Below are 119,358 nucleotides of genomic sequence, written 5' to 3' on the forward strand. Positions count from 1 at the left end.
AGGTCAGCAAACCTCTATTGGGGAGATCGGCCAAGCATTGAGCCACGAAGGAAGACAATAGAAATTTTACCTCTCGAAGGAAGTTTTATATAGGCGATATAAACTCGACTGGGAGGGAATGCGAACAAGTAGTTGTTTCCTCGGCCTTGTTTCAACTAATCTTAAAGACTGTACATGAAAGTGGTCTAGCTGGACACCAAGGCACAAAAAAAAACTACTGATAGTATTATAGATGCATTCTATTGGCCTGAAGTCCATGCAGATGTGAACAGATTTGTCAGTTCTTCCGAGGTGTGCCAGAGAACCGTACGAAAGAGCAAGGTAGAAAAAGTCCGGTAGGGCAAAATGCCCATTTTTGATACACCCTTTGAAAGGGTTGCTGTCGCATCAATCGGCCCCTTATCACCTCCCTCCCTTACATGTAAGTGATATCCTGATAGTGGTAAACTTTGCTATGCGGTATCCAAACGTGTTAACTAGGTGAAATTGATTTAGCGTCCATAGTGGAGAAGCTAATACAGATTTTCTGACGGGTCAACTTTCCACGTGAAATACTCTGCAGCAGAGGTTCGTAATTCATGTCCCATTTAACCAAATGGCTTAAAGTAAATAAGACAAACGCGGGCAACCCACCCAGTGACTAATGGGCCTATCGAACTTTTCATAGGTGCCCTCAAGCAGATGTTAAGATGTGCCAGGAAAAGCCTGAAACCCAAGAGAAATAATTCACTCCGCTGATTTCTGCTCAATGTGAGTGGCCACACAACTGCCTCGACTCCTTCGCCTTCGATTTACTTTACCGACGTCACGTACGTGACTCTTTCACCAGGATGAAAAAACTATGGATCAATGATAACCACACAAGCCACTTACGATTATATTCAACAGTTAAGCGAAAAGGTGAAGGCGACAGTAACGTTCGCTCGTGGAAAACTTCGGGAGGAAGAAAAGTACCAAAAGAAGCCTGATGACTTCTGCGTTTAACGCCGACAGGTAAAGGTGGGAGACAATTAAGGCACTCCCTGTGCAACCAACATGCCGCGAAAGATTGCTGTTGCAGTAAAAAGACCCTAGTATATATATGTATATATATATATATATATATATATATATATATATATATATATATATATATATATATATATATATATATATATGTGTGTGTGTGTGTGTGTGTGTAAGTTATGCACATACTTAAATAATCATACCATCTATTACAAAAATTACAGTACACTTTGAAGGTGATCAGTGGCGCGTTGGAAAATTAAGGGTAGGCAGGTTACGTGAACACTGGCAGTAGATATGCTATTCCAGTCTGCCACCATGCTAAGAAGTTAAATCACTTAATTTGGGCACGTGGTCGGGAAACCTTCTGCAGGTTGGTGCTCTAATTTAGTACACAAAACAAATAAAAAATAAATTATAAACTAACGCCTTATATAAAATTATATGAGGGTGCTTTATGAACGTTATAAGTGTACAATAATTTCTGCATAAACAGAGGGAAGCGATGCGCTAACGTATATAAACGTTTCGAAAACGAAACAGCAATTTCAGCGACCGCAGGCTAATGTTAAATCGCTATGAAGTTTCGATAAACCGAAGGGCGTGATGTTGAACTGCTTCAGGAGGGTCGATGAGATATGTTTGATGCGCTCTTGATAATTTCGAGGCATAGTGAAATGTTAGTGGTACAAGTGTATTGTAAGCAAGTTATTTTCCGTTAGTTTGAGCGTTCCGCAGATCTATTAGGGAGGCCTACATTTTTGTTAGAATCAGTGATGATATGAAAATCAATGCGCCAGGTCAGGTAGTTGGCCCATTGACGCAAATGTATTCTTAGTTTTCAGTTGATTCCCGATGCCATCCAATATTATTGCAAGGAAACATTAATGATTATGGCTTGACGTGAACGATAAGTATAACAATTGTTAACGTTTAATGTAAGTACAGAAGAGGTACGCTTTTCCCAATTATTAGCAAAGTTGTACTGTAGGTTTCCCAGATCAGAAATGCTTAGCATGGCTCCATAGAGAACTGTCATCGGTGAAAATATGTGTATATAGGATACATGTAAATGTAAGTCGTTGATATAAATTATCTATAAGAGCGGACCAGGAACACATTCATGGAGGTCGACTGAGATTACAGGAACCAGAGTAGACATGCGGCTGTTTATAGCAACGTATTGTGATCGATTAGTAAATAACTCCGAAATATTTACTAAGAGAGCTGGATGTAAATTTTCCGGGGAGATGTTTTCCCATAATTTTGGTGCAGGACTTCATCCAACGCGCTAGGCGTGATGACGAAGGATCGCGTCAGTCCGTACGGTACCATCGAGTTTAGTATGGATGTCGTGAAGGGTAACTGTAAGCTATGTTTCGCGATAGAACAGCTTGCGAATGCCATCTTTCGAACGCTAAAAAATACTGTTTCCTATCAGCTGCAAACTATCAACTGCAAAAAGGATGTTAGCGCAAAAAGAGAAGTAAAGACGCAGACGGAATGAACCCAGACATAGCAATTTTTAGGGAGCAGTAAGAGTGACATTATCCTTCGACAAGAGAGGCACAGTCACGGACCAAGGAAGCTTTTTTTTCATTTTTGTTTTTTTCAGGGGGCTGGTGGTGGGTGCAGAAAAATAACGAGGTAGTATTCTTTGAACGGCGATGAAAGAATGACGACGGGAGATTGTTTGCAAACTGACGCATTCAAGTAAGCAGCAGCCTTTACACACTCAAAGTGAACAATTTAAAGCACTGCGGCAATTACTCTGTCGCGCTTCCTGCATTATTCGCACGGAATTTAGGATCCTTTGGCGAAGCTCCGAGCCTGAATGTTGATGTTACAATACAGTGCGAATTTTCCTTACTTTTGATGAGCCGCTGGTCTACTAGGCAACCTTGATCGTTCAAGATATGTTTGAAAGGAGCTTTAGATCAACGCTTTGCGGTCGATCAGTGCTCTCTGCAGATGTAATAACGCGATTCCCAGCATTACTTGGTCATACTCGAGAATCGATGACGCCGGGAAACCCAAGCATGGCTACCCAACCAGTCGATACCTTTATGCTGTTAGGTGACTGCCGCAGCTGCTAAGTGCCAGTTGATTTGGCTGCGCCTTCACAGCAGCCTTTTATTGGCGGTGCGTCGCGCCTTTTTCCTCGGGCAGTAAGCATTAGGTTCCTTTTGTCTTCCCCCTTTCAGGCGAATCCATGAACCACATGAAAAATATTCTGCGCACGGGCGAGAAAACTATTTTCCAACCAATATAGCCCCAACCACTGACAAGGAGAAAACAATCAGTCTCATCAGTACAATTTCGTTTTACTACCGCCAACCTTGCTCGGCTGTAAGGGTTCGACAGTAGACTTAAAAATACCGAATGGCAACAATAAAATCCCTATCGCAGGTCGGATGAGGACTCGATGCCCTTGTCGCGAGGAGGACACTCGTGGGCAGAATGTGTTCTTTAGAGGAATGTCAACAAATTATGGTCGGCGTGGCGGATAATCGCGCCCAGAGTCGAAAACGATAAACTGCTGGTGCCACAGGTAGCCAGAGCGGCAGTATCGTGGTCAACGCGGTGCGGATCGACTTGAATGCGGGAGAGGCGCGTCTTGTGTGGCACCGCACCTATCTCTTCCTTCAGGCGGGGTACCCTGCTTTTTTGAACACCAGGCACTTCGCATAGTGTTACTAGCGTCGCTGCTAAAGTGGATACTACCGCTACCGTCAAACATCAAAAGCGGGGTGAGGAAGGGCCATTTGAGAGGCGTTACGCTAGAATCAACTAGGAGGTTAGCGTCATGACTGGCGTCATAGGGCGTCATAAATTGCTTGGAGCCCCGAACTGTTGTCGACCACTATACGCAGACATTTCTTTAGTTTTTTTGCGCATGGCCAAATTCCCCGAAAACAAGGCTCTCCATCCGCCCTTTTGTTCGTAGAGCAACGGCATCATGACGCAAGACGAAAAAAGGGGACCGATTGTCCCCGCTACAACACCGTTTAGAACAACCCCTGGATGGGAGTAGATGACATCCTTCATAATTTTGATGCGAACGCTTGTTAGGGAGACGGCGTGGTAATTAAGTGGGGATATTGCTCTCACTTGATTTCTAGTCATCTCAAATTGCTCCGGACCATAGCGACTGTGAAAAATAAAATGTGAGATAAAGTGAAGCGTTATATTTGGCTTTTTTTCTTAGGACTTTAAAACTTATTTACTAACGCCTGCTAAGGACGACTATTTATTATTTGTATTACGGATGAAACTCCATTTCTACAGAAATTTATCACTGGCATGGCAAAATGAAAATCAACCAATGATAAACATCAATATGCGTTCTATTCCCGAATAACCTTTTTTGTAGCAAACGTAGCGTTCAATAAAAAAACGCGAAAGACGTCAGTAATTACTTCATTCAGATCATTTGTTAGCCCTTAAAGTGTTTATTATCGTGTACGAAAGCGACCATATATAGCATTTTTTCTGTTATGGCTAATTTTTAAACTGTTACGCCATTGAGAAGCCTTGGAATGCTTATTCAACGAATTCGCTTCATGTAATAAGCACGACAATATTATTTTACGTCGTTACTGTTTAATATTGTCATGATACAGAACAGGACGTGCAATGAAGAGATGATGACGAAAAAGTGTTGTTGTTGCTGGGGTGCTTCGGTCGCCATGTTCTAGTGTCAGCTGGTCGCTCCAGCATTTGCCTTACATAGACAGCATTCGTGCTTGTCTCCGCCTCGCAACATTTTGGGGAAGGTGCGTGGTACAAACACGGAGCTCCACCGCAGCGGTTGCCGTGTGAGCCTTGACAAGATCAGCGACAGAGAAAGCACCACGATGACGGACCACCCAGCTCTGGTGCCATATTCTCTGACCTCCGTCATGCTGTCACAGCCCCGATAGTCAGGGACCTTCAATGGCATCGATGGTACAGACGTTGAAGATTCGATTTGCTAGAATGACCGTGTAAGTAAAATTAATCTGCGGGACATAACGCTAATGTTAGAGAATGTGGCGTTCTTCCTCATAGACACTGAGCTAGCATGGTACAACAACCACGAACACGACATTACAATTTGCGACGTGTGCAAGGAGAAGTTTCTAGACCACTTCTGAAAGCCATTTGAGCGTCAGCTGGCAGTGAAGGAGGAGCTATCAACCCGTGCCCAAACGTCCACAGAATCTTACTTGGCATACATTCGAGACGTCCTTCGCGCTCTGTCGTAAGGCTGACAAACACATGAACAAGACCGACAGGATTTGCCTCCTCTTGAAGGGTATAGCAGATGACGCGTTCAACTTGCTTATCTGCAAGAACTGCAACGCAGTAGATGCGATCATCAAAGAGTGTCGCGATTTCGAACTGATGAAAGGTCGCCGCATTACGCAGCAGTTCAATAGGCTTCCAAATACAGCTTCGACATCTTCGTGCGAAGAACGGGCACCTGGACCTCCTTTGTCTGGACAAGAATATTTGACACAGCTGATTCGTCGCGAGCTCGAAAAGCCATGTGTCCCGCGTTCCTCGTCAACCCATAGAAGAGCAGATATTTGGGCTGGTTGGTTGAAATGCATACTAGAAAAGTTGGCACGGAGACATGAGAACAATGTCTAGAAAAAACAGGGACGAGCGCTCGTGCCTGCCTTTTCTCGGCATTGTCCTCGTGTCTCCACGCAAAAATTTTCAGTCGTCAGCATTGCCCAGAAAAGGAATGTACTGCATCGCCAATACAGGCCGTTGTCAGACGAGAGACATTTAGGCCTCCCGTCTTTCTGCCCCATCTGTGGTGCCTCTATCAGCTAGTACCGCCCACACCAAAACACTGCTTCCCCGTTTTCAGCGGTTCCAACTCGCCGTCGCAAGCCGGCCGACTGGAGAATTCTGGACGACTGGCCGATTTGTTTCAATTGCTCACGTGTTCGACATATCGTTCGTCATTGCCGTAGTGGTTGGTGTTCGCCCCCTAGGGGGAGCTTCCCGTTAGAGCATGCAGATGTAGGTGCTGCCCGTTTCTCTGTGGGTCATTTATCTAGAAATGCCGACAACATACCTAGGTCGTTTTGAGGCAGGCGGTGAGCATCAGCCCTAAGTGGTCGGTCTCGTTCACCGTAGGCCCACCGCTCTTCTTCTCGTCATTTCGTGCCGCAGGAAAACTAGTCAGTGCAGCTCCCCGAGATGATGCTGCACGAACGACGTGGCGTGGAAATCCTCTGATCATATTGTCTGTCTTTGGAAGTATATTAAACATTGACGTGCATGGCCTCCCATTTGTGTCCCTTGCCGATATCGGTGCTGAGATGTCTGTAATGAGTGCCGCCCTTCGTAATATACTCGCACAGGTCTTAGGCCTGCCGTACCGTGCAAAGCTCGCGTTGCCGACGGCAGTATGCCACCGGTTGTCGTAAAGTGACCAGCGCAAGTAATGATTGCCGGCCATCAAACCCCCGTCTCATTTATTGTGTTAGACTGCGGTCCGCATAACGAGATTTTGGGGCTGGACTTTCTTTCGACCCTGTGTTTTGCTGAATTCGCCCGGTTGCGACCTCAAGCTGCTACTACCATACCTTTTACCGCTCGATCACATGTTCCTGATGGCGAGTACATCGTCTCTCCGCTTGTCGACGTTATTCTACAGCATCGCATCATGCTCCAAGTACCGTTGCCATCATCTCGATAATTCTATTCCGCTTTCCATTCGCAACTTTGGGTCTGTTGGACATGTTAGTCCTGGTAACCTGACAGTGGCCCGTTTGACACCTGCGCACCAATACGAGATCTCTCCGCTCGCGCCAGCTATTTCTACCTCTGTCAGACGTATCTTCGCGTGTTTCCGTTTGGCTTCGTCACCATACCACAACATTGATAAAATGGTCATTACCAACCTGTCCCCAGCTAAAGCTGAAAATCAAAGGCGCGTTCTGTGCAGTTACCGCCATTTTTTTATTTCGATGACCACCCGCCAAGCCACACAGCCGTAGTCACTCATCGAATTTACACCGGTGTCGCAAATCCCGTCCATCGCCGCGCCTCTCACGGGTTTACAGAAGAGCGCAGCATCATTCAAAGCGAAGTCGCGACGATGCTGAAGAAAAACATCATCTAGCCTTCCGCTAGCCCGTGGGACAGGCCAGAAGTTCTCGTCAAGAAAAAAGACAACGCCTGGAGATTTTGCATTGATTATCGTCATCTGAATAAGAGCACCATGAAGGACGGGTATCCATTGCCTCGTGTCGATGATGCACTTCACATTCAACATCGCGCGAAATATTTTTCATCGTTTGACCTCCGCTCGGGCTACTGGCAGATTGTTGTTGATGAGTAGGATTGCAAGAGAGCCTTTATTACGCCTGATGGACTTTTTCAATGCAGAGTCATGCCTTTCTGGCTTTGCAGGGCCCCACTGACGTTCGAGAGAATGATGGACACCCTTGTCAGAGGCTGGAAGTGGCCCATCTGTTTGTGTTATCTTGACGATGTAATCTTTTTTACTCCCGCCTTTTCATCCCACATTGAGCATCTCGCGACTGTCCTTGCTGTGTTTCGCGCTCTAAAACTTCAGCTGAACTCGTCTAAGTATCACTTCGGTCGTCGTGGAGTAACCGTTCTCGGGTCCAAAGTTTTGTTGACATTGCGCAGCCTTCCGCTGAGCTTTAAAGAAGGACGTCGCTCTCGCGCGGGGACAGCGACAGGCCGAAACTTTCACAACCCTCATCAGACTCTTGATGGGCTCCTACATTTTAGCCCATTTTGGCCCTTGAGCACTACTTGAAATTAGTACAGATGCTGGCGGTCAAGGCTTTGGCGCTGTTCTTGCCCAGATTCTGCGTGGTCAAATGTGCGTTACCGCTTACGCAAACCGTCTTCTGTCTACGGCTGAACGCAACTATTTTATCATGGAGTGAGAGTAACTCGACAGCGAGAGTAACCTTGGGTGATAGCGAAGTTTCGCCCATAACTATTTGGCCGCCATTTCCGCATAATTAGCGACGCGCACACGCTCTGCTGGCTCTCCTCGCGGAAGGACACTGCACGGCGTCTTGGGCGCTGGTAATTGCGCTTGTATGAGTATACTTTCTCTGTAGTGTACAAATGCGGTCGTTTACACCAGGACGCCGACTGCATGTCCAGCAACCATGATGACCCAACGGAAGCCACAGACTTCGAATCCGACACCACTTTTATGTCCATCACAGGATTCCTCAACGGTGGCGATGAAGAGCGCAGTGATCTCTTTCTGTGAATTATCATAGATCAGTTAAGCTCTCTTACACCCGATGCTTACCTGTGCCTCTTTTGTATTTCGACGGAGTCCTGTACAAACTCAACTTGGGCCCTGGTGGTACTGACCTACTCCTAGCCGTACCGCGGCACCTTCAACGTACCGTGCTTCAACAACTTCACGACGCACCAACCACTGAGGGGCGTGGTGTTACTCCCACTTTTCACCGAGGCTGGTGCCATTTCTTCAGGCGTCACCTCTACCACTCCGTGCGCCGATATGTGAGCGCTTCCGACCTGTGGCAACACAGGAAGCCTATATACATGGCTCCAGCTAGACTTCTACAACCCATCGATATTCCCACAGACCCTTTCTTTCGCGTGGAAATCGACCGACTTGGCCCTTTCCATTTATCAACTAAAGGCAACAAATGGACTGCCGTTGCAACAGCTTTAGGCACGCGCTTCACCATTACGGGAGCTCTGCCTACAAGATGTGCTACACACGTCGCGGATTTCCTCCTATGCAATGTCATCTTGCAGCATGGTGCTCCACGTCAAGTCCTCATGAATCGCGGACGTTACTTCTTGTCAAATTTCATTGATAATATCCTGCACCTATGCCCTATTGAGCATAAAATAGCCACTGCTTGCCATCCACAGACAAACGGTTTCGCAGAGCGACTAAACATTATGCTTACTGACACGCTAGCTATGTACGTTTCTCCAGATCACCAGCACAGGGACGTCGTTCTGCCATACGTCACCTTCAAGAACAATTCGCCCCATCATGACACTGCTGGTTACTAACCGCATTATCGACTGTTTGGCCGTTATCCCGTTTCGCCCCTGGATACTGTAACTCCACAAGTCGCAGAGTCGCACACCGCGACTCTGTGTCTTGAGCTGACTCGAGCTGTCTGATGGGCCTGCACAGGCCCATCAGACAGCTCGAGCTGACTTCACTAATCCCCAGGCTTCACAGAAGTCCCATTACAATACGCACAATAGGGACCTGCAGTATTTACCTGGCTCCCTCATGCTCGAGTAGTCATAATTTCGTCGTGTGGGCCTATCGGCAAAAGTTTGTCGCGATATTCAGGTCCCTATCAAATCCTACGACAGCTTTCGGATGTGACGTACGAGAATGCTCCCGAAGAACCAGGCCCGTCATTCGTACAGCCAAGTATCGATGTTGTTCATGTCTCCTGTTCCAAACCTACGGGCCTGCCTTTGCTGGGCCATAATCGGCAATGGCGCCGGGTCGGTGCTCCAACCCCGGCGGTGTGCTGTCGCTATGCAGAAAAGTACTGTAAGCAAGAGACGGTGACGAAGAAGTGTTGTTGTTGCCTGGGCGCTTCGGGCGCCATCTTCTAGTGTCAGCTGGGGGCTTCAGCTTTCGCGTTGCATAGACAACAGTCGTGTTTGTCTCTGCCTCACAAGAATATTTATACATATGGCACCGTCCCAAACGGAATCGTTAGAAAGAAGGGAAACTACTTGGTTTTACTCTGTTGTAGGATCAATAATTGTTCTAAGCAAAGGTCTTTACTCATGAAAGGTCTGGGTCAATTTATACACTTCCAAGGCATGTTCCGGATTGTGTAGAACTTCTTGGAATACGAAACGGTGCAGATAACGTTGCTACTGCGGTCGCAACAAATTATTTCGATTCTGGATAAAAATGAGCAAAATGCACGTGATTGCAAAAGCAAGATCACTGAGCGCTGATAGAGTAGTGTCATCTATCTGTCAGACAACAAAGATTGCCACACTACTCCTTTTCAGCACTGACCAAAGGGCTGCCACCTGTGTTGTGAAAATAAAAGTTTAGGGTCTTAGGTGCCAAACCACTGTTTGATTACGAGAAACTCCGTAGTGAGGCACTCCGTTTTATTTGTGACCACTTGACGTGCTTTAGCGTATACATCCAGAGGGCGGTACACGGGCGTTCTTGCGTTTCACCAACGTGGAAATGCAGCCGCCGTTGCCAGGATTTGATCCCGGACCTTCGGAATCATTAACACAATGACAAAACCAGTATTCTTCTATGGCAAGTACCTGCGTTGTAGAAAACCGAGACTGAATCAAAGCAGTTTACAATTCGCTGGAAAGGTACTGGCATCTATGTAGCTAAACGAAAAAAAAATGCGAATTAGTCGTGCGTTTCAAGCGCAGGTAGTACTGTCATCTATATGGTGGACCGAACACTAAGTGCACTTTCTGAGTTTGCCCAAGCTACTCTGAAATGGCATTATTTCCCTTCCCGAGATATCTCGACCAATGCTAAATTGTGTGCCATGATGTTGACGAGCTGTGCTCGTCCAAAATATTTACGTGGCTAGTATGGTTTTTCATTATTCGTCGGCTTTCAGTTCCTTCGACAACTGTCTGGTAATGGTGTTCGACAGTGTGGTAAACTCTGAGCGATATGGTTGTTACCTAGGCGTAGTGCAAAAGTATAGTTTTGCGTGAGGTAGACCTCTATGTTTGTAGTCCGAAATAGGCGTTTTTTTATTTGTATTTTATTAATTTAATTTATATATTTTGATTTGAACCTTAAGAATAGCGAAACGGGACATTACATGAGGGATGGGCGCACGCATTCTTTAAGGCGTTTAATGTTTTCATATATCATTATTTGTCATGACTTGCTCGGAAACCATTAACGTTATGTACGAATTTAGATGTTATATCGTTCAACTTTTCCTTACTGTGTGTCCAGTTCACATGGACATGTGATGGTGAAAAAGCGGAAACGTGAGATAAATAAGTCCACCGCTTATCGCTTCATAATCACCATTGTAGTGCAGGTGCTTTTCTCACACCTGCACTACCCCCTTTCTCACACATTTCGCGCATTGGTGATGGAAAAGACTAACCGGCAAGAAGTACTTTATGTTCGTTAATTTTGTGAAGATAATAAATGTGTGATAAACTCTTTGGTTTCCTCTAGAGTATTAGAGGCAAGGCATTGGGTACATTCTGCCAAGCCCTTGTCTCTTCAGCGACAAGCTGGGTATCCTTAAGCTTAGCAGATGCGGATAAATTTCCAGCCGTCGGTTAGGTCTGGCGATGAAAACAAATTGCCATTGCGTCATTATATTTGTGGAATTGTGTAATTGAGCTGCAAAAATCGCAGGTATTGTGGCTTGTTCCGAAACAAACACCATTCGATGCTATCGTTGTGTGGGCGTGCTTGGATAATCATCCGTAATATTTGCAGCTGCGGGTTAATATTGATTATTGAGCAAGATAATCGCTCGGCGCTTGAAATCAATGCACAGCCCACTACATGGGCATTGTACTCATGAACGCATTGAGCACAATGAACGCAATGTACCGCAATGACCGTGTATCTAGCGCGGCCTTCGCAGCACGCACGGAAATTCAGTCAGTTCAATATAAATTCACTATCGCTGATGTCTCCGGTGAGCCACGCCTCGGAAAGTGTAAGCAGACGACTTTCAGAGGATAATAAAATGCTAGATTTGAGTTCACGCTCGGAAAGAAAACTGCGGATTTTAGTGTGAACTATAGAAAATAAAGAAGTATTCCGACATGCAGCTGATGACCGGTTCTATTTTTCGCTGGCGCTTGAATCGCCACGATAATTTTCGTTGCAATTGGTTTTGTAAGTGCCGGGTGCGACTTCAGAAGTAGTTATCGCGCTTCCGCCTTGGGGAGGAGACGGCCAAGTGCAATCAAATGTTTGTGTGCAAAGTGAGGGACCTTCCCCAAGCAGTATATGCACGAGTGTCCTACCCCCTCTCCCTCTTCAGATGTTAAGGAAGGAAGACACGCCCCATTGCCTAACCACGGGGCCTCTCCTTTTTTGTCGTGGACGAAGCGCCAGCCGGAAAAGTGGTGGCGCAGGCGGACCTCAATTGTCTGCGCTCAAAGCTATTGACCGTGTGGTTAGAAAGTGGTGCGCAGGCGGCTTCAAAAAGCGGAATCTGTTAAACTAACTTTCGTTGTATACTTTGGTAGCCTTCTCATGGTCCCTTTCTACTTGCTGCGTGAGGTTCGTATATGAATGTGTCTCGCAGCAGTCTTTTGAAACTTTTGCTTTGGACGAGCTCCAGCTAGTCAACGGCACTAATGTCATCTTCTAGTCGATTTCAACGAACACAGCACGTCCAGTTTGTTTTTCTTCGAGTACATAGGCAACTGCAGTGCCGGAGATGACATATGCACTTATTTCCTTTTTCTGCACTTTGCTGCGTAATTGTGGGCATCCGTTTAGTATCACAAAGGTCGCGTTCAGTCTGTATTCGCGTTCTAAACTTAGATACCAGCCATTTTTTCAGTGCTGGGAAAGTTCGTCTATTGCTGCCTTTATTTTCTGTTGTATAAATGACGGCACGTTGCCAGCGCTCAAACACCACGTTTTTGGCGTCGTGCGCTTCTGTGCGTTTGGACAAACACGTAACGACGGTGTCAGCCGCTGACTGCTCGCAGGTAAGTCGCGCGTGCGACTTCATCATCGAGAGTTAGGATCAAACATTTTCATATTTCTTTTGTCACGAAAGTGTGCTGTGTAGAACCGCACCAAAGAACTCTCCACTATTGTACGTACGTCACGCAATCATAAAATGGAAATAAGCAGGATGGCGATAATTGGTTGGTTGAATGATGAGGATAATAAGAACACAAAAATAAGAAAAATCTTTGGTTTATAAAGGAACTGTGCTGTTCTATATGTGAATTCGTTGCAATGGCAATATATTTATTTTAACTGAGCATTTTGTCGATGATATATGCCCGGTAACCTTAACACCAAGGCGGCTGCTAAAAGAGATAGTCTTCAAAAAGGTATTTGCAGTTATTTTTTGCCCTTTCCTGCCTACGTAATGGCTAAGAAAGGAGGCAAAACACACTTAAAAATGTTTTCTTTATTTAGGTAATTGTCTTCATGATGTACGTTAGTTCCAATGAGGATGCTTAGCTATTATTTATATTATCGTTGAGCAATATTGTGCGCAATACTGCCAGCTCCGTTGACATTGAGAAGGTTAAGGATGTTGCCAGGGTGTGGAGCGGTCTTGCTTTTAAGAAATCGAAGTTCCTGGAAAGTGGTACCGCTACCCGTTTTTTGGCACCTCGGTGTCTCAATTCTTGACATGTGTATGGGCAAGTGCGAGGTGTTGTCTCAGTAATAACGAAGCACTCCTCACCAAATACGAACTGACTATCTCGTCAGATAAATCTACGACGCCTGATAGCCTCTGAGGCACTGTTTACACTGGGCAGCTCAACAGGCCTAACGTGCTTGCTATCGCTGTCATTGCTTCGCTCTTGGAGTGAGGCCGTAATAATTAAACAACTGCCTATGTATGGACTTGTATTTCAGAAATGTGTGACGCAGCGGAGATTGGTTCTTAAAATACACGTTTCACTTTTGTAGTAGGACCAAGTTCTTCGAAGCAGGACTCAATTATTTGGTGCGCAGTGGATCGCGAAAATCAAAACTTCAGAACAATAATAATGCGTGCTTATAAAGGCACAAAAAGTAACTCAGTACAGAGGTATAAAAGAACATTATTGCAGAGGCACTGCTTAATTTCACGCGAATTCATATTTCCTGGTTTTCATATTGTTTATATTTTAAGACTAAAACGCTGTATTCGTGTTCACGTAGGGGTCTTTGAAATAACAGGATCTCACATTTCGCACTTGCTTTTCTCAGAAAAGAGCTGTATACGATGAGGCGGTTTAGTAATAAAGCATCCTATTGTAGTCATGATGCTTGTCCGTGTTCCTCCTAAACTTGTTGGGGAAAAGAGTGCATTTGTTGATGTAGGCGAAAGTGCAAACTTGTGTGAAAGCTAGAACAACCGTAGAAGATATGCTTTCACACGCAGTCATGTGTGCGATCTTGATGACATGTAAGTTACAGAATTTACCTCTTGTTAAATCCCGAACATCTTATCTTTTATTTAAATTTATATCGGGCAAATGTATGAATCTTAAGACGCAAATGCAGGAGCTTAGATTTATTGTGTAGCCCAGAATAGTTAAAATATTCCCCCTGCCACGCTGGTGATCCTCTAACAAAGGTTATGATTTTACGTACGCTTTTAACGTGTACAGAAAGAGTAATTAGAGCCGCAAGCTATCACGTTATGGCGGTTGGTACAATAAACTTCAATTATTGCCCGCCTCAATATTTCACAGGGGAAACTCGCTCATTTGCGTTTTAAGCGTCAAAAACGCGCTCTTTCCCACAAGACCCCCAGCAGGGAGGAAGCAACACATTTAAAAAACACAAGCGGACACGTATCCGCGTTAACTAAAATTACGCACCATTCACCTCGCACACCTTCAATCTAGGTGCATGTGGTTTGGAGAAAGGCCCTAGCTGTTGTGATGGAAGCTAGCGCCACCACTGGTGGACCAGATGTACTCCCAGGGGGCGCACCGAACGCAGCGGCCACTCGGACATCAGAGGCACAAGAGATGCCGCCATGTTGGCTGTCTGTACATTTAGACAATAAACGCTGTTATTCTCATCATGACAACTGGCGACGAGGATTAATCAAGTTTGGAGCCGGGCGGTGAGAGGCGACCAGTCGCGATGGCAAAGTTGGAGCCATTTACAGGGGAAGGACACGAATGGGAGGAGTACGTGGAAGTGCTGGAGCAGCACTTCATCGCCAACAGCATCGCGGTTGACAAGCAGCGTGCGGTGTTTTTGAGTTCGTGTGGAAGATCGACGTACTCGTTGCTGCGACTTTTACTGGCACCTCGACGACCAAGTGATGTCCCGCTCACGGAAAGTCTGCAGTTGCTGACCAATCATTACGCACCGAAGCCGTCGGCGATAGTACAGCGGTATCATTTTCATTGCCGGACACAAAGGGATGGCGAAGCAGTCAAGGACTTCGTTGCGGAGCTGCGTAAGTTGGCGGACCCTTGTGCGTTCGGCGGGGAATTAGAAAACCACCTGAGGGACCGAATCGTGCATGGTATTCGGGACGAGGCAATGAGACGGCGCCTGCTTGAAGAGTCTGAGCTAACACTGGACCGCGCTGTCAAGATCATTACCAGCATGGAAGCCGCCGTTTCTGGCGCCAAAATAATGACCGGCCAGGCGGATGGGGTGGCCATAAACCGAGTGTCGAGGACTGGCGAGGTTGTTGGTGATTGTTATCGCTGCGGCGGGCGGCACCACGAGCGGTCGTGCAGGTTCAGGAATCTGCGGTGTTTTTCTTGTCAGAAGAGGGGCCATGCAGCAAAGAAATGCACAAGTAGACAAGAACCGGGAACAAGTCTGCAAGGCACGGAACATAAAGATGGACGGCAGGGAGTCGGACTGGCCAGATCTCAACCTAGGCGTGCGGTGATGGTCGTGGACCCGGTAGACGCAGCATCCGACGACGGAACCGGAGAGACAGACGTTGGCAATTTGTGGTCTCTAGAGGGTGGTTCGACGAATGCCGCTGCTCCACAGTCTGACGTTGTGAATGTTCTGGAACCAAAGGTGCCCCCTATTTGCGCCACGGTACTTGTGGAATGTCAGTCGCTACGCACGGAAGTTGATACGGGGGCCGTCTACTCGGTGATTGGTGAGGCGGAGTTCACGAGACTGTTTCCGGGGATGGCGCTGGAAAATTCCGACCTCAAGCTGAGAGGCTACTTCGGACATCAATCAGCGGTCGTGGGGAAGGCGACAGTGATTGCCAAATTCGGAGGAAAGCACGCTCGACTGCCGTTGTTCGTCGTCAAAGGCGGCTCGCGGGCCTTGCTGGGGAGGAACTGGGCAAAAGCTTTTGGTATGCCGCTCGACAGTCTGCTGAATGTGCACGCAGTCAATGACGTGAAGGACCTGGTAAGCCGATTCCCTGAAGTGTTTTCAGAAGGCCTCGCTAACTTTGCCGGAGTGAAGGCCAAGATAAGAGTGCCAGAGGACGCAACACCACGTTTTTTCAGGCCGAGACCAGTACCATTTGCTCTGCAGGACATGGTGGCGCAGGAACTACAACGGTTGCAGCGAGAAGGTATCATCAGGCCAGTGCGCACTGCGGAATGGGCAGCGCCGTTGGTTCCAGTTCTGAAGAAGGACGGGAAAATCAGATTGTGCGGAGACTTCAAAGTCACGGTAAACCGGGCAGCAGATATCGAGACGTACCCAGTACCACGGGTCGAAGAAATCTGGGCACAGCTTGCGGGAGGCGTGACGTTCTCGAAGTTGGACCTTCGGGATGCATACCAGCAAGTGGAGTTGGATGAGGAGTCTAAGAAATTGGTGACTATCAACACACAGCAGGGACTATTTCAGTACAACCGATTGCCATTCGGAGTGGCATCGGCACCTGCAATTTTCCAGCGCGAAATGGAGAGCCTGCTTCGCGGTTGCCGCCAGACTGTCGTGTATTTCGACGATATACTTGTGTCTTGGGTCTCCGAAGAGGACCATCGTAACAATCTGGAGGAAGTGCTGCGACGACTGAGTGGCGCAGGGTTAAGGTTGAAGCTCCAGAAATGCGTGTTCGAGGCAACAAGCGCGGAGTACCTGGGATATGTCATCGACAAGCATGGTCTGCACCCAGCACCTGAGAAGGTTGAGGCCATTGTACGAGCACCAGCCCCATCTGACACACGGGAGTTGCAGAGTTACCTCGGGCTCCTCAATTTTTACCGACGATTTCTGCCGAACTTGTCAGCGGTGCTCCACCCATTGCACGTCTTGCTCAAGAAAGGCACGTCATGGCACTGGGGGGCCAAACAGTAAGCAGCGTTTGCTCAAAGTAAGCAGTTACTGACATCTGCAGAGGTGTTAGTTTATTATGACCCTAAGTTACCCCTATTACTGTGTTGTGATGCATCGCCTTATGGCATTGGAGTTGTGCTGGCACATCGGCTGCAGACCGGAGAGGCGAAGCCTGTAGCGTTCGCATCAAGACGACTAACGTCAGCTGAAAAGAACTACAGTCAGTTAGATAAGGAGGCGCTGGCAGTGGTGTTCGGTGTGCTAAAGTTTCACCAGTTTGTGTGGGGAAGGACATTTGAAATTTTCACGGACCACAAACCGTTACTGGGACTTTTCAGCCATGAGAGCCGCATACCCCTTCAGAGTTCACCAAGGGTGCTGAGGTGGGCTCTGACACTGAGCGGCTACAACTGCCGATTATGCTACAGACCAGGAGCAAGCTTGGGAAATGCAGACGCTTTGAGTAGGCTACCGCTTGCTAGGGCACCGCCGGAGGATTCTAGGATTCAGGATGTGTTCATGTTGGAAGGTGTATACCCAGGTGTCCTCTCAGCAGCTGTGGTGGAGTCGGCAACCGATCAGGACCCAGTGTTAGCTCCCTTGCGTGCGGCGTTGTGGTCTGGAGAACACTTGCCACCAGGGCAAGAGTGGCGGCCTTTTGCAAACCGAATGGAGGAATTTTCGGTAATGGAGGACTGTGTGCTACAAGGGAGCCGAGTGGTTGTTCCAGTATCACTAAGGGCGGCAGTGTTGGACCTTTTGCATGAGAGTCATCCTGGAGTGGAAAAAATGAAGTTGGTGGCCCGTAGTCATGTGTGGTGGCCAGGCATTGATGAGGACATCGCTATGAAGGTGGGCAGGTGCACCGTCTGCCAGGTACATCGGAAAGCTCCCAGGGCAATGCAGCAGGCGCCATGGCCATTCCCAGAGCGAGCGTGGTCTCGTCTACATGTTGATTTTGGTGGGCCGTTTCAAGGTGTGTACTTCTTAGTACTCGTGGATGCATACTCTAAATGGGTGGAAGTGGTCAGAGTGGCATCACCGTCGGCAGAGGCAACCATTGCATGCCTCCGCACCATCTTTGCTAGCCATGGATTACCGGATGTCGTCGTGAGCGACAATGGACCGGCCTTCACAAGTGCAACCTACAAGTCGTTCTTGGCTCGCAATGGGGTGCGTCGTATTTTGATCCCACCATACCATCCCTCATCCAATGGGGCCGCTGAAAGGGTCGTACAAACTGTAAAGGACAAGCTCAAGAAGACGCGGCCTGGGGATTTTGAATGTCGAATTGCTAGAATTCTGTTAGCATACAGAAGCACACCCCATGCCCTCACCGGTCGTTCCCCGGCTGAACTATTGATGGGTCGACGCCTGAAGACAGCGTTAGATTTGCTGAAACCAGACTTGCGCAGCAAGGTGCAATTCCGACAATTGCAGCAGAAGGTGCACAGTGATTTTGCTGCTAGGAGGGAACCAGCTTCCCATGTTGGTGACACTGTCTGGGCGAGGAACTTCAGGTCCGGCGCCAGGTGGGTGCCTGCAGTCGTCGGAGCAGCCACCAGTTCTTCATCAACTGAAGTGCAGCTGGCAGATGGCACAGTGTGGAACCGACATGCAGACCACCTGCGGCGCCGCATCGGTGGCACAGACGACAGGCCTATACCTGGAAGAGGCAGCGGCGACGAGCATCAGACCCAAGCGCTCATGCAGCCATTATTGGACGACAAAGAAGCAACGACGCCAGTGCGTTCCGCCACTCTGGGGATATGACGCGCAAACAAGTGTGCTACCTTGGCCGGCAGAACCAAGTGACCAAGCAAGTACCAGTCCTTCTGGCGCCCCAACTATTCCCCAGACACCGGTGATTCGGCGGTCGATCAGAGTGCGCCAACCCTTGCAACGGTATTCACCGTAGCTCGAACTTGGAGCGGAAGGGGTGTTGTGATGGAAGCTAGCGCCACCACTGGTGGACCAGATGTACTCCCAGGGGGCGCACCGAACGCAGCGGCCACTCGGACATCAGAGGCACAAGAGATGCCGCCATGTTGGCTGTCTGTACATTTAGACAATAAACGCTGTTATTCTCATCATGACACTAGCTTTACCACGTATCATAGCGGTGCGCGCAGAGACCCGTAAATTCTAATGCGTATTTAGTTACTTTTATCATAAGATGAGCACAGTTTAAGTCGTGCGCGACATAGCTGGACAGCTCGAAGACGTGAATGAAGATGGTATTCCTGGGTTCAGTTCGGCGCGGAATCACAGCCAGTGAAGACCTGGGTAGAGGGCCCCAAACTTAGTCTTTAAGACCGCTTCATCCTTTCTCTTCAAATAATTTAATATACTGTATGAAACCGTTTTATTCGAGCAGAACTCCTGCTGCTACAACGAGGATCCAGCTGTGAAGCTGATGATGATATATACAGATAAAGAAGACATACAATGGATGGTGATATGCGCAGATGATAACGTTGAAAGTCAGGCGTCTGCTGCGCTTCCAATATATTGTCGCAGTGCAACGCGGACTGTAGACAGGGAGAAGTTTAAGAGCCGTAGGACAACTTGTTCAAGTACAAAAAGGCCAGAGACACGTCTTCTTCGTCCTCGCCGAATCCCGCTGACCCACTAGACGAAATCCGTTAATGTCCCTATCTTCGTTGTCGTCTGCATAGAAGAATAGACGCACGCGTCATTTGTCCCTCCCTAAGAGAGCATCGTCCCGATGCTAGACCAGAAGTGTCACTTGCGCAATCAAGGGTCTCTCGCATAGTTATTCGCTCACATACGGCTTCACGCGGACAACGTGCACAAGTTCAGGATGGTGCGTGCGGCGCCACGTACAATTGGGATTATCGGGTTCGATATCGTAAGTGACGTCATTGAGTCGGCGCAATACTCGATATGGTCCGAAGTATCGCCTTAACAGCCTCTCGGAGAGGCCTCGTTTTGGTATGGGTGTCCAAACCCACACTCTGTCACCGACGTCATAGGTTACTATTCGACGGTGAAGGTCATAGCGCCCTGCGTCGTAGTCTTCCTGCTGACAGATCCGCAAGTACGCGAGTTGTCGCGCCTCTTCTGTGCGTTGCGTAAATACAGCGGCGTCCGTATCAGTGTCGTCATAGTCACGTGGAAGCATAGCATCCAACATCGTCTGTACATCCCGGCCATGAAAAAGGGTGAACGTAGTCATGCGCGTCATCTCTTGTTTCACCGTGTTATATGCAAATGTGATATACGGTTGGATGTCGTCCCAATTTTTATGTTCAACACCCACGTACATGGAGAGCATGTCTTCATTTGTTTTGTTTAGGCGTTCTGCTAATCCGTTCGTTTGTGGGTGGTAGGCGGTAGATTTTCGATGCGCCGTTCCACTTAGCAGCGACACGTGATCTAAAAGCGCAGCAGTCAATGCGGTTCCTCGGTCTGTTATTACGACGGTTGGTGCGCCGTGTCGCAACGCAATGTGCTCAATAAAAAGCGCACCACCTCTTCCGCTGTGTTTCTCTGGATTGCCTTTGCTTCAGCGTAACGTGTGAGAAAGTCGGTTGCTACGATAACAAAGCGATTCCCGGCAGTAGAAGTAGGACGTGGACCCAATATATCCATTCTTATTTGGTCAAATGGTCTTCGAGGAACCTGGACGGGTTGCAGGAGGCCGGCTGGTTTCGACGGAGGCGACTTGCACCTTGGCAGTCGAGGCAAGTGCGGACGTGATGACGTGAAGTCTCGGCCAGTAGTACCTCTACTTCACTCTGGCCAACGTTCTCGTGTAGCCTAAGTGACCAGAAGTCACATCGCTGTTACAGGCTTGAAATACTTCCGTACGAAGAGCTGCAGTAATGACAAGCAGATAGGGGGACCCGGTCGAAGAAAAGTTTCTGTTGTAGAGGACTTCGGGCCGCAAACCAAACGACAGCAGGCCTCTTGCGAAAACTCTAGGCGGTTTCGCAGATCTTCCCTCTGAGTAATTGATGAGCTCAAGCAACCAAGGGTCGTCCCGTTGTTCTTGGGCGATGGTGGATGTGTACAGGACACAAAGAAATACCGAGTCTTCTTCGGGTGGAGCAGACAACTCTATCGCCGATCGAGACAGGCAGTCAGCATCCGTGTGTCGTTTCCCCGACTTGTACTTGATAGTCACGTCAAACTATTGCAGCCGTAGGCTCCAACGCGCCAGTCGTCCCGAAGGGTCTTTAAGGTTTGTAAACCAACACAGTGAATGGTGGTCGCTGATAACTGTGAAGTGGCGGCCATACTAATATGGGCGAAATTTCATAACAGCCCATACTAAGGCGAGGCATTCCTTCTCAGTAGTGGAGTAATTGGCCTCTGTGCGTGAGAGTGTTCTGCTTGCATAGGCAAGTACTCTTTCTGTGCCCTCCTGCCACTGCACAAGAAGAGCTCCCAAGCCAACATTGCTGGCATCAGTGTGGAGCAATGTACGAGCGGTCTCATCAAAGGGAGCAAGCACTGGAGGTGTCTGGAGACGTTCCCGCAAGTCAGTGAATGCACCTTGCTCTTCGTCGCCCCACACAAAAGCAACGTCGTCTCTCGTCAGGCGAGTTAACGGCGACGCAATGTGAGCATTGTCTGCAATAAACCGGCGGTAATAGGCACAGAGGCCCAGAAAGCGCCTGACAGCCTTTTTATCGGTTGGTACTGGAAACTGTGCTACGGCTGCAATTTTCTCAGGATCTCGGCGAACACCTGCATGGCTGATGACGTGACCGAGAAACTGTAGTTCCCCGAAGCCAAAGTGGCACTTCTCCGGCTTCAAGGTGAGGCCGGCGGACAGGATGGACTGCAGAACCGGTTCAAGCCGTTGGAGGTGTTCTTCAAAAGTTGCGGAGAGCACGATGACGTCGTCCAGCTACAACAAGCAGGTTTTCCACTTCAGACCCGAAAACACAGTGTCCATGAGGCGTTGGAATCTAGCAGGGGCAGAGCACAAGCTGAAAGGCAAGACATTAAATTCGTATAGGCCGTCTGGCGTCACAAAAGCAGTATTTTCAACGTCTCTCGGATCTACCTCGATTTGCCAATATCCGCTTTTTAAGTCCATTGAAGAGAAGTAACGCACGTGACGAAGCCTGTCGAGTGAACCAACTATACGGGCAAGCGGGTACACGTCTTTCTTTGTCACTTGATTTATTTTTTGGTAGTGCATGCAGAAACGCATCCTGCCGTCATTTTTCTTAAATAGAACTAGAAGAGATGCCAGGGACTCGTTGATGGCTGAATCACGTCGTCTTCCAGCATTTTTGTCACTTGTTGTATGGCTTCACGTTCTCTGGGAGCAACACGATAAAGATTTGGTAAATTGGTCTTGCCGTATCCTCTGTAATTATCGGATGCTTCGTTAGAGGCGTCCGTCCAACGCTGGACATCGACGCAAAGCAGTCATTGAACTTCGACAATAGCGTGAGAAGCCGCTCTCGTTCGTGCTGCGATAAAGCAGTACTGACGTAGAGTGCAGAAGCTGGGTTTTGCGTAGGTGCTTCTTCGAGTAGCGAACAGCAGCCTCGAACATCCGCAACACCATAAAAATAAGCCACAGCCATGCCCTTTGGAAGGTACCGTCGCTCTGTGCTAAAATTGGTTAGTAACAAGTTAGTGTGCCCGTCGGTGACATTTACGATTCCTCCTGCGACCGAGATACCGTGACCAAGCAACAGCGTGGTTATTTGATCGGCAAATCCCTCGCAATGAAACGGTGTGTCACTTGCTACCGTAACAAGGGTGCATGATCGAGGTGCGATGACGACGCCGTCTTCTGCTAGACGAAAGGAGTTGCGTTGCGGTGATAAGCAATGGGCTAAACCAGGGCTCTTATAAAACGTCACCATGTGGTCCGGAATGTTAATTCCGGCGCCGTATTCTTTAAGGAAATCCACTCCAATAATCAAATCCTTACAGCTCACGGAAAGAACGATGAAAGTGGCCACGAAAGAAGAATCCCGGATGCTAATTCTAGCAGTACATCTTCCAATAGGCACCAATAATTACCCGCCTGCCGTTTTTATGTGGGGTCCCGTCCATGGCGTCTTTACTTTCTTCAGACGGAGGACGAGTTCCCGAGTCAGTATAGAGAAGTCGGCACCAGTGACGTCTAACGCTGTCACCGGCTGTCAATCCACCAAAACATCAATGTTGGCGCTCACAATTTCTTTGGTGTCGAGGATTGTCGGCTTCACGTCGCTCTGCGGTGAGAGTGTCGGGGGCTTTTTATTGTCTTGCGGTGGGCCTGCAACCTTACCCCCAGAGGCCGCCTCCTTCAGTTCCCCCGGCTTGGGTTGGGCGACCTTCGTCCTCGGAGGTCAGCAAAAGTACGTCCAATAGGGGAAGGCATCTGACGTGGAGGGGTTGGAGAGCGCGACCGATGGCAGAAATCGTACTGAACATGCGGCACAGATTCGTCATTCGGGTGCGCTATTGGAGGTCCCTGAAAAGCGGTTTCGTCACGACGTAGCATGGAGTGGTCAGTTGCACGTCGACCATAGGAGCACGGACGAACAGGTCGAAATGATGTGTCGCGATGCCAGCAATGACTCGAAATGTGGCCGACGGCTCCGCAGGGAAAACAGAATGGGCGCCTATCGACAGTGCGCCATGCGTCGGCTCTCCGAAATTGCGGCTGTCCCGTAGTCTCGTTTTGCGGCGTTGGACAAGGCGCTGTGATCGGCTGCTGGTGGTATGACTGTAGCTGCGTGACGAGTGCGCGCCTCGAAGCCTCCTCTAAGACCAATGAGTGACCAAGGAGTGACTGTCGGAGGCTGGTGGTACGGCAGTGTGGTTGTAACGGGTGGTGGACATCAGACAGCAGCTGCGTAGGTCATGGGACGCTGGTGATCTTGCAAATTGGCTTTCGTTAACACCTGCCTGATTTCGTCACGCACTACTCCGGCGATTGACGCTACGGGTCTATCGACTGTCAGTGTCAAAATCTTTTGAATTTCTTCTGTGACGAGTTCTCTGGTCAATTCTCGCAAGGGGTTCTGATGCTCGCCAATCCGTACGGCGGCATTGATTGTGGTGCTGGTAGACAGTCGATCGTACTTTCTGCATCTATGATGAAGGGCCCGCTCAATAGCCGCAGCCTCTTTGATAAAGTCAGTAACGGTAACTGGTGGATTCCGCACAAGTCCTGCAAACAACTGTTCTTTTACACCTCACATGAGGTAGCGCAACTTTCTTTCGTCAGTCATGTTCGGGTCAGCTCTACGAAGGAGGCAGGCCATGTCCTTGGCGAACATTGTTGCCGACTCATTAGGTTGTCGTACACGTAGCTCCATCATCTGCTGGGCATGGTCGCGTCGGCCGGCACTCGCAAAAGTATCTGTGATTGCCTGACGAAAGTCATTTCATGTCGTTAGACTAGCTTCGCGGTTTTCGTACCACGTACGGCCACTGTCGTCAAGGGCGAAATAGACGTGGGAGAGATTTTGCTGCTCAGTCCGCTGATTATTCTGTGCTACGCGTTCATATTTGTCAAGCCACTCTTCAATCTCTTCGAAGACTGCTCCGCGATAGCGATCGGGAACCAGGGGATGCAGAACGGTTACTTGCTGTGGACTGGAAAACCGGCTGCTTTGGGGTGCTTGCTTTGGGCTGGTTTCGGCCATTGCGAGATATGTGGTGCTCCTAGAGAGAGGTGGTTGAAGAGGGGAGAACTCCGGGGCAAGGCCTAGCAGTGGACGACTAAAGCGATGCACGGGTGTTGAAACTGGTGATAACGCGTCCTGGCTAGAGGCACGACTCCCAGAAGGACTCCCGAGCATGAGGCGCGGTCAGTACCCAACACCTCCACCAGTGTCGCAGTACAACGCGGACTTTAGACAGGGAGACGTTCAAGAGCCGTAGGACAACTTGATCAAATACAAAACAGGCCAGAGACACGTCTTCTTCAGGGTTTAGGTTCTCCTTTCTAGTAAATTCACAGATTTACATAGCTTTGAAGAATATGTTTTAAAATATAATAAACGTAAGGGACATGCGATCAGAAAGCGACTTGCTCGATAGCTATCAATAGTGGTGTTACGGAGGAGACACTTAACAGACCACCGGTCAAAGCGTAGACGAATCGTTGTGTCAAGGCTTTTGGAGCGAATTGGGGTGCATCTGGATCTCTGGTGACTCTGTACATCTACATACGCCATGAATAGACTCTTTTGAAAGTTTCGTAACAGGCTGCAATTTGGCGGAGGTGCATGGTCCCTGCTATTACAACAGCGCACCGCAGCCGTCGAGGTATCAAACTTACCGCAATGCCTCCAGGAGAGGAAACACCATCGGCAACGGCTACGACTGGTTAGACCACACGTGACACACTCATGTGCGTATAACTATAAGTTAACCAAAACGCTTGACCGATAGTCACATCTAATTGCTTTTGATGTTGATGAGATGCGCATTGAAAGGGAGTACCTCGCGTTTATTTTAAGTGATAAGTAATCTACCTACATACACACGAGAAGAAAGGGCGTTATCCGAGTGGCCTGATTTTTGTTACTCATATCATAAAAAGCCAACAAACACTGACACCAAGGACAACACGGGGTAAATTACTTGTGCTGAGTGCATGATAATAAAGAAAGGATAAATTATTGCAAATTTAAGTGGATGAAGAAAAGAACAACATGCCGCAAGCGGGAACCGAACCCACAACCTCCGCATTTCGCGTGCGATGCTCTACCAATTGAGCTACGGCGGGGCCCTTTCCCCATCCACTTTCTTGGGTATTTACATGTCCTAGGAGAACCCTGTGAGGGCTGGCGAGCGTATGCTGGCTGACACTTCACCCAACTCAATAAACCCACGCATGCTACCTGAAGGCATCAATGTTGCCGGATTCGAGAGCTCCAGTTGACCAGTTGCCTTCACCCAAAATGATCACGTTCTCGTGACGCCTGCTGCAGAAAAGGACGTTCCACGTCTGCCGCCAAGGTATGTTAGTGGTGGCGCTCGCTAACACTCCCAGGGTTCGACTAGGACACATAAATACCCAAGAAAGTGAATAAGGAAACGGCGCCGTTGTAGCTCAATTGGTAGAGCATCGCACGCGAAATGCCGAGGTTGTAAGTTCGGTTCTCACCTGCGGCAAGTTGTTTTTTCATGCACTTTAACTTCCAATAATTTATCGTTTCTTTATTCTAATTCATGCAGCAGAAGTAATTTCGCCTATGTTGTTGTTGGTGTCATGGCTTGGTGTTTTTTTATGATACTACCGACATACAAGTAACACACACCCACACAAACGCATATATATATATATATATATATATATATATATATATATATATATATATATATATATATATGTTCATATATAAAGTAGCCATCCTGGCGACTTAGTTTTCTGGAAGGACGGTAGAATTGTGGTACGGCTTGAGACGCTGAACGTGAACGACTTCGCGGTTACGACGTCGCACGTCGGACGGCGGCGTTAGCGGCTCAACCAGGTAATTAACGGTTGATGTTCTCTCGAGAACGCGGTATGGACCGTCGTACCTCGGAAGGAGCTTTGAAGCGAGCCCAGGCGTGCGGTGTGGCACTAACAACCAGACGAGAGCGCCTGGGAGGAAAGTGGGAGTCGAGTTCTGGGCATCGTGAACGGCTTTTTGGCGGTGCTGGTCGGCCGAGGTGAATCGGCGGGCAAGCTGGCGACATTCATCTGCTTGTCTGGCGGCTTCCGAGATCGGCAGGCATTCGGATGGGTCCGGCCGATAGGGCAGAATGGTGTCGATGGTGTGCGAAGGATGACGGCCGTAAAGAAGGTAAAAGGGTGAGAATCCGGTAGTGGCCTGAGTCGCGGTGTTGTAGGCGTAGGTGATAAACGGAAGAACTAGGTCCCAATTAGAGTGATCAGGTGAGACATACATGGCGAGCATGTCACCAAGAGTTCGATTAAAGCGTTCCATTGTACCGTTAGTCTGTGGGTGATAAGCAGTGCATTTACGATGAACGATAGCGCATTCAGCAAGCAGTTGTTCGATGACTTAAGATAAGAAGGCACGGCCTCTATCGCTTAAAAGTTCACGTGGACCTCCATGACGAAGGAGAAATCGGCGAAGTAGGAAATTGGCGACCTCCTGCGCTGTAGCATTTGGTAGAGCAGCAGTCTCCGAATAACGGGTTAAGTGGTCTACCGCAACGATTATCCACCTGTTGCCGGCAGTAGTCAACGGAAGTGGCCCGTAGAGATCTATGCCCACGCGATCAAAGGGTCGGGATGGGCATTGTAAAGGCTGTAGTTCACCGGCGGAGTTGTGCGGTGGCGCTTTCCGGCGTTGGCACTCATGACAAGAGCGGACGAACTTCCGAACGAAATTATACATTCCGCGCCAGTAATAGCGGTGTCGAAGTCTTTCGTAGGTCTTGAAGACTCCCACATGGCCACACTGAGGGTCGACGTGGAACGAGGAGCAGAGCTCTGATCGCAAGATTCGCGGAATGACGAGTAACCAGGTGCGTCCATCTGGGGCATAGTTGCGGCGATATAGTAGCTGTTCGCGAATCGCAAAATGAGGCACTTGGCGCCGAAGCGTGCGTGACGCTGCAACTTTCGACGTATCCGACAGAAGGTCGAGCAGAGATGCAGTCCAGGGATCATTACGCTGTGCAGCAGCGATAGTGTCAACATCCAGAGAGGATAATGTGCACTCGTAGGGGGAGTCTTGACTGGCCTTCGGGAGAAGCGGTGATCGGGATAGCGCGTCAGCGTCGGAGTGCTTTCGCCCGGAACGGTACACCACGCGTATGTCGTATTCTTGGATTCGCAATGCCCAGTTGCCAAGGCGGCCTGATGGATCTTTGAGCGTCGACAGCCAACCTAGTGCGTGGTGGTCGGTCACTACGTCAAAAGATCGGCCGTATAAATATGGGCGAAACTTGCCAAGCGCCCACACAATGGCCAAACACTCCTTTTCGGTAACGCTATAATTGTTCTCCGCCTTGGTTAACGTGCGACTCGCGTATGCGACGACGTATTCTGGGTGTCCAGGTTGACGCTGTGCCAACACAGCGCCAAGGCCTACACCGCTTGCATCGGTATCGATTTCGGTTGGCGCTTGTGGGTCAAAATGGCGAAGAATGTGTGGCATCGTGAGAAGACAGCGCAAGGTTGTCAAGGCGTCGTCACACTCTGGAGACCATGATGAGATATCTCGGGCGCCACCAAGGAGCTGCGTGAGAGGCGATATAATTGACGCAAAGTTGCGAACGAATCGCCGGAAGTAAGAGCAGAGGCCGATAAAACTGCGTAGCTCTTTCATAGTAGCAGGTTTTGGGAACGCAGTAACAGCACGTAGCTTCTCAGGATCCGGGCGAATGCCCTCCTTTGACACGACATGGCCTAAAGTTAAGTTGCAAACCGGCGTTGGTCAAGCAAGTGAGTACGTGCTGGAGGCGGAGCAGGTGGGTTGGGAAATCAGGGGCGAACACTACAACGTCGTCAAGATAGCAAAGACATATTTTCCATTTGAGGCCACGCAGAACATTATTCATCATTCTTTCGAACGTAGCAGGCGCGTTGCAAAGTCCGAAAGGCATGACGGTGAATTCATACAAGCCGTCTAGTGTAACAAAGGCAGTTTTCGGGCGATCGGCCTCTGCCATCGGAACCTGCCAGTAGCCTGACCGCAAATCCAGCGAAGAAAAGAACTCGGCTCCCTGCAGACAGTCCAGAGCATCATCGATGCGTGGTAATGGGTAGACGTCCTTCAGCGTGATCTTGTTCAACCGTCGAAAGTCAACACAGAAGCGGATGGAACCGTCTTTCTTTGTGACGAGGACCACGGGAGAGGCCCATGGGCTTTGGGAAGGTTGAACGACGCCTCGACGGAGCATGTCATCGACCTGGTCTGCAATGACGCGACGTTCCGTAGCGGACACGCGATATGGTCTTTGTCGTAGGGGTGAGTGAGTGCCAGTGTCGATGTAATGCTTGACTGTCGATGCACGGCCAAGGGAGGTTTGCGCAACGTCGAAAGAAAGGCGGAAGTGCTGAAGGATTGCCACAAGTTGAGATCGCTGCGAAGGCGGCAGATCTTCGGCGATGAATGGGCTGAACACACCAGTCGATGTTGAGTCTGGTACGGAGAGGGCACTCAGTTCACGGGCGGCAGTAGAAGACACTTCGTCGAGGACGGAGGCAATTCGTGTGGAATCGACCGACTCGACGTAACCAAGGCATTCGCGGCGGAGCAGTGATAGCGGCGATGAAAGATGATTGTAAATGGGCATCGTGCTCACACCGGCGGCAAGGTCAAGAGCTGCAAAGGGCAAAGGGAGCGCTTTTCGGGTAAAAAAGTGACGAGAGGGCATGAAGAAGACCGTCCCATCGGATATGGCACTACAGAAGACTGGTACGAATGCTGACGAGCACGGGGGGATACAGGTGTCTTCTTTCACGACAACTTTAGCGGCAGGATGAGCATCGACTGAGGCCAGGTCACCAAGGTGGGAAAGTTCAATCTCAGCCCGAGCGCAATTGATGATGGCATTGTGGCGTGAGAGAAAATTCCATCCTTGAATAACGGCGTGGGAGCACGATGAAAGAACTATGAATTCAATCGTGTACAAAACGTCCTGTATGATCACACGGGCAGTACAAGCAGCGGTAGGGCGAATGGGTTGAACACTCGCAGTTCGGAGCGACAATCCAGACAGAGACGTCGTCACGTTGCGAAGCGAACGGGAAAACCTGGCATCCATAACTGAAATAGCGGCACCGGTATCAACTAAGGCGACTGTAGCGACATCTTCGATAAACACATCAATGACATTGGCAGGTAAAGGAGGAGGACTTCGGCATGTCGACACTTGCGCAGTTCTTGCCTCAGGAACTGCGTCGTCTAGTGTCCCTCTTCGTTAGAGACGGGTCGTCGACGCATAGGGGAAAGCGATCGACGACGTGGGGAGGGGGACCGTAGGCGTTCGAAGCGAGGACGGCGATCAGTCGGGGAGCGAGCCGGTGATGGGCGGAAGGGTTCGTAAGGCGCATTTGCATCAGGCGGCACATAGGGCGCTCGGCGATCGTCGTCGAACGCCTGCGATCGGCGGCGGCAGAACCTTGCGACATGACCGGGATACCGACATGCGAAGCATATAGGGCGATTGTCCGGCGTACGCCACGGGTTAGCGACGGCAGCGGTGGTCCGGGGGATGGGAGGGGGAGGGCGGTGCACAGGCTGCGGGAAGCGACGCACGGGCACACTGCGAGGGGCCATTGCAGCAACCGTAGCATAAGTGACTGGTGTAGTCACGACATCCTGCTGGTGAACAGCCGGCAGCGCTTCCGCGACCTCTTCATGGATCACATTACGGATATGAGACGGCAAAGTGCTGGCAGACTCCGGAGTGACGGACACCAGAGATAGCTGTCGTGCGACTTCTTCGCGGACAAAATCCTTGATTTGCGTTATCAAGGAGGCTTGTTCTGGGCCGGTGGTAAGGCTGCAGAGTGATGCCGCATTTGGCGTGGAATGTCGCCTTGTCAGAGTGCGCTGCTTACGCAATTCATCATAGCTCTGGCACAAGCTGATGACGTCGCCAACAGTGCGCGGGTCCTTGGCCAGAAGCATTTGGAACGCGTCATCGTCGATTCCCTTCATGACGTGCTTGATCTTTTCCGCTTCCGTCATGGCAGCGTTCACGCGCCTGCACAAGTCGAGAACGTCCTCTATATAGCTGGTGACTGTCTCACCCGTGTCCTGCGCGCGTGTACGCAAACGCTGCTCGGCTCGTAGTTTCCTGACGGCGGGTCGGTCAAATACTTCTTTAATGGACGTCTTGAGCGCCGACCACGTTCGGATATCCCTTTCATGATTTCGGAACCAGAGACAGGCCACGCCCGCGAGGTAGAATGAGACGGAGGCCAGCTTGTCCCAGTCATTCCATTTGTTGTGAACGCTCACCCGTTCGTAGGACGACAGCCACTCTTCAACGTCGTTGTCGTCGGTTCCGCTGAAGATGGGAGGCTCCCGCTGGCGAACGGCGCCAGCGCAAGGGACGGGTGGCGATGGAAGAGTCTGCTGGTCAGCGTCCGGCATGGCAGAGGGTAGCGTCCGAGAACGGAGTTCGCAGCGACGGCCGGTTCTACGATGCACCGAGCACAGTCCCCGAGCACGAGCTTCTGCTGCGCGCTTGATGCTGCCGATGCTGCTGACTGCGCGCACGTTCGTCATCTTCCTTACAATATATATATATATATATATATATATATATATATATATATATATATATATATATATATATATATATATATATATATATATATATATATATATATATATATATTGGGAAGTAATTTCTATACCATTTAGAAAAGGCTAGTTAACGGAATAGGCATAGGCTCAACGTCATAATCTAAGTAACCCGGGAGTACTCCCCTCTCTTTATATCGCCTAATGATTTTCAGGACGCAAGGATCTTCTAGCGATGCGCTCAAAACTCAATGACAGGTTTTTTATCCAAGACATGATGATAATCGTGCTCATGACTGCATTTACTGCAAGAACCAACAAATCAACCTCGAGTTACGCATACGTAGGTCTGCGTAATCAACATTGCCTCGAAATTATTTCCTAATACAGAAAAGAGAACAGAAGAAGTTTAGAAATAATAAAGAATAATATAGCAAGAACTTGCACGAGGCTAGAATGATGCCCGCTCGTAAAAGTAGCAGACGTTGAGTCATATAAGTGAAAAGACTTTAATTAGTCTGAAACTATATGAACGAGCTTAGTCGCTTTTCGGCGAAGTGCTACATTCCATGTTCAAAACATCTGGACTTGGAGCTTTAATTACTCTTCAAGATGACCAACATATGCGCCAATTTTTATTCAGCGCTATAAAATATTAGGATGTGATCTGAGTGCTCCGTTAATAAGTAAGGTAGTACATAGGCTGGGAATTGTTGTTACTCATAAGAAAAATTTTGGCAAATGTTCGTAACTTGAAAGAGTTATACTTGTGGTTGCGTTGTTTGCTGAAAGAGGAAATAAATGGCGTCTATCGATCCTGAGTTGTCAAATTGCTGCCAGCGGTGCTCTTTCTGACCGCATGTGAAAGTAAATTTGTTTTGAGAATATGTTTTTTTTTATTTCAGGTAACGGAATATTATGCCTGGAGGTCGAAAATAATCGTTCTCAAAAATCTGCCGAGCAACGGAGCTACGTGCCTCCAATACGTGTCCCAAAGCCATCTGACAGTTCGTTAATAATTTCGACATATTACCTTCATTTTGACCAAAGAGACTTAAAATGGCAATGTGGTAAAGAATTTAATGACAGGGCTGGCTCTTCCGAATTGCACATGAACGAAATTTTGCGAGCAGAAAGAACAGACCCTAGCAAAAACATTCAACGTGTTTTCTGAATTGTCCTATATCAAGTACATTTGTGCAGGGAACAAGATATGTGTTGGTTATATATTGCTTTAGGAAGCTTTATACGAAGTCAATGTATGTATTAAGTATAATTGGGCTTGTTTTGGTCTAAAACATACATGGGCGGAAGCATGGCGGTTGTTGACTGTATGAAGCACTAACGGTGAAGTGAGCTTTAACTGCTGAGAAACCGACTCTACGTGGTTGGGAATGGTGTTGATAGTACTGTATATTGGCGCACACCGATTAGAGATAGTGTTGCTAGAATACCTATATTGCTGCACGGCATCATAAAAGCGCGGAACGAATCAGTACATCTGGTGATCGAATGATTCAATATTTCCTCAGAGGGGTAGGTTTCATGTCTGGATTGAGCCAAGTTCAATTGCTGAATAAGTTTACACTTGTTTTTTTTTAGCAAGACCTTTCGCATCGTACACCCAGCGGAATATAGACGCCCTCGATCGAGAGGCTCGTGGATGCGAAAAGGTGATGCGGACGGAAATGAGAGCCAAAAAATGTTCGACTAAAAAGTGGAAAATGAAATTACACACATAAAGCTTCCCTCGCCTATACGAGGGAAATGAGGGCCAAAATGAGCCAAGAATGTGTTTTAAGCATGAAATTCCTTTATCTACCGTTGTCGCCGACCTTCAAGTGAGCTTGAGCCTTAGTCAGAGCCATTATCTGGACGCTCAAACGAGAACATACGGGCGGGTTGCGAGAACAAAACGAGATCATCCGGGCAACCAGTCAAAACATAAGAAAATGCGGTCTCTGGCCCCGGACTATTTCTACAGCACCGTATCGCATACGCTATTTACTGCCCGAATAAGCAACAAAAAAATATTGCTTCGGAGTTTTTCCTATTGTGAAGAATATCACTCAAACTGGAACTTTCAGTATGCTGAAGTAATATTTGTCAAATCCAATAGCGACGTTACAGAGTTACAGAGTTAAACAGAGTAACATGTTCTCCTTTGAACGCTAGCGGCCCATCAGTTCTGCTGCGCGGGTTTCTTGTTGCCTTGAGAGATGAAAAAGGCGTCATGCTATGTGGCGCCTCCTTCAGGAGATTTTCTTCTAGCTGTGCAGCGTCTTTGGCTCTCTGTCGTTGCGCTTTGAGCTGGCGTTCCGCATCTTGCTTGGTAGCGTCCATGTGCACCAGTGCAAAGTATGACGTTGTGGGGTGTGGTGTGATGTAGTGGGGTGTGCCGTTGTGAATATGTACTCCAAACATTATAAGATTGTGGCTAGTATTCTCTTCAACCAATCTGCTTGACCTGCTACCCTTTCATACTTACATCTAACGTCGATTACGGAAGAGCTAGCATTTCTTCTTGTTAATAATTAGCTAAAATATTCTAGCATCCTTCGCACATATTTAAACAAGGGGTATCATATGCGCGGTGGAATTAATTTAGACATTCTGCCAAGAATATCCCCCTGAGCTTGCGCTAGTAGCCTTGCACACATTATTACTGCTCTCTGATATTTATGTGTTGTTGGTTCACGCATGCAAAGGCTCAAAACTGCCCTTTCTGCAGGGTATCAGCCATCTGTTTAATTGCGTTTACAAGTGCAGTGTAAACCGCTACATGAACGTATAGCATGCTGTAATATCATTCGTGGCATTTAGGGTATGTTCGTCTGCAGCAATTTACACTTAGGCTACCTTTATACTACTGCAATGCAACATATAATTACGAATCTCTTATTTGCATGGGCGGATGCGTCCATAATATTGTAAGAGGGCTTGTTGTTTTGCTTAACAAATACAATGAAGAAGTAAAACCAAGGACACCGACCAACATAGAAGTGCTAAAAAATGAAAAAATTTAAAAGACCTTTCAGGCTTCCGTAGCGAAGCCGAAACGTCTTTTAAATTTTTTCATTTTTTAGCACTTCTATGTTGGTCGGTGTCCTTGGTTTTACTTCTTCAATGCTTCATCCCGACCAGACGGGCTTCCGTCGAACCCTCGATTTCAACAAATACAATGATGTTGAAGTGTCCACAGACTGCCGTTCTTGCAAGTGCTCGTCATTGCTTTCCGGCATTTTATACCGATAAAGCAACGCTCTAGAGAAAAGTATACAATAGCTGTGTCTTACCAGTACTCACCTACGGGGCAGAAACCTGGAAGCTTACGAAAAGAGTTCTACTCAAATTGAGGACAACGCAACGAGCTATGGAAAGAAGAATGATAGGTGTAACGTTAAGGGATAAGAAAAGAGCAGATTGGGTGAGGGAACAAATGCGAGTTAATGACATCTTAGTTGAAATCAAGAAGAAGAAATGGGCATGGGCAGGACATGTAATGAGGAGGGAAGATAACCGATGGTAATTAACGGTTACGGACTGGATCCCAAGGGAAGGGAAGCGTCGCAGGGGGCGGCAGAAAGTTAGGTGGGCGGATGAGATAAAGAAGCTTGCAGGGACAGCATGGCCACAATTAGTAAATGACCGGGGTTGTTGGAGAAATATGGGAGAGGCCTTTGCCCTGCAGTGGGCGTAACCAGGCTGATGATGATGATGATGATGATGACGATGATGATGATGATGAAAGCAACGCATTCCAGCACACACCTATTAGTTGAAGCAGCGCAATGCACACACAGAGATCTTGACTGTATTACCATAACTTCAATTTCACTCTCGCAAAAATAACTAGAAACCTTCATCGCACACATTATGGAGGTTAGCAATGATGATACGTGCTATTGCTTCTGTTAATGTAGATTTACTATTGCTATTGTTTGCTATTCCTTCTGTTGCAATAGCAAACAATAGCAACAATAGCAAATAATTTGCTATTCCTTCTGTTATGTTTATATTTATTTGATATTTGTGTAAATATATTGTCGTGTTTGTAAATGATGGCTCTTAAAAATATTTTTCATGTATTATCAAATCCTAATTTATCACGTAGTGTCTTAGAATTATTCAATATTTACAGCGGAAGCTGCATATGACTAACCTGCCATAGTTCTTTCGGCGCCCGGCTACAGAAACGGACTTGATTTCTAACAAACCCACACACAATGGCTTTAATGTGTTTCACTGTTTCCTTTGTGTGCGATCACGTATGAATTCAATGGGCTGGCGGAGATGTCAAAATGCCGAACAGATCAGAACACTAACCGTGAAGAAGAGCAGGACGTCAAGGTTATCGTAGTAAATAAGGAGGACAGGTTTCGGTGATAACAGCTGCGTTATAGCTATACACCTATAACATATACCTTTTACACGTATAACTTGTACACAAGTACAGCTGTACACATGTATAAATTATACACGTATAACTTGTACAACTTGTACACGTATAACTTGTATACCCAAAGAACAACATGCGTACGAGCAGCGCCGGAGGGAACAGCAACGAGAAATTAAACGGCGCCGGCGCGAAACGACCACCGACGAACAATGTTCCTGCGATGCTCAACGAAAACGACAATCGCGGGCCCGGGCAACCATTCCACACTGTGAAGATGGAATGATAGTGAAAACACTTTCCTTTTGTTTTGAGAGCTTTCACTGTCGTTCGCTTTCGCTTCCATTCCACCATTACAGAGTGGAATGGCTGTCATTTTTTTGTACTTCGATGCCCTTTCAGTTATGACGCAATTCGTTACGACCATTTAGAGAGCAACAGGCGTCTTGCCCGCTTTATACTTCAAATTTCCGGGTTGGTAGACGTTCGTTTTCAAATTCAATTCACCAGAATGTAGGTTTCCGGAATTGCGCATGAAAGCAATTGTGTTTCAAATTACGCAAAGCTGTTCCGTCTTTTTTCGATAGTGTCCACTTTATGGAAGCTTCACTAGCTATTTTTGAAGCGTTACATCTATGATCAATCGATATGCTTATTTTCGATGTGAACACCTGTGTGCCGACTCCCTTGCTTTTTTCTGTTGCCTTTACCTCTCAATATATGGAAAATCATCTTTATATATCTGTCCATAAACTTCTGAGACTCCCATGAATCTTGCTGGCTTCTTACAACTTCTAGCGCTCCCTCCTGGTGATCTAGATTAACATCCAAAGGGCTCTGGATCGCCAGGCTCTCAAAGCTTGTAGCAGTTCCTCCCAACACATTCGCCCATAAATTGGCGCTCAGGGGAGTCCTTGCGCGGTGTCAGTGAAACAAGCAAAATTATTATTAGAGCAAACGTCACTTTGTACACACAACAGAAAAGAAATCAATAGACCCTTTAGAAAAGTACTGGACGCGAGAGTGGGGAGTTTTATGACACAGTGGGCTAATAATCTTGTCGCCAAACTAAACCGGACTGTGGATTAGAAGGTCCTTGTGGAATATGTGCCAACATACGGCGTAGGCCAGTTGGATTACCTCATTCACTACGCTATAAATTAAAATATTTTTTGCTCATTTATATACTTATTTATTTATAAGTACCTTACAGACCTTTCAGAAGGCATTGCGTAAGGGGTGGTATGCAGTAACATATTCGTATGGAATTGGAAAAAAAACTACATCAGTACAATGGAAGGAATATTCACGCAACATGAAAAATTCATACGACCTTACCGCATGTAATATGAAAAGCAATAACAATAAAAGTAAACAGAATAATTTAATACCATAATAAAGTTATAAAGGCCTTTGCATGTATACAGCAATAGTTATAGTTAAATATTAGGATCACCGCAATTCTTTTATTGGCTTATAGAAAAATGAATGAAAGAAATTAGAAGGCAAGATGTGTTAGGCAGTTGAAACGGCATATTGATTGATTAGAACTTTGCGAAATGCACTTTGTTTTGAATTCCAAGCAATGTTATCTGGTAGAACGTTCCATACACGGGCCCCACGGGGCAAAGCTGAAAAATAAAAAGCGTGTGTATTTGCAGAAATTCGGGTGTACCTGATCTAATTGTTCTGAGCTGAAATAAATGTTTTTTCAGGTTTGATAAAGATGGGCCAACTGTGTGAATCAATCTATGAAATAATAATAGAAGGGAAACATAACGGCTGGTAGTTATTGGTTGCAATTAAATATCGACTTTTATTTGGGTTACATTTGGCTGATTTCTGTAGTTGTTTTAAATGAAAGGGCTCGCTCTATTTAGGAAGCTCTCAAGGATTTGGATGAGGTATACTTGACGAGAAGACCACATACAAGGGGCGTACTCAATTTGTGGCCGTGCAGTCGCTGTGTAAGCTAGTTTTCTTAGTGGTGAAGGCCAGTCCTGAAGTTGCTCCGCAGAAATGCTAATGATCTGCATGCGTTAGCTGAAATGCAGGTGGTGCGATTAGTACATGAAAGATTCTGTGTAAGGAGCACTCCTAAGAACTTATATTCTGTGGTGTTGTCAACTATGTTAGAATCAAAGGATAAGAAAAATGACTGGTAAGTGTTTTGTCTAGAAAAAGAAACTATTTTCCACTTCAAAACGTCTAGGGATATAAGCTACGTAGCACACCAATCACTGATGTGTTCACCAATTGCGCCAATCACTGATACGGTACACCGGTACAAATGAGAACACCCAGTTTTCCCCAATAAATTCTTACACTGCATGAGCAAGACGACCAGTTTGTAAGGGACGTTTGCCTATCTTGTCAGAGTGAATGAGCAAAAAGATGTTTAGTTGCCGTTTCTACTGATGTGCCTTCTTCCTTTGAAGAAATATTTGGAATTTGCTTGAGACCAAACTTTATGCTCTAGCCAACACGCTAAGAATACAAAGCCATCTTATTGCAAGGTAGGTAAGTGGCTATGACACTGTGCTCTTGAACGCGAGGTCAGAAATTCAATCGCTGTTGAGGCGCCAGTATTCTAAACGTGGATAAGGGTAAAAACGTTCATGTACATAGAGTTATGCGAGCTCTAAACAAACCGAGACGGTTATGATTCAGACGAAGTCTCCTACCACCGCATGCTTCATAACAAGATGCATGGGCTCAGCACGTCAAAATCATCAGTTTATATTTTTGAGAAGAGTCAGTTAAACATTAGGCATGTAATGTTGTGATGGCTCTTTCTTCAGAGCTGTAAAAAAAATGCAAATGTTAGTCGAAATTTTTAAATACATAGCGGGAATATTTTCTTACAGCAGAACACAATATATATATATATATATATATATATATATATATATATATATATATATATATATATATATATATATATATATATATATATATATATATATATGTACATACATACATATACAGACTACGCGTTTCAGATGACAAGCGTCCAGATATCTGCTTTTTGCCACGTGATCCCGGACACTGCAGCACATGGAGATGGGACCCGCCGCAGCGATGGTTCTACGACAGGGAATTGGGAGCGTGCTCTCCATTTATTTACAGCGAGTGCGGTGGAAACGAAAACAGATTTAGATCTTGCGCTGAATGTAAAGACGCATGCAGAGGTGAGTAAACGGTTCTGTGAAACGCATGCAGAATACTGCGTACCGTTGCACTGTTGCTCACTCAAATAATACCCAGAAATTTCCTACGATGATGCATGACCATCTGTAATGCGCAAGCATCACCGCGTACATCTAATTTGGCGTGGTTCAGAGTGTTTTTAGGCTGAAGGTAATATGTTCAAATTCTCGTCCAGGCGGCTGCAACTACAAGCGTGCACTTGCGCCTCAAACTGGGAAGCAAAAGAAAACAACTGAGATTCAATGAGGCTAAGCTAGACCAAGTGGAGCCAAATTGGCTGGGTCGACGAACCATAAACCAAACCCTTACTCAATAAAACAGCAACCGACATTTCTGCTGCAGAATTCCGCTAACTCCATCATAATTCGTAAACATATCCCTGGTCCTTCAGACCAGCATTTCAAGAGGATCTGACCAAGGCGACCGTCAGACCTGCGACGCCGGCCGATGGTGTTTAAGATCTGTAGATCTGCGCTGGCACCACTGCAATTTGAACGTTCTAAACGCAAACCCTTCCAAGTTTCACTAGCTTAGCACGACTCACTGAAGAATTATCAGACATTCCCTACAATATCATTGACAAAAGTGAGGTTAGGCGAAGTGGTAAGACATATACAGAGGTGAGTGATGGCTATATCTCCTGTTGCTGAAGTCTTCAAGATAAGAGAGAATATGGTGCAAGAATTCTATTTCATTGGAAATTGCAGACGACATTGATGCACTTCACAGGTCTACATAAACGTAGAAGTCGGCTTAAGGAAGCTAATTGGGACAAAGATTAACGAAGTCTTTATTGATATGGTGGATCCATAAGAACAATTTCTTCCGCAAAGTGGCACCCCACAAAGCTTCATATTGCGTTCAGACTTCTGTGGTTAAAATACGTGAAGTGTCCATAAAACCCGCACACACAGCCGTCGTCATAAGTGTTAAGTGATGTTCTGCCTAAAGGTGAAGCCTAATTAATATGCAATTGCTCAATTCAATGGCAATCAGTACCATCACAGCTGAGTTCCCGTTTTCTAAACAAAGAGGATATAACAAAGGTTCTAGGCTTATGGACTTAGACCTTAAAGATAGAAGTTTGTAGCATAATCTAAGCGCTGTGTAGAAGAATTCTCCGAAACTCCGAAATTAACAAAAACTTTGCGGTAGAGCCCTTCGCACAATGACTGGCAACGTAATGCTTTAGGATTGAATAAATATAAGGACAGAACTGGTTGCCGCAGTCGAAACAAATTATGTTATAGGTGTGCAATGCTGGAAATTGCTCTTTAGTGCTTCCGCAAGAAAGCTCGGCGCCATCTAGCGTCGCCACCGCGAAGTCTGCTGGTGGCTTCGGAATTGCATGGCGTGCCGTTGCGTGAGAAAGACGAGCAATGCACAAGGCTCCTCTTTTGTGCCTATTTTGGAACATGCTGCGTTATCTGGTCGAACTGCCGCGATGTCTGCGCGTGGCTTCCAAGATGAGAGGCGTGGAGTGCCAGTGCCTTCGAACGCTGAGAGTTGTTCTCTCGCTCTGCCACAAAATCAGTGCAATACATTCAGCAACTCAAGCTGGCGGAAAGGGTATCCAGGAGCCGCATGTACGTACACACCGCCATCATCATAGGTGTTAAGTGAGATTCTCCCTAAACACGAAGCAGAATCAATGTAAAATGCCTCAGTTCAATAGCAAACAATGGCAGCATGGCTGAGTTCTCCTTTCCTAACCAAAAATCATACAGAAAAGGCTTATGAGCAAATACCTTAGGGATAAAAGTGCGCAGCATAATCTACGCGCTATGCAGAAGAAATCTCCGAAACTTCATTCAGAACGCGGCTCGCAAAAGCGGTGGCGTGAAAGTCGATCATTAAACAACTGCACATACAAACTACAATTATGGCGCAGCCGGCTAATGCGTCGAGTTGCCGTCCTTGATTATCCCTTGGGAGGCAGGCTACATTCAGCTGAGAATCATAAAGTTGAAGGCATCTTTTGGTCACTGATGAAAGGCGCATTCCTAATGTGACATACATCTTTGCCCAAGCTACCGCCAAAGCCGTTCACTCAATAGCAGCGCACAACTATAGTGGGACACACCCAGTAATCCAAGTTGGTACATTGATGTTCATTGGAGACTAGTACAGACATAGCGGCACACATGTGGTACTCCAAGCAACGTTGAAAGAGTTTCTTCAAGGAGCAGTAGCTACCCAGTCTCGTGTCTACATTCATCCATGTCGGTGTGAATGACGTTCGTTGAAGGGGGACACGCGTGTACAGGGTGGTCCTTCATAAATATGAACACTAGAGCACGTGGGCAATGCTCTGCAGAGGGTGCTTAGAGCGCCAGCAACGGCAATTAGTCAAGGAGAAGAAGGCCAACCTGGACGCAGTTGGGCGAAAAGAAATCAATTCGACCTAGTTTCGTGCAAACAAAAAAGCTGCTTAGCAGGAAGAAAACGTAGATATAACGAATAAGACCGTAACTAGACTGACATCAGAAGTCACGATTAGTTTGGGAAATAACGTCCCAAGTCAACAAGAAGGTAGGCTTTTCGAAGTAGGAATTGATCCAATAAAGCATCGACAAAGCATGAGTGTCAAACTCCAGAGGTCGGGTAGAATTGACTCAACAAGGATAAACAAGGAGCATGTAAGTGATATCCAATATCATAAACTGAGAATTTTATGAAAGCATGGAGAAAGGAACCGGAGGATGGCATGAAATACTAGAAATAAATTTGGCTTCCTAAATGGTAATTTTTATGCAGAAAGAGATAATCGCGGCAATTCCATAAGCAATGTTGATGTATTAGTAAAAGCAGCCGAGGAATTCTGTACTAATTAATACTCTAACCAGAGCAACCTCGCAACCTTTATGGGAAGCAGTGACGAACACGATTCAGGAGCTTCACATGTATCTATGTGTAGGGGTTTGCTACAGAAGTGGCAAGCAAAAGCGGCATGCGAAGGTGGAATAACAGATGATTTATTGAAGGATGGGTGCATATTGTGCTTGAAGGGGCGGGCGCCTTTGTATGCAATGCCTCAAGGTTGCGAGTGTACCAAAGAGTAGCAAATTTCCAAATGTATGCTAAGTGATAAGGAGAGACATTTTAAAGAAAAACTGCATTGGAACCAAAATAACTTGCTTTCATTAACAAGTCAACTATTAACAATGCTAAAGATGAATAAAATAAGGGCGACCCTTCGTTCAAACCGACCCACCGAACAGGTTTATTCAGTAACGGGCACTCGAATATAAATCACATGATAAGAATCAAACGGGTGCTTCAGAACTCTGTAGAGTACAACCAACCTTTTATATGGCTTTCATAGATTATGAAGAGTCATGCGAATGAGTGCTGATACAATCAGTTCTGGAGGTTCTGTAAATATCTGAAAAACAACTTTAATGATTTCACAGCGAACTTGATACTCCAAATGAAAAGCATTTCAATGCTGATCATCAAAGGCGACAGCCTCAGTGAAACATTCCATTAATGTTTTCAGCGCACGCTTAGCCAAAATATTCGAGCTGTTAGACTGCGAAGGTTTAGGAGCGAGTATCAATGGCGAATATCTGAGCCACCAGCGTATTCCAGATTACGTTCTCATGTTCAACAATGCGCCCATGGTTTGCAGCCAATGCTTGAGGGCCTTAGCCCGCAAGCGGCAATATTATCATGTAAGAATGCACTGCAGAAAAGAAACGTAATGTTTGGTTGTGCTGCAAGATAAAAGTATTCCTAATTTTCCGTCCAGCTTTACAATCGGGGTGAAAATAACTTTATGCATGCTAGTTTGTCCTTGGGAACCCTGATCATGAGAAGCAAATCTGAAGAAGATTCAAAATTAGTTAGAACACTTACGATAGGAATTACGGAATCGCTGTATTCTACCGTTACTAAGTTAAGGATCAGAAACTTTAAGATTAACAAATAAAATGCATAAGCCATTCTGCTCAGTGAAGGTGGTTCACGTGCGAAGCTGATTCGATCGGCAGCAATGTTTGGAAGCTGCGCCAGCACATGGGCCCGCGCATAACCGTTCGTCGTCGAAGAACGTGTAACCGCAACCTTAAGGGCTGTTTCACGTCGTCACGCTGTACGCCACGTCGGCGAAAACGACACCTCTATAGTCGGGCGCACCGGCGCAGCTAACGTAACCGGCGGCTTCCAACGCGCCCCGACGGGCCCGGCGCCGATTTGCCTCCGGAGCCATTCGCGCGTCGAAGTCGGCGGAACTCTCGCACCACAATGCATTGCGCGCGAAGAAAAAGGCGCCAACACAACTCCGCAAACGGCTTTTGCGGACGGCGCGCGACTTGGCGAACCTTCTGCGCATGCTCCGAAGATAGCAGCCTACGGCGCGCGCGTTGAAGTATAGAGGGGATGGCATCTCGGCTGGCGCAGCGCAACCGACGTAGCGTGACTGACCGCGAACGACGCTCGCCCGCGCGCCGATAACGTCGGACTATAAACGGGCCTTTAGGAGAGCCTCTCTACGCGCACCACACACACGAAAGACCGACACAAACTCTCAGGGGAAGCATCGCGTTAACACTTTCAACGCACGCTGCCGCTTCTCGTCGACCCTCCCGTGAGCGATCGTAGTAATGTCCCTATTGAACTATACTCTATAACAGACGTTGCAGGTAGAGCTGAAATGATAACCAAGAAATTCCCTTTAAAACCTCACGTCCGTTCCCTGTAACTCATCCACATTAAAGCCTTGAGGCGGAAGGTAATTCGCGCCATTCTCTGACTGACGCTATGCTTCTTTGGTTCTCGCTGGTCGCTTTCCTGCCATTTCCTGGGCACGCTCGTCGACCACCGCATTACCATGTGCACGCCATCGACGATCACACTCACGTCGCTGCTCCCTCCGTCACTCTTGATACACTCGCTGTCTTCTGCAGTCCTGAGAACACGCGGCCTACTCATTGCTGACGACAGTTTTTTGCACAACGGAGCCAGCTGTGAAAGAAAAGGACGCCGAACAATGCAGCAGTGGCACGAGCGCGCTCGAGTGGTTGTGCCGATGGTCGCCAAAGAAGAACGCAACGACGCTCGAGCCATTGGCGATGACGCGAATTTCTGCTCGTACACGCCACAAAACTACGGATTTCAGCCCTATACAGTGCGGCTGTAAAAATAGTTGAGACAAAACCATAGGCAGCGCAACAAGCGGCGGGGAAAAATTGTTAGGCCTAACCTTAACAGACATCGAGTCTGTGCTGTGAACTAGTGCGCAACAGGGGTTTTCAATATTGTAGTTCCCATTACCAGAAAAAAGTTTCAATTTTACTCTGTAGCTATATGATGTGGCGCATCTTGGGTGTCCTTCAACGGAGCACACATTCACGCCCCATCACGTGTGAATTTCATAAGCTTTTGCTTCATGCACTACTGGCGTCTAGAGCTTCGTGCAAGGCCATAGTAAATAAGGACGGTAGGTGATTCGCTTATATAACGTAATACCTGAACTTAGTATGCGATGCTGGGAGTTTTAGTGATTGCTAATTTGTTATTAACAAGTTTTATGTCTCCCTATAGCCTAAAATATAGCCTAAAACAAAGTGGGTTTGATTGGCTGCTCATTTCGTGTGAATATTTAGGACTAGCTTTGAACAGCAATTTGCAATGGCAAATAAAGCTGAATAATCTTCTACACATTTTCCCAGCTGAAGCGTGTGCTCAAAGAATACATGCAAAGTGACGAGCTGCCATCATATATTCGACATGTCAAGCCAGTAATACATTGCTGTAAGTACAAATTTCAGATCCAGTGCAAATTTCAAATTTCAGGTTTTGTTATCACTTCATTATAAACAGGAGGGGGGGGGGGTTCTGACTGCACTTCCCAGAGCTGTCGCTTCAAGTGAACGATAAACTGGTGTGTTGAAAACTATACGCTAAGGCTAAATGACTTCAACAGAAGCATGACATTTTACTTGGGAAATATTTATCAGGCCATCTCCGTTACAATAGCGGCTGCAAAAACAAATGTTTCTAAAGCTGTATTTCGAGTTGAGATTCACGGTTTTTCATGGCGACAAGGAACAATTTAAAAATATGACAGAGACAATATGAAGAATGGAGAAGGCCCCGGAAACACTGTGTCTTGTTTGCCTAACGTCGTCGTCCTCTTCTTTTTTTTAAAATAATTTATGCTATGGGGTTTCAGGCGCCTTGGGTGGTTGTACTGAGTCATTGCATTGCATTTACGGGGGATCCGTGTCCCTATTCTCCCTGCCTGGACGGCATGGCCGTGGGTCATAAAGCACTGTCACTCGGCTGTCATCCTCGCTATGGGAACGTCAACGCCATTCACCCTTTATACAGTTTAATTTCGATTATGCTCTAAAATAGCGGGTCGTCACTGCGCATGCACAGAACGCTTAACGACCAAAGTCGTATAGCGTACGCAAGTTATTTGTCTTAGGGTTAGCGTCTTTGCGTTGTTTCCAGGTTTGCGTAACACATGGCGGTGGTCCCAGCTGCCCACTTCTAATTGAATTTGGCATTGCTTTTGTAAAATGCCCTTTGTTCATAGCAAATGACAGTGTAAACGGCTTTCGCTTAGTTTCAGGCCGCTTCGACTACAAATTATTAAGAATACCCTTGTGGTGCTCTCAAGATCGCTTCTTGTTTCACACGAGTAGAAGTCTACCGAAAGAAAAAATCAAAATGGATGGATGGATGAATGGATGTTATGAGCGTCCGCTTTGGAACGGGGCGGTGGATCGCGCCAACAAGCTCTTGCAATTGAACTGCCTAACGTTCCACATAGTTTAAACAATAAAAACGAGAAAGTGAACACTATGAACTACCAAAACCAAGTTTTCTGATCCCCTATTGCGAACTGTGCTTTTGCACGTCTCCGCTTTTGTTGTTTCCCTCTTTTCTTCCACCAATCCTCCGATCACCTCTTACTAATGCCTACTGAGTACATGTTTACTTTACCACTGGTCCCGCTGAACCCAAGGGCTTCAGGGAGGCCAGTGGTGCCTAAATCGACCGCTGGGTAGACGTCTTCGCATTCCAATAAAATATGCTCCATCGCTTCCCTAGCTTTACCACAGCAAGCATACCCTTCTTCTTCCTTCTTATATCTCGCTTTATAGGTGCGTGTTCTAAGGCATCCCGATCTCGCATCGAAAAGTAATGAGCTTCCCTTTGAGTTATCATAAACGGTTTCTTTCCTGATTTCGTTTTTCCTCTTAAGTCGTTACTCATGGCAGGTTTCTTTTGAATTGCCGCCACCCATGAAATTATTTCAGCCTCGATGACTTTCCGCTTGACCTTCTTTGTTGCTGCGATTGCCCCCTACAAGCCACATACTTGCTGGTAAGCTTCCTAGTTTTTTTCCTCCACTGTGAATCAATGTTTTTCCTGTACGGATACCTGAACACTCTCCCAGCCCATTTACTTTCTTCCGTATTCCTCAGTCGTTCTACATACTCAATTTTACTGCGAGCTTCCCGCACTTCAAAACTAGCCCGGCTCATAACACCCTGCACAGCTTCATTTGTAGTCTTCCCCTGAGAACCCAACGCGAGGCGACCCCTGACCTTTGATTCTCGTCGAGTCCTCATTGTATCCCTGATATAAACAAGAAACCGCATTTCTATAAGAAAGTCCTGGAACCAGTACACCTTTCCGCATACCTCGGAGGACCTTGTACCTATTGTATCCCCATTGCGCTCTGTGCTTCATTATGACTGAATTTTTCTTCCCCTTCACTATTATTGTTTTTTCCCGTGTTTCCATATATGTATTGCCTTTGTTTATCCATACACCGAGATATTTATATTCTTTTACCCGACGTATTTCCTGGCCCTGTATCTCTACTTTCTGTTCACAGTTTTCATTGAGTACTATATCACCTGATTTTTAACACTAAATTTGAAACCTAAGTTCTTGCCTTCCTGTCCACATATATTAGCCAGACGTTGCAAATCACTTTGCTTGTTAGCTAGCAACACAATGCCGTCCGCATAAAGTAAACCTGGGAGCTGCTGCTCTACTACTGTACCCGCCTGTTTGTATGAGAGAAAAAACCCGGTATTACGTCCTTCAAGCGCCCTCTTCATCCTCACCTCGTACATCATAAACAGCAGCAAAGATAAAGGGCACCACTGCCTCATCGCCTTGTTGATATGAACTTTCTCCTCGCTCCTCATCCCTTCCTATTCAATGCAAACGGTATTTTATAAGGCACATCTCTCTCAAAAGCAGCAGACAATCGTCACCTAAGCCTTCCCCTTCCAGAATAATGCACAGATTGTTCCGGTATACGTTGTAATAGGCTCCTGTAATGTCTAAAAATGCCACATACAACAGTCGGTTTTCTACATTCGATATAGCAATACACTTAGTAAGAAAAAAAAATTATCAAACAAATGCCAACCTCTTCTTAAGCCATTCTGAAGCTCTCCCAAAATGTCATTATTCTCTGCCCATGCTTGAAGCTGTAATTTGATTGCCAGCATTGCTAGCCTGTACATTACCGATGTAATGGTCAACGGTCTATAGAAGTGAATTTTATGATTCTCCCCCTTACCTTTATAAAATAAATTCATTCTACTTTGTCACCAACTGTCTGGTATTCATCTATATTTTATTTTTTTCCACTGCTCTCACCAAAGCATCTTTACTTTTGGTCCTAGTTTCTTAATCAGCCTAACGGGAACCTCGTCTAGCCGTGTGGCTGTGTGCTTAGATATTTTCCCTTCCGCAATCTTCCAGTTGACATTTGTCAACACTAGCTCCATTTCCACTTGGGTCTCATTCATGCTCCTTTTTTCATCAAATACAACCTCTTCATTGCCTTGGAAAGATTGGGTTGTTACTTTGCGGATGTAATTTATTGCGGTCTCCTTCCAGGCTATTATCATCTTCGTTTAGGATACGTTGTTGTATTGTTGTTAGGGCCGTTGCCGAGGATCTCGAAAGATCTTCCTCGGGCGATGGACCACTGGCAGCCTAGCCCCGGGCACCAACATCAGCGACTGCTGGACAAAGAAAGTTTATTCCTATCCTATCCTTGTATTGTTGTTGACTTCCTGCCTAATAGTCTTATGTGGTCCCAAAATATTCAAGGTGCGGCCATTTTTACCAGGTATTTCTGTCAAACAACCATGAATTTCACCCTTTCATTTTGCTTGCACCAAGATTTGAACCATGGACTTTTTCTCCCGGTATATTTCCCATTTACTGGTTGCTTCATCCTGCGGCAACTTCGTTTTCTTTGCCTGCCTGTGCTCTCGAGATGCTTTCTGTCGTTCGGCGATCGCTTCTCGTATCTCTCTGTTCCACTAGCTTTTCGGTTTATTTTTTCTTTTCCAATGAATATCTTGTTTCTCTTTATTTCTATCATTATTACACTTAGAAGCTCACCATACTCCCTCTCATTACTTGACCATTTGCCAAGTTCTTCCTCGACTCTAGTGATTGTGTTCGCTATTTGCTCAGCGTCAAAATTTGGACTGACCGTCTTGCACTCCTTGCTCACTTTCCCAACTACATATCCCATTTTCAAAATGATGCGTTTATGGTCACTCCCTACGCTGCTAAACCCTGCCTCATCGATGACTCTTTCTCTCAACTTATCATTAATTCCTTCTTTCATCAGACAGTAATAAATGATCAGTTGCCCGTTTCCCAATTCCCACGTGATCTTCCCTTCACACTAAGGCCCTATATTTACGATAACCAGTTTATGTTGCCCACAAAGGTCTAGCATTGACTTCCTGTAGTTGTCGGTATAGCCATCTAAGTCCTGTATCGGGACATTCATGTCATTTAATAGGACAATTTCAGCACCATTGCCAAAACCCTTAATATCAACGCTTATGCAATGCACTAACACTGTATTCTTCTCTGTTCAATAATTTCCGGTCCTCAAATAAGTAACGCCCAGCCAAGTGTTTTCCAACCAATTCTACGTGATAACCAAAGATGCTCTTGACTTTGTGAATTTATTCTTTTCCATTTGGCTCCCCGAGGGATGAGCATTCCGACTCGCCCTCGCTTTCTTTCCGACTTAATTCTGTTGCACTCTTCCCAAACATAATTCTCAATAACTGCCGGCTCTTCTGAGTCTCTAAGGTGCGTTTCTGTAACCGGATACACCCCTATTGGTTCGCTATTTACCTACTCCTAAATCTCTGCCCACTTTTCCTTTCTTCTGCCACACTGCATGTTTATGTAGCCTATTGCATGGCGAGCTCTCTTTCTTGCTTTCCTCCTTTTTCTGTTATCGACGGTGATGTTCTTCTGAAGTTCCCCTAGGGAATCTTCTTCATTACTACCTACTCTGCCCTCCTGAGCACCTGCCGGCCCCATAAGAAAGCAACAACGTGACCACAAAGTCGCCACCGCAGTTCTCGTGCTAGTCTGTAATTGAAGTGGATCCCGTCTCCTGTATAACCACCACACCTTCTCACTTCCCTCTTTACTTCGACAACCTCAAAGCCTTTATTTCGGTTCATTTTCCATATCACCTCATTAGCAGCCACTACAGCTCTTTGTATGTGACTGTCACGCACAGGCCCCCACGGTACCGTGCCCACCATGATCTGCACCTGAGGGGATAGCTCGAACAAGTCATCCACTTGCTTTGCCAAGCGCTGGCCTATTCCTGTCCCTTTCCTGTTTACGACGTCATTTAGCCCACCTGCTACTATGACAAGGTTGCACACGCGGGCATTTTTCGCGAGCTCATCTTTTGCCCGCTCCATGACAGAACCCAGTGTTCGCCCTAGAAATGTTGCTACCGCCTCTCTTTTATCACCTTTCACCCTCTCCACAATTGCTTTTGAACACGCAGCAAGGTTTGCGTCGCCAGCGATAGTCACCCTTTCACCCTTTTTCCGCGTGGTTTCCTCAAGGTAAGTGGCGCTCTTTCCAGCTAACTCTTCATCACGCTGCACGCATTCCACGTACTTTGCTGAAAGTCCCTCTCCTGTCACGTCGGGGGTCTGCGTTGCATTGCCACGCCCATTCTACTTCACAATGGTGGCCCCGTTCTGCTTTTCCACGGCCGCTTTAAGTCTCTTTTCAACTCGCTTTTGTGCATCACGCTCCCTGTTCAGCTCATTTTTTAGCTCTTGCACTAGTTTGAAAGCTCTTCCTGGAAAGCCTCCATATTGTGCAGCCTAGTATCCCCATCACATTGTGTGTCGATTGTTTCGACGCCCTCTCCATTCTCATCCCTCTTCTCATCTGCCTTGAGGGACCCCCTGCGCACTGCCTGCTTTCCTCGCTTTCTCGTCGCGTATTCCACGGCTTTCTGCAAATACTAGAGTACTATATAATGCTACTACTGCTGCAAATACTATAACACTCTATCAGTGCAGAGCACATCCATTTTAGCAAAAACCGATACGCACAGGGCCCAAATCCTCAAAATGCTGCACAGCAACTTTCCCCACTGTTTCAAAAGCAATCAATGCCGCAGAGACCGAAGGTGCAACACGCTCTCGCACGCGCTCAACCACGCGGCCACGCTCCCACTTTTCTACCAAAACAGACACAGTAGAACCACTAATAGGTATTAGTTTTGCCATTTACAAGCTATTATTTAAAGACTACAAACACTGCGTCCCACCCTGGTGCACGTGGAAAAGCACGTGGCGCGAAAGGACGCTTTAACCATCGTGCAAAACCAAATGTGCACGAAACACACCCGGTCACCCGAAATACGAGAGACAAAGAAAAAAAAAGAAAGAAAGCCACCCAATTAATATTTAAAGGCCAGAAAAAATCAGCAACTCAAGAACAGAAGCAAGCTCAAAGCATGCACAAAAGATTATGATTTAGTCGCCACCATGCAACCCCGAAAAGCATGTCCATCCGCCACAAAGTATAAACCAAACTCCATGCTTTTCGATGTTTCAGCTCCACCTGTCGCTGCAGACGAGATATAGCCGCAACGATGGCATATAGCCTCTAAGATCCCAAGATCTTGCAAGCCAACTAAAGCTATAAAAAACATGTGCTGCTTAGTGTACGCATTGTATAGCGTATAGCGTACGCTATAGTTGCGTGCGCTACACTAAAGCTGTCTATTGGCCGACTTTGTCGCGAGATTCGCACCCTGCTTGCGTGCCCTCCGGGTCCGCGCGCTCAAGACGGGGTCCGAGTAGACACATCGGGGCGTCGGAAGATGCGAATGTGTTCCTCTCTGCCAGCGGCAGTCCCTTTGTCCGCTGCCGGCCGGTGGTTACTTCGGCTCCTGTGGGTCCCTGCCTCGGCGGGTGTGCGCCCTGCCCGGTCGTGTCGATCTCCTTAGGTAGCCCCGTCCGATCGTGTCCCCGTCTCTTCCACTGTTTCTTCATATTTCCACTTTCTCTGCTGTGGGGTTGCGCGATGGCAGGCCTTGGCTGAAAGATGGGCGGCCTCTATTTGCTGGGTCTTTCTTTGCTCTGTCGAGTTGCGCTGGTAGCCGCCAAAGGCGACCATTTGGCCATGTAATGTGTGGCGATTAGATTTGGATTCGGACGTGTTGCCGAAACTTGGGTCTATATTGACCACCAGCTTAATAAATGTGATTCGTTCTTTAAGGAGAGCTTCGCCTATGGTCTCCCTTCCTGGGACGGGCGGGGCGTGCGCCCGGAGAGACGCGTTGAAACGCGAAGCGGGGCGGAGCAGGCATGGAAGCGGTGCCCCGCGTGCAATGTGGCACGCAGGGCTCGAACCCACGGCGGTCCTCCGCTGTGCCCAGTACTAGAGCATGCGCACCCTTAGCGCAGCGTGAGACCGAAATGCGATCTCATTTTACTCAAACATGGTGTTCCATGCAGCAAGGATGGAACATCGGTGTCTGCAAATAGCACACTAAAGTTCACAGAATAGGAAATGTCCTCAAAAGAGTTCTCTGATACAAATCGGGACGCAATTGTACAGCGCAAGCAGCGAGAATGCAAAATCATGCACCAGAACAAGTTCGTGCAATGCTTAGAGCAGGTAGTAAAAAACTTCATGCGTCAATCCTTTAAAGGGAAGCTGAAGAGCTTTCCAAACAAAAATGAGTGAAGAGCTGTACTTAATGGTTTTCAGGCCTCGGAATCCGATTATTGTATCGAAATTGAGCGAAATAATGCGCAAACATGTTTTATTTCGACGAAAAGCGCAGGAGCAGACTCGGGCAGCTCGCGCGCCTCATTTGCGCCTGTGATTGGTCGGGCGCCTCATGACGTCCGCATTGGCGTTCGTCCGCCCCGGCCGCTGCCACCACACATGAAGCACGGTGCAAGGTGGGTTCGCGCTGTGGTGAGACTGTAATGTGGTGAGCTTGGTGAAACTGTAATGGTAAATTTTGAGAGCTTGCGTTTCTCTGAGGACTTCGGCGTTGCTCCCTACATGTATACGTAGCCGGCCTCTCCAAGAAGGAAGAGATGCTGGTAGCAAGCAGTACTTTTGACGCGAACCTAAGCGAAATGTAAGATCTCCTCGTGTTAGAAATGTTCTTTGGTGAGTATGATTTTGCAAAACAGTATTCAACGATTCAGTGAGTTCGTTTCCGGGCAAACAACTGTACTGTTATGTTCCTGCATGCCTCCTCGTGTAACATAAGGAGGGATGCGATCGTCGGCATATCTGCGCTGGCTCAAAGCTGTCGGCTATCTACACAGACGGTTTACATGCGGGAAAAGTTTTCCAGTTCTTGTACCACGTGTAGTGCCCTTCATCAGCGAGCCATCCGCACGGTAATCGTCACCGGAGCCGTAAAGGCGGTGAATTCCGTCGGCTACGTGAGACAGCCGCTTTCTATATGTGCGCGAAGGAGAGCGCAGCGTGCTGGCGTGCGCCGGCTTTCAAACACTTGAAATGTTACACTTTCGCTGCATTATGGTAGCTGCATGTTGGCTGTTTCACAACACACGTGTGAATAGAAAATTAACGGCGGTTTGCGACGAAACCTGCGTAAAGGGTGGGAGATGAACATGTACCTTCCGCTCAGCGCGCTAACACGAAGGAGCTAGCAATAAATCGAAATCCAGGTTTGGTCGTGTTCGTGTAATCATAATGTCGTCCAAGACCAGTTACTATCCGTCCGCCCGCACCCGTCCCGCCTTTGTGCGTTCGTTGCCCCGAACGTTTCGTGTTGCGTTTAGAAAGCCTGCTAGCAGAAAGTCGTACTCTCACTCATTCATGCCTTATTGATAAACTCTGGTAGTAATCGTCGTCACGGAATTGGTTAGAGCACAGCACTGTTACCCTTGACCGCTTGAAATTCTTTCCATTCGTAGCAACCTCCCACTTAGCTGCAAGCTTCTTTTCTTGCGGGGAGTAAAGGAACATCGTCGCGGCCACTGGTGTTCGTGCAACCGTAGGCTGCACAGAACGCCGGCATGATCGGCCCACCACTTCAACTGATGCTGCGCACGTCAACTACTGCGCACGTCAATGGAATCAGGGTGTACACGAGCCGTATGTAAAAATACTGAAAGATATCTATAGCGGCTCCACAGCCACCATAGTCCTCCATATAGAAAGCAACAAAATCCGAATAAAAAAAGGCGTCAGGCAGGGAGATACGATATCTCCAATGCTATTCACAGAGTGTTTACAGGAGGTATTCAGAGACCTGGATTGGGAAGAATTGGGGATAAAAGTTAATGGAGAATACCTTAGCAACTTGCGATTCGCTGATGATATTGCCTTGCTTAGTAACTCAGAGGACCAACTGCAATGCAAGCACACTGACCTGGAGAGGCAAAGCAGAAGAGTGGGTCTAAAATTAATCTGCAGAAAACTAAAGTAATGTTCATCGGCCTCGGAAGTGAACAACAGTTTACAATATCTAGCGAGGCACTGGAAGTGGTAAGGGAATACATCTATTTAAGGCAGGTAATGATGGCGGATCCGGATCATGAGACGGAAATAATCAGAAGAATAAGAATGGACTGGGGTGCGTTTGGCAGGCATTCTGAGAAAATGAGAAGCAGGTTGCCATTATCCCTCAAGAGAAAAGTGTATAATAGCTGTGTCTTACCAGTACTCACCTACGGGGTAGAAACCTGGAGACTTACGAAAGTGGTTCTACTCAAATTGAGGACGACGCAACGAGCTATGGAAAGAAGAATGATAGGTGTAACGTTAAGGGATAAGAAAAGAGCAGATTAGGTGAGGGAACACACGCGAGTTATTGACATCTTAGCTGAAATCAAGAAAAATAAATGGGCATAGGCAGGACATGTAATGAGGAGGGAAGATAACCGATGGTCATTAAGGCTTACGGACTGGATTCGAATGGAAGGGAAGCGTAGCATGGGGCGGCAGAAAGTTAGGTGGGCGGATGAGATTAAGAAGTTTGCAGCGACAGCATGGCCACATTTAGTACATACCCGGGGTTGTTGGAGAAGCATGGGAGAGTTCTTTGCCCCGCAGTTGGCGTAACCAGGCTGATGATGATGATGACGTCAACTACCACTCTTCATACATACTAACAAAATAATGCAGGGTCGAGCGAGGCAGATTATGACGGCACACACGCAGAAACAAGCGCTGTCAGGCACGGTCGCGGAGATTTCGAAGGAGCGGAACACCAGAGCTGACGTCACCACGGCGTGGTTTCCGGTCTGTGCTCGCATCGTCAGCGTGAGCAGCAGCGCGCGGCTCTCGACGGGGGGCGGAGCGACAGCGCAATTTTAACCGGCGATTACGTCGTTCTTAAGAGAAAAATCAGGCCGAAATTTTACGTTCATGGTTTATAAGTTCCCGCATCCGTATATGAGAGTCTTATTGATTTCGACTAACGCTTCAGCTTTCCTTTAATGAGTGTGAAGTGTTCTGCCCCTCTGGGCTGTCCCTCCGTTAGCAACCAGCTTGTTGCATGTGAAGGCGATCCCACTGGAAGTAACCTGTCTCTCGAAGCTCCACCGACATTCCTTATTGGGTGGCGTGGCGTTGTCGGCAAGCTGCAGGCTTCCGGTAGACCATGGCGACCAAGCATGGGCGAGACGACGTTTTGCTAGTGCGAAACTTGCACTGTTTTATTCCATGGTAGTTGAAAGAAAATAAGAAGAGAATGAAGTATCAAGATGAAGTACATGGTATGAAGTATCTGGTATACAATTCCAAGCCCTTTAAATAGGCTCTGCTACAATCGTGTGGGCGGGATCTTGCTTGCGTCGATGACACGTGACAGGCACAGAGAGAAGGCCCCTCCTCCGGCAATACCAGGCACGGGAAGGAGAAGTCGATTCTCTTTTCGACGAATCTGAGAGGAGCGGAAGAGTGAATGACCTCTCCGGCTCTCGTGGGCTCAGGCGCAGGGGGTAGAGTGAGGGGACGAGGTAAGCACACCCGATGCCACGACCTTGAGAAGGGAAGGGGATGACGTAGCCCCCACGGTGCCCGTCCACGTTGAGAGGGGAAGGGGATGACGTCTCACCCACGGTGCCCGTCCACGTTGAGGGGGGAAGGGGAGGACGTATGGCCCTTGGCGTCACGCCATACCTAACAGAATGTACGCGATTCTTCCATGAATATACAAACTATGGCGCACAAGCTATCGAATAAATGAAAATATATATATATATATATATATATATATATATATATATATATTAGAGGGCTTTCAGATGATATAGTGCGACACTGATTATCTCGGTAGCCCGCGAGTATGGCCCTCACTAGATGAATATGATAATATTTACATGGTATTTAGGTAGTGTCAGAGGAACCGAAATAGAAAATCGGTACGATGTAATATATTTGGTAATAAAGAAGCCTTATGTTACTGTAGATAGGCCCGTCTTGGAATAGTTATACATCGCAAAAGGTTCTAACCGATTTCTTTTTTGCACTACATCAGTAGTCCGAAGGCCGGTTTACTTACTTAAGGAATTATACTGGGAGGTTATAGCATTGAATTATAATTAGGCGAAAGTGTTGAACACAAGTGAGACATAATATAAACATGCACTTATGCGCATGCTGGCAAGAGTGCGTGCCTATATTAAGTCCAAATGTCACAAATACTGTGTCGCATGAATCAGTTTAGAGCATGTAATCACTTAACCAAGGTTGACCGAGAATCCTGCAGCCTATACGAATCCTAATAATGAATATAGCTTCCGGAAAATATTGCACATCGGAATTCCTATGGCATTTAGGGCTTCGCTCTGAGGTTATGAAATGCATGTTGTTGCATGTCGACGCAGAGTTTTCAAGCAATTGCAAAAATTATTTCTATCATCACAAATGAAACTTTTTTCTTACTGTCTATGTTCCTCCAAAACAATGATAAATATTGCGCCAAGCTACTAATGTAAGAGTGCTTTTGTTCCTGTACTTTAAGCAACATTGGCGCCCATGAAAAAACTGAGAAAATTATTTCTTTCACTTTCAGCTATTGACTTCGCTGGAACAATTTTCGACCAATTTCCATTTTGCGACCACAAAACTCACCATGCAATCTATTACGTAGCCCATATGTGAGTCTCAAGAATCTTCTAATAAAATTTGACAGTTGTGTATGACAAAATAAAGGCCAGGCCAAGACTTTTCGTGTTCTCGGAAATGAAAGCTTTCACATATGGTGTTCATGTATGATTTCGGTTATGACAACATCACTTTCAGGCACCTGTTTCTATTTGATAATTCACAGCTTTGTAAATTAAAGAAGAAAAAAACCTACAGAAGGCACACGTGATGAAATATCGGGGGCACGCCAGGACACATTGAAATGTTCTCACCAACGTCTAGTTGCACGAGAGTATTGAAGCAACCAATCGTTTCACATTCGCGAGCTGTGATGACTTTAAGGGCGACGTTTTTGGTGCTTCCGTCTTGCTCGGTCGAGGCGTCAGATTTCACGCACGGTATGTCTCATTTTGGCGGACAGACCGCCATTGGAATCTGGACCTGGCAACGTTTAACGTTAGCACGTTATCTAGTGAGGCGAGTCTAGCAGTGTTATTGGAGAAATTATAGGGTAGTAAATGGGATATTATAGGGCTCAGTGAGGTTAGGGGGACAAAAGAAGCATATACAGTGCTAAAAAGCGGGCACGTACTGTGCTTTTCCTGATTATTCCTGTGATACCTCTATCACTATCACAATTAGTACATGTCTGTAGTAGTTGGAGAAGTATGGGAGAGGCCTTTGCCCTGCAGTGGGCGTAACTAGGCTGATGATGATGATTATAATGATGATGGTGTCTCATTTTCGGGTGCGGGTTGAATTGTCTTCATTTCCTTCGATGCGCTGATCGAACCACTGAGACTCGAGCCAGCAGCACGTCCCATATGGCGCGTATGTGGTAGCGAGCGCGCACAACGTAGTAATATGATTTAAAGGCGAATCGTTTCTTGCCTAGTCGCGCGCACCTCCATGTGCCAGATCCCACGCCACTACTGCTTTGTTACCTTCTTGCTGCACTAACCAGTATGGGTCAGCGCTTACAAAATGGACGGAGCTCGGTTGCGATAGGGGTGCTATGCAGTGCCTAGGCGTATACTTGCAAGTACAATAAGGGACGCTCCCAAATATCAAGTGGTAGTAACGCGTAGCAGTGCGAATGCGGCGACGAGACGACAGAGCTATGCGATCCGTGCCGAAGCGACGAAGCAGGAGGAGACGCGAAAGGCGGATGAGACATTCGTGACCGGGAGCAACGCTTCGCCAGGCAACCCGAACCGGAGCCGAAGAACACGACCGAAGAACAATTTCACAAGACAGACAGACAGACAGACAGACAGACAGACAGACAGACAGACAGACAGACAGACAGACAGACAGACAGACAGACAGACAGACAGACAGACAGACAGACAGACAGACAGACAGACAGACAGACAGACAGACAGACAGACAGACAGACAGACAGACAGACAGGCAGACAGACAGACAGACAGACAGATGGACGGACGGACGGACGGACAGACAGACAGACAGAGAGACAGACAGACAGACAGACAGACAGACACACAGACAGACAGACAGACAGACAGACAGACAGACAGACAGACAGACAGACAGACAGGACAGATAGATAACCAGACAGACATACATACAGATAGACAGATCAGCTGTCAGCTGGTCGCTCCAGCATTTGCCTTGCATTGACAACATTCATGTTTCCGCCTTGCAACGTTTTGGGGAATGTGCCGGGTACCAACACGGAGCTCCACTGCAGCCGCTGCCACGTGAGCCCTGACACGATGAGCGACAGACAAAGCACCACGATGACCGACCACCCAGCTCTGGTGCCACAGACTGTTCTTGCTTGCCTACTGTTCTGTTCTTGCTGTTCTTGCCCAGATTATGCGTGGTCAAATTGCGTTATCGCTGACGCAAACCGTCTTCTGTCTACGGCCGAACGCAACTATTTTATCATGGAGCAAGAGTAATTCGACAGCGAGAGTAAGCTTGGGTGATAGCGAAGTTTTGCCCATACCTATTTGGTCGTCATTTTCGCGTAATTACCGACCAGCACGCGCTCTGCTGGGTCTCCTCGCGGAAGGACACTACAGGGCGTCTTGGGCGCTGGGAATTGCGCTTGTATGAGTACACTTTCTCTGTTTTGTACAAATGCGGTCGTTTACACCCGGACGCTGACTGCTTGTACAGCAACCCTGATAACCTACCGGAAGCCACGGACTTCGAATCCGACATCATTGTTATGTCCATCACAGGACTGCTCAACGTTGGCGATGAACAGCGCTGTGAACTCTTTCTGCGAATTATCATAGATTAGTTAAGCGCGCTAACTCCCAATGCTTACATGTGCCTCTTTTGTATTTCTGACGGCGTCCTGTACAAACTCAACTTGCGCCCTGGTGGTGCTGACCTACTGCTGGCCATGACGGCCGCCGCCATTTGTTCAGGCCTCACCTCTACCACTCTGTGCGCTGATATGTGAGAGCTTGCGACCTGTGGCAACACCGGAAGCCCACATACATGGCTCCAGCTGTCGATATTCCCACAGAGCCTTTCTTTCGCGTGGGACTCGACCTACTTGGCCCTTTCCCTGTCACAACTAAGGGTAGCAAATGTACTGCCGTTGCAACAGCTTTAGGCACGCGCTTCACCTTTACGGGAGCTCTGCCTACAAGATGTGCTACTGACGTCGCGCATTTCCTCGTCCGCAATGTCATCCTGCAGCACGGTTCTCCAGGTCAAGCCCTCACGGATCACGGACGTTACTTCTTGTCAAATTTCATGGATAATATCATCCGCCTATGGTCTACTGAGAGTAATATAGCCACTGCTTACCATCCACAGACAAATGGTTTCAAAGAGCGACTGAACACTACGCTTACCGACCCGCTAGCTATGTGCATTTCTCCAGATCACCAGGACAGGGACTTCGCTCTGCCATATGTCACCTTCACGAGCAATTCGCCCCACCATGACACTGCTGGTTACTCACCATATTATCGACTGTTAGGCCGCGATCCCGTTTCGCCCCTGGATTCTGTAATTCTACAAGTCGCAGAGTCGCATGCCGCTTACGGCCGCGATGTTATTTCTGTGGCAGCCCAGGCACGTCAGACAGCTCGAGCTCACTTCACTAATCCCCAGGCTTCCCAGAAGTCCCATTACCCTATGCACCTCAGTGACGTGCAGTACTTACCTGGCTCCTTCTTGATCGTGTAATCACCATCTCGTCGTGTGGGCCTATCGGCAAAACTTTGTCGCGATATTCTGGTCCTTACCGAATCCTACTACAGCTTTCGAATGTGACGTACGAGAATGCTCCCGCACAACTAGGCCCGTCGTCCGTACAGCCAAGAAAAGATGTTGTCCATGCCTCCTGTTTGAAACCCTACGTGCCTGCCTTTGGCCGGTCATAATCGCCAATTGCGCCGGGTCGGTGCTCCAACCCCGGCGGTGTATTGTCGGTATGCAGAAAAGGACTGTAAGCAAGAGAAGGTGACGAAGAAATGTGGTTGTTGCTGGGGCGCTTCGGGCGCCATCTTCTAGTGTCAGCTGGTGGCTTCAGCTTTCGCCTTGCATAGACAACAGTCATGTTTTTCTCCGTCTCACAAGAATATTTATACATATGACACTGCCACAAACGGAACTGTTAGAAAGAAGAGAAACTTCTTGCTTTTACTCTGTTTTATGATCAATAATTGTTCTTAGCAAAGGTGTTCACCCATGAAAGGTCTTGGTCAATTTTACACTTGTAAGGAAAGTTCCTGGATTGTGTAAAACTTCAGGAAACACGAAAAGGTGCAGGTAACGTTGCTACTGTGGTCGCAACAGATTATTTAAATTCTAAAAAAATGAGCAAAAGGCACGTGATTACAAAAGCAGGATAGAATAGTGCCATCTATCTGTTAGACAACAAACATTGCCACACTGCTGCTCTTCCTCACTGACCAAAGGGCGGCCACCCGTGTTGTGAAAATAAAGTTTTAGGGTGTTACGTGCCAAATCACTATTTGATTATGAGAAACTCCGTAGTGAGGCCCTCCGTTTATTTGTGACCACCTGATGTGCTTTACCGTACACCCAACAGGCGGTACACGGGCGTTCTTGCGTTTCACCAACGTGGAAATGCAGTCGCCGTTGCCAGGATTTCATCCTGGACCTTCGGAATGAGTAACACAGTGCCAAAAACATTATTCTTCTATGGCGAGTATCTGCGTATTAGAACACCGAGACTAAGTCAAAGCAGCCTTCAATTCACTGGAAAGGTACTGGCATCTATGTAGCTAAACTAAAAAAAAATTGTGGATTAGTCGTGCGTTTCAAGCGCAGGTAGTACTGTGGTTCTATACGGTGGACCACAAACTAAGTGCTCTTTCTGAGTTCACTCAAGCTACTCTGAAATGGCATTATTTCCCTTCACGAGCTAGCTCGACCAATGCTAATTAAATTAAGTGCGATGACGTTGACGAGGTGTGCTCGTCCAAATTATTTACGTGGTTAGTATAATTTCTCCTTATTTGTCGGCTTTCACTTCCTTCGAAAACTCGCTGGCAATGGTTTTCGACAGTGTCGTAAACTCTAAGCGATAAGGTTGTTAGCTAGGCGTAGCGCAAGAGTATAGTTTTGTTCAGCGTCGCCATAGTTCTGCCGCGCGTGACGTAGGCCTCTATGTTTCTACTCCGAAATAGACGAGTCCGCTAATTTGTATTTTATTAATTTAATTTATTTATTTTGATTTGAACCCTAAAGGTCCCCAAACGGGACATACACGAGGGATGGGCGCTTGCATTCTTTAAGGCGTTTATTGTTTTCATATATCATAATTTGTTATGAATGGCTGAGAAACCATTAACTTTATGTACGAATTTAGATGTTATATCGTTCAACTTTACCTTACAGTGTGTCCAGTTCACATGGACATGTGATGCTGAAAAAGCTGAAACATGAAATAAATGTACTAAGGCCACCACTTATCGCTTCGTATTCACCACTGTAGTGCAGGTATGTCCTTTTCTCACACATTTCGCGAATTGGTGATTGAAAACACTAGCCCGCAAGAATTACTTTATGTTCGCTAATTTCGTGGAGATAATAAATGCTTCATAAACTTTTTGATTTGTTGTAGAGTATTAGAGTCAAGGAATAGGGTGCATTCTGAAAAGCCCTTGTTTCTTCAGTGACAAGCAGGGTATTTTTAAGCTTAGGTAGATGCCGATAAATTTCCTGTCGTCGGTTAGGTCTGGCGATGATAACAAATTGCCATTGTGTCATTATATTTGTGGAATTGTGGAATTGGGCTGCAAAAATCCCAAGTATTGTGGCTTGTTCCGAAACAAACACCATTCGATGGTATGGTTGTGTGGGCGTGCTTAGATAATCACCCGTAATATTTGCAGCTGCGCGTTAATATAGAGCAAGATAATCGCTCGCGACTTCAAATCAAATAACAGCCCACTATGTGGGCATTGTACTCATGAACGCATTGAGCACAATGAACGCAATGTACCGCAATGACCGCGTATCTGGCGCGGCCTTCGCAGCACGCACGGAAATTCAGTCAGTTCAATAGAAATTCATCATCGCTGATGTCTCCAGTGAGCCACGCCTCGTTAAGTGTAAGCAGACGACTTGCAGAGGATAATAATATGGTAGATTTGAGTTCGCGCTTGGAAAGAAAACTGCGGATTTTTTTTTTTAGTGCGGAACACAGCACGTCCAGTTTGTTTTATTCTAGTACATAGGCAGCTAAAGTGCTGGCGATGAAATATGCGCTTATTTCATTTTTCTGCGCTTTACTGCGTAAATATCGGCATCCGTTTAGTATCACAAAGGTCGCGTTTAGTCTGTATTGGTGTTCTACCACTTAGATGCCAGCCATTTTCTCAGTGCTGGAAAAGCTCGTTTATTGCTGCCTTTGTTTTCTGTTGTATAAATGACGGCATGTTCCCAACGCTCAAACACCAACTTTTTGGCGTCGTGTGCTTCTGTGCGTTTGGGCAAATCCGTAACGATGGCGTCAGCCACTGACAGCTCGCAGGTGAGTCGCGCGTGCGTCTTCATCATCGAGAGTTAGGATAAAACACCTTCATATTTTTTTTCTTTGCCACGAAAGTGTTCTGTGTCGAACCGCACCAAAGAACTATCCGCTATTGTACGTGCGTCACGCAATCATAATAATGCATATAAGCGAGATGGCGATATTTAGTTTCCTGAATGATGAGGATAGTAAGAACAAACCGCCGTAAAATGTAAAATGCCGTAAATGGAAAAAGAAAGCTTTGCTTTATAAAGGAACTGCGCTCTTGCAATTCGTTTCAATAGAAATATATGGCTATATTTGTTTTAACTTAGCATTTGGTCGATGATATACGCCCGGCAGCCTTAACCCCAAGGCGACTGCTTAAAGAGATAGTCTTCAAAAAGGTATTTTCAGTTATTTTTTGCCGTTTCCTGGCTACGTAACGGCTACGAAAGGACGCAAAGAAATCAGAAAGGTTTTCTTTGTTTAGGTAATAGTTGTCTTCATGATGTACGCTATTTGCAATGAGGATGCTTAGGTATCGTCTATTTTATCATTGAGTAATATTGTGCGCAATACAACAGGCACCATGGACATTGAGAAGGGTAAGGAAGTTGCCAGGGCGGGGAGATTTCTTGCTGTTAAACGTTCTAAGTTCCCGGAAAGTGGTACCGCTACCCGTTTTGTGGCACCTCGGGGTCTCAATTCTTGACACGTGTATGGGCAAGTGCAAGATGTCTCAGTAATAACGAAGCACTCCTCACCAAATACGAGCTCACTGTCTCGTCAGATAAATCTACGACGCCTGATAGCCTCTGATGCGCAGTTTACACTGGGCAACGCCACAGCCCTAACGTGCTTGGTATCGCTGTCCTTGCTTCGTTCTTGGAGCGAGGCTGTAATCAATAAAGAACTGCCTATGCATGGACTTGTATTTCAGAAATGTGTGACGCAGCGGAGATTTGTTCTTAAAATACACGTTTCACTTTCGTAGTAGGACCAATTTCTTCGAAGGTGGACTCAGTTATCTGGTGCGCAGTGGATCGCGAAAATCAAAATTTCAGAACAATAATAATGCGCGCTTTTACAGGCACAAAAAATAATTGGGTACAGAGGTATAAAAAATCATTATTACAGACGCACTGCGTAATTTCGCCCGAATTCATATTTCCTTGTTGTCATATTGTTTATATGTTTAAGACTGAAACGCTGTCTTCGTGTTCACGTAGGGGTCTTTGAAATAACAGGATCTCAGATTTCGCACTTGCTTTTCTCAGAAAAGAGCTGTATACGATGAGGCGGTTTAGTAATAAAACATCCTATTGTAGTCATGATGCCTGTCCGTGTTGCTCCTAAACTTGTTGGGGAAAAGAGTGCATTTGTTGATGTAGGGGAAAGTGCAAACTTGTGCGAAAGCTAGAACAACCGTAGAAGATATGCTTTCACACGCAGTCTTGTGTGCGATCTTGTTGACATGTGAGTTACAGAATTCACCTGTTGTTAAATCCTGACCAACTTACTTTTATCTAAATTTATATGGGGCGAATGTATGAATCTGGAGACGCGAATGCTGGAATATAGAATTATTGTGCAGCCCAGAGTATTCAAATTACTCCCCCTGCGACGCTGGATATCCCCTAACAAATGTTACAATTTTACATACACTTTTAACGTGCACAGGAAGAGTAGTTAAAGCCGCTACATTTACACTTTATGGCGGTTGGTACAATCAACTTCAATTATTTCCCGCATCAATTCACAGGGGATTGATTGATTGATTGAAAACATCTTTATTTACAGGATATTCGTAGAACTCGTGGGTGGGCCGCCTATTCCGGTAGCCCACTCGTTACTGCTGCTGCGCTGGCCCTCCCCACCAGCCAGTGCTGACGGTCAGGATCATCGCTGAGCAGAATAGCCTCCCACTGCTCTTTTGAGGGATTCGGGATGGGGTCAACTATGGGATTAAACTGGCAAGCCCACACCATGTGGTAGAGGTTAGCTACCGTTCCACAGTGCGGGCATTGCGGGGAGTATAGTGTAGGGTACCATTGGTGTAACTTAGCTGGCGTTGGGTATGTATTAGTTTGTAGCCTCCTAAGAGTGTTCTCTTGCAATTTATTGAGGGATTTATGGGGTGTCGGGTACTCCTTCCTGGCTGTTCTGTATGGTGCGAGAATGTCAGCATACACTGCTAAAGCAGTTAAGTCCCAGCACTCTTCAAGGTCATCAGGGGGAGACGCCCGGTATAGAAGAGCTCGGGCATGCCTGTGAGTGGCTTCGTTTCCTCCTGGTAGTTCCAGGTGACCGGGAAACCAGATGACAGAGGTTTGGCTGGGTGGATGCTTAGTCAGCAATGACAACTCTGACCTGTGAATTAATCCGTTATTGAGGTTGCGACAGGCGTTCTGGGAGTCAGTGAGCACATCGGCGTTGGGGTTAGATGCTATAGCTAATGCAATAGCTGCTTCCTCTGCGTGAGTGGGGTTGGAAGTTTTCATCGAGGCGCAATTCACCATCGATCCTGAAGGCGTTGAGACCACAATAGTCATCACTCCATTCTTTGGCCCTGCGGCGTCCACATAAAGGGTGTTAGGTTGCTCGTCCCATTTCTTCTGCAGGGCTTCCCCTCTTGCTTTTCTGCTTTCGATGTTATATACGGGATGCATGTTCCGCGGAATGGGGTACACGTTGATGCGTCTCCTCACATCACGTGGTACCTATTCCCTTTGGTCTATCGTATAAGGCAGATTAATATGGATCTTTTCGAGCAGATCTCTACCTGGTTTTGTGAGTGCGAGCCTATTGAGTTGTGAGAGGCATTGTGCTTCCCACATCTCTTTCAGGGTATTATGTACTCCTAGAGCCATGAGCTTTGCCGTTGGCGTAGAGTTTGGTAGCCCCAGTGCCGTCTTGTAGGCCTTCAGGATCAGCGTCTCCAACTTTTCAATTTCCGACTTGGAGAGGTTAAGAAATGCCGTCCCGTACATTATCCGAGAAATCACGAAAGCCTGCACTAAGCGGATGGCGTCCCTTTCCTTCATGCCATGGTGCTTATTTCTAATACGATGCATCATCCGGAGAATTTGTTCGGTGGATGTTGTAAGCTTCTTCACTGTGGTGGTGTTCTGTCGCTCCTGCGGGATATACAGCCCTAGGATCTTCATCTCCGTGGGTTTCGGTACTGAGTGGCTGTCTATATACACCGTGATGTTCTGCACCAGGGGTGTCCTCGGGTTCTTCAGGATGAGCAACTCGGACTTTTCCGGCGCACACTGGAGGCCTCTTTCCCTTGCGTACTGGTCCACCGTGTCCGCTGCTGCTTGAAGACGCTCCTCGATCTCGGCGTCACTGCCCGAGTTGCACCAGACAGTGATATCATCCGCATACAATGTGTGTTTGACACCCGGGATTTCGGAGAGAAGGCGTGGGAGATCTTTCCTAGCCAAATTGAACAAAAGGGGAAAACTCGCTCACATCCGTTTTAAGCGTCAAAAATGCGATCTTTCCCATAAGGCCCTATGCAGAGAGGAAGGAACAAATGTAAGAAAAAACACAAGTGGACACGTATCCGCGTTTATTAAAATTACGCACCATTCACCTCGCACACTTTCACTCTAGGTGCACATGGTTTGGAGAAAGGCCCCAGCTTTACCACATATCATAGCGGTGCGCCCCGAAACCCGTAAATCCTAATGCGTATTTAGTTACTTTAATCATAAGATAAGCACAGTTTAGGTCGTGGGAGACACTGCTGGACAGCTTGAAGACGGGAGTGAAGACGTTACTCCTGGGTTCGTTTCGGCGAGAAATCGCAGCCAGTGAAGACCTGAGTGGAGGGCCCCAAACTTAGTCTTCAAGAACGCTTCACCCTTTCTCTTCAAATTAATATACCTATATTGTAAAAAACCGTTTCATTCCAGCCGAGCTGGTGCTGCTACAACGAGAATCAAGCTGTGCAGCTGATGATGATATATACAGATGAAGAAGACCTACACTTGATAGTGATATGCGGAGAAGATAAAGTTGAGTCCGGCGTGTGTATCGCTCACAATATATATATTCCCCCAGTCCTGTCCTCTATCGAGCTTCCCCTCGAGTAGCTTTTCGGATGAGACTTTCATCCGCACCAGCTATGATTTCTTGGCGTCAACGTGTAATTCATACGAGAGACACTGAATGCACAACTGAACTCAATGGACACACCATGCATTTTGTCACAGCTCCCGATTGTCTAATTCTACCCGGTCACAAGGATATTCTAATACTGACTTAGGATACCATCGTTAATAGTGAGGTATTCCTTCTGCTATTCGGTGAAAACATCTCTAGTGGGCTTACCGTCGCTCCTTGCCTGGTGAGGATTCACGACAGGTATGTGCTTGTCCCGATGTTTTTTCCAAATTTCTCGCCGATCGCGATAAGACACCGAACCTGATACGCTTGTTCTCCTTCACATGGAGGTATGACGTTTGCCTTCCCCTTTTGGAGACCATGGTACTGCTCCTCTAACAGCCACTATAAAGGACGATCTTACCATTGCGCATAAATAAGATGTCTTAGTGGCACTTAAAAAGCGCAGATCTTTGACGTCCACACAAAACTTCTCGGCTGCACTTCCCTCGCAGTGCGTCGCACTGAAAGCGAAAACAGAGTCCTTAAAAGCCACCGCACATAAGGCGTGTCGCGCATAGAGCGGAAAATCACAGAGGAAAACGTCACCGGCATGTTCCCACGCTACACTCTCTGGCTGTCCTCTAGATATTGGTCGTCGCCTGTTGTGCGAGACCAGAAGGATAATTCTCTGGAATTTTGCACCGATTATACAGCAATGAACAAGAACACGCGCACAGATGTGCTCTCCATGCCAATAATCGACGATACCCTTGACTGCCTTCAGTGAGCTTAATATTTCTCAAGTCATGATTTCAGAACGGGCTAATGTCAAATCTATGCATGAAGCAGACAAAGACAAACCACATTTGCAACACAAGACAGACCGTACGTATTAAACGTAATGCCCTTAGCGTTGCGTAACGATCCTGCAACCTTTGAACGTACGATAGGCACAGTTCTACGTGGCCTGAAGTACAAAAACCTGTCGTTGTTCTCCATTCCAGTTTTAGCCAGGACATTCAGCGTATGGAAAAGTTTTACCTGCGTTTCAAACACAGGTCAATGCTTTGGACACTTTTCCCTTGGCTGAAGTATTTGAGGCTGCTTTAAAATTTCTCAAGCGTGCAACATCCAGCCTCGTGTTCTGCCATTTCGATGAAAGCGCATACCTTTTTGGAAACCAAAGCTTGTTGTCACGGAACCAGTGCCGGCCTCCTGCAACGTGACAACGCTTCACGAGAGAGAGCTGTTGCGTATGCCATTCGCGCACTAACCGCAGTACAACAGAATTTCTCGATAATACAGCAAGAATTTCTTGCTTTAGTTAGGTTCTGTGCATAAATTGCGGCCACCTATTTATGGGTGCCGCTTTACCGTAGTTACTCACCCTCACCCGCTATGCTGGTTGTCCTGGGCGAAAAAATTGCCTCATCGCCTTGGGCGCTTGGTTCTCCGGTTGCAAGAATGGGATTTTGACGTGATTTTTAAATTCGGCAAGAAACATAAAGATGGCGGCGCTCTCTCTTACTGCCCTCTGCCGCTGTCATCTGGTAGCAAATCTCTGCGTTACACTTCATGTTGTCCTGAGACTACGTCTTCACTGACGTTGTCACCACAGCGCCTCTCAACAGGCTCCCCTCCAACCATTATACTGAGTTCGCCTCCTACGAACGTGTTGACCCATACTGCCACCGAATCATACAACATTTACGCAGAACTTCACGCCCGCCTAATGCAAGGGTTTGTCAGCAGCTGAAGTAGTTTAAGCTTGAGAACGATGTGATTCACCATTACATATATAAGCGTCGGAATAACTTAGAGAGTATCCCATGCATAAAAATTTTGCTATGGTGTCTGCAGTTCTGCCAATGCAAGTGCAAGAATTTTCCTAAATGCCCCATTATTATATCGTAGAGGTGGAATCGGAAACTACACGCGAGCGAATTATCACGTGAGCCAATAATTTGATCCTCTGGGGGTATTGATAATAACTGCCTAGAATAAGTTCTATGCAGCAAACAAACAAACAAACTACATTATGATTGTCTGACATGTGATAGCGGGGAGCTCGGAAATAATTTTGGTCACCTGCGTTCTTTTAACGTTCACCCAATCTACAGTACTTGGGCATTTGGCATTTTGACCTATATAAGTATGCTCACCATGCCCGAAATTTGATCCCGTATCCTTGGGCTCAACAGCACAATACCACAGTCACTACGCCACCAATGCAGCTCATTAAGAGCTGCGTGATAACACAGTTGTTCAGGTAATGCATTCAGTAAAGGAAGAAAAAATTTAACGAACCACTGAGTGCACAAACTAGCGATTGCGTTGCAGATGCATCAATGCTGAATTTATGCCACTCACTAATCTATGCAGTAGTCCTCTTCTATTATCAATTACTCACAAGAAATTACACATTTCCAGAAGTATAGGAGTGAGCACTATGCCACCTTTGAGCAATTGATGGGAAGTCTGACAGTGTGCCCTTTTATTGAAGATCTTTATGACCGCACCATTTGGAAGATACATATTCATATCAGTCTTAGGTGAATGACTAACTGCGACAGCTAGCAGCGCAAATGATCGAATAATCAGATATAAAGAAATATATTGCTTTCGTAAAATAATGAAGCTTTTTCATGCCTCAGCAGTCTTCGAAGATATACCTTGATTTTACTTGCAAGTGCTTCAATTGCCCAATTATAGTATGAAACTACCGACAAAACAATGACGAAGCAAGTGGAGCAGGGGTAATGTAATATGAAATGAATAGTTAGGATAGCAATATGAAATACTAAATTTTACCTATGGAAACATTTAGAAGCAATTCTCAACAAATTAAGAAGGACATGGAGCACGAGATATGTTCGCAGAATAACGTGCCGGATTTTTATAAGTTCGAGAATTCCTTCATATATGTGCTAAATCTTTTGTGCAGAATATATGTCCCGCAAGATCCGTTTCTTAGCTTCTCCTCGCAAAAGGCTGGTTACAATGCCTTGCTGTAGATGAACTTCAACAGACACCATCAGCTGAATATTTTAAGAGCTAAGCATTAGAGCTTCTTTGTGGATTTGCTTAGACATGCAACTGGGAAACATTTTTGGCAATGACACACCAACAGTGACCATAGCATCTCTGTAAGAGACTATTCATTTTCCTATACTCTGCTATACTTCTTTATATACTCGGCTATTTCAGCTCAGTAGTCATAGTGCCGAGGCGAATTGTGTCACAACTGTAACCGCTTTATGTAAGCGTTCCCGTAACATACCATGTTTCGACGCATCGATGACGTGTTCAACTTCACGATAGCGCTTCTTTTGCACTGTCGGTTTCGCTAGGATAGCGAAGTACAGCACAATATTTAGATGCCCATTGGATTGTGTACATTCTTTAGTGGAAATTACTGAAGAGACTTTGGAAGGCACAAGAGCTAGTGGCCTGGTTTGATCCTACCGTAAGGTCAGCCGCAGGTGTGAAGCGCGATGCAAGTTCTGGTGTCGGCTACAGGACGATGTTGCGATTAAAACTTATTGCTACACCTTTTGCACTTCGTCGAAGGTGTATGCCCCAGTCTATGGCAACTGTCCTTGCCGTGCAGTCGGCCATACCTGATTTTAAGTTAAAAAGAATCTACATATAAGGCGTGCACTGAGCTTTAAGGGAATTCTAGGATGTATTTAATTGTACGCAAGTTCCTTTTTCGTACAATTTAGGGTTTTTATTTTGTCAAACAGAGCCAAAGGAGGTTACAGAAATAAGAAGGCCAAGAAGCACGCATTTATCTCATTATAACAAGATCTGCACCAAATAGTTGCTAGAAATTCCTTTCATGATGTAAAATATTTAGGCACTCATTAAACTTATTTATACCTTGAAAGAGTTTCTAAAATTACAAAGTTATAGCGACATTGAAGAGCGGTATCTATTTATTTGGTAAAAACGAAAACCGCTAAATATTTCAGACAAGCTACAAAAAGAATATTGATGTGTTAGATTATAAAGCTGCCCCTAAACAGCTTCCCAACAGAGACACCATTTTGTTCTCTCGCACTTCTTCTTTATTCTCTTTTCTCCCCCTGCTCCTTGTCGTGTTCCAGCTTCTATTTGCAGGCCGTCATAAGATTGCTTCATTCCCCCCAGCATTGTTTGAAACCCTGCTGGGATGATACTTGAAAATGGTGTCTATTCTATGGTGGCATTGTGACCAAGGTACCATACGGCATTTAAGTGTCCTTGTTGAGCTGCCGTCTTGACCACACAAAATCGTCCGCGATAGGCCACGTTCAGGCTTGGCCCTCTATTAACCAATAAGAATTCATCGACTTCGAATATTGATAACGTTGTATTTCGCCTCTTGTCGAAAATTTTCTTTATTCTTTCACGATACATTGATCTACTATCTACAGATTTTGCTGCTTCTATAAGCTTTATGTTATAGTCAATACCTATGCTTATTACCGCAGGCAGATAAGGTGGTCTCTCAGTTGCAGCGAATAGAGGAGTGCGTCCCAGGTCAGTTGTATACGTCTGGTTGTAGTGAGCAATCGCCGCTTCAGGACAACATTTCTAACCACATAGAAACGCTGGATACATGGTAATCTATTGGTTGATGTCCCTGATAGCCATTTCACCTTGCCCAGCTGCTGAGGGACGATAGGGCGCAGTGACGCTAACTTGTAGTAACGCTTTTCAGCACATTCCTGTAGCCGATTACTTCAAAAAGCAGGTCGGAGCCAATGAATTTTAACATGGTCGAAGATTTTCCTTTTGAATAAGTAACTTATGCTATTAGCATCTTCTTTACCAGGTCTTGCTGCATTTATCCTGGTGTACTCAACAATGCACAACAGGAAGGATTGTGTCTTCTTAACTTATTCAGAATTTTTCATAGTTGCGCGAAGTTTAGATGAATAACCTCAAATGCCATGTTAGAATATTGCGGCATAACCATTTCTTGCGTAGGGAGGTTAAATATTACTTTGTAAGATCTAATTTATGACATGATAATACATAGGCTTACGTTTCTTGCTTTATACGAGGCCATGATGACCTTTTTGTCGATTTCCTGTAGGTTCTCGAAATGCCATCATGGCCTCCTCATTTGGAGCTACCATAATACAGTTCCAATGATTTTTGAACAAAGGAAGTAAGAACGGCAACTAGTTCATTTTTAGTACGTTGAAAAACCTTGGTTTCTTCCAATATCCTTGCAACATTCGCCTCTTCCTGATTGTTTGGAAGCTAAATCAGTAATCACGGCGTTGCAACCGCGACCTTCATAGAAGTTCCCGGGCGATGAGCTACTTCAAAATAAGATTGCTGAAGATATTCCACCCAACGACCTATGTTTCCTTTCAGTTCGATCATCTTCAATATGTGCGTTAGTGTTTCATGGTCTGTGTATAGCTTGAACTTTGCGCCTTTCAAATATGAGCGGAATTAGTGCGGGACTCTAAAACTGCGACAGCTTCTTTTTGTGTCGTGGTATAGTTCAACTCTGTTTTGTTGAATGTGTAGCTGTGGTATCCAACTACACGAAGGTTTGATGGCCATGATGAGTCTCTCTGATACAAGAGATACTCATCATGACCATAGTGAGATGGGTCGGTATTGAATTCAAAGGTCACCGCAAAGCGCGGTAAGCACACCACAGGATCACAAGATATCATTCGGGCCTATTCTCGGCAGGCGCCATCACATTCTGCTGTCCAACAAAAGGGAACATCCTTCTGAGTAAGTCTTGTCAGACAGTGACTTTTGAGATCATAGTCCTGACTGAATGCTCTGCAATGACCCACCAAGCCTAGAAACACCCCTAGAGCCCCTTGTCTTGTCTCAACTTTGATTTGCAGGCCATCACAGGAGTTCTTATTGTTATAATTTATTTCTACCTAGATGACACTTAACCACCCCGCAAACAGATGCTAAATGCATTATTTAGGCTTATGTTTAGGCGTCTATAGAGTAGGGTAGCACTTATTTCAATAATCCGGAAGAGAGTGGACATTATATAGATGGACGCAGTACATTTCTACAGAAATCCTTAAAAAGGTGGCTTTTGTCTTAAGCAGGACACTTTTCAAAGTTCAGATCGCCTGTTTTTTAATAAGTAAGGTTTCACTGCACAGCGTTATATCGTTAAACATACCAACTGACTGGCGCGCAACGTGCTGAAATGTCGCAGCTGAAGTCACTGTGTTTAAAGTAAGGACCAAAATAGCGGTCGTGAAGCAAATTCACTTGCTGGGGTTGAGGTTCTCCTTTCTGGTAAATTTACAGATTTACATAGCTTTTAAGGAAATCTTTTAAAATTTAATAAACGTAGGAACCATGCGATGAGAAAGCGACTTCCTCGATAACTATCAATAGTGGTGTTACGGAGGAGACACTTAACAGACCGCCTGTCAAAACTTAGACGAATCGAGGTGTCAAGGATGTTGGAGCGAATTGGGGTGCATCTTGATCTCTGGTGACTCTGTACATCTACATACGTCACGAAAAGACTCTTTTGAAAGTTTCGTAACAGGCAGTGAGTTGGCGGAGGTGCACAGTCCCTGCTGTCGCTACAGTGCTCCGAAGCCGTCGAGGTATCAAGCTTACCGCAATGCCTCCCGGAGAGGAAACACCATCGGCAACGGCTACGACTAGTTAGACCACACATGACACACTCACGTGGGTGTAACTATAAGTTAACCAAAACGATTGACCGATGGTCACATCTGATACCTTTTGATGTTGATGAGGTGCGCATTCAAACGAAGTACCTCGCGTTTATTTTAAATGATAAGTAATCGACCTACATTCATACTAGAAGAAAGGGCGTTAACCGAGTGGCCTGATCTTTATTATTGATATCATAAAAAGCCAACAAACACTGCCACCAAGGACAACATAGGGGAAATTGCTCGTGCTTAATGAATGAAAATAAAGAAACGATAAATAATGGAAATAAATGTGGATGAAAAAACAACCTTCCGCCAGTGGGAACCGAAGCCACAACTTCTGAATTTTGGGGGCGATGCTCTACGTATTGAGCCATGGCGGCACCTATTCCCCATCCACTTTCTTGGGTATTTATATGTCCTACGAGAACCCTTGGAGTGCTAGCCAGCGCATGCTGGTTGACACGCCACCCCACTCAGTAAACCCACGCGTGCTACCTGAAGGCATCAATGTTGCGAGATTCGAGACCTCCAGTTGACCAGTAGACCAGCTGCCTTCACCCAAAAAGATCACACTTTCATGAAGCCTGCAGCAGAAAAGGACCGTCCACGTCCGCCGCCAAGGTATGTGAGTGGTGGCGCTGGCTAACACTACCAGGGTTCTACTAGGACACATAAATGCCCAAGAAAGAATGGGGAAACGGCGCTGCCCTGGCTCAAATGGTAGAGCATCGCACGCGAGATGCTCAGGTTGTGAGTTCGGTTGCAGCCTGCGGCAAGTTGTTTTTTCATCCACGTTTTTCCATTATATTTATCGTTTGTTTATGTTAATTCGTTCGGCACAAGCAATTTCCGCTATCTTGACCTTGGTGTCCGTGTTTGTTGGCTGCTTATGATACTACCGACATACAAGTAACACACACACACACACACACACACACACATATATATATGTATATATATATATATATATATATATATATATATATATATATATATATATATATATATATATATTGGGGAATAATTTCATACCATTTAGAAAAGGCTAGTTGATGGAATAGGCTCAACGTCATAATCTAAGTACCCAGGGAGTACTCCGTTCTCTTTATATCGCCTAATGATTTCGAGGCAGCAAGGATCTTCTAGCCATTCGCGCAAAACTCAATGGCATGTCTTTTATCCAAGGCACGATGAGAATCGTGCTGATGGCTGCATTTACTGCACGAACCAATGAATCCACCTCGAGTTACGCATACGCAGGTCTGCGTTATCAACATTGCACCGAAATGATTTCGTATTGCATAAAAGAGAACAAAAGAAGTTTAGAAATAATGAAGAGTAATATAGCGAGAACGTGCACGATGCAAGAATGATGCCCGCTCGTAAAAGTAGCCGACCTGTAGTCATATAAGTGAAAAGTTCTTAATTAGTCTGAAACTTTATAAACGAGCGTGGTTGCTTTTTGATGAAGTGCTATATTACTTGTTCAGAACATCTGGACTTGGAACTTTGAATACTCTTCAAGATGACCAACATATGCACCAATTTTTTAGTCAGCGGTATAAAAAATTAGGATGCGATTCCGAGTGCTTCGTTGATAAGTAAGGCAGTATATATATTGGGAATTGGTTTTCCTCATAAGAAAAAAGTTTTGCAAATGTTTGTAACTTGACAGAGTTTTCCTTGTAGTGGGGTTGTTTGCTGAAACAGGAAATAAGTGGCGTTAATAGATCCTCAGTAGTCAAATTGTCGCCAGCGGTGCTCTTTGTAAACGCATGTAAAAGTAAACTTGTGTTGAGAATATGTATGTTCTTTATTTTTATTTCAGGTAATGGAATATTATGCCTGGAGAAGGAAAATAATCGTTCTCAAAAACACGTCAAGGAACCGCGCTACGCGCCTCCATATCGACCCTCTGAAAATCCAGCGCCTGAAGAATCTGACAGTTCGTTAAAAATTTCCGCATATTACCTTCATTTTATCCAAAGAGCCTTAAAATGGCAATGTGTTTAACAATTTAATGACAAGGCTGGCTCATCCGAATTGCACATAAACGAAAATGTCTGAGCAGAAGGAACAGACCATATCAAAAATGTTCAATGTGTTTTCTGAATCTCCTATATCAAGTACATTTGTGCAGGGAACAAGATATGTGATGTCTATATTATATATTGCTTTAAAAAGCTTTATACGAACTCAATATATGCAATAAGCATAACTGGGCTCGTTTTCGTCTAAAACATACATGGGGGGAAGCATGGCGGCTGTTGACTGTACGAAGCACTCACGGCGAAGTCAGATTTAACTACTGTGAAACCTAATCTACGTGGTTAGGAATGGTGTTACTAGTACTGCATATTGGCGCACACCGATTAGAGATAGTGTTGCTAGAATACCAAGATACATGTTGCTATATAGTGTTGCTAGAAGCGCGGAACGAATCAATACATCTGGTGATCGAATGATTCAATATTTCCTCAGGGGGGTAGGTTTCATGTCTGGATTGAGCCAAGTTCAATTGCTGAATAAGCTTACACTTGTTTTTTTTAGCAAGACCTTTCGCATCGTACACCCAGCGGAATATAGATGCATGTTCGCCGAAGAAAGTGGAAAACTGAATTATACCTCTAAATCTTGCGTCGCCTAGAACCGGGAAATGATCGCGAAAATCAGACAAGAATGTATTTTAAGCAAGAAATACCTTTTGCTCACGTTGTCGGCGACCTTCAAGTGGGCTTGAGCCAAAGTCAAAGCCAAACGAGAACGTACGGGCGAGTTGCGAGAATAAAACGAGATCATACGGGCAGCCAGTCAAAACTTAAGAAAAGGCGGTTCCTGGTTCTGAACTATTTGTACAGCATCGTATTGCATAAGCCATTTACTGCCCCAACAAGCTACAAAAAATATTGTTCCGGAGTTCTTCCTATTGTTACGAATGTCACTCAAACTGGAACTTTCAGTACGCTGAAGTAATATTTGTCAAATCCCATAGCGACGTTTGAAATGCCGATACAGGTAACCATACACCTCGTTCTGATCATTTGGCGCTGAAACAGAGTTGCCTGTTCTTTTTTAACGCCAGCGGTCCATCAGTTCCGCGCCGTGGGTTTGTCGTTGCCTTGAGAGATGAAGTAGGCGCCACGCTAGTGGCGCCTCCTTCAGGAGATTTTCTTCTTCTAGCTGTGCAGCGTCTTTGGCTGTCGGTCGTTGCGCCTTGAGCTGGCTTTCTTCATCTAGCTGGGCAGCCATGTGCACCAGTGCACATTACGGCGTTCTGGGGTTTGCTGCGATGTAGTGGGGTGTGTCGTTGTGAACATGTACTCCAAGCATTATGAGATTGTGGCTAGTATACTCTTCAACCAATCTGCTTGACCTGCTGCCCTTTCATGCTTACATCTATTGTCGATTACGGAAGAGCGAGCATTTGTTTTTGTTAATAATTAGCTAAAATATTCAAGCATCCTTCACACATCTTTTAGCAAGGGCTTTCATATGCGCGCTGAAATTAATTTAGACATTGTGCCAAGAATATCTTCCTGAGCTTGCGCTAGTAGCCTTGCAAACATTATTACTTATCGTTGATTTTTATGTGTTGTTGCTCCCCGCATGCAAAGGCTCAAAACTGCCCTTTTTGCAGGATATCAGCCATCTGTTGAATTACGCTCACAAGTGCAGTGGAAACCGCTACATGAACGGATAGCGTGCTGTAATATCATTCGTGGCATTTAGGATATTTTCGTATGCAGCGAATTGCACTTAGACTACCTTTATATTATTGCAATGCAACATATAATTACGAATCTCTTATTTGCATGGACGAATGCGTCCATAATACTGTAAAAGGCTTCTTTTTTTCCTTAACAAATACAATGATGTTGAAGTGTTTTTCGCCATTTTATACCGATTAAGCATCGCATTCGAGCAGAAACTATACGTTGAAGCAGCACAACACACACACAGAGGTGTTGGCTATATTACCATAACCTCAACATCGCTCTCGCAAAAATAACTACTAGGCCTTCATAGCACATTTTATGGATCAGAATACTCACCGTGAACAATAGCAGGAAGTCAAGGTTATCGCAGTAAATAAGCAGGAGGGGTATCGGCGCTAACAACAGCTAACAACACGTATAACTTGTACGCTTGTACACCTGTACACCTGTATAAATTATACACGTATAACTTGTACAACATGTACACGTATAACTTAGACACGTATAACTTGTACACCCAAAGAACAACATGCGTACGAGGAGCGCCGGAGGGAACAGCAACGAGAATGTAAACGGCGCGGGCCCGAAACGACCACCGAAGAAAAAACTTCCCGCGATTCTGAACGAAAACGACAATCGCGGGCCCGGGTAACCATTCCACACTGTGAAGATGGAATCGCAGCGAAAGCACTTTCCTTTTCTTTTGAGAGCTTTCACTGTTGTTCGCTTTCGCTGCCATTCCTCCATTACAGAGTGGAATGGCTGTCATTTTTCTTTGAATTCGATGCCCTTTCAGTTATGACGCAATTCGTTACGACCATTTATAGAGCAACAGGCATCTCGCCCGCTTTATGTTTCCTTTTTATGGGGTGGTAGACGTTGGCTTTCAAGTTCAAATCAACAGATTTTGTTTAAATTATGCAAAGCTCTTCTGTCTATATTTGATAGTGTCCACTTTATGGCAGTTTCAGTAGATATTTTCGAAGCATTACATCTACGATCAATTGATATGCTTGTTTTCGCTGTAAACACTTGTGTGCCATCTCCCTTGCTTTTTTCTGTTGCATTTACCTCTCAATAGATGGGAAATTAGCTTCATTTTTATCTGTCCATAAACTTCTGAGACTCCCATAAATCTTGCTGGCTTCTTACGACTTCTAGCGCTCCCCCCTGGTGATCTAGATTAACATCCAAAACGCTCTGGATCGCCAGGCTCTCAAAGCTTGTAGCAGTTACTCCCAACACATTCGCCCATAAATTCACGTTCAGGGGAGTCTTTGTGCGGTGTCAGTGAAACAAGCAAAATTAGTATTAGAGCAAAAGTCTCTTTGTACACACCACAGACAAGCAATGAATAGACCCTTTAGAAAACTACTGGACGCCAGAGTGGGGAGTTTTATGACACAGTGGGCTAATACTCATGTCGCCAAGCCAAAGCGGACTGTGGATTGGGAAGTTCTTGTGGAATATGTGCCGACATACGGCTCAGGCCAATTGGATTACCTCGTTCACTACCCTATGGGCTGAAATATTTTTTTGTTTACGTATTTACCTATTTATTTAAAAGTACCTTACATACCTTTGAACGGCATTGTGTAAGGTGTGGTATACGGTAACGTATTCGTAAGGAATGGGGAGAAAAACTACATCAGTACAATGGAAGGAATATTCACGCATCATGGAAAATTCACACAACCTTAGCAAATGTAATATGAAAAGTAATAACTATAAAAGTAAACAGAATAATTTATTACCATACTAAAGTTATAAAGGCCTTTGCATGTATGCAGCAATTCATATAGTAAAATATTAAGATGACCGCAAATCTTTTATTAGCTTGTAGAAAAATAAAAGGAAAGAAATTAGAAGGCAAGATGTGTTAGGCATTTGAAACGGCATATGAATTGATTAGAACATTGTGAAATGCTCTTTGTTTCGAATGCCAAGCAATGTTATCTGGCAGAGCGTTCCATACCCGGACTGCACGGGGCACAGCTGAAAAATTAAAAGGGTGTGTATTTCCATGAATTCGGGTGTAGCTGAACTAATTGTTCTCAGCTGAAATAAATGTTTTTCACGTTTGATAAAGATAGGCAAACTGTGTGAATACATCTATGAAATAATCACAGCAGAGAAATATAACGGCTGGTAGCTATTGCTTGCAATTAAATATCTACTTTTATTTGGGTTACATTTGACTGATTTCTGTAGTTCTCTTAAATGAAAGGGCTTGCTCTATTCTGAATGCTCTCCAGGAGTTTGATGAGGTATTTTTGATGTGGAGATGAAAAACAAGGGCCGTACTCAATTTGTGTCCATGCAATAGTTGTGTAAGCTAGTTTTCTTATTGGTGAAGGCCAGTTCTGAAGTTGCTCCGCAGAAATGCAAATGATCTGCAGGCGTTAGCTGAAATGGAGGTGATGCGATTAGTACATGAAAGATTCTGCGTAAGGAGCCCTCCTAAGTACTTATATTATGTGTTGTTGTCAACTATGTTAGAATCAAAGGATCAGGAAAGTGACTGTTAGGTGTTTTTCGATAAAAGGAACTATTTTCCACTTCGAAACGTTTTGGGATATGAGCCACGTAGCACACCAATCACTGAAGTATTCACCCATTGCGCCCATCACTGATGCGGTACACCTGTACAAATGAGAAGACCCAGTTTTCCCCAATACATTCTTACACTGCATGACCAAGACGACCAGATTGTAAGGGACGTTTGGCTATCTTGTCGGAGTGAGTAAGGGAAAATATATTAAGTGGCCGCTTCAACTGATATGCCTTCTTCATTTGAAGAAATAATTGGAATTTGCTTGAGACCAAACTTTATGCCCTAGCCAACACGCTAAGAATAGAGCCACATTATTGCAAGGTAGCTAATTGGCTATGACATTGTGCTGCTGAACGTGAGGTCACAGATTCAATCGCTGTTGACGCACCAGTATTCTAAACGTGGATAAGGGTAAAAACGTTCATGTACATACAGTTATGTGAACTGTAAACAAACGCAGACGGTTATGATTCAGACGAAGTCTCCTACTACCGCGTGCTTCATAACAAGATAGCTAGTCTCAGTACGACAAGGTCATCCGTTTATTTGCTTGACCAGAATCAGGTAAACAATAGGCATGTAAAGCTGTGGTGGCGCTTTCTTCAGGCCTGTAAAAAAAAACTGTATATAAATATATATGTATATATATATAAATATATATATATATATATATATATATATATATATATATATATATATATATATATATATATATATATATATATATAATATGCGTTTCAGGTGAGCGACGTCCAGATCGCTGCTTTTTGCCACCTCATCCCGGACGCTGCGGGAAAGGGGAACCGGGATGGAAACCGATGAAGGTGTGGTACTACGACAGGGACTTGGGAGCGTGCTCTCCATTTGATTACTACTTGTGCCATGGCAACGCAAACAACTTTCCAACTTGCGCTGATTGCAAAGAATTATGCAGAGGTGAGTATACGGTTGTGTGAAACACATGCGGAAAGCTGCGTACAGTTGCACTGTTGCTAACTCAAGTAGTACCTAAAAATTTCCTACGATGATGCATGACCATCTGTAATGCGCACGCGTCACCGCGTCAACCTAATTTCGCGGGGTGCAGAGTGTTTTTATGCTGAAGATCATATGTTCAAACCCTCGTCCAGGCGGCTGCAATTACAAGCGTGCAGTTCCGCCTCAATCTGGGCAGCAAAAACAAAACAGCCGAGATTCAATGAGACTAAGCTAGACTAGGTGGAGCCAAATAACATGGTCCACGAACCATAAACAAAACACTTACTCAATAAAACAGGAACCGATATTCCTGCGGCAGTATTTCACTAACTCCATCATAATTCGTGAACATATCCCTGGTCCTTCAATCCAGCATTTCAAGAGCATCTGACCAAGGCGACCGTCAGACCTGCGAAGCCGGCCGATGGTGTTTAAGATCTGTAGATCTGCGCTGGCCACCACTGTAATTTCAACGTTCAAAACGCAAACCCTTTCAAGTTTCACTAGCTTAGCACGAATCACTGAAGAACTTTCAGGTATTGCCTACAATATCATTGACAAAAGTGAGGTTAGGAGAAGTGGTAAGACATATACAGAGGTGAGTGATGGCTATGTCTCCTGTTGCTGAGGTCTTCAAGATAAGAGAGAATATGATGCAAGAATTCTATTTAATAACGACATTGCAGACAACATTGATGTACTCTACAGGTCTACATAAACGTAGCAGTCGGCGTAAGGAAACTAATTGGGACAAAGAATAACGAAGTCTTTATAGATATGGTGGATCCATGAGAAAAATTTCTTCCGCCAAGTGGCATCCCACAAAGCTTCATATTGCGTTCAGACTTCTGTGGTTACAATACGTGAAGTGTCCCTGAAACCCGCACACACAGCCGTCGTCATAGGTGTTAAGTGAGATTCTGCCTAAACGCGAAGCGCAATCAATATGCAACTGCTAAATTCAATGGCAATCAGTACCAGCACGGCTGAGTTCCCGTTTTCTAAACAAAGAGAATATAGGAAAGGTTCTAGGCTTATGGGCTTAGACCTTAGAGAAAGAAGTTTATGGCATAATCGAAGCGCTGTGTAGAAGAATTCTCCGATACTCCGAAATTAACAAAAAGATTGCGGTAGAGCCCACCGCACAATGACTGGCAACGTAATACTTTAGAATTGAATCAACATAGGGACCGAATTTTTTGCCGCCGTCGAAACAAAGTATGTTATAGGAGTGCACTGTAGCAGGACTGATCTTTATTGCTTCCGTAAAAAAGCTCGGTGCCCTCTAGCGCCGCCACCGCGAAGTCTGCTGGTGGCCTCCGAAATTCATGGCGTGCCGGTGCAGGAGAAAGCCGAGCAATGCACAAGGTTCCTCTTTTGTGCTTATTTTGCGACATGCTGCGTCATCTGGTCGAAATGCCACGATGTCTGCGCGTGGCTTCCAAGATGGGAGGCGTGGAGTGCCAGTGCCTTCGAACGTTGAGAGTTGTTCTCTAGCTCTGTCACAAACTCAGTTGTACATATTCAGCAACTCAAGCTGGCGGAAAGGTTATTCAGGAGCCGCATGTACGTACATCATCTTAGCTGTTAAGTGAGATTCTGTCTAAACACGAAGCAGAATCAATATAAAATACCTCCATTCAATCGCAAACAATGGCAGCATGGCTGAGTTCTCTTTTCCTTACCAAAGATATTATAGAAAAGGCTTATGAGCTTAGACCTTAGAGATAAAAGTGCGGAGCATAATCTGCGCGCAATGCAGAAGAATTCTCCGAAACTTCATTCAAAACTAGGCTCGCAACAGCGGTGGCATGAAATCCGACATTTAAACAACTGCAAATACCTAGTAGAATTATGGCGCAGCCGGCTAATGCGTCGAGTTGCTGTCTTTGAGGACCCTTGGGAGGCGGGCTCCATTCAGCTGAGAATCACAAAGTTGAAGGCATCGTTTGGTAATTGATGAAACGCGCATGCCTAGTGTGACACACATATTTGCCCAAGCTACCGCCAAAGCCGTTCTCTCAATAGCAGCGCACTACCATAGTGGGACACACCGAGTAATCCAAGTTGGTACAGTGATGTTCATTGGAGACTAGCACAGACATAGTGGCACACATGTAGTACTCCGAATCACCGTGAAGGAGTTTCTTCGGAGAGCAGTACCTAACTAGTCTCGTGTCTACATTCATCCATGTCGATGAGAATGACGTTCGTTGAAGAGGGACACGTGTGTACAGGGTGGTCCTTAAAAAATTGGAACACTCGAGCACGACGCTTGTGCTCTTTGGAGGGTGCTTAGAGCGCCAACAACGGCAATTAGTCAAGGGGAAGAAGGCCAACCTAGACGCGATCGGGCGAAAAGTATTCAATTCGGCCTAGTGCGTGCAAACAAAAAAGCTGCTTAGCAGGAAGAAAACGTAGATATAACGAATAAGACCGTAACTAGACTGACATCAGAAGTCGCGATTGGTGTGGTAAATAACGTCCCAAGTCAACAAGAAGGTAGGCTATTCGAAGGAACAATTGATGCAATAAAGCATCGCCAAAGCATCAATGTCAGACTCCAGAGATCGGATCGAATTCACTCAACATGGATATACAAGAAGCATGTAAGCGATATCCAATATCATAAAAGTGAGAATATTATGAAAGCATGGAGAAAGAAACTGGAGGGTGGCATGAAATTAACTAGAAATAAATTTGGCTTCCTAAATGTTAACTTTTATGCAGAAAGAGATAATCGCGGCAATGTCATAAGCAATGTTGATGATTTAGTAAAAGCAACGGGGGAATTCTGTGCTAAAGAATACCCTAACCAGAGCAACCTCGCGACCTTTTTGGGAAGCAGTGACGAACACGATTCAGAAGCTTCATGTGTATCTATGTGTAGGGGTTTGCGACAGAACTGGCAAGCAAAAGCGGCATGCGAAGGTGGAATAACAGATGATTTATTGAAGGATGGGTGTATATTATGTTTGAAAGGGCGGGTGCCTTTGTGTGAAATGCCTCAAGATTGCGAGTGTACCAGAGAGTAGCACACTTACAAATGTATGCTAAGTGATAAGGAGAGACATTTTAAAGACAAACTGCATTAGAACCAAAATTACTTGCTTTCATTAACAAGTCAACTATTAACAATGGTAATGATGAATAAAATAAGGGCGACCCTTGGTTCAAGCCGACCCAAAGAACAGGTTTATTTAGCAACGGACAGTCGAATATAAATCACATGATAAGAATCAAACGGGTGCTTCAGAACTCTTTGGAGTACAACCAAACTTTTATAAGGCTTTCATAGAATACGATGAGTCATGCGAATGAGTACTGATACAATCAATTGTGGAGGTTATGTAAATTTCTCAAAAAAACATCTCTAATGATTTCACAGTGAACTTGATACTCCAAATGAAAAGCATTGTAATGCTGATCATCAAAGGGGACAGGCTCAGTGAAAAGTTCCATTTATTGTTTTCAGCGCACGCTTAGATAACATATTCGAGCTGTTAAACTGGGAAGCATTAGGAGCGAGAATCAATGGTGAATATCTGAGCCACCAACGGATTCCAGATTACGTTCTCGTGTTCAGCAACGTGCCCATGGTTTGCAGCCAATGCTTGAGGGCCTTAGCCAGCAAGCAGTAGGATTATCATGTAAGAATGGACTGCAGAAAAGAAGCGTAATGCTTAATTGCACTGCAAGGTAAACGTAATTTGTAATTCGTCGTCCTGCTTTACAACCTGGGTGAAAATAACTTTATGCATGCTAGTTTGTGCTTGGGGACCCTGATCATGAGAAACCTTTTTAAAGAATAATCAAAATTAGTTGGAACACTTACGATAGGAATTAAAGAATCGCTGCATTCTACCGGTACTAAGTTAAGGAGCAGAAACTTTGAGATTACCAATAAAATGCATCAGCCATTCCGCTCCTTCAAGGTGGTTCACCTGCGAAGCAGATTCGATCGGCAGCAATCTTCGGAAGCTGCACCAGGACATGGGCCCGCACCTAACAGTTCGTCGTCGAAGAACGTGTAACCGCACCCTTTAGCAGAGCCTCTCTACACGCACCACACACACGAAAGTCCGACAGAAACACGCAGGGGAAGCACCGCGTTAACACTTTCAACGCACGCTGCCGCTTCACTTCAACCCTCACGACAGCGACCGTAGTGATGTCCCCTTCGAACTATACTCTATTACAGACGATGCAGGTAGAGCCGAAATGATAACCAAGAAAGTCCCTTTAAAACCTGGTGTATGTGCCCTGTAACTCATCCACATTGAAGCCTTGAGGCGGAAGGCGATTCGCGCCATTCTCAGACTGACGGTATGCTTGTTTGGTTCTCGTTGGTCGCTTATGCGCCATTTCCTGGGCGCGCTCGTCGACCGCCGCATTAGCATGTTCACGCCGTCGACGATCACACTCGCATCGCTGCTCCCTTCGTTGCTCTTCATACACTCGCTGTTCTTCTGCAGTCCTGACAACACGTGGCTTACTCATTGCTCATGATAGTTTTTTGCAAAACGGAGCCAGCTGTGAACGAAGACGACTACGAACGCGCCAGCAGTGGCATGAGCGCGCTCGAGCGGCTACATCCGATGGTCGCCAACGAACAAGGTGACAGCGCTCGAGCCATTGCCGATAATGCGAATTTCTGCTCGTAGACGCCACAAAACCACGGATTTGAGCCATATACAGCGTGGCTGTAAAAATACTTGAGACAAAACCACAGACAGCTCAACAAACGATGGGGAAAAATTGTTATGATAAACCTTAGCAGACATCGAGTCCGTGGTGTGATCTAAAAAGCAAACAGAGGGTTTCTATATTCTAGTTCCCATTAACAGAAAAATGTTTTAATTTTACTTTGTAGTCATATGATGTAGCGCATTTTGGGTGTCCTTCAATGGAGCACACATTCACGCCCCGTGACGTGTGAATTTCAAAAGCTTTTTCTTCATGCACTACTGGTGTCTAGCACTTCGCGCATGGCCATAGTAGATAACTCCGGTAGGTGATTCGCTTATATAACGTATTACGTGAACGTAGTATGCGACACTGAGAGTTTTAGTGATTGCTAAATTTGTTAATAAGAAGTTTTATATTTTCCTATAGCCTAAAATATAGCCTGAAACACAGTGCGTTTGAATGGCTGCTCATTTCGTGTAAATATTTAGGACTAGCTTTGAACACTAATTTGCAAATGCAAATAAAGCTGACTAATCTTCAATGCATTTTCCCAGCTGAAGCGTGTGCTGAAAGAGTATACAAAAAGTAACGAGGTGCCATCATATATTAGACATGCCAAGAGAGTAATACATTGCTGTAAGTACAAATTTCAGTTTGATTTTGTTATCACATCATTATTAAGCATGGGGGAGGGGGGCTGACTGCACTTCCCAGAGCTGTCGCTTCAAGTGAATGATAAAATAGTTTGTTTAAACCTATACGATAAGGCAAAATGACTTCAACAGAAGCATGACAATATACTTGGAAAACCTTTATCAGACAATCTCCGTTACAATAGCGACTGCAAAAACAGATGTTTCTAAAGCTGTATTTGGGGTTGGGATTCATGGTTTTTTATGGCGACAAGGAACAATTTAGAAATAAGACAGAGACCATATGAATAATGGAGAAGGCTCCGGAAGCACTGTGTCGTGTTTGATTAGCGTCGTCGTACACTTTTTCTTTTAAATAATTCATGCTGCGGGGTTTCAGGCGCCTGGGGTGGTTGTGCTGAGTCATTGCATTGCATTTCTCTCGGATCCGTGTCCCTTTCTCCCTGCTTGGACGGCATGGCCGTGGGTCATAAAGCACTGTCACTCGGCTGTCATCCTCACCATGGGAACGTCAACGCCCTTCACCCTTTAGACAGTTTAATTTAGCGTATGCTATTAAATTGCGGGTCGTCATTGCGCATGCACAGAACGCTTGACGATCAAAATCGTATAGCGTACGCACGCTATTTGTCTTAGCACACTATTTGTTTTAGTGACGAGTAGAAGCTTAATGGACGAAAAATTCAAAAATGTGTGGATGGATGGATGGATGCTATGAGCGTCCCCTTTGGAACGACGCGGTGGGTCGCGCCAACAAGCTCCTACTATTATACTGCCTAACGTCCTACACAGTTTAAACAAAAAAAAGGAAAAAAAAGAACACTATGAACTACCACACCCAAATTTTCTGATCCCCCATTACGAACTGTGCTTTTGTACGTCTCCACCTTTTGTTGTTTCCCTACTTTTCTTCCACCAGTCCTCCAATCGCCTCTTACTAATGCCTATTGAGTACATGTTTACTTTGCCGCTGCTCCTGCTGAACCCAAGGGCTTCAAGGAGACCAGTGGTGCCTAAATCGACTGCTGGGTAGACATCTTCACATTCCAATAAAACATACTCCATCGTTTGTTGTTGTTGTTGTACCCTCTGGCACGTGTGGCTCCTTCCTACCCATGATGGGGGATTGGCCAAAAATGGGTGGATTATTCCACGATAATATAGAGCATAAATTTCCTAATATCTATGGGAATAGCATTGAATAGGGTTGAATTACCGGCTAAAATAAAATCAAGAAGGTGGTGTTGAATGAGTAATAAATAATTGAAAAGTAATAAAAAATAGGATTTAGCAGGGCATTCGTTTAGATTATGTAAGATCTGTTTCGACAGCGAAGCATGCATCCCTGTGGCTGAATCCCAAAGTGGATGCGTTTCCCTAGCTTCACCACCGCAAGCATACGTTTCTTCTTCCTTCTTATATCTCGCTTTATAGGTGCTTGTTCTAAGGCATCCCCATCTCGCTTCGAAAAGTAATAAGCTTCCCTTTGAGTTATTATAAACGGTTTCTTTCCTGATTTCGTTTTTGCCTCTTAAGTAGTTACTCATGGCAGGGTTCTTTTCCTTTGTCGCCACCAATGAAATTATTTCAGCCTTTATGACTTTCCGCTTGTCCTTCTTTGTTGCTTTGATTGCCACCCTAGAAGCGGCATACTTGCTGGTAAGCTTCCTACTTCTTTTCCTCCACTGTGAATCAATATTTTTTTCTGTACAGATACCTGAACACTCTCCCAGCCCATTTAATTTCTTCCATACTCAATTTTACTGCGAGATTCCCTCACTTCAACACTAGCCCAGCTCATATCACCCTGCACAGCTTCATTTGTAGTCTTCCCCTGAGCACCCAATGCGAGGCGACCCACTGACCTTTGGTTCGCGTCGAGTCCTCATTGTATGACTGATTTAAACGAAAAAACCGCATTTCCAAAAGTAAGTCCTGGAACCATTACACCGTTCCGCATACGTCGGAGGACCTTGTACCTATTGTATCCCCATGCTTCATTATGACTGAATTTCTCTTCCCCTTCACTATTATCCTTTTTTTGTGTTTCCATGTTCGTATTGCCTTTGTTTACCCATATACCTAGATATTTATATTCTTTAACCCGACATGTTTCCTGGCCCTGTATCTCTGTTGTCTGTTCACTGTTTTAATGGAGTACCCTAGCACCTGATCTTCTAACACTAAATTTGAAACTTAATTTCTTGCCTTCCTGCCCACAGACATTAGCCGGACGTTGCAAATCACTTTGCTTGTTAGCTAGCAACAAAATGTCTTCTGGATAAAATAAACCTGGGAGTTGCTGCTCTACCACTGTAGCTGCCTGTTTCTATGAGAGAATAAACCCGATATTACGTCCTTCTAGCGTCCTCCCCATCCTCACCATGTACATTATAAACAGCTGCGGGGATAAAAGGCACCCCTGCCTCAGTCCCTTGTTGATATGAACTTCCTACTCGCTCTTCACCCCTTCCTATGCGATGCAAACGGTATTTTATAGGTAAATCTCTCCCAAAAGTAGTAGACAATCGTCACCTAAGCCTGCCCCTTCAAGAATATCCCGCAAAATGGTGCGGTATACGTTGTAGCAGGCTCCTTTAATGTCTAAAAATGCCACATACAACGGTCCGTTTTCTACATTTGATATATCAATACACTGAGTAAGAACAAAAAAGTTATCATCCAAACGCCTACCTCTTCTAAAGCCATTCTGAAGCTCTCCCAAAATGTCATTATTCTCTGCCCATGCTTGAAGCTTTAATTTGATTGCATGCATTGCTAGCCTGTATATTACCGATGTAATCGTTAACGGTCTATTCGAGTGAATTTTATGTTTCTCCCCCTTACCTCTATAAAATAAATTCATTCTACTTTGTCGCCAACTGTGTGGTATTCGTCTATCTTTTAAACTTCTTTCCACTGCTTTCACCAGAGCATCTTTACTTTTTGGTCATAGTTCAATAATCAGCCTAACGGGAACCCCGTCTAGCCCTGTGGCTGTGCGCTTAGGAATTTTCTCTTCCGCAATCTTTCAGTTGAAATTTGTCAACACTAGGTCCATTTACACTTGGGTCTCTTTCATGCTCTGTTTTTCTTCAAATACAACCTCGTCATTGCCTTGGAAAGATTGGGCTGTTACTTTTCAGATGTGATTTCTTTCCACTTCTCCTTCCAGTCTGTTTTCATCTTCGTCTAGGATACGTTCTTTTATTGTTGTTGACTTCCCGCATAATAATTTTATATGGTTACAAAATATTCAATGTGCGGCCTTCTTTTTCTCACGTATTTCTGATATACAACCTTGACTTTCACCTTTTAATTTCACTTGCAACTGTATTTCAACCATATACTTTTTCTCCCGGTATATTTCCCATTTACTGGTTACTTCATCCTGCGCCAACTTCCCCACTGTGGGTATGTGCCAAGGCCACTCAGGACAACAACAACAACAACAACAACAACTTCGCCTTCTTTGCTTGCCTCTGCTGTCAAGATGCTTTCTGTCGTTCGGCGATCGCTTCTCGCATCGCCCTGTTCCACTAACTTTTCGGTTCATTTTTTTTCTTTTCCTACCAACATCTTGTTTCTCTTTACGTATTTCTCTCATTATTACACTTAGAAGCTCACCATATTCCCTCTCATTACTTGGCCAATTGCCAAGTTCTTCCTCGACTCTAGTGACTATATTTGCTATTCGCTCAGCGATAAAATATGGACTGACCATCTTGCACTGCTTGCTCTCCTTCCGAACTACATATCCCATTTTCAAAATTATGAGTTTATAGTCACTCGCTATGCCGCTAATCCCTTCCTCATCGATGACTCCTTCTCTCAGCCTATTTATTATGAATTCCTTCTGTCATCAGACAGCAATGAATGGTCGACTGCCGGTTTCCCAATTCCCACGTGACCTACCCTTCACACTAAGGCCCTGCATTTACGATAACCATGTTATGTTGCTCACAAAGCTCTAGCATTGACTTCCCGTTGTTGTCGGTATAGCCATCTATGTCCTGTATGTGGGCATTCATATCGCCTAACAGGACAATTTCAGCGCCATTCCCGAAACCCTTGATATCAGCGCTTATGCATTGCACTAACTCTTTATTCTTGTCTGTGCAATCCGCAACGCCCAGCCAAGTTTTTTTCCCTCCCATTCTGCCTAATAACCACAGATACTCTTCACACTGTGAATTTATTCTTTTCCTTTTCGCTCCTTGATGGATTAGCATTCCGACTCCCCCTCCCTTTTTTTCGACCTAATTCTGTTGCACCCTTCTCAAACATAATTCTCAATAACTGCCGGCTCTTCTGAGTCTCTGAGGTGCATTTCTGTAACCGGATACACCCCTTTTTTTCGCCATTTAACTACTCCTTAATGTCTGTCCACTTTTCCTTTATTCTGCCGCCCTGCATGTTTATGTAGCCTACTGCATGGCGAGCTCTCTTTCTTGCTTCCCTCCTTTTTCTGTTATCGACGATGATGCTCTTCTGAGGTTCCCATACGGGACGTTCTTCATTACTACCTACTGTGGCCTCCTGAGCGCCCGCGGGCCTCCTAAAAAGCAACAACGTTACCAGCAATTCGCCACCCCATTTCTCGTGCTAGCGTGTAATTGAACTGGCTCCCGTCTCGTTTATAACCACCACACCTTCTCACTTCCCTCTTTACTTCGACAACCTCAAAGCCTTTATTTGGGTTCATTTTCCATATCGCCTCATTAGCAGCCACTACAGCTCTTTGTACGTGACTGTCACGCACAGGCACCTGCGGTACCGTGCACAGCACGACCTGCACCTGAAGGGATAGCTCGCGCAAGTCATCCACCCCCTTCGCCAAGCGCTGCCGTATTCCTGTCCCTTTCCTATTTAGGCCGTCATTTAGCCCACCTGTACTATGGCAAGGTTGCGCACGTGGGCATTTTCCGCGAGCTTTTCTTTTGCCCGCTCCATGAGAGAACCCAGAGTCCGCCTTGGAAATGTGCCTATCGCCACTCTTTTATCACTTTCACCCTCTCCACAACTGATTTTGAACACCCAGCAAAGTTTGAGGCGCCAGCGATTGTCACCCTTTCACTCTCTCCTACCTCTCCCTGCTTCCTTTTGTCCTTTTCCGCGTGATTCGGACTCGACAAGGGGCATTGTTCCCTGGGCTCCTGCCTTTTCCGCATGGCGGCTTCAAGGTAGGTGCCACTCTGTCCAGCTAACTCTTCATCACGCTGCACGCATTCCACGTACTTTGCTGACAGTCCCTCTCCTGTCGCGTCAGGGTCTGCGTTTCATTGTCACGACCATTCTCATTTCATTTCATTTTTGAGCTCTTGCACCTGTTTGACAAGCTCTTCTTAGAAGGCCCCTATTTTCTACAGCCTACTATCCACATAACATTGTGTGCCGGTCGTTGCGACGCCCTCTCCATTCTGATCCGTCCCTTTATCTGCATTGAGGGACCCCCTGCGCACTGCCTGCTTTCCCGGCTTTCTCGTCATGTATTCCACGGATTTTTGCAAGTACTGGAATACTGGAAACCGGTACGCACAAAATCAAATCCTCAAAATGCTGCAAAGAATCTCTCACTACTGTTTCAAAAGCAATCAATGCCGTGGAGACCGACCGACTTTTCTTTTAAAACACACACAGTAAAACCACTAATAGCAATTAGTTTTGCCACTTCCAAGCTAGTATTTAGAGACTAAAAACACTGCGTCCCACCCGGCTGCACGTGGTGTGAAAGGACGCTTAACCATCCTGCCTAGACCCAAACCATCCTTGAACATCCTTGACTAACCATCCTTGACTAGCCCAAATACCCTTTAAGGGTATTTGGGGTTAGTCAAGCTGCTACGAGCAGCTTTTTTCCCCACTTTACCCCCGCAAAGCTGTATTTAGTTTTTGTGGAAATAAAGCATACATACATACATACATACAAATCTAAATGTACACAAAACACACCCGGTCACCCGAAATACGAGAGACGAAGAAAAAAAAAGAAAGCCTCCCAATTACGATTTAAAGGCAAAAAAAATCAGCAACTCAAAAACAGAAGCAAGCTCAAAGCATGCACAAAAGATTATGATTTTGTCGCCGCCATGCAGCCCCGAAAAGCACGTCCATCCGCCACAAAATCCAAACCAAACTCCATGCTTTTCGGTGTTTCAGCTACACCAGTCGCAACAGACAGGATATAGCCGCAACGACGGCATATGGCCTCTAAGATCCGAAGATCTTGCAAGCCGACTAACACTGTAAAAAACATGTGCTGCTTTCTGCACGCATTCTACAGCCTATAGCGTACGCTATAGTTGCGTACGCTACACTAAAACTGTGTATTGGCCGACTTTCTCGCGATATTCACGCCCTGCTTGCGTGCGCTCCGGGTACGCGCGCCCAGGACGGGGCCCGAGTAGACAAGTCGGGGCGTCGGAAGATGCGCACGTGTTCCTCTCTGCCTGCGGCGGTTCCTTTGTCCGCCGCCGGCCGGTGGTTACTTCGGCTCATGTGGGTCCCTGCCTCGGCGGGTGTGCATACTCTTCGGTCGTCTCGATCTCCTGAGGCAGCGCCATCCGATCGTGGCCCCGTCTGTTCTTCTGTTTCTTCCTGTTTCCATTTCCTCTGCTGTGGGGTTGCGCGATGGCAGGCATTGGCCGAAAGATGGGCGGTCTCTATTTGCTGGGTTCTTTCTTCGTTGGGTCGAAGTGCGCTCCTAGCGACCACCGGCGACCATTTGGCCATGTAATGTGTGGCGATTAGATTTGGATTCGGACGTGTTGCCAAAACTTGGGTCTGTATTGACCCCCAGAATGATAAATGGGATTTGTTTTTTAAGGAGAGCTTCGCCTAGGGTCTCCCTTCCTGCGCGCGTGGGCTCGCCTGGCCTTAGCTGAGACCGATGGGGCGCGCGCCCGCAGAGACGCGTCGGCGTGCCAAGCGGGGTGGAGCAGGCAGTGACCCGGTGCCCTGCGTGCAATGCGGCTCGGAGTGCTCGAACCCGCGGCGGTCGTCCGGTGTGCCCAGTACTAGAGCGTGCGCACCGCTAGCGTAGCGTGAGACCAAAATGCGAACTGATTTTACTCAAACATGTTCGATGCAGCAAGAATGGCACATCGGTGACTGCAAATAGCACACTAATGTTTATAGAACAGAAAATGTTCTCGGAAGAGTTCTATGAAATAAAGCAGGACGCAATAGTACACCGCAAGCAGCGAGTATGCAAAATCATACACCAAAACAAGTTCCTGCAATGCTTAGAGCAGGTAGTAAACTGCAGGTTTTAATCCTTCATTGGGAAACTGGAGAGTATTAAAGAAAAAATGAGTGAAGAGGTTGACGTAATGGTTTTCAACCCTCCCAATCCGAATATCGCATCGAAATTGAGCGAAAGAAAGAGCAAGAAGGAGGAATAAACTTTATTAGTTGAAATGAGCCGATGGTGAAATCGTCCGAGGTGGGCGTCGTCCCTAGTCCAGGACGCCGTGAGCCTGAGCTGATAGCTTGGCCCTGCTCACCAGACGATGCTGGTCTTCAGGGCTCGAGCTCGTCAACTGGGCCTCCCACTGCTCGACGGTTGGTACGGTGATGGGTGGCGTCGATGGGTTTTGTTGACATTTCCATACCATGTGCTAGAGGGTATTGGGCGTAGAGTAGAAGGCGCATTTGTGAGTATAGCTCGTAGGATACATGGTGTGTAGCAGTGTGACTTGCGGGAATGTGCCGGTCTGTAGTCTTCGGAAGATCACCGCCTCTTCTCCTGTCAGCTGGGGATGCGGGGGTGGATAGATCCTACTACCCAGTCGGTAGTGGCTCAGGATAACGGCATATCTATTGTGGACGCTATCTTGTTGGTCCACCGGTGCTCGTGAACCTTGTGGGATAGCCCGGAGAATGGGATCTCGGGCAGCAGCATTACCCGCTACATGACCCGCCAGGGACTCGTGTCCCGGGGCCGAGACAATGTACACTTCTGGACAATTGTCTTGTTTTTCGAGGATGCTCAGGGCTTGTTAGGAAATGGGGTCCTTTTGGTAACTTCTACATGCTGTTTCTGAATCGGCGATGATTTTGATTATTTTATTTATTTATTAAGAACATACTGCAGGCCTACAGTAGGCCCAAGCAGGAGGGGCGAATACATAATATATGCAAAAAGAACAGGATTAGCACAATTGAAAAATGTTACCTACAAGTTGTAACACAAAATACAGCAATAAATACAAGGCTCAGATGCAAAAATACAAAAAGTAAACGTAGAAATAGATGCCTCTCAAATTAAATGCTGGAAAGAAAACATTGAGTCAAAAGAATCAGCTCTGGTTAAAAGATCCAGCAGATTAGATCTTAATCTTGCTGGCTCGTAGTGGCCGCCAGGGCTATCGCCGTTTCTTCCGCGCAGTCGATGTCTGGAGTGCTCACCGAGGCCGCTGCTACCTCTTGCCCTTGGCCGTTGATCACCCTGATAGCGTGGGCCGCTCTGTTGTTGTACTTTGCCGCATCAGTGTATCAGGCTTCTCCTTGTTTTGGTCCTTCGTAGGCCTTACGTATAGCTTTCACTCTCGCTCGCCTCCTTTCTCTGTGGTATTCAGGGTGCATGTTTCTCGGGATGCTGGCCACCCTGATCTTCTCCTTCAGGGGTAGAGGAACCCGCTGTTTCTTGTGGAGTCATATTCGACTGGGCAGCCCAGTCTTAATATTGTGTCCCTACCCGTGCTGGTGAGCTTGAGTCGCTCTATCTGGCTCGTCATTTAGGCCTCTCCTAGTTCCTCCCAAGTATTGTGGATGCCCAGGCTGAGTAGCTTCTCCCTCGACGTCATCGGTGGAAGCCCGACCGCCAGTTGTAAGTCTTTCGTATTTGGGTGTTCAATTTGTCTCTCTCGCTGTTCTTGAGACCAAGGTACGGGGTGCCGTAAGTGACTCTGCTGATCATCAGGGCTTGTATTAATCTGATTGTGTCCTGCTCTTTCAGGCCGTTCTTTTTGTTTGTCACTCTTCGCACCATGTGCGCGACTTGGGTAACTGTCGATTGCAGCTTTTTAAAAGCGGCGAGACCAGCACCGTTCTTCTGGAAAGTGAGGCCCAGAATACAGAGTGTGTCCACCTTGGGTATGTTGACTCCATTTAGTGTCAACGTTGGGTCATTGTCACCTGCGGAGGCCGCCCTCTTGTCCTCTTTTTGAGGATCAGGAGCTCCGACTTTACCGGCACGCATGAAAGACAGAAGCGGTGTAAATAACGCTCGCTCCTGTCGAAGGCTTCCTGCAGGCCGTCTTGTTCTTCGTCCGCCGATCCCGTGCATGCCCACATGGTCAGGTCGTCTGCATACATTGCTTGACGGATACGCCTGATGTTATCGAAAAGGTTCGGCAATCCCCTCATCGCTATATTGAACAGCAACGGGGAGATCACCGACCCCTGGGGGGTTCCTTTCCGCGGTATTTTGGACTTCTTGGTCCTGAGATTCCCCAGGCCTATGATCGCCGTTCTACCCATCAGGAAGTCCTTGGCGTTGTTTATATCCGCCATCCGCAGTTGGTGCAAACAGGTTTTATTTCGGCGAAAAGCGCAGCAGCAGACTCGGGCAGCTCGCGCGCATCGTTTCTGACTGTGATTGGTCGGTGCTTCGTGACGTCAGCATTGGTGTTCGTCCGGACAGGCCGCTGCAGCCACACATGAAGCACGATGCAAGATGGTTTGGCGCTGTGGTTTGGTGAGACGGTGATTGTAAATTTTGGGAACTTGCATTTCTCTGAGGACTTCGGCGTTGCTCCCTACATGTATACGTAGCCGGCCTCTCCAAGAAGCAAAAGATGCTGGTAGCAAGCAGTACTTTCGATGCTAACGAAAGCGAAGTGTTGGCATCTCCTCGTCTTAGAAATGTTCTTTGGTGAGTATGTTTTTTGCAAAGCTGTATTCAGCAATCCAGTAAGTTCGTTTCCTGGCAAACAGCTGTACTGTTATGTTCCTGTGTGCCTCTTTGTGGGACGTAAGGAGGGATGCAATCGTCGGCCTTTGTGCGCTGCCTCAAAGCTGTCGGCAATCTGCACAGATGGTTTGCATGCGGGAAACGTTTTCCAGCTCTTGTAGCACGTGTAGTGGCCTTCACGAGCGCGCCATCCCGACGCTAATCGTAAGCGGAGCCGTAAAGGCGGCGAATTCCGTCGGCTACGTGAGACAGCCGCTTTCTCTCTGTGCGCGAAGGGGAGCGGAGCGTCCGGGCGTGCGCCGGCTTTCAAACAGATGAAAACGTTACACTTGTACTGAATTATGGTAGCTGCAAGTTGGCTGTTTCACAACACAAGTGAGAATAGAAAATTAACGGCGGTTTCCGAACAAACCTGCGTCATGGGTGGGAGATGTACATGCACCTTCCGTTCAGCATGCTAACACGAAGGAGCTAGCAATAAATCAAAATCCTGGATTGGACGAGTTCGTGTATTCATGAGGTGCTGCGTTTTTATGCTGCGTTTAGAAAGCCTCCTAGCAGAAAGTCACACTCTCCCTCATTCACGCCTCATTGATAAACTCTCATAGTAATCGTCGTCACGGAAGTGGTTAGAGCACAGCAGTGTTGTTCTTGAGCGCTTGAATTTCTTTCGATTCGCAGCAGCCTCCCACTTAGCTGCAAGCTTCTTGTCTTGTGGGTAGTAATGGCACATCGTCACGGCGGCTGGTGTTCGTGCAAACAAAGACTGCACAGAACGCCGGCATGATCGGCCCACCACTTCAATTGATGCTGCGCACGTCAACTACCACTCTTCATGCACGCTAACAGAGGAATGCAGGCTCGAGCGAGGCAGATTATGATAGCACACACGCAGAAACAAGCGCTGTCAGGCATGGTCACGGAGACTGCGCAGGAGCGGAACACCAGAGCTGACGTCACTACGGCGTGGTTTCCGGTCTGCGCTCGCATCGTCAGCGTAAGCAGCAGCGCGCGGCGCTCGACGGGTGGCGGAGTGACAGCGCAATTTTAACCGACGATTACGTCGTGCCTAAGTGAAAAATCCCGCCGAAATTTTAGGTGCATGGTTTATAAGGCTTCCGCATCTGTATATGATCATCTTATAGAATTCGACAGACTCTTCATCTTCCCTGTAATGAGTGTGAAGGTGCCCGATTCTTTCATGAATATACAAGCCGTGGCGCACAACTAATTGAATAAGGTTTTAGAAGGCCCTCACTAAAAGAATATGATTATATTTACGCGGTGTTTAGGTAGTGTCAGAGGAACCAAAATATATAACAGGTACGATGTAATATATCTGGTAATCAGCCTTATATTACTGTAGATAGGCCCGTCTTCGAATAGTAATACATCGCTAAAAGTTCTAACCGATTTCGTTTCCGCACTTCATCAGTAGTCCGAAGGCCCCTTTACTTACTTTAGCAAATATACTGGGAGGTTCTAGCATTGAATTATAAATAAGAGGAAAGTGTTGAGCGCAATTCAGACATAATATAAACATGTACTTATGCGCAGGCTGGTAAGAGTGCATGCCTATATTGTGTCCAAATGTCACAAATACTGTGACGCATGAATCAGTTAAAGCATGTAATCACTTACCCGGTTGACTGAGGATTGTGCAGCTTATAGCAATCGTAATAATGTATATAGCGTCCGCGAAATATTGCATATTGGGATTCTTATGGCATGTAAGGCTTCGCTCTCAGCTTATGAAATGCATGTTGTTGCATGTCGTCGAAGAGTTTTCAAGCAAGTGCAAAATTTAGTTCCATCGCCACAAATGAAATTTTTTTCTTACTATCCATGTTCCTCCAAAACAATGATAAATATTGCGCCAAGCTACTAATGTAAGAGTGCTTTTGTTCCTGTACTTTAAGCAACATTGGCGCCAATAAAACAACTGAGAAAATTATTTCTTTCACTTTCAGCTCTTGACTTCGGTGGAACAATTTCTGACCAATTTCCGTTTTGCGGCCACAAAATTCACCATGCAATCTATTACGTAGCCCATATGTGTGTCTCAAGAAGCTCCTAATAAAATTTGACAGTTGTGTACGACAAAATAAAGGCCAGGCCGAGACTTTTCATGTTCTCGGAAATGAAAGCTTTCACATATGGTGTTCATGTATGATTGCGGCTATGACAATATCACTTTCAGGCACCTGTTTCTATTTGATAATTCACAGCTTTGTAAATTGAAGAAGTAAAAACCTACAGAAGGCACAAGTGATGAAATATCGGGGGGCATGCCAGGCCATATTGAAATGTTCTCACCAACTTCTACTTGCACGAGAGTATTGAAGCAACCAATGTTTTCACATTCGCGAGCTGTCATGACTTTAAGGGCGACGTTTTTGGTGCTTCCGTCTTGCTCGCTCGAGGCGTCAGATTTCAGGCATGGTATGTCTCATTTTTGGATGCGGCTGGAATTGTTTTCATTTCTTTCGACGCGCTGATCAAACCATGGAGACGCGAGCCAGCAGCACGTCCCATATCGCGCGTATGTCGTAGCGAGCGCGCACAGCGTAATAATATGATTTAAAGGCGAATCGTTTCTTGCCTAGTCGTGCGCACCTCCATGTGCCAGATCCCACGCCACTACTGGTTTGTTACCTTCTTGCTGCACTCACCAGTATGCGTTAGCGCTTCGAAAATGGACGGAGCTCGGTTGCAATAGGGGCGCTATGCAGTGCTTAGGCTTATACTTGCAAGTACAATAAGGGACGCTCCCAAGAATGAAGTGGTAGTAAAGCGTAGGAGTGCGAATGCGTCGACGAGACGACAGAGCTATGCGATGCGTGCCGAAGCGGCGAAGCAGGAGGAGACGCGAAAGGCGGATTAGAAATGCGTGACTGGGAGGAAAGCTTCGCCAGGCAACCCGAACCGGAGCCGAAGAACACGGCCGAAGAACACACTTTCACAACAAGCGGAGAGCCGCCGAACAGGTCACCGAGAAGAAGCGTTACCTATTGGAGCACGGGCACTTACGCGCTGCAGACCGATACTTCCAGAAGCACTCCATCGAAGACTAATTCGTTACTGCCTGTAGCGTCTACGAGCACCTCTGGTTCCGCTCGTAATTCGCCAAGGCGTCGTGGCCCGCTAATGTTGTAGTCATCGAGAGAGCGTTTCGCCGGGAAGATGTGAGGTCGCTTGATCTTTGCACCTCGTTCAGGGGCAAAATGTTTCGCATTGACTTAGGTACTCATGGAGGATGGTTCTTCCGAACTGTTGCATAGCGTTGATATATTTACCAACAAAACGCGTTACATGCGCGTTTATCGCCTTCAATGAAAGAATATAACAAATAATTATATAGCGTACTTACGAGAGTTATAGGTTGGTGCAAAGGAGGACATCTGCAGCGGGCGGCCTAAATGTCACTCTCGTGGTGAACACATAAACCTATTTTCACTGTTTCCTTGGCCCTTTTCAATACAGTAGTGTACAACAGTGCTCCTAGTGTTTAGCGATCTGAAAGAAAAAGATCAGGGCAGAACTCACCTCATCATGTCTGTCGACGGCAATGCGATTAGCATTTCAGTAATGTGGAGCCACTGCTTTTCTGACATGGCATTTCTTAACATCTGTAATGGTCAGTCTGAGTCTTCCATTGCTTCGTCTATACGGGAAATGGTGCTGCGGTATCTTCCTACTTTGGTATGACACTCCCTTGCGAATATTGCTCATGACCATGCCGACATGACGAAGATGAAAGTATGATGCCAACGCATTGACTACGATTAACTGACGAGGAAATAATTATGTCATTGAAACGAAAAAACTGGTATGATGATAACCACATGACAACAATGAGATAACTATTCTTAATTGATAACGGCGGTATAACACTACAGCGTGACATCGGGGACATGAGTGAAATGGTATGACGACCGAGTGTATGACGATGGTGACGTGAAGGCAACCAAATTAGTAAATTAACCATATGGATGACATGACTACGACGACATTGCGGTGACATTGTGGCAATATATATGTGGTAGTCACTGATTGATGAAGACGCAGCACGATAATGGCATGAAAATGGCAGCATCACCCCGATTGAATTACGGAAGTGTCACTACGATTGAAGGACGAAGAAGGACAACGTCGATAAATTTGTCAATGACCTCTCTGGCTTGTGAAGGTTGATGATGCATATGACGTCCTGACGTGGACTTTATGAGAACGACGCACAGATGACAATATAATTACGCTGATGAAAAGACAAATGTGGTACGACGACTACAACATGAGGACAATTGGATGACGCTACTAATGTTATAATGATGGTAAAACAAGAGCGTGATGACAATTGGGTGACGACGATGTTTTAGTGAGAGCCGTACGTCGAAGCGAAAGTGACTACGATGAAGTGACGGTGAATACAAGGCTAAAAAATGTAAACGAATTAATTATGACGAGTGTATGGCGAAGATGACATGGAGATGGTATGCGGATAATTGGATGCCGAGGAGTGCATGAAGGCAAAGCTGTACTGCTTTGGAATCACGAATTCTTTGTTACAATGAAGGCATGGCGACGTTACCATGACAATAAATGCAAGATAACCACTATTAAATGATGAGGCAATGACGGCAACGGCACTACCAAGGCAGAATATTCCCTAGTCAATGAATACAGCATAATTAAAATCGAATGACTAAAATTATTGGGGTCAGAACGACAACGAAGCTGAAATGACGACCATGATACGACAACAATAATGTCACGACTGTTTGAAGGTGATGGCGTGAGAGCTACAGCATAACGCACTTAGAATGACGAAGATGGAACAGCCCAGACGGTATCAAGGTGACAGTAACACAATGCATGCATGACGACGACATTATCACGCGATATGTATGACGCTAATGACATGACGGCGACGGATTCCTGACAAGCGGGTGTCGAAGCTTTAGTGATGATGGTGGAACGAACCTGAGGCATCAAGACGACAGTATGACAATGCATGCATGACAATGGCGTGATGACGATGGCATGCTAAAAGGCGGGTAACAAAGCTCGAATGGCAACGATGCCGCTAGAACGAAGGCATCACGATCACGAGCACCGAGGCGCAATCTGGTAGACAAATTGGGTCACGCGGTAGCGAATCACAAGAATAGATAGATAGACAGATATATATATATATATATATATATATATATATATATATATATATATATATATATATATATATATAGATAGATATAGATATACATATATATATATATATATGTATATGTACATACATATATGTATATAGATAGATAGATAGAGATATATAGATATATAGATAGATAGACGGGCAGCTAGGCAGGCAGGCAGGAAGGCGCAATACGGTTTAATTTGGCAAAAAACGGTATTCGTTAGCAAAATCTGATACACTCTTGCAGCATGGCATGCTAGAAGACTGAAACAAACAACGCTAGTAAGTTTTGGTAATTTCGCAGAACACCGCAAAAGAAAGAAATGCTAGATTTTGTAAATATTCGAATGCGAAAGCGATTTTCATTAGTGTGTCGAACAGATTTTAGGAACAAGCCATGACTAGAAAAACTCAGTAAAAACCTTCTCGCTCCCCACTCTAAGTAAGGCGCCTTAGTAGTTAAAGAAATTTCTGCTCAATCAATTCAGGCGTTAGTTTTAGCGGCCGTAGAACACGACCACACCAGGTTTTCTGAAGAAGCTCAAAGCGATTGCCATTTCACTCAACGGCTGTGGAGAGAGGTGTCATCCTTAGCTTCGAAGAGCTTTCGTCTTGCCACTTGTGACTTTATGAATGCGTGCACGTTCTCGGTAACGTTCTCGTCAGCGTCGTTCATCTCATGACAGCGATAGAAACGGACAGTTCATAGATACTTCTTGGAATGTCTTTGCGATATGTGTATTAGTCAACTTGTTTGCATGTCTTAACTTTTGAGAGATTTGCCTGTCATGCTGACACAACGCGCATATGGTATGCATAAAATTGAAACCAGCTAACAAAAAATAAAGTGAACAGAGAAAGCACTGATATGATCACCGCCAAACATAAACAGCCTTGCTAATACGACTATAAGTAGCGTGAGGAAAGAAACCTTCGTCACGCTTAGGAATCTACCAACCCGTCGAGCAGAAAATGGAAACGTGAGTGCATGTGTAAATAAAGACTACACTTGTATGAACAATTTACCCGCGGAAAGATGCATGGGCATGCGTTGGTTTAGACTACAGGCCATCGGAACAGGAACAATATAGCATTTAGGCACACCTTTACCTTTATTCTATAAGCGTCAACCAAAGTTCGCGGCGAATGGGGCGTTAGGCAAGAGTGTTGTAGTTACACCAAATATTTATGATGTCAAAGCCGACATTTAATATACAGGGTGATCATTTCAAAGTTTTAGGGAATCTTTAAAAACACTGGTGGCTGATAGCCGAACACTTGTCCTTGAACTGAATTTCTCGAATAGCCCAACTGCATTATCGCGTGAGCTCGACACATATACGACCAATTAACAAAATTTAACCAAATAATTTCTCAATAAGTTACTTTATGCTGCATATGGCAATTTAAGAATTGAAAGCAATGAGTTGGCAAGGCCTATCCACTTGTAATTAATTTACAGATAGAAGACAGATCAGGAATGTAAGTCATCAAACTCATTGTAAAAAGAAACTGTTACTCCACTTACTTCTTAGGAAAACGCTCTTTTATGCATTGAAGCGCAAGAGTAGCTGGAACATCCATTTACTTCGTCTTACACTCTGGAAAATATCTCAAACTGCTAATATCCTGGAAATTTATTCAAATGGATACGTCTTTGAAGCTCGACAACTGCATTTAGTAAATGGGATTATCTGCCGTAAGGTAACTTATTAGGAAGCTAATTACTGAATATATATTAATTTAGCTGAATACGTGATTTGATTATTTATGCTAGTAATGTCGGCCCCTTCGAAAAATGCCCCTCAAGGACAACAATTATGTTACCTGGCAGCATTTCCACATTCTAAGCTGAAGAGGGCTCAGACAGTCTCACTGCGCTTATTGCTAACAAGTACTGTCGGCCAAAAAAGTGAACGGACCACAGCTTAGGTGGCTGGAGCGGCTGCGGGACCACACCGGGGCGCTGCTATATCGCTCCGCGCGCAGACCACGAAGGAGCCCAGGATGATGCCAGACTTCGGCCATAATTTAAGGGATGTATTGCAATTGGTGGAATAAGACTTGTCGTAGAGCTCAGGCATGTAGTGGTGTAGTCTATTTTGCGTTCGGTCTGTGTCTGTAGCATTCTGAGTGCAACGGCTTAAGCTCGAGTGAGCTTGCGGTGTGGCGTAGTATATTCCCTCCGTTCTAGGTAGTAGTGTTTGGTGATTTCATTGTGCGTAGTGGGCCGACCTTGTTCTCCGAGTGGTCGGGCGAAGCCGCGCGGTTGGTAAGCGCGCGCGCAGCCTCGTGTGCCGCCTCGTTAAGGTTGGCGACGTCGCCGATATTTGGTCGTAAGTGTGTCGGGAACCAGCATATTACATGGTTCTTAATTTCTTTCCTTGTGACAATTCTGAGAGCCTTTGCGCAAACCATGCCCTTTTGGAAAGATCTGATAGCGGCTGTGAAGTCGCTGTAAATGTCAGACATTTTCGTCAGTGAGCGCAACAGCAATGGCAACCTGTTCGGCCTGTCCAGGTTTCCTTGCAATTACCTTGACTGCATGTCTTGTGGATCCACGGCCATCCACAGCCCACACTGCGAAAGCTTTGATTCCCGCGTATGCTGCCGCGGCTACAAAGACTCAGCGTTCGCTCTTCGCCAAGGCTTCGCTAAGGAGGCATTGTCCTCTTGCTTGTCGTTTGGGCCTATTGTTTTCGGGGTGTACGTTTCTGGGTATAGGTGGGAGCATGATCTTGGCGCGAATATCCCGTGGGAAGTCCCTTAACGTCTACCATTTACTCTGGCCCTGCTCGCAAGCTCAGATAAAGTCCGAACCGGGCAAGCACAAGTTTGAAGAAGCAATCCGGAGTGATGAACTCGCTCCCCAACTCTGGGCCGTGCAGCAGGTCCACGACGCCGCCAGGAAACTCAACCTCCCCGGTTCCGTCGTGGGAGACGCCCACTCCATGAGAGCCCAAAGCTCTCGTCGCCTGCAGCAACTTGAATAAAGTTGAGTTCCCTCCCTCCGTCCTTCCTTCGTTCCTTCCCCTCACGCAGGGCGTCATCACGCTTGATAAATTTCCAGTTCACCGTTAGGTTTCTCTGTTAGTGACGATAGCGACGAAGGGCACAGCGCATCACCAGTTTTCCCGTACATGACGCTGTGGTGCAGTAGCGCGTAGTGTCCCTGTATATGCTCCCTGTGGGAGCACATAGACGAACACTAGTAGCGGGCAGCCGCAGGGCATCGAACCGTGGCACTGAAATGGAACGAAGACCCGTTTTGGTTGTTGTACTGCTTATATTCACCTGATATTTCATATTAGTGCAGGTCGCCGGCGTCCACCGCTGCTCGATTTTAGGCAAGGTCGCGCAAGTAGCCGGAACGGCGGCTAGGGTGACGCGCGCTTTTCACGTCGGCGCGTTAAGTTAGTGAGTGGGAGGTGCTGCGCGGACGTCTGAAGCTATAGCGGCGGTGCTTTATGAGTCGATGTCAAGGCAAGGAAGACAAGTCAATGCGGTCAACGGCAGTTTTCATCGCACTGACGACCCCTTCAAACCATGGAATGCTTCCGTGAATGAACTTTCATGATTGACTATTGATTCCGCTTCGTCTTTCCAATTATCTCTTCTGGGCCGTACTTGTGTAAAGATTCATAGTGGCCTACGCATTGTAGTAGCTAATTAAAGCGATTTTGATAGGCGTCGCTGATATAACATATATATATATATATATATATATATATATATATATATATATATATATAACCCACTGCTGGAGTCTATGGAGGACAGTTTGGTGCCTGTAACTTATCGCACCGGCGGCAAAATGCACGCGTCATGGTAGCTGGCGTTGCGGCTACTTGCGTGATGTTGCCTAAAATCGGGCAGTGGTGGACGCCGGCGACATGCACTAATATGAAAGTTAAGGTGAATATAAGCAAAACAACAATCAGAAAGGGTCTTCCTTTCTTCTCAGTGCCGCGGTTTGTTGCCCCGCTGCCGTCCGCTATTATGTCACTGCGCCATGTGCTGGATTACCGGCAACGCATGGTCTCCTTCGTCGCAACCGTCGGCACCAGAGCAACGGAAGGCGCAAGAAAAATTTATCATGTGTGACAAGGCCCCGCGCGAGACTGAGGGAGAATCTGGTGTCACTCGGGGCACTCTCGCCATCAGCTCGCCGTCAGCGTGCCGAGCGAGACGGCGAGAGCCGGTGTGAGCCCCGGTGTGGCCCCGCCGCCACTCAGGCCGCCTAAGCCGTGGTCCGTTTAATTTTTTGGCCGACAGTACATATCCAACACCATACCACTATAATGAAATATAACTAGAGGGGGAGATGAAGGTGGACTGCAACGACTGTAATGGCATTAATGGAATCCGACGTATGCTGACCCAGTGTCCCACGACTCTCCCCCTGATCTCGTTAGAATGCACACAGTGAGGAAAAAGGATTCAAAGCCCATTGTTTCGAGACCATCTAAGCGCCGCCCAGAGGGCCCGCGATGTCGCTGAATGGCTAATTAGGAAGAAACAGCAGCACTTCACGCAATTGGAAAGTTATTGAAAATTTGACAGTCACTTTAATATATACTAAATATGATCAAGTCGAACGCCAGCACGCTCACTGGACATTCATAACGTTGCATGACATTTTAATTCTAATGCGTTGTTGCTTAATATTGCTTGTTTTCTCCCACCAACAGTCGTGGGTTTGAGTGCCTTCAATTGCTCTATCTTAATTTACCATTTTTTAAATTAGCTTGGCCATTATGAAAACCACAAGTAGAGGGTTCAACTCCAGGCCTTCACGATGTCAATTGCAATCCAGCGCGGATATATGGCTGGTTAGCCCATATCTTTAACTAGTCGAGGCTCCTACCAGATGTCGTGCATACGAATTACCTAATAGGGTGTCCTAATTAACTGTGCCACAATTCATCCCACATGGTGTGAGTTCGAATCCAACCAAAGGTCGGGAGTTCGAGTGCCTTAATTAGCTCTCTCTTAATTAGTTGTGCCTGATTTAACTTTGCCTCCGTTAACATCACATGCCGTGTTGACGCTTCTTCGCCTCGGCTTCGCGCTTGCCTGTAAATTGGTGGCCTAATTCGGGCTAACACCAAAGATCGTGGGTTCGACTCCCAACAAATACCGAGGGTTTCACTTCCACGAACCGTTGAAGGTTCGACACCCTATGAATTTTGGTACCTTGAATTTTGGTGCCATACCGCCGGACAGCCTAACCCTGCACATCAGATTTTTCGTCCCACGAGCCGTCTAAGGCTTTCGCCTTAATCCGTGAGCCTTGAAAACTAGAAACGATTTTGCCCACACAAACGAAGGATTCAATACATCTATACTAACGTATTCGTCCTCCTCCAATGGGTACTGTCCGTACGTCCCCCGGATGATTAACATTAGACCCAGTGCAGCTCGTCCCTATCTCACACGTTCTGAACGCGAACGCATGTAGTGATCTCGCCCTGGATCCTTCTCTGCGTTGCCCTGGAAGGCTGCCGCGACGCTTGTTCCGAGATGCTCAGAACACCACGTGATGACTAGTCCGGCCCCACAATCAACGCAGCAACGACAGATGAAGGCGTCTGCTTATGCTTCATTCCGAGTAGTAAGCGGGAGCATCTCGGCGATCCGAACAAATCATACTTTTTGTAAGTATTATTATTACCCTTCACCTCATTCCACCTTATTCATTTTCGCATGCACATATTCATCATCGTCGCACGAGTCGTCTTGTTCGACGTGCGGTCTTTGAGAGTGAATTATGGAGTTAATGGAACTCCTACAATGGTGGATGTATATATAGGCCTTCATCCCAGTAGCAAAACATAAATACCCCAGAAAGTGAATGGGAAAACGCTGCCATTGTAGCTCAGTTGATTAGAGCATCGCACGTGTAATGCGACGACGTGTGCTTAAACCACACATGCGGCTAGTTCTTCATCCACTATCCACTTTCTGTTCAATTAGGTTATAATAATAATAATAATAATAATAATAATAATAATAATAATAATAATAATAATAATAATAATAATAAGCTTTTTTTCCATCAAAACGATGGAGGGGCCGTGGGTAAAAGCTGCTGCACAGCTTGACTAGAGCCGACGGTCCCCTCTACAAGGCAGTACAGGAGCATACATGAAACATAAAGGAACCTAACAAAAGACAAACGCAAAATTGATTCGATTTAAATTATCACAAGGAAATCAAGTATTAGATTTGTTCAAAAACATGACATATCACGTGGCGCAGTTCGCGAACTGTAGTGCGACCTAAATCAATTCCACATTTATTCAGATCATTAAGAAGTTTAGGCAAAATATACGATAGTGTACCCATAGAATAGTTCTTTGGTTTATCAAAGAGGAAGTACAAATGCTGTCCTTGATGTCTTTGTTTGTTGACTTCATAAGATATGGGTAATGAAATTCGGGTCCCTCGGTTCCCTTTCTTCTTGTTTATATATATCTATATTTATATATAAACGAGAAGAAAGCGGGTTAACCGAGGGGCCCAAATTTTATTAGTCATATCATAAGAAGCCATCGAACACTGACACCAAGGACAACATAGGGGAAATTACTTGAGCTTAATAAATGAAATTAAGAAACGGTAACTTCATGGAAATTAAAGTGGATGAAAAAACAACTTGCCGCAGGTGGGAACCGAACCCACAACCTTCGCATTTCGCGTGCGATGCTCTACCAATTGAGCTACCGCGGCGCGGTTTCCCCATCCACTTTCTTGGTTATTTATGTGTCCTAGTAGAACCCTGGCAGTGTTACCCAGCGCCACCACTCACAGACCTTAGCGGCGGACGTGGAACGTCCTAATTGCGGCAGGCGTCACGAGAACGTGATCTTTTCGGGTGAAAGCAACTGGTCAATAAACCCACATATGCTACCTGAAGGCATTAATGTTGCCGGATTCGAGACCCTCATTATGTAATAAACGAGAAGAAAGGGGGTAACCGAGGGCCCCAATTTTTATTAGTCATATCATAAGAAGCCAACAAGCACTGACACCAAGGGCAACATGGGGGGAAATTACTTGAGCTTAATAAATGAAATTAAGAAACGATAACCTAATGGAAATTAAAGTGGATGAAAAAACAACTTGCCGCAGGTGGGAACCGAACCCACAACCTTCGCATTTCGCTTTGAGAGTGAAGTGAAGTTTCGCGGTGAGGCCTTAGCGGCGGACGTGGAACGTCCGCCGCTAAGGTCTGTGAGTGGTGGCGCTGGCTAACACTCCCAGGGTTCTACTAGGACACATAAATAACCAAGAAAGTGGATGAGGAAACCGCGCCGCGGTAGCTCAATTGGTAGAGCATCGCACGCGAAATGCGAAGGTTGTGGGTTCGGTTCTCACCTGCGGCAAGTTCTTTTTTCATCCACTGATTTCCATTAGGATATCGTTTCTAAATTTCATTTAATAAGCTGAAGTAATTTCCCCTATGTTGTCCTTGGTGTCAGTGTTGGTTGGCTTCTTATGATATGACTAATAAAAAACGGGCCCCTAGGTTAACCCCCTTTCTTCTCGTTTATTACATAACGAGGGTCTCGAATCCGGCAACACTGATGCCTTCAGGTCGCATATGTGGGTTTATTGACCAGTTGCCTTCACCCGAAAAGATCACGTTCTTGTGACGCCTGCGCCAATTAGGACGTTCCACGTCCGCCGCTAAGGTCTGTGAGTGGTGGCGCTGGCTAACACGCCCAGGGTTCTACTAGGACACATAACTAACCAAGGAAGTGGATGGGGAAACCGCGCCGCGGTAGCTCAATTGGTAAAGCATCGCACGCGAAATGCGAAGGTTGTGGGTTCCACCTGCGGCAAGCTGCAGTTTCATCCACTTTTTTTCCAATAAATTATCGTTTCCTAATTTCATTTATTAGGCTCAAGTAATTTCCCCTATGTTGTCCTTGGTGTAAGTGTTTGTTGGCTTCCTATAATTATATATGTAATTAGAGGTATCTCAGTTGCTGTCTCTGTATTTACAATAACTGCTCTACCGGTATTACATAAAGTTGGGCGAAGGAGCAAAATAGATAATAGGGCAATGCACTAAATTCAAGGGCACAAAAAGTAAACAAGCTAGTATAAGCTAATTGGCGCGACAGACGGTACAAATCAGTCATATCTAATCGCAAACATTTGAATGACAGAGAAGGAAGAACAAATTCTGGCAGAACAAATCCGATGATATCTCTCGACGTTAGGGCCTTTAGCATTCAAGCAAATGTGGGCACACCATATTGATGAATACATGCCTATCTAGAATCTCCAGTGGTCATTGCGACAGTTCCTTCCTTCGTCTGCAAGCTACATACAAGGCCTCCGGCATCAGCCCACTTTGCTACAACATTCATTTGCCAAGATCAGCAATGATCATTACGACATGACCACGATGCATAACGAAGACGCAGTGACGACAATTGCACGTTGACGAAAAAAACAACATCAACGGAACAATGAAGGCATTATGAGGGCGATGACATGAAGGCAATCAGAAGTTGATTCTGGGATGATGACGGTGGTACGATCACGAGAAGTGCACGACGAAGAATATATTGCTACAAAGACTTGAGGACGACGGTGTGACTACAATCGCATTACGAAGTCGAAGGAACCGTCTGGAGAGAATGACCGCAATGGCATGGCTACGTCGGGATGACAAAGATTTCTTGACGACATCTGTCTGACATCGGTGGTACGGCATAACAACTATTGAATGACGACAACATAATAACGATACCGCGACAGCTCGATCATCCTTAGATTGTTTGATTGCGCCGACGAAACCGAAATCTAACCCTGCTGCTACAAACTGAAAGGCACGCCATTAACGGTTTCGGAGATTTTTCTAAGAGAGTAAGGGAAATGTGCAGGCACTTGTGGCATTCAGCGGTAAAGGAAAGGGCAAACGGAGCAAAAGTTGGGCTAACATTCAACAAGCTGAGAATCGATGAAGAATTGTATACTTGGGACCCAGTGAACAATATGTGGACTGAATTACCGCAGAAAGCAAGTCTTTCAAAACAGTCCCTCTCCAGTTCGGCTTCGCTGAAACCCTCGAAATACAAGAACGTTTCAATATGATAGCCCAGTACCAAAACTCTACGAATCCTTTCCCTAAATGCTCGAACTGTGGTAAATATGTTTGATCAATTCGAGAACCTAATCCTGTCTGATAAACCTCACATTTTAGAATGTGAGGTTTATTTAATTTAATCCTGGTGTACGTGATTCTGAAGTTATTCCTCTTTCATACAAACTGTTCAGTAAGGACAGAGGTTAAAGGGGCGGCGGTGTCGTGATATCAATTAACAATAATATAAAATCCTTAGAACTTGATGGCATTCCCAACCATGAAATTTTACGGTGCAAAATAACGTATTGTAACGAAAACATAACTGTAGGGGGCGTTTATCGCCCCCCAAATGCAGCACCCGACTTCAGCGATCAGATTCATAATTATATTTCAAAACATACTAATTATCGATCACAACCTATTATTGACGGGAATTTTAAGCTTCCCGGAATGGACTAGAACAACCACTCACATGACGGCCGTGATGTCGCATGTTCCGACTCACTGCTAGACGTCGCGTTTACGTTTTCACTGAACCAAATGGCAACTGATGAGACCCGTATCTCTTCAACATCATCATCATAACTTGACTTAGTTCTTATAAGTAATACATTAGAAGGATCTTCCATGTCCATAGAAATTGGCATTTCAGACCACAAAGCGCTTATTCTAACCTGTCCCCTTTCAACGACGCGAAAATACAAATAACCACAACTTAGATGCTTTAACTATTATACACGCGCAAATGATCCTGCTGTACTAAGTTTCCTAGAATGCCAGTTTCGTACATTCAGTGAACTAACAAATGTACAACTCCGGGCGCGTTTTAGAAATATTGTTAAGTATTGCGAAGACACCTTCATTCCACATAAAAAGAAACGCATTAATCGAGAATACCCGTGGATAACACGTGAAATAATCCAATTAAAAATAAAAATAAAACGACGGCGGAAAATGGGAACCAAGTGCACGTTATCGGTACAATAAAACAAAAAATATCCGAAGCAAAAGCTCGTTTCTTTCACACTACATTACCTTCGTTTATGGCGCATGACGCTCACAAATTGTGGCGATATTTGTCAGATGAACGAGAAAAAAATAACGCAAATCAAAAACCTCGGATCATGTTATTCAAGATCCTGCACACATTGCTAATGGGATGAATAACTTCTTTCACGCAGTTTTTGCGAAACATGCTACAAATGCAGCTTTAACACGTTACTATCTCAAAATACCAATGGAAGAATTAACTGTAAGTGAAGAAGGTATACTGCCTCTATTGCATAAGCTTGATCTTTAACAAAATCTACTTTCCACGATCAGATTTCTAATTCATTCTTAAGTCGATACGGAAGCTGGACGTCAAAGTATCTATTTAAAACATTTACTCTTTCTCTTCAAACATCGGTGTTACCATACGATTGTCGCAAGGCTGCAATAATTCCAATACACAAACCGGGCTCGAAATTAGATATAAATAACTACCGCCAAGTGTCATTAACAAGCTCATGAGGCCAAATAATGGAACAGGTATTACTTAAGGTCATTAAAACTCACCTAGAAACAAACAAATTTCTATATAAACAACAACACGGTTTCAGATCAAGCCTGTCAACTATAACCCAACTAGCTGAGTTAACTCATGACATAGGTAACGTACCTAATAATGATGGCCATTTAGATGCAGTTTTATTAAGAGTTATCTAAAGTGTTTGATGCAGTTTCGCACCAGGATTTCCTCATAAAATTATCGGCTTTTGTTATAACTAATAAAATAATATCTTCAATCAACAGTTCTCTAACCAATCGTAAACAGAGTGTTGCAATCGGTAATCATCTTTCAAAACCGCTCGATGTCTACCCCGGAGTATCTGAATGATCGGTTCTGGCACCATTTTTATTCTTGACGTACATTACCTACACCCAGTTTTTTCATTAAAAACTTCATTCAGATGCGCCTGTTTGCTGATGCCTGTGTCGTGTAGACAGTTCTACAAAACTCAGACGACCAGATAGAACTTCGCAATTCACTGCAAACAATTTACTCTTGGTGACACATGGGGCATGAAACCGAACACATCAAAAACGCTTTCCATATCTGTCACAAATAAGAAACTCCCACTTAAATTTACATATTCGATCGGAAGGTCACTAATCAACAAAAGCGACCTAGTAAAATACCTAGGCATTAAACTCGCGCCTAACCTTAACTGGGAGCCTCATACCTCGACCATGTGTCAAAAAGCCGTAGGCAAACTATCCTTTTCAAAAGGAAACTGCACGCAGCACCACCGCACCTCAAACTAAATGCGTACAAAACACTAATAAGACCATGCCTAGAATACACTGATCTAATCTGGAGCCCTCATTAGCAATTAGGATTGTGTATTCGGATTACAAAAGGCAGCCCAGTGTCTCAGGTCTGCTAGCAAGGAAAAGCTAAAATTCCTCTTACAGAGAAGAGCAATTTAGCAACTAAAATTCATCTATGAATTAAACCATGGTCATCTCCCGATAATACGTTCTCATTACCTTCAAGATCCTCCAAAACGCTCAACCAGACTAAATCATTCCAAAACAACCTATCTTTCCCCAAGGCGTGTTAATGTTCACAAACATTCCCTTTTCCGCCGGCCATTTTCCAGTGGAACAAGTTAACTAACGATATTTTGTGTTGTAATGACATCGACTCTTTTATTAACCGCATTAGGTGTATTGACTTTTCGCCATGATTTTTTATCCTTGTATGTCTGTACCACTCCGGCACGCGCCGTGAAGGGCCTGCAGTATATTCAAATAAAACAATATATACATATATATATATGTGATTACGATATCATCGAGCGATGCTCAGGAAACGAGCCGCTGCGAGAACGACGATGAAGTTGGTTGGTTATATATATATATATATATATATATATATATATATGTATATATATATATACACCTTACTAATTACGTTGATGGAACGACGAAGGCAGTGTTACGAAGATAGCGCAATATGAATGGGTTGACAATTCCGATGCAATGCTGTCGGCAATACGATATAGGGACAACGATGGCAACACGGCCATGGCATGACGAAAACTGTCTGATGACGGCGGCATACTTACATCAACGGGGCGAAGTTAGACTGATAATGATGATGAGAATGATGATGACCATGGCAACGTCAGAGCTGCGTATGGTAAAGAATTCATGTCGACTAGTGCATGGCACCAGTATGAAGAGTATATGACGACAACGTGGGTATGACGATGACGATGACGTGACGACTGCTGCGCGATGACGTGACGACTGCGACCTTATGGTGACGCTGACACGACGACGATGCCTTAACCACAACAGCACTACAAGAATCGGATGACATAGCTTGAGTGACGGCGACGGAATCATTATGGCAGCGTGTTAACGACGGTATTACAACGAATGCACGACGCTTGTGTTACGACGACCGCATGGCGAGAGTCAAACTGATCTGCCTGTCGCACGGGGAACACGCAGAGTGCGTGCTCCTGTTTCATTGGTTGGCTTTTTCGTCAAGATAACAGCCAGGCCGCAGCACGTGCAATCACGAAACCGTGCTAGAATCGCAAAGAAAAGCTTTAATTATGTAGGTACGCATGAAGGCGCCTAAGGACAGAGCTCCCGTTGATCATAAAAGAAATATTAAGAAAAAAAAATATGCTCAATTTGATGTAAATGTCGCTCTGACTTTGCGCGCAGCTTTTTCTCACTTCCTGCGTTTCTTATATCGTGTCTACACCCGAACTAGCCCTGAAAAAGATATTGATTTTGTAAGATTTTTTTTTATTCCACTGCAATCATTATTCATAAATACAGTGGGAAATTACGTGTTAACACCATGATCTTATTATGAGGCACACCGCAGTTGGGGATTACGGAAATGTCACAATCCCCTGGGGCTCTTTGATGTTCATCCAATGCACAGTAGATGGATGATCTTGCACTTCGCTGCCATTGGAATATGGCTGCGACGGCGGTGGTTTTTTACCAAGATGTCGTGTTCAGCAATGCGATGCCATAGTCGCTGAGACCCACGTCAGGTCAATCATTTAAATTACTTACTTGGTGATATAAGTACAGTGGTCAAAGAAAAGAAAAATTTTGGAGCCTATACCGACATGAATGCCATGTAATAAATTATCAAGGGGTCGGGATGCTGAAAAAAGTGTAACGTAAAAGGTACATAAACAGTTATTATCCGAGGTAAATGGCACTACAAGTGGGTATGTTTACTTAGGGAAAGTAAAGGCAACGACAATGCGGTTGACTTCAAAAAAGACAAGGTGATTCAAGGTGCAATACTGTATCATGTCATGTCCATGTTTGCTGTGTTTTTGTTATGTTCTTCATTTTGCTGTGTTTGTTATTCGGGAAGGAAAACAACTTCCCGCAGGAGGCCTTGCCTTTATTCATTGTCAACCACTATTGAGTCGTCTTAACGTCACTACCGCCCCCCTTGCTATGCTTTACTAGCGTTTTGCTCTCCCATAGGGTCACTTATTCAACAGTTATTTTAATTCCTTTCTTTTTTTGGACGGCACTACCTTCGGGATCGGCTCACATTTTCTTTACTGTTCTGTCTCCCAAATAAGTCTAAATTTTTTGCTCAGTAAATCTACATCGGTCCAATTTCGGGAACATGCAGTTTCCACTACTGCAACGGTCCTCGATTTCGTTATTTTTGCGCTACTTATTGCACAGTATTACGGTTACATACATAGCTTTGCGCTAGGTTTGTTTTTTATTTATTCATTTATTTAATAATACTGTCAGCGCATGGAGGGCCATTACAGGAGTGGAAGATAGAAACACATACAAGGATACAGTATGACAACAAAAAGCAAGTAACTGAACAACTGCAGACATTTTAGCAGGGACGCGAATCAGATTAGATTCTATGCACCTTATGACTTGCCCACAAAAATAAGAAACAAAATGAACAGATACACCTTTGGCAAAATTATGATATACATATTAGTTAGTGGCAAAAAGAATAACGCGTACACATTGTAAAAATTCCTCAACGCGTGAGGCCGACATGACGGATTCGGGGAGCGCATTCCATTGCGTAATACCTCTCGGGACAAAGCTGTACTTAAAACAGTCATTTCTGACTTGAGGGGGTGTGATGTACTGGCTATGACGATGCCTAGATATTTCATTTGTCGAGATTTTGAAGAACTTGCGTTTGTCGACAAGCAAATGACCAATAATGATAAGGTAAATTAGTTTCAGTCGCTCATACCTGGTACGCATATCTAGCGGAGGTAAGTCGGCAAGCTTACAAAGTTCAGTGGGGGATTGGCAGTAGCGATACTTGTTAAATATGAACCTTGATGCTAACATCTGGATTCTATCAATCTGTTGTTGGGTGGATTTAGTGTAGGGAACCCATACAGTTTTAGCATACTCCATGATAGGACGTATTACGGATTTATAGGCTAAAATTTTTACCTCAGGTGTCGACACACTTATATTCCATTTTAGGCTCCAGAGCACTTTGCTGGCCTTACCACATACAGCATCAATGTGTTGATTCCATCTGAGGTCTTAAGTGAACGTTATTCCTAGATACTTATGTATATAGACTTTGCTAATAGTTATACTATATATATTCTAAGGGTAATGCAATTTTTTTTTCTTTCTCGTTATGGACATAACAACAGACTTAGCTGCGTTTAGTTCCATCTGCCAGTCCTCACACCATTTTTAATTATTTGCAGACTAGACTGTAAATTGGCCTGATCATTACTATATCTAATTTTATTATACATTACACAATCATCAGCCAACAGTCTGACAGGGACACTAATATTACTGGGCAAGTCATTTATATAGATCAGAAATAAAACAGGACCTAGGACACTTCCTTGCGGAACTCCCGACGCAACACGGGAAGAACGTGATGTGCACCCCCCAAAATCAACGTATTCGGATGCGACACTTTCTGGAATGCTTTCGAAAAGTCGAGGAAGATTATTTCGGTTTGATCACGTGAGTTTAACGTTTCAGAGAGGTCATGTACAATTTCACTGAGTTGGGTGGTTGTTGAAAGCTGTTTTCGGAAACCATGCCGTCCAGGAAAAAACAAGTTGTATGTGTCCAAGTGAGAAACTAATTGTTTATAAATAATGTGCTCGAGGAGCTTAGAACCCACGCTTGTAATAGAAATTGCTCTGTAATTTGCCACTTCCGCAGTACTGCCACTTTTGCGTATAGGTATGATTTTGGCGCGTTTGCATGCTACCGGGAAGCAACCACTATCAACAGAGGACTGAAAAATTTTAGCTAGGTATTTAGAGGTCCATTCTGCATATCTACGCAAAAACTCATTTGGAATGCCGTCAGGACCAGGGCTCTTCTTAATATCAATATTCAGCAAAAAATTTAAAACACCTTCTTCATTGATTTCAATGTCTGCAATGGGTGGTCTAGCAGCAGTGTAGGCTACATGAGGTGTATGACCATTATCTTTAGTAAAAATGGATGCAAAGTAAGCATTAAAATTCTCAGCTTGCATTGCAGCAGTACTGCAGGATTTTGAGGATAACGGTTTTGTGGATGGATTGACATACCGGCAGAACTTCTGCGGCGCCTCTTTAAGAAACTTCGTAAATGTCACATTATAAAACTTGTCTTTGAATTCTTTATAAAGCATTTCAGGTCATGGCTCGCGTGTTCAATTGAGATCTTGTTATCGGGGGTTGGATTCCTCGAACAGACCCCACGTTTTCGCCCTAATATTCTCTTTAGATGTATAACTTCCCTTGTAATCGAAGGATTTTTCTTTTTAATTCTTTTATAGCACATTGGTGGTAGCTTATAATACAATCCATGACCGTTGCAAAGTAGTAGTCCCATAAGCCTTCTGTACTAGTATTTGACTCAAAGAGATGAACAAAATGGTCGAAAGAATGCTCTAAAAAGTCCAACACACGAACATCATTAGCAGAGGAAAACTTCAAAAATGTTTTATGAAGAGCACATGGGTATGGTTCAAGTCCTAAGCTTAGAACTGCTTGCACCATTTCATGGTCTGAAAGACCATCCTCCGTTGTACATATTTCTAGATATGGTATTAAAGAATTTGACAGAAAAATTAAATCATGTATTGATGACTTTGTCTCACAGATTCTTGTATAATATGTCACTACTTGGGTTAGGCCTAAACAGAAAGCTAGCTCCAAAAGCTGGTCACAACTTGAAACCTCAGTCTATCCGGGTGAAGGTGTCGGCAACTCAATGCCGGCCCAGTTGAAATCACCTAAAAGTATAATGTTATTGCCTTGATAGATGTTAGACTCCATACATTTTCTTAAATGCAAAATAACATCTACGGGTGAGTTAGGAGCCCTGTAAATACAACCAATAAGGACTTGATGTTCACCCAACTTTGTTTTGATCCAGACCGTTTCCATCGCTTTCTCGGTCTCGAGAATATCATATGGTACACCGTTCTTTATCAAGAATGCTACGCCACCAACTCGACCTTCCCGATCTCTTCTGACAATTGAATACCCAGGAGGTGTGACCACTGAATCACTTACATCCTTACGCAGCCATATCTCTGTTATACCCATAACATCTGGTTCACGCTCCAAGACAATGCTCTCTAGGGATTCCGACGTATTTAGGATACTTCTGGCATTCACATTATTAATATTAAACTTTGCCTCTTTTTTCCGGGGTTGTCAGGTGTTTCTTGCGCAAAGTGATTGCAAAACTTTGACCCTTTCATGTATATCTTCATCCCAACTGAACATTACATTAAAAACTTTCAATTTATCGAAGATCAATACCACTTTTGCTCCACCTTTCCTTTCCTCAGAACAATTATTCCACAGCTTCTTTCGTAATTCAACAATCCTTTTAGAATAATCTTCGCTAATACTAATCTGGGGGCCTTTGAGCTTGGAACAATTTTTTAGTATTCTTTCCTTATCCCTGAAGTCTACGAATTTAAGTATGATCGTGCGGTTCACACCAGGAATCCTCTTTCTGAGCCTGGGAATCCTCTCGGTGGAGCCTAACTTAAGTTTGAGTAAACCTTCGAATATGTCCTCGTTTACTTTTTTCATTAGCATTTCCTCACTTTTTGCCCTTCTTCCACAGCTCCGCGTGCAATTATGTTGTTTCGTCGAGATCGGTTTTCTAAATCATTAACTTTACGGCCGAGCTCAGCCAAATTGTCATCATTCCTGATAACTAAATTCTCAATTTTAGTCAGCCTGTCACGTGTTTCATCCAGAGACAGTAACTCATTTTCTATCGTTGATAGCCTGTTTCCAACAAGTTGCAAACTAGTATCAGAGGAAGCTTGCTTTTCTTGTATTTCATTAAGCTTAAGCAGGATTGTCTTCTGCACTTCAAGTAGTTCCTTAAGCATCTCGTCAGTCAGAGGACCAAGGTTTTCTTCAACGTCTCCGGATATTACCAGCAATATCCTCACCACTGACAAACAATCACATATAAGCAATTCCAAAGGATGTGTGAACACGGCAACACGACCAAACAGAGGAAATTGCTCCGGAAATAAATATTTTTTTTTACTAACCTGCACGAACAGCGGTATGTCAGTCGTCATAGTCACGGTCGAGTTGCCGTGTCCACTGAAGGAAGGAGCCGGTGAGGATTCTTTTATAAGCGGTGGGCGTGTGCCGACGTCAGAGTCTATTGGCGTCATCGTGCGGCCAAATGTTGCGCGGTAGCTGATGTACACGTGCGACAGTAGCGGTACCATCCAGATATCAGAATCCGGACGGGATGCGCCGTCTACACTTTCCAAAGCAAGGAAGCACGGTGCATGAACGGACGCAAACTCCAGCGGGCAGGAGCCATGGTCCGCGCGATGTAGATGGCCACAGCTGCAGTGAAGAGCACGCAGGCCGAAATCACCTGTCCACTTTTGTCCACTCTTGTCCACTCTTGCCTGCTCTTGCCGAGTTGCCATGTCCACTCTTGCCTGACTCTTATGCTTGAAGCTTCTTGATGCGTTTTTTGTTGTGCTACTGGTACCAATATGCCTCTTTACTGACTAGACCAGACGAAAGTGGCCAATACCACTATGCATGCCACGACCTTCAAGTAAGCCTGAAGTCGCCACACAAGACCTCATGCTCAATAAGACACTCCAAGGCACATGACGTGAGAACTCGGCTTTTGATGGGTGAATTTGTGCCCAGCAAAACAAATTACGCTCAGAAGAGAATGATTGCGGTGAGCACAGACATCGATCGTTATAATGTGAAGTGCGGGACGATGGCGTTAGCTACTTATACATGACTCGTCTTATATTCCTAAGCAACCACTTCGGCTAATGTGCGTTCAACGAGACACAACATCATTCGCGTCACTCATGCAGTACAAAAAAGCACGGTTACCTTGCTCTAGAATCGGACACGATATTTGAAAGAGTCACAATACAATAAAACCTGTGTTGCTATGATAGATAACTTTGTAACACTGTATAGACAGGGAAAAGCGGTTACCGGTGAAAGCTGAGCAAAATCTCTGTGTCGAAGTGATAAAAAATATTGTTCCTATGAGTGCTTTACTGAG

At 45.5% G+C, this 119,358-nt stretch overlaps 2 long non-coding RNA genes and 1 other non-coding gene across 3 annotated transcripts; 2 read left to right on the plus strand and 1 right to left on the minus strand.

Moving 5' to 3' along the window:
* The first annotated feature begins 13,982 nt into the window (after positions 1-13,982).
* LOC135916067 (uncharacterized) lies at positions 13,983-56,309 on the plus strand. Its single transcript, XR_011507176.1, has 5 exons — positions 13,983-14,132; positions 32,073-32,174; positions 38,566-38,754; positions 44,446-44,527; positions 56,127-56,309. It is a non-coding gene; the product is annotated as an uncharacterized lncRNA (long non-coding RNA).
* A 7,198-nt stretch (positions 56,310-63,507) lies between these two features.
* On the plus strand, positions 63,508-97,629 carry LOC135916068 (uncharacterized). The gene is made up of 5 exons (XR_010568832.1): positions 63,508-63,653; positions 74,799-74,915; positions 79,982-80,176; positions 85,462-85,543; positions 97,447-97,629. It is a non-coding gene; the product is annotated as an uncharacterized lncRNA (long non-coding RNA).
* A 9,700-nt stretch (positions 97,630-107,329) lies between these two features.
* Positions 107,330-107,402, minus strand: TRNAS-CGA (transfer RNA serine (anticodon CGA)). Its single transcript has one exon. It is a non-coding gene; the product is annotated as a tRNA-Ser (tRNA).
* Between the last annotated feature and the right edge of the window lie 11,956 nt (positions 107,403-119,358).

The sequence above is a fragment of the Dermacentor albipictus genome, chromosome 7, assembly GCF_038994185.2.
Source record: "Dermacentor albipictus isolate Rhodes 1998 colony chromosome 7, USDA_Dalb.pri_finalv2, whole genome shotgun sequence".
In the NCBI taxonomy this organism is placed as follows: Eukaryota; Metazoa; Arthropoda; class Arachnida; order Ixodida; family Ixodidae; genus Dermacentor; species Dermacentor albipictus.